Source organism: Takifugu rubripes, chromosome 9, assembly GCF_901000725.2.
Source record: "Takifugu rubripes chromosome 9, fTakRub1.2, whole genome shotgun sequence".
In the NCBI taxonomy this organism is placed as follows: domain Eukaryota; kingdom Metazoa; phylum Chordata; class Actinopteri; order Tetraodontiformes; family Tetraodontidae; genus Takifugu; species Takifugu rubripes.
Window position 1 is genome coordinate 9074572 of NC_042293.1, and position 138811 is coordinate 9213382.

The 138811-nt window shown below is 44.2% G+C and overlaps 10 protein-coding genes and 1 long non-coding RNA gene across 18 annotated transcripts; 8 read left to right on the plus strand and 3 right to left on the minus strand.

Moving 5' to 3' along the window:
• Positions 1-13405: 13405 nt before the first annotated feature.
• LOC101077034 (carbohydrate sulfotransferase 1) lies at positions 13406-18432 on the minus strand. The gene is given in 4 exon segments (XM_003967422.2): positions 13406-14375; positions 14377-14735; positions 15211-15382; positions 18287-18432. Coding segments are annotated over 4 exon segments (1290 nt in total). The 5' UTR covers positions 18290-18432; the 3' UTR covers positions 13406-13619.
• Positions 18433-26176: 7744 nt separating this feature from the next.
• Positions 26177-28354, plus strand: mterf2 (mitochondrial transcription termination factor 2). Its single transcript, XM_003967423.3, has 2 exons — positions 26177-26241; positions 27060-28354. Exons 1-2 carry the CDS (start codon positions 26187-26189, stop codon positions 28211-28213), a joined length of 1209 nt encoding a protein of 402 aa, XP_003967472.2. The 5' UTR covers positions 26177-26186; the 3' UTR covers positions 28214-28354.
• Positions 28355-30648: 2294 nt separating this feature from the next.
• LOC101062022 (dihydrofolate reductase) lies at positions 30649-32885 on the minus strand. Its single transcript, XM_003967530.3, has 7 exons — positions 32647-32885; positions 32210-32259; positions 32006-32111; positions 31770-31896; positions 31572-31687; positions 31030-31109; positions 30649-30796 (listed from the first exon to the last, which is right to left on the minus strand). Exons 1-7 carry the CDS (start codon positions 32745-32747, stop codon positions 30756-30758), a joined length of 621 nt encoding a protein of 206 aa, XP_003967579.2. The 5' UTR covers positions 32748-32885; the 3' UTR covers positions 30649-30755.
• A 4499-nt stretch (positions 32886-37384) lies between these two features.
• On the plus strand, positions 37385-83445 carry btbd11b (BTB (POZ) domain containing 11b). Of its 2 annotated transcripts, XM_003967424.3 has the most exons (17): positions 37596-38448; positions 65849-66001; positions 70882-71086; positions 73401-73553; positions 73877-74042; positions 74661-74750; positions 75851-75952; positions 76889-76982; positions 77102-77237; positions 77546-77766; positions 77860-78038; positions 79665-79770; positions 80029-80131; positions 80581-80662; positions 80748-80816; positions 80927-81040; positions 81209-83445. In XM_003967424.3, the coding sequence occupies exons 1-17, from the start codon at positions 37596-37598 to the stop codon at positions 81416-81418; spliced, it is 3036 nt and encodes a 1011-aa protein (XP_003967473.1). In that variant the 3' UTR covers positions 81419-83445. The 2 variants fall into 2 exon arrangements, with proteins under 2 accessions (XP_011605635.1, XP_003967473.1); XM_011607333.2 differs by lacking the exon at positions 75851-75952 and having other exon boundaries at positions 37385-38448; positions 81209-81418.
• LOC115251093 (uncharacterized) lies at positions 41580-43636 on the minus strand. Of its 2 annotated transcripts, XR_003889647.1 has the most exons (4): positions 43329-43636; positions 43224-43249; positions 42357-42512; positions 41580-41830 (listed from the first exon to the last, which is right to left on the minus strand). It is a non-coding gene; the product is annotated as an uncharacterized lncRNA (long non-coding RNA). The 2 variants fall into 2 exon arrangements; XR_003889646.1 differs by lacking the exon at positions 43224-43249.
• Positions 83446-83985: 540 nt separating the features above from the next.
• mlc1 (modulator of VRAC current 1) lies at positions 83986-88124 on the plus strand. Of its 2 annotated transcripts, XM_003967531.2 has the most exons (12): positions 83988-84277; positions 84801-85058; positions 85130-85219; positions 85308-85361; positions 85435-85536; positions 85639-85740; positions 85840-85911; positions 85980-86096; positions 86187-86243; positions 86582-86704; positions 86822-86983; positions 87080-88124. In XM_003967531.2, exons 2-12 carry the CDS (start codon positions 84831-84833, stop codon positions 87155-87157), a joined length of 1185 nt encoding a protein of 394 aa, XP_003967580.2. In that variant the 5' UTR covers positions 83988-84277; positions 84801-84830; the 3' UTR covers positions 87158-88124. The 2 variants fall into 2 exon arrangements, with proteins under 2 accessions (XP_029698228.1, XP_003967580.2); XM_029842368.1 differs by lacking the exon at positions 86187-86243 and having other exon boundaries at positions 83986-84277.
• Positions 88125-89498: 1374 nt separating this feature from the next.
• panx2 (pannexin 2) lies at positions 89499-95871 on the plus strand. Its single transcript, XM_003967425.2, has 6 exons — positions 89499-89628; positions 90791-91469; positions 92173-93278; positions 93436-93571; positions 93670-93855; positions 94327-95871. The coding sequence occupies exons 2-6, from the start codon at positions 91241-91243 to the stop codon at positions 94638-94640; spliced, it is 1971 nt and encodes a 656-aa protein (XP_003967474.1). The 5' UTR covers positions 89499-89628; positions 90791-91240; the 3' UTR covers positions 94641-95871.
• Positions 95872-96367: 496 nt separating this feature from the next.
• trabd (TraB domain containing) lies at positions 96368-102305 on the plus strand. Its single transcript, XM_003967532.3, has 10 exons — positions 96368-96455; positions 96936-96969; positions 97230-97284; positions 97627-97793; positions 98269-98409; positions 98659-98769; positions 99071-99210; positions 99404-99576; positions 100034-100130; positions 100245-102305. Exons 2-10 carry the CDS (start codon positions 96946-96948, stop codon positions 100414-100416), a joined length of 1080 nt encoding a protein of 359 aa, XP_003967581.2. The 5' UTR covers positions 96368-96455; positions 96936-96945; the 3' UTR covers positions 100417-102305.
• Positions 102306-102383: 78 nt separating this feature from the next.
• On the plus strand, positions 102384-107026 carry selenoo1 (selenoprotein O1). The gene is made up of 9 exons (XM_003967426.3): positions 102384-103085; positions 103346-103549; positions 103618-103795; positions 103988-104118; positions 104566-104843; positions 104924-105092; positions 105528-105713; positions 105923-106079; positions 106195-107026. The coding sequence occupies exons 1-9, from the start codon at positions 102532-102534 to the stop codon at positions 106411-106413; spliced, it is 2076 nt and encodes a 691-aa protein (XP_003967475.2). The 5' UTR covers positions 102384-102531; the 3' UTR covers positions 106414-107026.
• Positions 107027-107469: 443 nt separating this feature from the next.
• Positions 107470-111228, plus strand: mapk12a (mitogen-activated protein kinase 12a). Of its 2 annotated transcripts, none has more exons than XM_003967533.3 (12): positions 107470-107781; positions 108538-108667; positions 108779-108837; positions 108942-109053; positions 109129-109158; positions 109513-109560; positions 109646-109760; positions 109839-109910; positions 109999-110078; positions 110156-110234; positions 110316-110489; positions 110584-111228. In XM_003967533.3, exons 1-12 carry the CDS (start codon positions 107663-107665, stop codon positions 110649-110651), a joined length of 1086 nt encoding a protein of 361 aa, XP_003967582.1. In that variant the 5' UTR covers positions 107470-107662; the 3' UTR covers positions 110652-111228. The 2 variants fall into 2 exon arrangements, with proteins under 2 accessions (XP_003967582.1, XP_011605637.1); XM_011607335.2 differs by lacking the exon at positions 107470-107781 and adding an exon at positions 108043-108248.
• A 6144-nt stretch (positions 111229-117372) lies between these two features.
• mtss1la (MTSS I-BAR domain containing 2a) lies at positions 117373-137366 on the plus strand. 4 transcript variants are annotated; one of them, XM_029841588.1, is made up of 16 exons: positions 117373-117938; positions 120410-120471; positions 120558-120631; positions 129949-130033; positions 130149-130240; positions 130341-130415; positions 130833-130841; positions 131492-131649; positions 131744-131851; positions 132008-132105; positions 133754-133886; positions 134409-134483; positions 134649-134807; positions 135155-135319; positions 135409-135574; positions 135930-137366. In XM_029841588.1, the coding sequence occupies exons 1-16, from the start codon at positions 117870-117872 to the stop codon at positions 136733-136735; spliced, it is 2334 nt and encodes a 777-aa protein (XP_029697448.1). In that variant the 5' UTR covers positions 117373-117869; the 3' UTR covers positions 136736-137366. The 4 variants fall into 4 exon arrangements, with proteins under 4 accessions (XP_029697448.1, XP_011605639.1, XP_029697449.1 ...); XM_011607337.2 differs by lacking the exon at positions 130833-130841 and having other exon boundaries at positions 117376-117938; XM_029841589.1 differs by lacking the exon at positions 134649-134807 and having other exon boundaries at positions 117381-117938.
• Positions 137367-138811: the final 1445 nt, after the last annotated feature.

Sequence of the window (138811 nt, forward strand, 5' to 3'; positions counted from 1 at the left end):
GCCGACTCTGCCAACAGTGCTGGAAGTGGCAGATTTATTTTCTCTGTTGGCTTTGGCCCCCATAGTTACTCTATCAGTGAATTGTCAATTTTGTTCAATATTTATGCATTTTCAGTGACAAAGCTCAAATTTAATCAAGCAACAACATGTTGCTGAGACCCAGGACGTCTCCAAGGGTTTGGTGTGAGTCAGGCAGAAATTGGTTGAGCACAAAACAGAGAGAAACCCAGCCACTGAGAGGAGTCAGAGGGGGAAAAAGGGTTCCAAGTTAACATAAGACAAGAAAAAAGCACAGTTTAGCAAAACAACTATGAACACTGAAACAGAAAACCCACATCTACCCCAATTTGTTGCCACAGGAGGCTGAGCTCTCGCTGCTCCTCTGACAGTTTTGTGCGATGTCACCACCAAACAGAGCAAAATAGTCCATCCCCCCTGGTAGGATGTGTTTCAAAGGCTGTGATGCTGGAGGAGGTAGCAGCCCCCCCCCCCCCCCCCCAGTGGATGCCACTTACAGGAACAGAGGGAGGTTTGGAAGAGAGCCCACGCAGGCAGCACAGTCGTCTCAGCAGGCTCCCGGTGTCGGTCGCTTTGAATCACCAGCAGACGGCCATGTTTGCCATCCTTGGAGGGCGCTCAGAGGGCGGGTCGCTGCTTGGTGCTGCTTAATCTGAAAGGGTTGTGCTGAGAAAAAATAGACGTGCACAGCAGGGGGGCAATTCCAGGTGGTTTAAGGATAAAGCAGAACTGTCAGCGCAGGAGCTTGAAGAGGAAACCGAAGCGCTGCTGTTTGAATTAGAAAGTATATCTCGAAATCTAAAAACTGCAAAGGATTTAAAAGATGTCCTAATTTAATCCAAACAACTGTTCATTCTTTATTTTCAAGAATAGGAGCTGTTTGTTTATAAGAATATGTGCGTTTAAACAAGATTGGCTTTGACAGGGATGCGGCTTGGCCCATTATTGGCCCTCAAGATGACCCCCACAGATCCATCTATTAAACTTACTGGTAAAACAAAACAGGTTTCTTCAAAATCTTTCATTTGGACATCTTGACAGATAGTGGTCTATTGGTAACTTAAGCAAAGAAGGGCAAACCCTTCACACACACTCTTCTTCAATTGCTTATTCCAATGTTCCCATTTCACATTTCCTTCTATTCTTTCGCATTAGTTCTTCTTCAGTCGGTAGCTGGAAATGGGGAGGAGGTCTCAACTATCTGGCACATTTTATCCCCATGACCAGCAGTCAACCCCCACTTCTACCCATACACACAACTGCATTGTGTCTAACTTTAACTCCCAAAGCTTAACAGTTTTCTATCCGTTAAAATAAGTTCTAATTCACTGCATTAAATGGTTCCAAAAAAATATGCTAAAAAAAAAACCAACTACATTGACTAATATGATTACACAATGCAACTCTATTAATCAGTGATTACAATAAACATGAAATAGCCGTTATGACCTCTCATATTAAAACTGCACATCTGTAGAGCAGCCACCTAATACAGATGCGTATTGCATTCACTTGGGATCAAAAACAAACTCTATCTTAAGATTTCGCATTGTACCTATCAGTGGCCCCCAAAGATTATGTCACAAGAAACAACAGCTATTTCACTTATATGCAACATTTTAAAACATCTATAATGGATTAGACAGCCGCAGATAAAACCAGCGTGATTTGAATTCCCATTAAAAAAAGACAGCAGCTTGCAGCATTGGCGCCCCCAGGTGGCCGAGATACTCAATGCACATCTGCCCCACAGCCCTGCAGGTGCTGCTTTAATGATATGCTTCTTACCCTAATGGGGCAGATGTATGATGCTGCCAAAGGTCCTAAATCCCGCGATGAATCAGTTGAGCAGATTGTAAAGTTATGCAGCTAAGGAGGATGTGACACCGTGGGAAAGTTTTAATGAAGGAAAGACAGACAGGAGCCTTTAAACCCTTTAAATCCCGAATTCAAGCACACCTTTTGCAACCAGCATTTACAACCACAGTCACTTGACATGAAATATAGCATATATACGCTTCAGTTCCGCTGCACTATTTTTGAAGTGATATTTTACATATATTGGACAACAGCGGTAATGTACTGTAATGTCTATATTTCTAAACGCTGGGTTCATCTCATCTTGCTATATTACAGAAATGGTACTTTTAAGATGCTAACTGTATTCCAGAAATTTAAAAGAGAGCTATTTGCTCCTGCTGCTGCACTCTAGTTGTCCTACAGAAAGAATTCTATACTTGTAACCTACATACATAAATAAATCTCTATGCATGAGAAATTTGCACTTTCACCCTCGGTTCTGTTGCTTTTTAAATACAGTCACGTTCTCAGACAAATCACGCATTCTCACGTGTATTGTACCTGAAAGCAAACACAACATTTAAATAAATACAAGTAGATATTTTCCAAGGTCAGGTTGTTGTTTTTTGAAAAGGAAGAAGGCGAATTACTGTTGGACTGTGCGAGAATATGAAACAAATCTGCAGATTCTGTTCTTTGCAGGCTGGAACCACTCACCCAGCCATAACATGTTCTCCAGGATCCAAGTGCTACTTAACACCACGGCAAGGATGACTCGGTGAAATAAAATAAAATCTTCAGGGGTGTGTGTGCCCATAAGAATTGAGGATCAACACAGCGATAACAACAGACCTCAGCTTATGCAAAGAGGACCTCAGAGTGTCAAATAAAGACATAAACACGTCTTCTTGTTGGGATAAGAGTTACAAAAACGCCGATAATATCAGCTCCTCTGCAGCAGTTGTAAACAACATCAACAACTGAAACTGTTGATGTATAAAAATCTACAGCGCGTGCAATAGTTTGCTTTCATGAGAGGAAACAGTGTCACATAGAAGGACAAGAAAATGATGCTAAATTTGGCTCTTTGAGATCATAATGAATGTGTTCAGGCTTCCTTGGGGATTCTGGAGGTTGGATGGTTGTAGATCGCTCAAATAAATGCTGAGATGTCATTAGCATGTCACGTGCGTCATCGCCTAATCTCATTTTCCTGCACATGATGTCACACTAATGCTGTTTCACCGCCGACTCTGTCGCTGATGTCTGCAGCCATCAACAGTAATTCTGAGTGTCTGCGTAAAAGTGCTCGCATATAAATGTGCTTTTAAGGCTTGTTTGGCCAGTTTAATCCATCCATCCATCCATCCATCCATCCATCCATCCATCCATCCATCCATCCATCCATCCATCCATCCATCCATCCATCCATCCATCCATCCATCCATCCATCCATCCATCCATCCATCTCTCTAATCTCCAGCATCTATGTAAACAACATATGGCCCCTGCTCTTTCCTGCTTATAATAAAACAACAATTATCTGCAGCATCAAACTCTGCAGTTCCAGGAAGTTACTCCTGGTGGAACTCCTGAAGCAAACAGTTTCAGCTGTAAAGTTTCTCCCTAAAGCAGCAGGTGGTCACACGGACTATACGGTTCTAATTGGGGGGGAACAGCAGGGTTCCCCCCCAGTCCCAACCTCTCCTCTCCTCTCCTCTCCTCTCCTCTCCTCTCCTCTCCTCTCCCTCCCTCTCCTCTCCTCTCCTCTCCCTCTCCCCTCTCCTCTCCTCTCCTCTCCTCTCCTCTCCTCTCCTCTCCTCTCCTCTCCTCTCCTCCTCTCCTCCTTTCTCCTCTCTCCTCTCCTCTCCTCTCCTCTCCTCTCCTCTCCTCTCCTCTCCTCTCCTCTCCCCTCCCCTCCCCTCCCCCCTCCTCTCCTCTCCTCTCCTCTCCTCTCCTCTCCCCTCCCCTCCCCTCCCCTCTCCTCTCCTCTCCTCTCCTCTCCTCTCCTCTCCTCTCCTCTCCTCTCCTCTCCTCTCCTCAAGCACACAGAGACCATTTTGATTTTAACAGATGCTACATAAATAAACTTGAATTGAAATGGAGGCAGTGAGTTTAAATAAATGAATAAATGTAAGCCTAAAATGCTTTACTGATTTATGCAGTACTTTTATGGACTTAAGGAGAATGTATTTATATCTACATAATGGAAAGGCTTTCTCATATACTGAGTGGCTGAGACTTGCTATTCATCTTTCAGGCTGGATGAACAAGAAAATTGTTCTTTCTATCATCCACATCTTTTTTAAAATGGGCTTTTATGAATTATGAAAAAAGAACTGCTCAGAGGCAGCCAGTGTCCAGGGGTCTGTTATGTGGGAATTGATCATTTTTCTGTTGATTAAAGCAGAAAATAGACCTCATACTGAACAGAAAAAAGGAGATAAATACACCACATGCTCTTTCAGATTCAGATTCAGATTCAGATTCAGATTCAGATTCAGATTCAGATTCAGATTCAGGTTTACAGTGCAACAACAGCAAGAGCATGCAGAGAAAAATAAGATAAAATCGAATAGAATAGGATTTGGAATATACAAAGAGGATGTATATTTACAATAATCCAGGTAAATGGATACTCGACCCCTGTATACCTGTACATAGTACAGAGGGTGAATACAATATACATATCAGAATATATAATATTCAGATTGTGCTAGCGGTTGTTCTGTTTATTGTGCAGTCTGACAGCAGCCGGCAGGAAAGATCTGCGATACCTCTCCTTCACACAGCGAGGGTGGAGCAGCCGCTCACTGAAGGAGCTGCCCAGTGCTGTCAGGGTGTCCTGTAGGGGGTGGGATGTGTTGTTCAACATGGATGACAGCTTAGCCATCATCCTCCCGTTTCCCACCACCTCCACCGAGTCCAGGGGACATCCCAGGACAGCGCTGGCCCTCCTTACCAGTCTGTCCATCCTCTTCCTGTCCCTGTCCGTGATGCTACTGGACCAGCAGACAATCCCATAGAAGTGTTTGAGTTCTTATTCTTTTTCTTTACTTTTTTGAATCACTTGTCAAGCTCCTGATAAATGCTACATTGATGGAAAACTGGAGGAACAGAGAATATTTAATTTGCACAATTTAAAATATGCATATAAGCAAAGGTCACTTATTGATGGTTAAAAAAAAGACATCAAATGAGCGAAAACACTAAATGCTGCTGAGCGCTGAACCAACTCTTCCATCACAGCTATGAATAACTAAAAAACAAATCTCATCCTCCAGTTGTCTTTTTTGTTGCCCAGCAGGAGAAACAATCAAAGTCAACTTTGTACCAAAATACTGGCAGGGTTTTTGTTTTACCTTCAGCCCAAGATGACATCTTTGAGGAGGTGGAATCCAGGCTCAGGTGAGCAGCAAACAACACATTAATCCAGTACAGTGAACGCAACATGAAGGCCTGCGAATCCCAACAAGACACGAGGTCCGCAGGTTCTATCAGACCTAAACTGTCTGCTGGGATGCAGACAACGAGATGCTCTCACATTAATTAAGGCGGCCATATGCCGGCTCTTTCCTCGCCAGGCGGAATCCCACGGCACAGCAGGTGCAACAAACTATCAATTGTTCTGGAAACGAAATCTATCAGGGGTTGAATATAAGAGTGGTTTTGTCTGTCCTGATTCAGAATCTCAGAGTTTGGCAGGAGTCAGACTCGTTGCTCTGGGTGCCAAAGACAAACAGCTGTCCTGTTATTTTTAAAAGAATATTTCAGATGGAAACGTTGCCACCTGATTAAAATCCAGCTATTGCAAGTGAAGGAACCAGGAAGGTTCCTCCACTTGGAACCAGTGGTGCAATTACACTGAAAACACACCGAGGAGGTTTATGGTGAACCACGACACTGCAAATATATCAGGTAAAGTTCTCTGGAAGTCCAAGTCTCCAAGTTTTAACAGAACCACGTCAGACAATATAGAAACCCAAAACACAGTGTCTGACGGACAAGCTCTCACTAAGCTTCCCCGCAATTTATTCTGAATGCTCGCTGATGGAGGCAGTGGAAGAAATCAATCAGGAGTCCACCAACAGTACTTGACTGCTGCCGTCCTGAACAGGCTTGTTTTTCAGTTTAGAAACTTCATTTCCGTTAACACAGGACTCAGCCTGCAGGACGCTGCTTCTCTGCTCGAACAATGAAATACGGTAGTAAACAATCGCAGAAAGCAGCTGTTAAAGAGCGGGAGCGAGAGGTCCCGGCACAGCTGCATGTCCAAATGTTAAAAAAAACCAAAGAAAACTGCATAGAGAAGAGGAGGATGGGATTTAAACACCGCACCAGGGACACAGCTGCAGATCTAGATGCATCTCAGTAGTGAAGCACCATTTGAGAGTTAGTCCAAGAAACGAATCATAACAAGTTTTAATTTAGTTTATTTTGACCTATTTTTCCTGGCTGTGCCATCTGCTCGGATAGATCGTCTCTGTCAAAAACATTCCCAGGTTTTAGGTCTTCACTGACACGCTCAAGCTTATTGTCACGATCTATAATGGATGTTGTTTCTTTAAAAAAAAAAATCAAGTTGGAGTTTGCAGCTTGATCAGAGGGTCAATCCTCGCATCATTGGCTTTTGGATCAATGGTTCCTCAAAGTGCTTCAACGAGGATTAAGCATCCTTCTGAGGGAGCTTCAGGGGTCAAAGCTCAGCTCATTTAACAGCTAATTAGAGGCTCTCCGGTTCTCCAGAATCCTCTGTTTCAGCAGAACAAGCAGCATTGTGCTGAATTTGCATGAGCCTGTCAGTGGGAAATCTGTGGTCTTGCTTTAATAATTGGCTCTAAAGGAGTTCTAAAGCCTCCAGCTGTCCTCAGGTGCTTCGGACTTTTTCCTGTTTTGTTTTCCATTTTGAACAGCAGTGGCCGGTTGCGTGCCAAATTAACTCTTTGGGTTTTTAAACACTAAACCAGAGCAAATAATCATGCGGTGGACCGTCAGACGTTCCTCCATTAGCAACGCCATAAGGAACCTCCTCTTCCCAGTTGATGAGGAGGGTAGGAGCACAGCAGGCGAACTGTTCAATACATCTAACATCTATCTGCATTTGGTGGCAACAGTGTTTGCCCTCAGCCTGCTGACGGAAATAATACACAGGCCATTCTGGGTCCTTCATAACAGACCCCCTTTGATTGCATTTGTGAAATTCAATTTGGACGACACAGACAGATGGACTCTTTGACAGCGGGGCCTCTCCTCATTTGTTAGCATCAGCAGGCATCTCAGCCTGGAGGGACTGATGGGACTGAGACAACAGGGGTGGGGGGTGGGGGTTGGTTAGGAAACTGATGAGGAGGGGACATGTGACCAGGAAGAAGAAATGGTAAAAACTACCTGTGGTGAATTGTGACGAAAATAGCTTTGTGGTTTATGTATTTTAATTCTTCCTGAATGTAGATAGATAGATAGATAGATAGATAGATAGATAGATAGATAGATAGATAGATAGATAGATAGATAGATAGATAGATAGATAGATAGATAGATAGATAGATAGATAGATAGATAGATAGATAGATAGATTCTATATAATTAATTGCAAACCCCCTCCTCCTCAGAACAAGGCTAATTAGAGCAAAAATGACAAATTACAGCTTTCGAATAATTTTCCTGGACAGGAAACCCCAACAAGAATTCCTAATAACCGGGAAGCCATAATAATATATATAATAACTCATAATTACACTGGCTCACTCATGTGTGAAGGACAAAAACAACATTATTTAATTAAGGGGAAACTGGGAGTGCTGCTGCGTGGACTGTACACCAGTTTGAACAGATGCTGGAGACAAGTGTCCTATACTGTAAATGTACAAAGATCATCCGGCTGATATCACAAATTAAAATGTTAACATGAAGTTGATATCAATAGTTTAACACTGTAACGTTTATTTTCTCGACCGTACATTATTTCCACTTCACATTGTATAAAGCTGTCTTGAATAATGACAAATTAAATGACTTAGAAGGATTAAAATCTATTTCAATCATAGTTTAGCAAGTATTGTTATAGTAGAGGAAGAAGAATATTTGTATATAATATCTGATGATGTCAGAGAAATCACACTTGTTTTAAAAGATATAACAGCCCATCAGTTTATTGAAATATCCATGTGCAAACTATTACATTTATCAGAAAATAAACCAGTGAGGGAAACTTCATCTGATCCATGTTGATGCTTTTAAACACTGCGGAATTTCAGTGGATTAAAATCTGTCCGGATTTAAGGGGAACGAAAAGCTTGAGAATGTGGCCCTTTAATGTGGCTCTGTTTGATGCCGTGTGTTGGTGAATTATGGATGAGCCTGAAAATTAAAGCTGGGGAACTCACCGAGGAGCCGCTGACACTGCGCCTCTACCTTCATCTTAACCCTGAAAGCTGAAAGTTAAGGTGAGCAGAGATGCAACGATGTCAGATATGAAACCTCTGAGAGTCTGAAACTGCTTGTTTGCAGTTTCGAACTTTGCCTGAAACCCCCGAGATGCCGCAGGCGACCATGAGATGGCTGCTATGACTAAAAACTGAATTCGGCTCACGGATGGAATCTGCCAAGTGTGAAGTGCGATCGGATACGATGGTGGTCGCACATTCCTCCCACTGGCTCCCTAAGAGCCCAACCCCCGCCTCATACTGTGCTTTAGTCTGCTTGGTGCTAAAACCAGGTGCCAGAAGCAGGAGGTAGGAATCAAAATCGACCAGTTTCTGGCTGCTCAGCACAGGAGAGGAGGTGGAGGAGAGGAGGGGGTGCAGAAGACAAACACCCACATGCAAAACCTGTGAAGAGGAAGAAGAGAGAGAGAACAGAGACTCTATTCTTGGTAAAAGTGTTTAGTGCAGCCACATGCCTGGTCAGAGGCATCAGCGAAGATCGTTTTATTATTTTCTACCTAAAGCTGGAGAAAGACTTTGATTTGATTTGGCCTTTTCTTCCTCTTATGAAAAACAACTGTCCCAACACAGCGAGAAACTCTAGCCTGATGGACACTACTTTAACTTAAAATCACATTTTATGGTCTTACTTTGTGAAGAAAAAATCAATTATTCATCAAACATCCATTTACAGTTATTTATGTATATTTAATTTTCCAATTATAGCAGGCCAAGAATGAATTAGTCACGTGATTCAGCGTGCAGAAGTGAAATCAGATGGATGGCGAGAGGGACAAAACACCCATTCAGTCTAGAATACAGCCAATAAAATGTCTATTTGGTACTGTGCACAAGCCAGTTTGACCTTCCGTCTGGAAGATCTATATAATTACCGCTCTTCTCTGTAGATAAAAACTCTGATTAGAGTTTATTGATGAGGGTTTCTGGCTCTGGTAGGCGAGGATGGGGAGACGAAGACCGCAAAGACGAAGATCCACCCAACCAAATATTGTTGAAACATTACCCGGGTTATCACTTCACCTCACACATGCATTTGAACATTACATTACACACCTTTAAGCAGTTCAGGGATTCCAAGTGTTCACGTCTCAAATGAGGTGAGTAATACTGAACGCAGTGATCAACCTCTTTCAGCACTGCATTATTTTATATATGGCCCAGTCTAAGAACAAATGTACCAGTTGAGATTCACTGGTTTTCTTTTTGCATTCATATAAAGGTGCCCAACCCAGTTTTTGGCTCTTCCATCTGGCCTAAAAGAGAAAAAAAAACTTTATTATGTACAGTAGAAACAGAATAAATACCTCACACTCCAGATAAATGCCTGTCATAAAAAAAATTTATCGTTGATATCACTGGCGAGGTGCACGTGGAGGGCGCGTGTGGGATTGTGAGCGTCGCGCCTGAGCGTGTGGAGGAAATAACAACATTTGAATGATGGCTGTGACAGAGGCTGATGTCTGCTGTGGGCTGGTGTGGCTCCAGTAATAAAGAAACTGTGACTCCAAGTGGTTCATTCCATCTTAAATGCTCCTTAATCTCCTCATAAAGGCCATCTTTGGATCTTATTGAGGAGAATGACAAACGCTTCCATGTGGCAGAAGGAGTTCCTGTGCTCAATGGGATGGGTGGATGCTTTAATCTCATCCCCGCAAAAGCAAGGGAGATGCCAAACCTTCAGATACACGCCGCCGCGCTTCACCTGCGGGATCCAGAGCCTTGAGTTGCTGTCAGCACTAGAAATTATAAATGTTGTATCTTTGCTGCCAGTCAGACTCCAAATAGGGATATCTGATTTATTCAGTTGATATTTTCTTAATCATCAACAGAACTTTCAAGTTGATTTTAATGGCATTTTGGATATGTGTGTGCTCTTCTCTCAGCAGCCTCTGACCTTTTATCAAATCAATGGCTCTCTTTGGGGGGGGGGGGTTTGCTCGGGCCTGCTGCTGGATGTCACCTTGTCCGTGGCCATAATTGTACATTATGCAGCCGGAACATGCAGGTGCCTGAGTGTTTGTGTGTGCTTCCAGGAGATGGGAGGACAGGTTTTGATCCAAACGTGCGCTTAGGTGTGACAGCTCATAATTTGCACACTTTCTGGCCGCTGGCCCAGACGAGGACCATAAAGAATCAATCTGGGCGCGATGGACCTGGATGACACACCTGCAGATGGAGGAGAAACTCCAAGGGCGTCTCACAACCCTCCACTGCTCGAACATCTCATTACGGTCGTCAAATGGTTTAGGCTGGTGATTACCGATGGGGTGAAAGAGGTGTGTGTGTGTGTGTGTGTGTGTGTGTGTGGGGGGGGGGGGGTTGCTGGAGGGAGTCATTTACAGCATATTTTGTAACACAACAGTGATGCTGTAAGGTCAAGAATGTGCTTATCACATACGGTATTATTGAGAGCCAGTTCAGGCGGTCCTTGATGCCTTTGAGCTTTAGTTTTAATGGAAGGAGATTTATGGCCGACGCCTTTCCTGAATCTAATAGTGTTTCCCGCTGTGCGTCAGGATGGGGGTTGGGGGGGTAGGGAGGAAGAGGGTGAAAAAAAAAACAGGCATCAAAACACAGCCCACAGTTTTCGTTGTGGATTATTAAGGCCTTTAACTCATGCAAGCGCTTGGTGACCTGCATGGATTAGCTCTGTCAAAATAACCAATACACCTGATTCAAATGTCCATTTTCATGATCAACAGCACATTTTCCAAGGTTGTAAAAGTGATTCTCCGACAGCCACATGGCTGTGAGGGTGGGGCTAAATTAGCTTCTCAACCGTGGTGTAGCTATAATAAACCAGACGGCAACTTGGTTTAGGATAGTCTGAAACTGACAAGATGTTAAAAAAGGCATCTGAGATTAGATTTGGTTTACTCATTTGTTTGATTGCCATTATCTCACCGGGTCCCTGATAATAAGGGAACAACTGTCATAAAAAGAAACTCTATTCACTTTTTTTAACCTATAAAATTTCAACTATTTTAGGGTTTGTGGAAAAATATTGAAGTTCAACAATAACACTTTCTATCACTCCACATAATGAGCGGGGGAAAAACATTTCAATCCAATAAGCATGATATTAGTTGCTACTGTATTAATGCGACTCTTTATTGATCCCCGCAGCAAAAGCTGTTAGTGCTGCGATCACACAGCAGATAGGAGCCCTGCAGAGGCAAGATTTTTCATACTGCAGCTTTGAATCCTCTTTGCCAGCGGTAATGTTTTTTTTCCTACTCCTACAGCAATCCTCCCTTTGAAACCGAAATTTTGTTTATTATGCATTATGTCAGAAATATGTGAAGGTTTCAAAGTCAAATCTCGCTTCTGTTTGTGTATGCGGAGCAGAAAATGAAGCATTCAATACTGGGGGGGGGGGGGGGGATAAGTTAGTTAATGTAAGTTAAAGTGTTGTTCTGGTTCTTGAGACCTCGGACATGTTTTATGTACCACGCATTTGACCCCCAGAACAGGTGGTGGCTAACAGGTGGATGTATGACTGGCGGGCGTGCTAAATGCTGTACTATCAAATGGAAACATAAAATACCAGCAGCTGAATGATGCCAGCGGCATCTTCTCCATTTGGAATCTGCTGTTCTCATCCGTTGAGCCTGCGTGATGGCGTCGCCGGCAGGTTACGCCGCGGATGTATTAAACCCCTCTGACTGCATCGCAGCGGGACTTGGACATTACTTGGGAGGCGATAAATTCTGCAGCTCTGACGAGCCGCTCGCTGCTTTGCATTTCCCATCATCAGCGCGAATGTGGTTTTTTGTAACTGGTATTGATAAGAGCTTAATTTGTCAGCGCAGCCGAGGAGACAAACAGGTTGCTGCCATCGAGTGGCGGAGAAAAGGGGTAATTAACTGAAGGCTGACTTGAGCCGCTTGCAGCTTTGTGCGTCGGGGTGTGGATGGAAAAACCAAAGAAGGGCGTCTCGTCGGTTGTCACAAAGCTTTTCCGTGCGTCCAGTTTGTGGAGCCGTGCAGATTAAGTTCAAAAGAAAGACTGATGGCGTCGGCTGCATGAATCCTAAATCCCGTTTCTACTTAGCTGGATGTGTAGATCAATTCTTCCGGCTGTGCTGAGATCAGCCTGGTGTCAGGAGATATAGGGAGGCCACAATAAACTGTGGAGAACTTGGCATTTAGAAATACATTATTACAATTGAACCCCAGCTTCAAGCGGCGTGACCGTTCCAGTAATCCCGCGCACTCCCCTTCACTTTGAAGTGACTTGTTTTCATGGCTCATATCTCAGACGAGCCTTCAATGCAGCCGAGCGCTCACATTTGATAAGCCTGAAAAGCGCAATCAATCAGCGGACTGACTCTGTACTTTTCCTCTCCTTAAGAAAAAAAGGGACTGTTATTTATCTAAAGTGAGCAACACAACATGGAAATAAGTTGGCAAGCCAGGTGGAGTTGACACATTCCTGTTATCTGTTCCTACACGCAGACACATTACAAAAGTCGGAGCTGGAGAACCTGCGACCGTGTAATCTGTGACTGGATTCCACCGCAGACAGCTGGTTCCTCTGAACGCTCCTCATCATTTCCTCCTCAGGTACAGAAGCGATTCAGATGTCAGCACATCTGCTACTGCCAACAAACTCACCAAAATCCACATTTAAAGACAGCAAACGGGCATCATTTTCCATTTCTTCCAGCTATTTGTTGATTGAAAGCACACACAAACGCATCAGAGATGCTTTTTATCACCGTGGTTACTGACACATGCCTGATTTAGTTCAAAAATTGTAAAAAATAGAAACAGTATCACACTGACAAAAATTGCCAAACACATCCAGCACAAAACAGTGGTGAGAAGTAATTAATGTTTTCACATATTTCTACATATTTATAATAAACAAGTGGAATAGAAAAGACGTTGTGCGCTGCAGAAACCAGTGGAAACACTCTGCTGGTGGGCAGTAGTAAATAAGACCCCACGCCTTCCAGATATGTGTTTCCTAGATGATTTTTCTGTTGTAAGTTGTCAGATTTGGTTTTAAGTCATTGTTTGAAGCCATATAAAAGTTACAGCATGATTGGCAGCCCTGTTGGAGATTGGTGGTCAAATCTAAAGATTTAGTAATGTGGTTCCACTTCTTGGTCTCTATAAACATGACTTGATCAGCACAGGATGGCTGTCTCCATATTCTGGAAACCATCCGTATTTCTTTCCATGGTGATACAATGAATTGTGTTTTTTTTTAGTAAAAGGGTTCAAGTGTGCCTATGCCAGTGATGTGCACAAAATTTGGTCCCATTAGTAAAATTAAAGCACTTATCCTCAGTTTTTACTTAAAAAGAATAAATAACATCTGATGCACCTGTAATATGTTTGATCCTGTCTAAAAAGTCCTGATTTCCACTAAACTGTGCGACAAGTTCCTAAGCTCGGCTGCTGAATGGACCTTCTTGTATCCCAGCAGCGACAGAGCATCTGTGCACAGCTCCTGCACCGTCTTCACAATGTCAAAAGTGAGCCGAAGCCTCCAGCTCTCTGCTGTGGCTCTGGAGTCCCTGTTGGTGGAGTACCTGTAGTTCCACTCTGACTGGGAGGACCCATTGCTCCTGGTGTTCTTCGTTATCCATGCCTGCACCCTGCTCTCCATTTCCAGCCCCACAAATCTGTAGATCTCCCCAGCCTTGTCTTTTGGGTTGAACGCCAGGTCCTCATAACGAACCAGCAGGTAGCGTCCCCGCAACCACGCCAGTCGTTGCAGTCCTGTCTCTGCAGAGGCGGTCATATCTTTGCACGTGCTGGTGATCTGCGACAAGTCCACGTATCGTGGCTGCCGTCCTGTGGAGTTCCATATCTTCCAAGGCCGGAACTGCTCTGAAAATGCCATGATGCGCGAGGCGAGGATGGCTCTAGGATCTCTCACCAGGTGGATGATCTTAAGGTCCAGACGTGGATCTTCCGTCAGGGTGCGTAGGTCTCCCACCTCGGGGACCCTCACAGTTTTTATAGCTATATGTTCTTTTGACAGACACGACAGGGAGGCCAGGGTGAGGTTGAGGGCCCCGCACTTCTTAGGGCACCAAGCTTCATCAGGTGAGTCAGGTGATGCTGCGTTTACCCCGTCCATGCACACAGGGAGGAGAACAGAGAGCATGGCTGGAGCTCCGTCGGAAGAAGGAACTGGTGACGTGTTCTTGCGGCTCAGGGCGGATGTAATTCTCTATAAAGTGGAGGTCGCACGTGTACAGATTGAGGAGGAGGTCCCTGTAAGCTCCCAAAAGTGCCCTGCGGTCGAGGTTGCGGCGTAGTCTGCTGCTGGAGTTAGTGAAGGCTTGCTGGACATGGTAGAGGGGCTCAAACACGTAGAAGACCTCTGGGTGCTGGTTGAGAAGCTGTCCGGTGAAGGAGGAGCCGCTACGGGTGGTCGCAAAGAGCAGGATGTGTTTCCGAGGCGACTCGTTGGGCATCAGGCCGTCATCGCACAGGGCCCTCCACCTGATGTCTTAAAGAGAGGAACGACAGAGCCTTACACATTTATCTGAAACCTCAATTATAGCAGCTTTGGATACGTGATTACAAATCACGCCAGTTCCGTTCTCCATTTTCAAGACATTGACTCATAAGAGGGAATTTTAAACCAGGAAGAAGTTGTGGAATCAAGGCAGTAATTCTTAAATAATTAAAAAGGTAAACATGCATGAGTGAGTAGTTTGTCTGCTGGTGGTTTCTGAGGGGGAAGGGTTCATGAAATGACAGATGTCTAAATATAGCGCAAACAAGCTAACGTGCAATTATTGCTGACGAGGTGTTGATTGCAGGACGGATGTCACAGTTGCAGAAAGAAACTGCAGCTGGGCTGCAAAAGGGGATCAGGTCAATTAGAGGAAATCACACACTTCCCAGTCCTTAGGATATCCCTCATTTTTAGGATTTGCTGTTCATTTTGCTTTACTCGTAGAAGATTTTCTTTGCTGTACCTCTGTGGTGCCTGGACTGGCAGTGGTAGGCTCCCTGACAGGGTCCCGGCACCGAGTCCCTCAGGGTGCGGATAGCTGTGTACTGGACCCCCAGAGATGCGCATACCAGCAACAGCACTGTCTTCCAGGAGCACTCCATCTTGCCCCCGCCCGTGGCCCTACATTCTTCACGCTGATGTATCCAGGGGAGCCACAGAGACACGCACAGTGGGAATTCATTTTTAATACATTTTTCAGCTTCAAGCATTCACGGCTCTCCCAGCTGATGAGCAAATCACAGTTAAAATGTATAATGAAAGGACAGAGAGTAGAGTAACTCACCCATTTGTAGACAGAGCTTATTTAAATTCTCCTTGTGGTTGTTTTAAATAATTTGAGTTAATGCAGATTAAAAAAAAGTGGGCAAAACAGTGTTGTAACATAGTTTCCAACTTTAATGACTTAAAAAACTATAAAGAAAATAGTAACAACTACCCCTTCTATAATACTTGAATCCTTTAAAACTAAGTTTAAATTATTTAAAACGTAATAATGAGCCAGTTTGGATAATTGTGTGATGCCAACAAAACCACACAAGCTGCTTCACACCTTTCCCATTTGTTTCCATTCTCAGTTAAATGCTTGTAGGATGTTGGGTGGATGCCATATCAGCTACAAAATGAAAACAGCTAGCTTTTCCTTTCCAAATGTTACTGTGACAAAATGCCTCTCCAACAGTGCGGAGAGTAACTTTTACTATTTAATCGTAAAAGGCTTACAAAGAACTACTTAGCGGTGGGAGACGGGCCTCGTATTTTATTTCCATAGAGAAATAATCAAAGATTAGTGTGTCTCAGAAACGCAGTGATGTGGCGATCCACTGTACAATTGCGCTGCTATCCAGGACAGTGTTGCATAATTACATTTCACTTCATTTTGCTTTTCCTCTCTTATGCGTAATTAAGCCTGTAAGCCCATTAGAGGGCTACATGCTTGGATAAATATAGCTAGCTGTCTTGACATAACCAACTGAAGAAGTTTCTTTTATGCGATTGCTAGTTGTTTGCCACTGAGCATGACCGAGCATGGGAAGACACAATTTTCACAAATGGATTTTAGAAAAAAAGGAGAGATGTTGCCATCCATTTGTTGCTTTACATCAGAATGATGGTGGGTAATCACTCAAAGTGGGCACACGGAGGCAAACATCATCAAACCACAGGTAAATATCACATTACCGGCAAAAATAAATCATGCCTTCCTGTTTACTCCCTCGTCCTCTTCGGGTGACTCGCTCATTAATAACGTTTGTGTGTCCCTGGCAGACTCCTGTCCCCAGGACACATCACACTGAGCCGAGATCGGCTTTTGATATTCCATTAATCACAAGTGGCGGGAAAGCAAAGACATTCACTCTGTGGGTGGGTGGGGTGGGGGGCAAGCGAGCTAGCATCCTGCAAAAACAGCATCTGCAGGATGGACTTGTCGTAAGTAAGAAGCTGCCTCGACCACAAATGACTGAGGTGTGGATCAGGAGAAACTTTTGACCATCCTGACATCCTCAGCCACAGGATCTGTTCCCTTTTCAGTCGTGATCGGAGATGCACACCCCCTCTGGAAGACAGACGCTTCAGTGAATGAAAGCAATTTGATTTAGAAGCCCTCCGTTCTCCATGGCTTACAGCTCCTCCTGTGCTCACCGCGGGTATAATAGGCACTCTGTCAACAGTTGGAAAGTGACTGGGAGCTTCAGCTGGCCTCACATTTTGTAACCCTCACACAATAACAGTGCTTACAGGGGATAGAGTGTGTGTGACACGGGGAGGGGGCTGGATCAGGCAAAGATTACACATTGCGCTGCCGGCTTCTCTGGCAGGTCTGTGTTGTAAATTCAGAGAACACAGGCATTGACTTATGCTCCCAGCTAAAGTACTGAAGATAATGACATATGCGCCTGCTGAAGAGGCAATTGCCTGGGTGGAGAATAAAGGCAACAAATGAGGTTAGTAGTCAGTGATGAGGTTGGGACTGAGGGATTTGAGATGCCAGTGACGAAGAGATGCAATAGTGCCAAAGATTTTCTATTAACTGTGGACAGATCCTCTGAGTGAGTGTGGTTATTGGCTGGACTGTGGCCACCGGTACTGGAAAACAAAGAGGACAGTTTGGCAACGCCAGGAGGAGCGTCGTCTCTCTGTCTTCCATATCAAACCAACACTTGCACGCACACACGGTGCCAGAAGCGGAGTGGAGCAGCTGCAGATGACCCTGGGCTACACGGGCTCATTCCTCTGTTACGAGAGGAGATGAATCTCGTCCTACGTGATTCTTCCCACACACGCATGAACAACAAAGGTTATCTCTGTGTATGTTTTGTCCACGATGCTAAAAAAAAAAGAACTCTGGCTGTGCAGGTGATATTTTGGAGATGTGACTAATGATAAAATTAGCATTTTTGGATACAACGGAGCCAGAAAAAAAAAAAAATTCGACAAAGACAAAAATATGGTAATACGATCCATTTAGTTTGAAGTTTGAAATAATAAAGAAGCAAAATGGTCATATATTCTCTCATGATTATAGTCTGAGCAAAGCTGAAGGTCATTTCCAAAAACAAGAAGCAGAAAAAAATTTGCAAATCCTTAAAAGACAATGTCGGGTCGCTCTGTGATCAAAGCCAAGAGGCTCTGGTGAATCATTAAAGGTCAAAGTCCCTCCTTAACTTGGAACATCACCAAAAATTAACGAGCTCTTCCTTGGCCCATTATCGTCACTTACTGACATTTATATTAAAATCCGTACCCAACTTTTTGAGTTATTTTGCTAAAAGACAAACAAGTGCAGGTTCTCACATAACCTGGTTGAGGTAATAAATAAGGTATAACCGCCTGCATGGCATCACAAGTTAAGGTCCATAAACTGAGTACTGCAACTCATTTAAACTCGGATGTGAGTGACTATGGGGACGTAATTGGCAGGTTACCTGATGATACACAACTCTCCTGTCAGATTAGAGCATTAGCAAAACAGCTGGATGTGTGTAAAAACGCGCCATAGATTATTCTGGGATGGGAATAAAAGAAAGCTCTTATCTCACCATCAACGCGCTGGGTCTGATGGATCTTCCTCAATCCTCAGCCTACCCGGTCATCTGCTGTGCATTAGTGAAAGTGTGTGGAGACAGAGCTGCGCCCGCCGCTGCCTCCGTATTCAGAACCGCAGATGCGCCGCGGACGCAAAGCAGCGCGGAGCGGAGTGAGGAGGAGGAGGAGGAGGAGGAGGAGGAGGAGGAGGAGGCATCTTCAGTCCTCCGGAGACCACGCTGACTGACGGGGCTCTGGGCTCTTGATTGGATGCAGTATTGCCCGGACGCGCGTCACGCTTCGTTGCCGCGGGCACGTTTCACGTCTCGTCAGGAAATGTCGAACCTGCACGTACGCGCACAGCTTAGATTGGATCTTGCTGGCTTTGCCCCGCACACATCAATTGTCTGTGCAACCCCCCCCCAATTTTCGTACATGTGAGGTCTTATTCGCTCAGTATCAACAACTGAAAGTGCTTTTGTCACTCTCACGCCCCCAAACCCACGCGCACGAACGCACAGACACGCTGGTGAGATGACAGTGGCCCAATGACCTCTATCTTTCCTCATTCCAGTGAGAACGAGAGCTGTTATCAGATGTGCCTATCATCTCACCACCTCTCTCACACCCGCTGCTTGGGTCTGAGGGGATATGTGCCATCGCTGCCCCCACCGGGGGGTGGGGGTTACCGGGAGGTCAGATTCAGCCAGTGACAGCTCTATTACTTCTGGGATTGCGGGAATGTTCTGTTTGCAGTCTTTCAGACCCCCCCCCCCCCCCCCCCCCCACTGTGACAGACTCATGCTTGCAATGACTGAAGTCACATTAATAACATCTGGGGGTGCATCACGTTCTCCTGCTGTTAGAGGAGTCAAGAAAAGAAATGAGTGAAACCTCCAACAGCGGTGGTTTATGTGCACGCTTCCCCCCTGACCGTGGTTCAGTGTTTGCAGAAGTGAACACACTGTTGCAGTTTAGCTCAAAAATGGCGGAGCCCGGATGTGTACAGACAAGGGATACACGTTGTTATTGCTTTGCTTTGCACATTATGAGCACGCAAGCTGCCCCGAACACCTGTGAGGGATCCAAGATTGTCTTGTGCTCCGCGGATCCCTTCACTCAAGCCGCTCACACACAGTCAGTTCTGCAGCTGAGAACACACACTCCCATCCTTCTGGATAAGGGTTAAAGCTTGCAGGTGATAAGACAGAGTCAGACTTCTTCCACTTTATTTCCAAATGCGAAGAGAATTAACTGAAATGTGCTTTACAGAAATGGGGCTTTCATTTTCATTTTCCACTTCTAGGAAAGGCTGACGCATCCACAAGCCTTCCACGACACATTCATGATCTCATATCTCATCTTGAACACGACAGTTGTACTTCATCTTAAGGGGAGTGAACTGATCTCAACTCTTGACAACCTTCCTGCTACACATGGGTTGTTTTTTCTTTTTCAATTCAGACCCTGCACATTTTAGAACGCATCCATTGGTACGTTACAGCTGGTTTGTCACGCGTGAAAGCAGTTCTACAGATAGAAACTGAGGAGGAAGGCTTGTGGCTGCAGTCTGACTCTGATAAGGAGGGAGGGAAATAAATCTCCCCTCTTTATTCAGCTCTCTCTTGCAATACTGTAAGTGCAATAAAAAAGAAATCTGATTTCAGTTGACGCAGTTCAGTGACAAATAGCAGGTTTCTCTGCTCATCCCTGCAGCATCGGCAGACTTACCAAGTTTAAGAACTTTTATATATTGACTGGGACAATCTGTCATTTTGAGGGGTTTTACTCATGAGACAATCAGTCAGTTGTGTGTACCGGTATTCATAGAAAATTTCCAACTGTGGTGAGCAAAGCACCCTTACATAACAGAAATAAAGATACATATAAGGACAAATGAAAACATCAGACCCTGAGATTCCAATTTCAAAAGGTTATGAAATAGAGTTTAAGTAAAGTTTGAGTCAAGATTTGAAAAGGGACCAGTCATGTACTGCCTGCATGTTCCAGAGTGTGGAAGCTGCAGCAACACTGAGCAGTCCACTGTCACACTGACAAAAGTTTAAAGACATACATTAAATCTTAAATATGTTCTAAATCTATGCTGGGAGATCAAACAGAATGACTATTTGTTTTTGCCTGTGCCTGTGGCAGCATTTTGCGCCAACTGGAGGTCACAAAAGAAGACAATATACAAACATTGAAATACAACTTTAAGTCCATATACACACATTCCTCGTATTCCAGTGTTTTTTGATTCTCACTGATACTTTTTCATTGATCAGATACCATTCCTTTCATCAGCAGTGCTGATGTGGTACTTGTGTGATAACATGACAATATTGCCAGGTTGATAAAATCAAAAGTCTGGGTGTAAAACTGCACCTCGCAGTGAGCGAAAACCAAAAGAAACCAAAATACAAACCAGAATAAGAGAATGAAAGTGAGTCAGTGATTATGCCAACGTGCCCATCCTGACAAGCATCTTCAAGGTTGCTGCTCATGATTTACACCACGTATTTAAATTAAATGTCCACTGATATCCCGTTAGCCCGGAGCTGCTTTTGTGTTTGTGCAAATCTGGGAGAAACCACAGGAACTGGACATAATTCTCTCTCTCTCTCTCTCTCTCTCTCTCTCTCTCTCTCTCTCTCTCTCTCTCTCTCTCTCTCTGTCTTTTAGCCTTCTTTAAGGGGCAACAGGATTATTTTAAAGGAAATTTCTTGTCTTCTCCATCACTGTATCGAATTTATTAGGATCGGAGCTTTCCACTAACATGTACCCATCCCCGCTGTTCCTGTCAAGCTATCCAATTTTGCAGAAGCTCTGTTTTATTAAATTTCGGTTGTGCAAGCTGAGGTGCTTCGCTGCTGGCAGAGAGAAACCCATTGAGTGACACACAAGATGATGACAGGAAGGGAAAATATGGGGCACGAGAGATGGGAGACCCAGACAATAAGAGAGAAAGAGAGAGAATGAGATTACATTAGCGATGAAGGACAGGAAAACAGGAGGAAGCTTGGGAAAGTTTACACACACCATCTGTGCATGAGGATGGGCTGTGCAGCAGGGCTCTCGAATATAGATAGTCTCATTTTCCTGGCCTGGCCTACAGAGATTACCTGCATTTTAATTTCATCCGCACATCAGCCAACATCGTGCGTGCAGATGAGATGGAATGTTTCACACACACACACACAACAGGATTTTTTGCCAGAATCTGTCCTCTGAATATGTTGCTCCAACATAGCTAAATGGCTGTTTATGCCCCCTCCAAAAAAATGGAGCCTTCCATGTTGCTCCTGCATGAAGGAATAAACGCACCTTCTCCCAAAATATCCCCCGATGCCTCTAACCTGCGCAACACAAGGTAGATTAATTGCTTCTATGCTTGAAAAACATCAGGCAGTAAATTTGATCACAGCGCAGTATTAAACGACCAATGATTGGCTGTGATGCAACGTCTCTCCGCCAGCCGCGTCACACAGGGGAGTTGTACACACACCATCACCACCCCCAGCCTGACGCCCACTTGTCTCTATGTTATAGACTTCAATCAAAGCTAGTGTAGGCCTCTCGAGGAAGGTTTTCTTTTTTTTTTTTTGTTGCCCGGGGCATTTGATTGGTTCTGGTCTCTCTTGGATTGCCCCTCTGAAAATAACACGCATAATTGCTGCGGGAATGTGAAACAAACAGACACTTCTACACGTCTGGCTTGTAAACTGTTAGGAAAGTAAGATCCCAGATGCATCATCTCCTCTCGTGTGCAAATTGTTTTCTGTTTTGCATGCAGCTGCCTCCCTTCACAACGCTCATTTTATCTCTGCATTCTCATTGTGAATCTTGCGTGTTGGGCTAGTTCTCTGATGACACGCCAGTTCTCTGGCGTGTAATCTGTGTTGTTCATGGGAGGTGTACCCCATGTTCTCTGTGGCTCCTCTGCAGCAGTAGCGGCACACACGTTCTCGCCAGTTCACGTCTTTTCATCTCACCAACTGTTTTGCACTCAAATCACTGGCATCCATCATGTTTGTGGGAGTAATGGGCCTGAGAACTCACAGGAGATGGGACCACAGTGGGCTCAGCGACCAGGGAGCGGTGATATGCTGATTCTACAGAATATGGTCTCCTGATGGCACAAGTAGGGGGAGAGAGGGGTGTCTGAGAAGTGATCGAGTTACCAGCCATCAGCTGGGACTTTCCTGCAGAGGTGAGGGAGTCCGTGTGGGAGAGGCAGAAAGCAGATAATCTTCAAGCTGGGAGTCGAGTCACATATTGCAATCTGTTCTGCAGAATATGACCAACAGAGGAAAGATGCACGGAGCAGAGCAAGATTTGGGAATTAGATGACGATCTGGAATTTACAGTCTGATACACCACCGTACGCCACCATTTTCCACTTCTCAGTATCATGAATTTAAGGTTTACTGTGTTTCTGAGTGTTGTCCCTCAAGACAACATTAATGCTGATTTATTGCCCAGGAATAGTACATAAAGAAATATGAAATATGCAGACATTAAGCAGCATCTCAAGGAAACATTCTTGTGGGTCTTGATCTTGACCTTAAGAGTGAAAAATCTGCTTCATTTCAGCAAAGCATTTGAGCACAGCAGGTAGACAGAAGCAGAAGAGTGATATGTAAACAGCAATGAAACAACAAGATTTAACATTGAACAAATGTATGTATTTCAACCCCACCCAGCTCAAACTTGCCCTCCCACATTTGCAGATGTTCAGTGGGATGCCTACATAGTTAACTGGTCTATTTGAAGACTCTCTCAAAGCTGAACGAAGCGTGCCGGGTCTGGTTCTCCTCTGAGGCGTGCTGATTCCTCTGCGCTCGGCCTCCTGGGGCCTTTCTGTGTGACTGAGCCTGTTCCTAATTACACCTGAGTGGAGGGAGCAGCTGCTCCTCTTGCACATCTGCATCTCCATCAGTCGAACCTGTGAAGTGACCTACGTGGAGCGAACCAGCCCACACGGCCCCGTCCCCCCCGCCAGCTCACCTGACTGCTCTGCGCTGCTCATCTGGACTCAGCTGTCTGACTGTCTCTGAGTATATTTGGCTGCTTTAATTTTAGATTAAATCTGATTGTTTTTCTCTTCTTTTCCCCTTGATCAGTGATCTTGTTTGATGTTATTTTTAATACAAAGCATGGCAGTAGGCAGAGTTCATTAGCCCAAAATAAAGAACTTAGTTTACATTTATTGCACAAATATATAACATAATTTGTTTCATTTATCATATATGGGCTCACAAAATAAGGCCTGCAAGTGTAGCACATTTCTTTTTTTTTTGGTTACTGCTGCAGGATATAAATACTCTACAGGGCTGCCAAAGGTTAAACGTGTGGGTGTAGTAGAATCTGGCAGCCGAAGCTCAAGATTTCAATATTATTCTTGTAAAAATGAAAAAGGAAAACACAAACTGAGGCAAAAAAACAATAACCTTCTTTTATTATTGCGGCTTATTTTCCTTTGCCTTTGATGCAGTCCTGTAACATTGTTTCAGAGCTAATTAACATGCTCATTTGCAATCTTTGGTTGAACTTTTTGACTGAGAGATAACAGTGTGTAAAGGTGAATTAAGAAGAACTGCCTTTCTCCAAAACAAGTATAATCAACTGGTTCTTACGATGTCTCCTTAATTACAAACAATACATTTCTATATGTTTTATGAATATGTTCTGCAGGACTTTACAGATCTTCATATGATGCAAATGCTCATTGCCAAAACAACAGTGTCCAAGTCTTTAAAATCCCTGTTTTCTGTGCACTTCACACTCACGCCCATCGTCAAATATGACTAAAATATCAACGTCATCTCCTACATATCTATAATTAGTACACGCAGGGATACAGTGAGCATCACAAACAAAAATCCCACAAAGTTAAATGTCACGCAGAGCTGGGCCTCTCTGCCCCTGACAGCATTCCTTTGTGCTGGTGGGACAGATCAGATAATTAGCGCACGGCTATTATCAGCTGCAGACCTGCACGACTGAGTGTGCTTCTTTCATGTCTTACATGATCAGTTGATGCTCTGCACTATCCACGCACACGCTCGCACACACACACACACGCGCGTGCACGTGCACACACACACACACACACACACACACACACACACACACACACACACACACACACACGCACGCACACACACGTGCACATATTGAAAGCTCTTAGGGAATTTATACATACTCCCATATGTGTTTTATGCACATATGCCTCAGAGTATACAGATCTAATCTCTGTCAGATTACGGTAGTGATAATTTTTAGTTAGGGTTGAAATAAGTTCCTTTATGGAAGACTATCTGTGTAAACAGCAGCAAAAGCAGCACTTTACAAAAGAATATCACTTTACCAGCACAGACTTTGCTTTATGTCATTTTTCACTTTCCCCTGACCTAAAAAGAAAACAACTTTTGTCCATTCTGAGGACTGTGCAGCTCAAACCTCTTTTCCTTTCAGGCATGTCATCTGTTTACTAGTACATAAAATATAATGAACCCGGCTGTGGACTCAGAAGCTTCCTATCTGCAGAGGGAACAGCTTGCCGAGTTGGTGATCAAGCATCATGATTAAGCACCAACTGTGAGAAAACGGTGTGTTTGTTTCAGTTAAGCCTTGCACTGATTACGCTCATCAGAGTCCCATATGCTGCAGGGTTTGGAGGCTCACCAACTGATGCTTAAGATGCAGATTTTTGCCAAAATCTTTTAATTACTGGACATATGGGCTGATAAAAGGACACTGAAAGGCTATTAGAAGTGACTCTCTGCATGTGAAGGTTGTTGTTCTTGATAGTCCAACATGTGTAAATATTAAACCTGTTTTGAGAATATATTTTGATCTGATGCTTACTGTGCCTCAACAAAAATGTTTTTTTCCCATCCAAAATAAACTTATTTACTGGGCAGGATAAAATGTTTTTTAGTGTTTTAATGTTTTGCTGTTAGTGAGCTGGATATGCCAAACAACAGAAGCTTCATCAAAATGCATTGCAACGACTGAGTATAAGCAAAATTATTGCTTTCTTGGTGAGGACAATGTTTTCCTTTGCAGCTGTTTCAGTTTAAAAGGTAGCAATCACAGTGCATCACTGTGTACAGTTGCTTCAAACCACATTTTTCAGCAGGTCAATTTCAGTCTGCAGAGTTGGTGCGCTCATCCAGGGAAAATGCTCTTTGACACTCTTGAAAGGTCCTCCACATTACTCACATCTACTGTACCACTGTGAGCTGTAAAGCAGTACTTGCCTGCTAGCATTGAAGCTGTTAAGGCACTATTTAACATTCTTATCCCACTTCTTCAGAAATGGCATTGATGGTGAAGAGGTTGAAAGTGGATATGGGTACGTCATATGTTACAACTGAAGATCTCTAGTCTTCTGCAAAGCTGGTTGGTATCAGTGTTGCACTGGCCCTGTAAATAGAAGTAAAATCTGGCATTATTGTGTTGGAAAAAAACATCTTCAGATTTATCCTGACAGCCAAATTCAGTGGCAGATGTTCTATGGTAGGACTCTTTCTTTAGGTATACTCAGAGAGAGGCTTTTTTTTAAATGTATCTTGGACCTTACAGGAAACTTATTTAGCGATTTTTTAAATAAATTTAAATGTCTCCATGCCCCGATTTTGAGAATATTGCTATTGTAAATATCTGTGGTTTGTCATAGTGGTGCAGAAAGAGTGAAGGTTGGAATTATGATTTCACACTAGGATCTCTGTCATATTCACAAAGTAGAAGTGTATTGATTATTATAGCCTATAAAACTCCCAATTGGTCAAAAAGTTATGTATGCATACAATTTTGGAAGACTACGTTCTATACAATAGAAAAAAAGTGCTGCTTCAAATTAACTTGCCACAGATCGGATTCGAACCAAGGTTCCGTCTTTCGGTTCACATGACAAGAGAAGAAGAAACGTCCGTGACGTCACATCCGCTGTCCGTCGGTAAAGGTAGTTATGTTTCTATTAAAAATATTCACCATTTAGAGATTCTAAAGCTCTCCAAATATCAATAGATGCTGGGTGTCTCAACCCAATGATCATGTTAAATCGCTTTTGATCAAATGATACATGGTGACAATTTCGCTGTGTTTTTCCTCTCCTCTGTCTGGATTATATGGCTATACGGCTTGAAACCCAAAGACTAATCAGTTTTCTTTCTAGAAAGGAATATTTCATCATTTCAAAACGTTGTGATGCCAACTCAGCCACCAAGTCTGCACTGGATGCAGCTGTTATTAGCTGTGAAATACGATGTCCTTGACCGGCTGGTTTTATAACCGCTTGCTTGTTTCCTTCGGAAAGGAGTGTTGTCTAATACTGTAGTCATATTTCTGAGCCGTTCTGTGACAGAGATTAATTAAGCCATCTCCCCCCCCTAAATATTTCTTTTGAAATTTATGGGAGCTATGAAATTATGGGCGATGCGGATAGTCCCGAATCGCTATTTTTTCTAATAATGGTTTTCAAAATGTAATTTGTTTTACTGTGCATTTCCCTAATAGAGCTGTCGTTGTTTGACATTGTTTGCTTCATTAAAAGCCAAGTTTATATCTACTAAGTTCCCCCTCAAAAGAAGCCAACTGAAGTGACTTGTAGTGGTGGTTTGCTCCCGATTACCTTTTCCACATATTTTCCCCCCAAGTTAACAGTCTGCTTAACTGATATTTGGCTTCAGGTTATTATTTAATGAAGGGAAGTGTAGATATGTTATAACATTTATTTAATATCAGTGTCATCATCTACTGCAATTTCTTCTTTCACTTTAGGCAACCGGCCTCAGGACTTTGCCTTAATGTTGCGCTTGGTTGCAGCATCCCTGTGCCTCCGGTGCCAGTGTGTTACACCTTTACACTTTAACCTAAGGACATGTGCAACCCAGAGCTCGGCAGAAAATCAGCAGATAGTGGAGGATCTCTATCACCTCTCTGTGGACATCCAAAAGGTCCGAAAACTCAAGGGCTGGGTTCTTTGTCAGAGCCCAGCCTATCCGAAAGAGATCGCTTGTCTGCTAAAAGACATTGGGGCCTCAGAACTCAGCATTGCTCGGATCTTTACAAGTCACCCTGAGGCAGTTCTCTGTCATCCGAAGCACATTCAAGCTCAGAGGGAGCTGTGGATGTCTGTGTGCTCCAGTCAGAAAGACTTGGTTGGTATTATAGAGAAATTCCCAGCCTCTTTCTTCACTTCCTCCAGCCACCATAACAACCAGCAGGACAACATCACTTACTTCCAGAGTCTGAACCTCAACAAGAGAATCATCACTAAGCTCATGGCCACTGCTCCCCAGAGCTTCAGCCGTCCAGTCACGCAGAACAAGACGATGGTGCACACTCTTCAGCAGACGTACCAGGAGCTCGGGGGAGACGAGCTCAACATGAAGATCTGGCTCCAGAAGCTGCTGAGCCAGAATCCGTTTGTGCTCCTGAAGCCTCCAGAGGTGCTAAAGCAGAATCTGCTGTTTTTACGAGACCGAGGCTTCAGCAGCGCAGAGCTTCTCCACCTGCTCTCCAAACTCAGGGGCTTTGTCACTGAGCTGAGCCCAGATGGCATGTATCGCACCCTGGCGTACTCTCAGGACACATTAGGCTGTTCTGGGGCCGAGCTGCGAAACATCGTTCTAAAATGCCCGGCATTGCTTTACTACCCTGAAGCTGCGCTTTCTGAGCGCATAGACGGCCTTCTCCATGCCGGCATCAGCGTGTCCCAACTCAAGGAGACTCCTACTGTTTTAGAACTGACCTCACAGATAGTTAAATATCGCATCCAGCAGCTGAAATCACTCCGTTATGATGTTAGAACTGGTAGTCTGGAGGTCCTGAATGGCACAAAGAAGGACTTTGAGATGAACTGTGGGAAGCTACAGCTGCGTAGAGAGAGACCTATTTTTAACCCCGTTGCTCCCCTAAAAGGAGATGATTGACATTTTTACTTGCATTAAAATTGTCTGACTATGTTCCTGTTCCGACTGTCAGTTTTTAATCTCAGTGGTGCGCTCATTTGACACCCCTCAGAAGAGATAAAGCTATTGATGTTGCCAATTAAATGCTTTATTTTCATACTAAGGCAAAGAAAACAATACTTTGTTCCTACTCTCTGCCAAAATCTCCAATACAGGGAGATAAAAAGCATATTAACTAACTGCACTTATTAAACAGCAGGACTCTTGAGACAGAATGCATAAATTTACCAAATGGAATGATTTAACATTCGGGTTTTAAAGATAAACAGCAGTAGGAGTGGAAAAATCCATCAAGGTGTATTTGCAAATTAAGTTACACAATTACATAAGCCACAGTGGTTAGATGACAGATGCACTGACTCATCTAACATTCCCCAGTGGGACAGAGGACACTTCAAACCTGTGCGGTGTCTTGTTATTATAACTCGTCCTTGGCTCCGCAACTCTTTGGGGAAAAGCATGACAGGATCTCTGATTTTAATTGTTATCGACCATCTCAAAGCTTTTATTATGGTCCTTTTCATATAACTGATTAATGAACTAGTTAAGTCAGTTTCCTGGTAATGACACCAGTAGTTCTAAAAAACCAGGAGAAACTGTTAGATCTTAAGTGTTTTTAGGTGACTTTGGTCACAATCGAAAGAAGCCGGGACTGTTTATCCAGATATAGCAGGGAATACACCTTTACCTCCCACTTCCTATATCTGCATCGCTGCACATGGCCCCAGGGCTTTAGAAATAGCCTCTGTGCTGCGGATGGAGGCTTGAGCGCATCAGGTAATCAGTGTGACCTCAGCGGATGGATGCCTAAACTCTCTACTTTCCCAACGTCAACCAAAGCGCAGGATGCCCCCCTACTGACCCCATCTTGATTTTCTGATTAATAAATCAAGAAGAGGCACACGAGACAACAAGGCCCCGGGAGGTAATATGTCGCTATTGCTTTGCTCATCCTCGTTCTCGGTCTGATGAACTGCACATACAAGCGAGAGAGGTTAATAAGAGGAAGAATAAATCATCCATTTTTATTTCAAACACGACAGAGGTTGATGTTCGCCATACTAAAGGGGGGCAGTTACCGGAACGGATGACACATGCAATTAAAAGCCATGATTTCCAGATGAAGCAGATGATGAGCCGATGACCGCTGGGGCACGTTGGTATAGTTAGTCCATTCAGGGGCAGCTGTGTTCTGAGGTGTGAAATAGAATCAGAAAGTGGAGGCTCTGCTCAGATGGTGCATGTTACAGACTGCCAGACAGCTGGACTGGTCTCATTTTGCACCTATGGATTGATTAAAATGACTTTGGGAAGCAAACTCCACAGGAGCGTGATGTAGTGGCGTTTGATTAGATCCTGGCAGACGTGGACAAATAAAAGCTGTTTAATGTTCCTCTGATGAGCCATTATGTCACTCTCATGCAACCTGTCAGTGTTGTCTATTTCAGAGCACCAGAAGACCACCAGCAGCTTCACATTTAGATGCCGTTTTAGTGAGTGAATTTGCTGGCTTATTATTTATTTATTTTTTTCTGCTAATTGATTGTGCACCCTGTGGAGAGCTTCCCCTCACTGACTAATGGTCTTATTGCCCTTCGCAAGTGGTATTAAAACATGTTCAGAGAAGATAAATGGGCTTCTGCTGTTGCTCTGGTGTTCTCCCATGGCAAAAAATGAAGTTTTAAAACTTATTTAAAACCTAAAAGAGGAAGTCTAAATAGAGTTTAGATAAATGTAAATTATGTTCCCATATATCATTAATCCATTACTACTTTCAGCTCAAGTTCAGCACATGTATAATCTTAATAGAATTAGCACTCACATAAAACTGCAATAGCGATAACTGTGGATGTGCTCATCCACACATTCATGCTAATAAAACACAGAACAGACAGAATATTTCTGAATATGTATGCTATGTATTCAAAATATACTTTGTTGTTGAGGATGGCCTGTTTTTCCCTCACAAGCCTCGGGACATTCCTGTTTAATTTCAGCAGTCTGTGTGTGTGAGAGTTTATATGTGATTAAAATAATTTAAAATATAAATCTCCTAGTGTAATGTATATGCTACTTTACTCTGACTTGGAAGCAATTGTTATCAGGGTATTTTGTGACCTTGTGTACTAGAACAGCTGTTACGAAACGGGGGTTGAACAGGACCCGAACGCAGGCCAGGATACAGTGGTAGAATGGTCAACATGCTTATATATTCATGCATGTGATCAATATCCCCATAGATGTCATATTTGTTAAAATAAACCTTAGTTTAGTTGACAAGTGATTTATATAATAGCTGTCATATTTCAGCAAAAAAATATATTTTTCTCTTAATTCACTATAGAGTAGTTTTAAGTATTTTTCTTTGTTGTGAAACATGCATGCGAAACACTGCATAGACAGAGATCTTTTAATTTAAAAAACAACACTGTTTTAATGTTCGATGTCAATACTAAATGGTGACATAATCTTATTTTATAACCGCAGTATGTGCCCGATAAAGTTAAAGGATGCTGTGCGTTTCTTCCTCTGGTTTGGCTCCATCTAGTGGCAGAAGAATCAGATTAAACCCGACAAGGATGACGTTATAATTAAAAGAACAAAAACAAATAATAATCAAACAAACAAAAAACACAAAATGATAATGACTTAATCATTAAAACTGTACCAATGGAACAAGTTACTTCAAACAGTTAATAGCTTTAAAATAAACTAGTGGCACAGCTCTAGTCATGTCGTCTTAAACAGCTCTGCTGATGATCACTGCTGGTCTTTACCTGCAGTCTTTCTCTTGTACACTTGACATTTGTACTTGATTCCGTTATCCTCTTGGATCCCGTTGGGGACGTCTGGAAAACTAGATTGCGAGCACAAGAAAAGAGATCTGGTGGATTTGAGGGAAGTTGAGTAGCGTTCAAGAAAGCCGATGCCATTGAGACCTGATGATACGCAATCGTCTTCATATCTGTCATGTTGGGATAAAAACCTGCAGTTTCAGAGTGTCCTTCAAAGCTAAACATATATTAGTGAAATTAATGGAATGTCTGCAGGTTGTTTTTGTCTCCATAGCAATCTCAGATGTAAAAACATAACTGTCTGAGATCAAAGAAGATGATCAGCTGAGACCGGTGATTTGACACATTTTTTCCGCTAGTTCCCTTCCTGCTTTCGCTGACACGGCTAGAGATTCACAGTTGTAGAATTCCTCTGTCGTCAGAAGACGAGAGCAGAGGCTCGCGTTCTCATCTGATTTATGTTCCTCTTCTGATGAGGAGCAAGTTAACATCTGAAGGTGTCTGTTAAGGAGCTTTGAACGTACCTGTCTTGGACTTCAAACAGCTTTTTGTCGAACTCGGGGAAGAAGACGTCGCATTCAAACTCTGCCATGATGTCAGTCAGGTAGATTAAGTCGCACCGCGGGTGCTCCATCGCTTCCTAATAACAAGCACACGTGACACAATTAAGCAGAAGAACTTTAACAGCAAAGAAACGCAGTACTTAACAACCCGTCCTTTACCTTGTAAACCTGCACTCCTCCAACAATCCAGATGATCTCAATCAGGTCTGCGAGCGGGGGCTCTGAGGCCAAGCGGACGGCAGCATCCAAGCTTTCACACAAAAAGTGGGCATGATCTGGGACAGTGCTGTGGAAGGACAAACAGCCAATAGGGCTGAATTGAGCTGGTCCATATCCAGAGAAACACTGGACAATGGACAATAAAAACCAGATAAAAATGTGTTGCGTTCACTCACAACAGCGTCTTGCTGAGCACTGCATGCAGAATATTGGGCAACGGGAAGGTGGAGTCAGGATGGGAGACCCAACACTGTTTCCCCCAGACCATCATGTTCATGTTTCCTAAAGGAGACAGAAAAAAATGGAACAAAAGTGATGCAAGTGAGAAAGCATTGATAGCATGAAGTGGAAGCAACCTCTGACACATGATGCAGTATCACCTGGTCTCGACACCCTCGTCACAGTGTTCAGGAAATACTGGAACTCAGCCCTGAAAGAGACACTTTAATCAAAGGATGCAGAAACCCTTTGACTGTTAAAATATGTGCCCGTATTACTTTAAAGGTCTGGGCTGCAATCATCATTAACTCTTCTTGGGTCTGCAACGGATGCGTTGGCTCAATAATTTTCTAGAACAAGAAGTTCCTGACACTTTAAGAGATAGATAATATAAACGACAGCAGCCTTGCAGTTGTGCTCTATCCTTGGAGGCTACAATACGAAAGCCTGCGCACCACTTGCTCAGCAGTAATCAATAAATTGGGTCATTGACGAGAAATAAACCAAACCCGTCCCTTGCAGCTTTGTTTGTTTAACTTTCATCTCTAAGAGCCCTGAACTCTTACCCAGTCCAAAGTTCTCAGTGACGCGCACTTACGGTATACTCCAGGGCATTTGGTTGTCTTTCCCAATGCCCCTGTTGTTACAAACTGCCGCGATGACACGCACGGGTTTCTTGTTCCCTTTGGCCGCTTCCATTTCCAGCAGACAGCGAGTCAACGGGACCGGATCAGGGCTGGCGACGCGCACCGACCGAGCGTGTGTGAAGGGGGAGATTTAAGGAAGTGTGAGCGGAGCTGTCGCCGCCCACAGGACCAGGACTTCGTTAGGACACGTTGATCTTTAGTCACCCTGGAGCCACACGGCCGGATTCCCTCTTGCTGCACATTCATTTGCAGAGAGTCATTAAACGCAGCACAAGTCTTCTTCGACAACTTTGATACATCCCTAAATATATCACATATTTGTGAAAAAAGAAAGAAAGAAAAACAAGTCAAAGACAAAGAAGGGGGAAAACAATGTTTGCAGAACAAGCCGCATTAATTAAGAAAGACTGGATCTCCATGGTAACAGCGGGATGAGCTGTGGTCCAGGCTGTCTCCAATGTTGACATCCTAGGAAGAGGGGAGATATCGAGTCAGTAAATAAATAAATAATAAGACATTTCGGTGGATTACGAGATTTGTCAGACATCTTGAACGCTTCAGCAGCCTATGTGACCCCGGCGGGTCACATGAAGGCAGCAGCGTGGAGCAACGATTTGCTTTTTGCTGTCACATCTTGGCTTGTGAGACCCTAATGAATCACATGGTGGATTTTCAGTTGATGGTCGTCATGCCTCTTAAGTGAGTGTGGGGGGTCGGCTGGGGTCTTTGAGGCCAAAATCTCAGAAACACACTGTAATATTCCGAGTATTGAAGCATTCAGGGATGATGATAGAGATTTTGAGAGATTTCAGGCAGACAGGAGTGAAGAAACGAGTATGCATGTAAGTATAAACAAGTAAGAATGTAATTACAGATTAAAACAGTTTTCTGGAAGATTTTAGTTCCAGCAATCCTATTTAGTAACAGATTATAGCAGAAACATTCACATTTACATATTTTTCTCGTGGAGCCAGATCAGTATGAATAAGTTTATTCTGAATGAAAGCAGATTAGTTTGGGATGCACTGATTACTGATGAATAAAAAGCATTGTCCTGTCTGAATAACAAATGGGAAAATTAAATTTATCACATTTTAAACCTTTTGACAATCTAAACTGATTATAATCCATCACCTGCTCAAAGAACAAACTACAAAGTTAAAGGAAACCTTCTTTAAAAAACCAAAAGCCTGATACCTGATGGATAGTCAGTATGTTTCTAATGTATAACGTATATAATGGATAATGTATATATTTATAAAGAATAAAATATAGATGCCTCCAGTTCTTTTTCCATGCTTCTACACTGACACAAAGGTTCTGTTGAGGCACCAATGTATAAATTCTATAATACCACAGCAAAGGTTATGAAAATAAAGATAAATGGTTCTTCTCTCACATTATTAATTTCCTTCCAGGACTCGGAGCTGTAATCAACTGATGACGCCGGTGTTCAACACACATGAAGGAATATAAATCAAGCGAGTCACATTTTCTATGAAATTTCCCTTTTTTTTCTTTCCATCAGATAAACCCAGGGACCTAAGGCAGCACAACCATGTCCATGACGTGATGCAGGGTTTAAAAACAGGCATTTAATTGCCTTTTCATATTTTTATTCATCTTTTTTTAAAAATAGAATGACACTAATCCACTGGCAGGGCTCAGATCTGGCTCACATTGAACTTTGAGACACATTTAATCGTATCTAAGATCTCAGAAATGACAGTAGTATTAGAGGCAGTCGCATGAATCAAGCAAGGATCCCACATTATTGATCATATTGTACCATTTATAAGGAAAATATGAAAGCATTAAACTTTAAATAAACGCGGTTTCCATCCTATAATGTCCTGTTGCATGTCAGGAGAAATAAACTGTGCAAAACGGACAAAAGTTGAGCTCAGTTTTTGAAGCCTTGGGTCAATATTAATTGGCAGTGATTCACTCCAATCAGTTCGTTCCTCAATCCACGTGGAACTAAAGCTATTAAATGTGACGGAAATCACGGAATCATCTGACACTCCTCAAAGTTGTTCCAGAACATGAAACGCTGAGCCTCGGAGGGCCACGGTGTCCGGGCACACATGCGTCACCCTGTCAGTGGAGCACTGACGCACAAAGGTTCGACGCAGCTGCAGAGTAACGCGCGCTGGAGAGGAGATGAGGGAGCACAACGAACCCAACAAAACGGATTAAAGAGCGACTCACGCACGCCTGATCTTTGAGCACATCGCTAGATCCGAGTGTGAAATCCAGTTTTACCTTCCAGTTTCTAAAATCCGTGGAGATTAGCAGCTCAATCTGGCCAAACGCCTCATGTATTTCTGCAGAAATGAACACATATTTTTATGTTCAGTAATCAAAGAGGCTCGGATTTATTCCGAGGACTCATAAGTATTCAGCAACTCTTTATTGCTGATGATAAGACCGGAACATCAGACCGAAACACCTCGCAGCCACGTGTTTTACAGAATTAACTGGTTGATTCTGATCTCCTCAGTATGAAAACACTGTAATTGGTGTCACGAAGTGTAAACAGTGACTGTTCAGCTATCCAGTTTAGGTGTATTACCATTTGATAATAAACATAGCTGTGGTGATCTGGATCAGCACTTGATTATAATGGTGCGTTTGGATTTAGGGAGAGTTATAAATGAAACGTTGATGTCCTCACCTGAAATTTGCTGCTTAGGTTTGGTTCATCTGCTTCTTCCTGATAATACTCAACTCAAGAGACAAGAGGGTTTTTTGTTGTATTTTTTAAACTGAACGACTTTGTTGGTTCACATCAAAATTGTGTGCTTTAATGTTAAACATATTTCTTTTAAATAATCTAGACTTTCCTGTATTTACATTGTAGTTGTAGTTGTTACACAGACCTGCGGTGGCAGTAAAAGACGTTTGTCTTTTATTGGTCCAGTGCAGTCCAAATATTTCTGTCCAGACAAAACATCATCAGAAAACTTCTAGCTAATTTCAATGTACTAACCTTCGAGGCACCAATGGGCCCCCTCTGGTTTAAGTGCCACAAAAATATCCTCATATGAACATTATATTTGACTTGAACTGCATCATCGCTTTTCAGTAACTTTAGGGCTAAGCATGGATATAAGAGTTATGTTTTTATGCCCTTTTTGAACACCCCATTTTTCCATAGTAAACCCCCCCCCCAAGATTGCAATATTTTCCACACACGAGTTGTAAAGTGGAATGTTGGGGTTGAGGTTAAAACAGCCTTGACAAGTTTGATAATTGATCGTAACATGGTGTGATGCATTATTATTTTTGGAGCACTTTTTATTCAGGAAAAAACTTGGTTGCTCTGATAAAAAATACCAATTAAATGTCATATATAAACCTATATATATTTTTAACGTTCACTCATCAATTCAATTTTAGAACAAATAATAGATGTCATTAATTGCTAAACTGGTTGCAGGCAGTGGTTTACCCCATGTGACATCCATGAAAGACAGGCATTGGCTTCAACTCTTCTCCAACTGGCCAACCATGATGCAGGAGACAATTTTTGAAGCCTCTTTCTCGGAACTCTGGGTGGGAAGTGGTTTATTTTGCCTTTGTGCTGCACATTTTAAAATCACACCGTGTAACCCTAAATAAGTATAGATTGGAGCCACATGTGCTGTTGAACGGGTGCTGTAATACCAATCTACCGCTAGATGGCGCCATTGAAGAAGAAGATAATGTCTTCATCTTAAAGTTGCGTTTCCAGGGAGGTTCACGGTTCGGTAAGTAAGATGTTTCTCTGTATTTTGATGGTCAAACGTTTGAAAGGTATAGACAAAACATAATCTTTTTTGTCTCGTTTTTTTAAAAATTTGCATCGCGTATCATGGGGGATATTTAGGGGTTAGGGTTGTGTTGCTGTGTTGCTTAGATGTTTAACTAGAGAGGGTGAGAGATATGTCTTACTAAGAAATTCACCAACAGGCTGCTCAATGAAATGGAGCGTTTAAAGTCCATTTAACTTTGCCCGACAGTAGTGCGACTGTGCAACAGCAGGGTTCACTGGTGCTTCAGGTGTTAAATACAGAAGCTGCAGTGTGTCGACCTGCCGTGTGTGATTGAGACGCAGATCTCAGCTGAAACGTGGCTATGAAACAGACAGGTTAAGGACCTAGCATCCATCTGGGTTTTCATTAAAAGGTTGATTGCGGGGGAGCAATCATTAAAAAAAAAAACAGCCACGTTAGACTTTGTCTTATGACCTTGAAACTAATGCCGATCATTTCTAGAGTTCTCCTTCAGAGGACAGAGCTATATTATGCATGCAATCTATTATTAATGGTCTTGAGTCATGTTACGATCAGACATAGGCTCGGAGAAAATATCTGAGAAGCCCGACTCTCTGGAGGATCCGTCCGTTAACGGGCTTATATAAAAGCAGATACTCCTATATTGTGATATATTATTTACATTTTCTGACTGATAGCTTTGCCTTTAGTGCTGCATTCAAACATTCTAAGATCAAATGTATACATATTACCACTCAAACAAGCAGTGGTTACGACGCATTTTTTATTAATAAGTAATATTGTGAGGCACTTCGCTGACTTATTGTCCCTCAATATCAATCGACCAATCCAAACGCTTCGCTTCCTCATGCTGTCATTTTATTGGTGGACAGCTGTTCGGTTCCCCGTCGCCCCACCTCTATCTGTCAGCCACTGCGCTGCTGGAGCACCGATCACTGTTGATACCCTGTAGTGAACCACAACTCGTTTACTTCATGCTGCAGCGTTTCTGGGACTTTTCCTTTTTAAATGATATTTAACCGTCGGGAAAACTCGCCAAACTTCTCATCGTCTCTGTTCCCCTCCCCCCACTTTTTTTTGACTGTAAGCTCTCAAGCGCTTTTACAGCATGAAGTGTAGTTATGGCAAGGAGTAGCAAGACAGCAGCAAGGACCCTGGAGGATTTGACGCTAGATTCAGGTTATGGTGGAGCCGCTGACTCCTTCAGATCTTCCAGCGCGTCGCTGTGCTGCTCAGAGGCACATGGGGCCAATCACTGGCATCTAACCGACTCGATGCACAGTCGACACAACAGCCTGGACACTGTTAACACGGTGCTGGTCGAAGACGCCGAGATCCTGGAGAGCACCGGGCGCTTGGCTAAATTACCCGAGCTTGAGGATGTACCGTGGAGCCTGGGAGAAGTGGCGTGCGCGCTGAGCAGGGATGAGGAGGTGAGGCTGCCGACCCTTCCGCAGGACGTCCTGCTGAGGCTCTCGGTGATGGTGAGCCGGGCTCTGGTGAGGGTCGCCAGGGAGGCGCAGCGCCTCAGCCTGCGCTACGCCAAATGCACCAAATATGAGATTCAAAGTGCCATAAGGATTGTCCTGTCATGGACCGTCTCCATAAACTGCATCAGCGCGGCCCTCAGTGCCTTGTCCATGTACAACATGAGCACAGAAGAGGAGAAGTTCAGCCGCGGCAAATCGGTGCGCTGCGGACTCATCTTCAACGTGGGGAAGTTTTTCAGGTGGATGGTCGACAGCCGCGTGGCTGTCAGGATCCACGAACACGCCGCGATCTACCTTGCTGCGTGCATGGAGAGCCTCTTCCGCGAGGTGTACGCGCGGGTGCTGCGCAGTGCGCCGCTGGAGCGCGATAACGGGATCCCCAAGTTCACGGTGGAGACCCTGGAGCAGGCCGTCAGTAGTGATGCCGAGGTATGGGGTTCTCTGCTCCCCTGGCAACACCTAATCTGTGGCAAGAACGCAAACGGTGAGTTCTGAAAAGAAGCCTTCCTTGAATTAAAACCCTTGAAATGATGTTCTTCTTCCCTGTATTCACGAACTTAAGAACCTCTGAAATCATGCCTCATATCAGGCGGGTTAAGGCTATTCATCATTTTACTGCATGTATTTATAGTATTGAATGTGCAATACTATGAGGCCAGCTCAGTAAGTGATGGCTTGAGATTTCTTTTGTGTAAATGGTTCTCTCTGATGAAATCTACCTCTCACCCAGAGGGGAGAGTATTCTCCTGTGTGAGATCCACCTGTAAGTGTTTAGAAAATCCCATTTGAGCTTTGAAACATGTGCAGTCGTATTCAGACGGCGCCGCTCCACCTGTGATGCATCACGGGCCACATGCCTTGCCCCTTGCTGTGATTGATGCTACGAGAGTGCTGTGGTGGCCCACTTGCAACAGGTTTATGTAATGAAAGGCCTTGGGGGGTGAGGGGCATGTGGTACCATGCATTATTCAGAGCCAATGTGAATGAAAAGGGATTTATGCAGCGTGGATGAGAAAAGGGAAACTTACTTTGTGAATGAATCACCAAATTCTGGCTCTCAAATTCATCTCCTTTGCATCTGTTGTGCCTAACAGGTAGAATAAGCATCATCCTTCTGCATGTTTATGTTTAAAGCCACCCCTCTCAGGTAAATATACCAGGCTTGCCAGAAAAAAAAACCCAGCAAAACGATGTGAATCTGGTTTTATGGCTTCAGTCTGGGCCCGTTTCTGATTACCACACGTGTCCATAATCAGTGGATGGTGCTGTTTTACTGGAGCTCACATTTGGCTTTTGACAGATGTGGCTAACCTGCTCCACAGGTATGGAATAAAATGGCCACATGTCTCCTGCTGTCTGTATCAGGTGAGTCTGATTTCAGAAGTCACAAACCAAAAAGGTGATTATATTCCATCATGGCCAGTCAGGACATGCAGAAATTCCAACATGTTGGACAAAGAAATTCTGTAAACAGAATATAGAGTCAATTACAGAGCCTGTGTGTTGAAAACAGGCCTCTAGAGGTCGCTACAAGTTCCAAAAGTTTGTCTCAAAAAGGGCATTATTGCTACATTTCTCCTGTGCTATTTCAGCATAAGTTGTTACTTGTGTAGTTTTTTTAGTGTAAAGAAACCAAAACATTCGTTAAGTCTGTAGATGATCTCATAGTCAAACCCACGTACAGGCATAAATGCCTTTCAAATCACCCCTCCTTATTGCTCCATTCATCCGCTCTCTGCCAGTCCGAGGTGATTTTTACACCGCAGGTAGTCTGGCCTTGTCAGGCAGCCTTTATGGATGTGTTTATTACACCACGCCCCAGGTTAATTTCTTTTTAGCCATCTTTTTACTCCCCTTTTGCACCGTCATACCTTTAATAAAGCAGTGCCTTTGTGAATGTATTGCCTTTTGAACTGTAGATGTAATCTAGACATTATTAATGAGCTAAATAATTTTGGAGAACCCCCCCCCCCCCCAGAGAAGATTAAACCAAGAGTTTGACATTTTAGGGGCAGATTTCCTGAAGCTTGCACTGAAAAGCTGAGCTCGGTGTGAGATCAAAGTCAATATCCTGAATTATTTAAATACCTAATCAATACTTTGATGCAGGATCCATATTATATAATGTCTGCCGTCACCTGCTGCTTCTCACGGTTCTGCACCAACATAAGGTCCTCCCACATCCTTCTGCACGTATGCGCTTCCAGCAGGTGTTGGCGGCGTCTCTCGCCGTCACTTCCTTCCACGTGTTGGACTTCCTTTTTCCGAAATGTCTCTGCTTCCAGGACACAACGACAACGAGTCTTTGATCGTGTCAATAATGAGTGTCTCTGATATCATAATATCCAGTGCTCTGGGTCCCGTACCACCCAGGGAGGCTGTTTGTAATCATACTTTAGGTGTGAGATGAATTTAAATCCCAGGAAGAGCTGTTTGACTGAATGGAGAGAGAAAGTAGACCCTTGTGAGTTGGTCACGTCACAGTTCCAGGTCCATTTGGTTTTATGGCTCTGGCCAAACGTGCAAGACTTTAGAGTAAAACGGTCAGTGGCCTTTTTGAAATAAAACTATAAGCAAATATGACAGGGTTACGATTTAAAAAAAAACCTGTGCTGCCTTTTTTTGTGCGCAGGGCCTCCTTGCTGGGTAACAAATATAAAGAGCTTTATTGTTCCCTCTGTGAACACATTTTTATTAGGGAATTTTCCAACAGGCATTTGCAGGAGATTCCACTTCCTGCACTAGTGAACAGAAGGATAGTTAATCTGAAAGAAACTGTGCCGAGAACTGCTTAAAATAAGCAGGCTATCATTCCATCAACTTTCCCGAGACTTTATAAGAAAAATGGTGCCAGTTGTGCAGAGGGGAACAGCCTGTGCAACTGTGCTTCAGGAGAACTTCAATGTCAGTCGGTGGTTCTTTTATGTTTAATCTGAAACATAATCTCCTCAGGAGCAGATTTGAAGGAAAAGGGTTACTCTACGTGCAATTTAAAAAAGACAAAAGCCCAAACACGATCCTAATCTCGGAGCCAGGTTTGTCCCTGGACAAGTATGATGTTCTCTGTTTGAAAACTCTTTTTATGTCTTATAGCTAATTAACTTTGAACAGACGATTCTCTCAGATCTGAGTGATTTGGATTTCTGGCCTCTGTGACCTATTACTTGTGCGGAGGTTTGCTGCATGGAAACCCTGCAGTCCAAATGGATGTTGTTGCACTGTGACGCTCAGGTAGCTGGCCTAATAAGCAACTGCCGCATGCTTTTCCATAAACATACTTCAAATTCAACACTTCTATCATCCCACAATCATCATCATCAATTGGTTTGGGTTTTTTTGCAAATATAATTTGCATCAGTGTGCTTATTTTGAGTAGCCGCGTTAGTGGTAGGGAGTTGGTACGTAGCCAGAGGCACTTCAGCAGTGTATATCTGTGAAACTCTTGCTAAAAGTGCGCTTGTGTTTAAAACGACCCTCTGTGCTCTCTCGCATGGTGTGTGACTCAAGTGTGGTCTTCTCTCTCGCTTTAATGGCAGAATACGACCTGGTTGACCCCCCCCCCCCCCCCCCCCCACACACACACACACACAAACTCACTTTTACATTTGTGAGACCAAATCCAGTCAGCTTATGGATGGCTGTTTGTAGTGGCGTTCGATCCTTGTCTTCCAAACGCTTTTCTGCTGATTTCACCGACATTGATTAATTCCAGATCCAAATCCATTTACAAGCCTTTTGTCTCCCATCCAACAGTCAGCACTGCAGTGTGAGGCCGGTGCCTGGTGCACACATGCTGTGGGGAAGGCAGTCGGACAGAAATGGCTGTGGTCTGCAGTGGTACCACTCAGTTCCAGACCCCATTATGTCTGCAAAGGAGATATAACATATCTGTACTAGGGAACCCCTGACACAGCAGCATACCTTTGAGAATATGGACCCAGAGGAGGACTGAGGACTTCTGCTATCACACAATCTAATGCTCCTGCCAAGGGTACTTTACTTAATGGAGGAGAAAGAGGTCTTTGAATATAGTTAGTTCTGCACTCTGCTGGCAACATTTGGAACATTTTCCCCCGTCATACACCTTACAGCAGACACCAGATAAAATGTTTAGACAGTGTTCAAAAAGTGCACTTTAGACTCAGGTCTACAAACCTGTGTATAAAATGCAAATCTGCAGTACTTTTGTCACCATATATCCAATATAAAAATACATTTATAGGACATAATTTTTGCCATTAACAAATAGGCTTAGATTTTATCGGTATGAGAAACGAAATTATTAATAAAGTAATATTCAAGATCCTATCAAGGGACTTTATACAATCAGAGATTTACACAGGCTGGTATGAAATTCTGCACAATAAATATTTAAGAATAAATGTAATATACCTTTAAACGAATGTGATGAATATCTGATTGGTGTAGGTCTGATGTGCAAACATCCTCTGGAAGCTCTTGTGGTGCAGCAGCAGTTCTGTTTGAGCCTCACCAGTGTTGGTGCTGCACCTCTTGCGTGGCTCAGCAACCACACCATAAACCTCTACCCTTAGAGATGGAAAAGATGGAAATCTCACAAGGCACCACATGGCACACAAATCATATCTGACTGATCAAAGTTTTCTTGCTTGATTTACAATACAGCAAAACAGATTTAACGCTGGCTGTTCCAACCCACTTAAAGTTCATACAAACCCACGTAGCCATGTGCAGTCTTCTATTTGAGGTAAATGTTTTAGTCTATAAGGGACACTTTCCTTCATTTTTTAAAATTTAAATGGCAACAATAAGAATTCTCAGATCTGAACACACTATAAACTGAACACTAAGGAGATGGTGGTGATGAAAAGGGGGAGTCTCAATCAGAAAACTCTGAATAACGGCTGATTATTTCTGTTTTCTACATCAAGGTAAATATAACTCTTATCGTTCTGTTTTTTTTTGTGCTGGCTCTCCAACAGTGAGAATAAACCATAATGGCAGCAACCCTCCAAAAAAAATAAAATCTAGTGCACAATGGACAAAAATCCACCAAAGACATGGTTAGGAAGGAATTCATGATGTTGCCTTTGGAGCCAAGGCAGAGGGAGAGAAACGTGCACAGATGGCAAGTATCGAAACGACAAAATCCATAAAGGAAGCTGTGGGTGACAGATGAGACCCAGACAAGTAATTTCTATTTCTTATTATAGCAGAAAGCAGAGTCTGGGTAAACAAGTGCCAGCAAGTGGATCAGGCCGGCCCAGTATTAGTTTCTACCTCATTGTTTTCACAGCTTTGGATTCCTGTTGTATGAAAAGGAAGAGATACAGTTTAAATAACATTCATTCTGGTCAAGGATACTGGTAAACAAGAGCTCTTCACCTTTGAGCCGAGAAAGTGTCAGAAAAGTGTCGTCTCTGACAGAACAAGCTGCTTGTTAGAACACGTCAGGGTTCCCAGTCGATAGGTCTGTCCGTTGTGAGCAAAGCAGGTTTTCAGCAACAACAACAGTACCATCAAGTTGTCAGCAGCGCCATGCAAATCCGGTTAGACGGGCGTCTCACCTGTTTGGTCTTAGTAACGCACAGATGAGTTGCCGGCAGCAGCGGCGCTGATGAGTTCATTACTTGTGAGAAAACAATCTGAGGTGACATTCAGCCCCCTCTGGCTGTGCGTGGTAATCATCAGAAGAAAATACTGTCGCATCAGAATATCGTTTAACGACTCAGCCAGGGGTCGGGAAACTCGCATCACCCACTCCGTCATTTGAGAAATTAAGTCCCGAATATTACAACCACAAACGATCACGCTGCCAGGAACAAAAAATAACTTACTGTAGAAGGTAACGGTGCTAAATGTAAAAGCTAGCCTGAACCTGTCATTCTTAGTGATCACTACAGCAGGCAAATGCCACTTTCTTTAGAATTCATGGTGTCGTTGCCATAGTTGGACATCAGTCAACCTGGTGGACATTTTTTGTATTATGACTAAAAACACGAAAGAAAAGAGAAAATCTCAAATTCAAGATGGCCACTAGAGCATCTGGCAAACGTAAAAGCTAAATATAAAGCATAAAGTAAAAACTGAGGAGAAATGTAAAAATTAGAATGACTTATTTGACAGACAGAGATGTTGTGGGATAATCTGTCATGTCTGAGAGGGTTGGAGTTGCGTAATCTACCAAGATGCAGCCTCTGCAGCGTGTTGTTGTGCTATCGGTACAAAAGCGTGGCAATTTGTGGTTTGACGTGCATGTTGTGTGTGTTTTTCTCTTGGTTGGAGAAGACAGCAAACTTTTTTGGCTTGAATGCTGCTGCTTGCGTATTGTTCTACCACTATATCTACAACCTCCGGCCGCCTCATGGTGAGACTCCTCTGCATTCGTTTGAAGGTACAGTAAGTTTGCTTTGTCCGTTTTGCTTCTTCAGTTTTGTTATGAGAACGCTACATGCTCTGCCCACTTTAGGCTGGCGGTTCTGGGAATTTGTAGCCTTAAGTGTGGGTGAAATCTTCATGGCTGCCAGCAGCAGCAGCCTCTGACATCGCACATGACCAGAAATGATTGGTAGTGATGGATGGATAGATGAATTGACCACATTACATGAGAGCATGAAAGAACAGATGGTAATTTCTGTCCCCTTATTTTTGGACAGAAGATTAGCTGGCTGAGAAATGTGCTCCTCTGAGCGGCTTTCAGGCTCTCCTGCAGGTTTCAGTAATCCGTAGCTACGGTAATATGCCGGGGCAAGAACATATCCAAGGTTTCTGAGGTGATTGTGGGGAGATGAACTTCTCTTGTTTCATCTTATGCTTGTTTTCTTACCACAGGAAGACTACCGAGCCATTAACTCTATAAACACTGAGCAAATACAGTATAGTTCATGTAACAGAAATAAACACACACTGCTCCCAACATGGAAGTGTCCACTTGGAATAAACGGAGACGCTGACGGGAGGACATGCTGTAATTATCCTTGTATATTGTATACTCTGGATGTATACACTGGTTTGGCCCCATCACTGTTGTTTTCCAGTATCCCTTTCAAACTTCTCATGGTTTGAAATATGGTTTAGATTAAAACACACATGACAACATAACTTGCAACTTCATATCAGTTTCCAGTGTCCATAAAACAACAATTTTATGTTCTGTCTAAGGTAAAAGGACCAAAGTAGAGGGTTAGCAGGGCAGGGGAAGGGATGTGTCTCCAAACACATTGTCCATGTTCCCAGTCGGGCTGCCCTCTAAACAGAGATGGGACAGTTAGAGGAGCCTTAGAGTTCTGCTGCTCAAATTGGGTTGAAAACAAAGGCATGGGTCTCGGTGGTCCAATTCTTGATTGCCGAGCCTTGGATTTGTAGAGAAATTCAATGTGTAAAAGTCACGCATATGGATGCCCCTGAATCAGCCGATGCAGTGCTAATTCTTTTCCACCGGAGTGATATCCCATTACCTTCCATGAGTGCTCAGAGCGCTGGCCTTTGAGCTGTTGGTGAGTCACTGCAGAGCAAAACTTTATCCACCAATTGTCCGCTTTCCATTGTGCAACTGCCTCAATCAAAACCACTGACCTGAAAACATGCTCAGATGGTCTCAATAAGAGTAATCAAGATCTGAATGAATCCTTTTGTCTTCCTGGATTTCTTCTGTTCCTCCCTTGTTTTTCGTATCCTAAATATTCTCTCTCCTGACTTTTTCAGCCTGTCTTTTCTATTTGCTGTGTTTGATTTAATGAGTCCACATTCTGTCAGTCTTGATGGAGAGTAAGTGCAAGGATGAGACAACCTTGTCCCGTCCTACATGTCTGGCAGGCTCCCTAATAGTTCTGTCAATCCAGGTACGGAAGACCTGGCTGAGGGGGTGGGTTGGCTCAGCTGTAGACCGGTACACATGTGTCTGAAGCACAGCAATAAGATCCCTCACGAAGACTACGTTAATGCACGCGGTGTTAAGTCATGTGATGTCAAGCAGACAGCTTTGTGGAGCAATAGATCATCATTTGTGATAAAATTGCGATAAAGTCCACATTTAATGACAGTCCTCAAAGCTTGATGTCACTTCGTTTGATTCCCCAACCAACTGGACACATACTGTAACCTTCACATGCATTTTGATCTTCACCTTCATAGTTAGGATCTGACTTCTATATTAAATTGCACATTCTCAGAGATGTCTAAAGCAGAGACAAATTCCTAAAGATGGGAAGTTCCAATTCCACTCATCTTTAAGGCCATTAATCCTCATATATCCTGACATAATCAGGATCATCAGGAGAATTGGGTCCTATACTAATAATACCTCCCCTTCCCTGACTTTTTCACCTCTGAGTTTGAGTCAGCCACTGCCGGATTACGGAAACAAGGCAGGAGGGATGTGCATGCGACATTTAAAATGGTGTACAGGGCATATAAAACCTAGCACGGAAGCCTTCAATGCAGAAATGTGCGAAGTATTGAGCTGTGTTGTGTGTTGTGACCAGTGTGTATCGGATCTAACTCCAGAACCTTTACATTAAACCACGGTTGATCTCACACTGTGTTTGAGCATTAAAAATCATGTCTACTTCCCTGATGCTCAGCCCACAGCTGAACTCGCAGCATATGGTACGGATTACCCCAGGAGAAGGTACTAGTATACAGTTTTGTTCCTGACATGTTTTATTACTAACATATGCTCATTCCTGCTTCACTTTCCTTTTATTTTTCATCAACCTGGGCAGGAAAAAACAGCCCAAATGTGAAGGGAGACAGACACAAGGCACATTGAGAGAGGCGTACTCACATCCCCGACGGAAGAAATTTAAGCAGAAGTTAGGATTTATGATTGTTTATCTTTGATAAGTGAAGCTAATTTCCAACTCCCACGCCACTGTCATAGAACAATGCTGATTAAAGGCCTCCATAAATGAGTCAGCCCTGTCGTTATCCGCCGACTGGCATTTTTGTTAAGCCGCTGCGATAGATGGAAGTTCGGCGCTCACTCTGACTCACAGCTTGGAGGTGTGAGAGAATGTGTCTGTCACTTTTATACCTGTCTGGATGTTTACATCATGCTTCTGATGCATATAGTCTGACTCACAGCTGGAGGTCTGTTCAAGTAATGACTGAAACAGGATCTACCTGCTATCAGATGATACAGGAGACAGCAAAATCTTTTGTATTTTAGGCATAAAATGTTTGTTTTTTTCTCAAGCAGATGAAATGAATGCCCCCACCAACCCTCCAAATTAAACAACATGCTTTTCATGACAAGTCAGGTGAAGTTTGTTGGAAGATCGCCGGTTTAAACCCGTTTAACTTGTTTTAATCAACCTGTTTTTTTAAAATCAATCTCGTGCTTCACAGTATGGAAAAGAAACTCGATTTTCTGTCCTCATGAACACGATCAAACCTTTATTACACCTGATGAAATGAAGAGCTTGTGTCCAGGCTCATTGCTCGCGCGAGATTGAAACGACTCCGTCTTGGTGATGATCTCTGATTGCAAAAGTAATTTCTGTCATTGTAACCTTTTGCACACCTGCAACTTACCGCTGAAATGAAATTAAAATTCAAGCTCGGCTCCGCTTGTGCGGCATGTTTTAGGTGCTGTGTGTAATCAGATGGAGACAGGAGGAGAGCAGAGAAGAGGATAAAATGCAGCATATGAAAATAAGGTGAAAACAGCAGAGCTTGGGAAAGGCGGTGCTCTCTGTACATGCAAGTGTGGCAGAAGAGAACAGGCAGACCCTGGATCTGAAGTCAATGAGATCAGGGATCCGTCGGCGAGGGAGGCTGCATGCATCAAATTTGGTCTGTTTGCTCCCCTGTCAGTGGTTTGATCCGAGGAGTCTGAGAGCTCTGCTGTCACAGTAATGCTTCAGTCCAGAACTCAGAAAGATGGATGGCAGTGGCTTCGGCGCAGGAGGGGGGTGGATTTTAGCAGCATACTGAACCACTGATGGGTGAGGCGTGGAGGTGAATACTGCAGCTCCAAATCAAACCACTGATTTACTTAGGCCCCAGTAAAAGTCTTCGTATAGTAAGACTTTATATAACTACCCTGTTTGGGTAGTTACTCTATAGCTTCAGAGTGTGGAAATCACACACTCTGAACATTGATCATAATCACAAAGGTACTGTAGGAAGATCAAATAGCAATAATAAAAGATCATCCATCCTCATAGGATTTGCATAGATGAAGTCAGCCAACTCTAACACAGTGGCTAGTGCTGGAACTCCAGCATGCCAGTAACCTAGGTGTAATTCTAATGTATTTTCTATAAAGAAGGGTATAAAAAAGGATCAGGGCCACATATAGAAATCGAAAACCTTATTTCCTCAGTAATGGGAGGAGGGCTCGCTATTGGAAGTGGGCTTGTCTGATCTGCCAATCCACCCTTGTTACTCCGCAGAAGGTAAATGGTGAGCTGCACTCTCGGGCTGTTCATAAAAGCTACGACGCCGCTTTCCCTCCAAAAATCAACCTAAGAAAGGCTTTGTAGTACAGGTACATCATTTTGCTTTGGTAATTTAAAAGCTGAAAACGTGGGCAGCGCTGCCCCGATCCATTTCAAATACAAGAGGCCACAGCCACAGTCTGACAGCTGCAATCATTCAGGCATTTATTTCATCTGCTGTAGACGGAACATTACAGTTCCCCATTCCTGCCTGGCTGATCTAGCCAGAATCTCGGACTGTACCAAATGCACTTCACTCTGCAGGATACAATGCATTTCCTCACATTTGGATGTCTTGATCAAAGGGTTACTCTTTCAAAAGACTGTCTCTAAACCTCTCCAAACTTTTCCTACCAGGATGTTTCCTGATTGTTCCAGTTCTTCATTCTAACTTATGATTCCTACTGACTGCAACGGTTTTCTGGGGGCCGTTTCAGGGCAAATCCCCCCACCACCCTTTTTTTTTTCTTTTAAGGAAAAATGATAACCCTTTACTTCTGTCGCTGCCAACACGCCGGGCTTTCAGCTAAATTTGAGTGAGTGAGCGTCGCTTGGAGCAAACAAATGATGTTGACCCCAGTGTTACCTTGCTGAAGGGGCCAGAAGATTATCACAAAGACATCACACTGTCCACCCGGCTGATGCAGCTGAGGGCATCTCGGTGCAGCTTGGGGTGAGGTGTGTGTGTGTGAGTGGGGGGGTGTTGTTGAATAACAGGATGAGCGAAAGGGAAATGACTAAAACATTTCAACCATAATCTTACTCGCTTCTCTTTCTTTTTCTCCTTTTCTCCCAGTTATTGAACGTTAAAGCTACTAGTTTTTACTGATTACATCATTAATCACGCATCTCTTCAGCACAACAGAGCAAGAAGGAGACACGCTGCATATTTTCCTACATACAATAGAATAAATGCACGCCGTCATACATGTTGGTGGGGAGGAACTCTCTTCCTGACTGCCTGCCCCATGAGGCTGCTTAATCCCTGCCTCAGTGTGACTGACGTGGGTGAAAGCGCAGCACATTTCCACTGCTGCTCTTTTTGATATAATATCCTACTACAATGAGAGGTCAGGTGCCTGAAAATGCAGTCAGCTTGGTTTTTCTGCACGTGCTTGACATCACGAGTCAGAACTGGACTATATTACATGTGTTTAAATGTTGCATCTGAATCAGGTTTAGTTTCTGATCTGAGGGATGGAACACTCATCCTTAAGGCACCGTCAAGGTTATGTGTGGAGGCTGGTGCCTGATGGCTTAATTGAAGTTGGGGAACCATGAGCCGCTGCAATGCCAAAGCAACTGAATGAGGCATGCCAGCAAGACGCCCGCCCCGCTGCCATCAAGGCTAGCAGACAAATGAGATGGAGCAAGAACGATTTTGATTAGCTCAGGTCCGGAAAATCATTCTGTTATCTGAAGGTGACACTCGGATGTTTTAATTGTTTATCTGATTTTTTTTTGTTTGTTGGACCTGAGATGTCAGCTGCTGACATGTGATGCATTTAGCTTTGTGATAAATCCTCACAGAGAGTCGCCACTGAAAAGGTCCAGAGAAAAATTTAAACATGGGCAGCGGGAACTTTGTCTCAGGCGATGTGAATAATTACAGACACTGGCAAAGTGTTTATGACAGTGCGCTCCTGCTTGCTGCAGACTAATCTGTCACTGTTGCTGTTCTCATTTTCTCAGAGGCTGGATTATGTTTGTGGTATTGGTGCAGTTCATCTTTCAGATTGTATGAAGAAAAGTACTGAAACCACAGGTCTGGCAAACTGAAGCTTGTAAATTGGCACGTTAGATTGAAATTGTTCTCATTATCACCCTAATGCACCGATAATGCTGGTACAATGAATATTGACTTTTATGGGATCTTACCTTTACCCTCGCCAGCCACAGCAGTTGCAGTTAGGGTACGTTTGGGCATGGCAATGATTTCATTCCGGTTTCCGCAGTCACGTTTTTCCCCTGGTCAGCACTGGATCTCTGCTCCCACTGGGTTCATAGGATAGGTTTGTTTTTATTGGCTTGAAAATCATTAAAATATCCATAAAAGTCCATGTGAAGCATATTGTTAATAAAGAGTCACACTTTTTGTCCCCAGTTCAATGTGTCAAATATGGTGCTAAAATTGATTTTAATGCCAATAATGTTGGATTTAATTTCCCCCATGGCAGCAACACATGTGTTGCTGTGTTCTTTGTGCAAATCGTGCCTTTCTGGTCCTTTTTAACCACTCAGAATATGCTTGCAGGGCGCCACCTGCTCATCAGGGGTTATAGCCAGCCACAAAGTAGCTTAGGGAGCAGTTTGGGGTTCATTGGGTGAGGGTGATTCGGAATTGGTGACAAGTGTTCTGGGGTGCAGGTTTAATTTAAGAAGTGGTGCAAACATATTATAAATTTCATCGCATCCTCCATCCAGTACAACCACAGACATTGGAACCAGGATGGCGGTTGGTTCCAAACCAGAGGAACATTTCCTGTATTAGTGCCTCTACTATTATTGGTGTTAGATGTTATTGTAGGTGCAGATGTGTGTTATTGCAGTAGGAATTCCATTGGCTGCTAGTTTTACATGCAGATACACCCCAGGCTATTATGAGCCGCTGGCTGTTGTGACGCTCATGTGTTGACAGATCAGTTGCTTGGAATATTGGTCTCTAGTCTAAAATTGTACCGTTTTAATTATATTCCTCGTGATTATTGAAAACAACCAAATAGCATATTGTTACAAAAAGTATTTGACAGTCTAATCACTTTATATGACAGCTGGCGTTTGTTTGCTTGTTTTTCTTTCGGCAAAATAACTCAAATGGATTTTAATCAATGGATTTGAAAGAAATTTTCAGAAAATGTTGACACAAAATGTGGGGAAAGGACATAGTTAGAAGAGTTCTACACTCTCTGAGTGTCATTTTTTGTTGTTTGAGTTTAAAAAAAAAAGTTGACTAGCAGCAGTTTGGAGCTATTTCTGTTTCCAGTTTTGGTATCACCCAAACTGGCACCATAAGACGGTTTTGGCGACAGCTGGCTGGAACCCAGTTGAAGTGGCAGTGAAAAACATCCGTCGGTTGTTTTGCAAAAATGAAACTTCAGCAGAAAAAGAGGCCACACATAAGCTTGTCTGTGCCTGCAGTCTTTCCCCTGTTATTGCAATATTGTCTGCACGTCGCTATATGCTGCGCGAACTGACCGAATGTGCTTTTGATTTGGTATTGGACGGCCCTGCAGGCTGTAATGATGTGTTTTTAAGAGCGCAGAACAGCTCATCTCTGGGGGCCCAAACCGCTGCTGTGATATCATTGTGGAAGCAGATCAAGAGGAGAGCAGCTTTGAAGTACCCTTATAGTATGTCACATCACATTATCTGATTAGTGATTATGAAATCAGATGATTTATTTATCCCTTTCTGTCCTTGGAAATAGAAGCATTGTCGACTCTGAGAGGCTCCTTCGCGGCAGCAATGTTTGCTGCAGGGGACAGTGTTCATTTACAGTTTCAGTGTTCGCTCTGGTAATGAAAATTACTCCATGACTTCACGCTCCGCATTGCCTCATCGGACCTATTTGGATGAGACGGCATGTTGCACAGAGGAGATCCACCAGTTTGGGCTGTGGTTACATTGGTTTTGGGGTTTTCAGGCTTGCAGGGTAATGAAGGAAAGATGGCCAAGAGCCACATAAAGAACGGTCTAATATGAGAACAACATTGCCTGATCCACATGCAAGAAACTGCCGAACATGCATTAGGATCACATTAAGGATCACTGAAGGAAGAGGAAGAATGTTTCTGAAAAGGACTGATTAGCATCAACATACTGGAATCTTTTAATCCTTTGAATAGCTGCCATCACGGTCCTCTCATGAGCTGCAGGATCGCCGAAAAACTGGAAACCATCTTTACCTTGGAAACCTTTTTCTGTTTTTGTTGAGCTGATACTGGGAACGAGAGAACCAGTACAATGGGAGTAAAAGACAACACAAAACAGCCATCTTCGATTGGTACTGTCAAGCATTCCGCTCCTGAAGTGGCTACACAACCATCGGGATGCGTTAGGTCGATGAAAGCCTGTCCTTGCAGTGTTTCTGCACAATGAAAGAGCCGTGTTCCGCTTCTGCTGACTCCACACTACCCGACACAATACAGCAATCCAGTACGACAGCTAAACGGAGTCGTCCCCCACGTGAGAGCGTCAATTCATCAAAAATCATCTCTTGCAAGATTTTTCCCACTCTGCATTTATTACGTTTTTATTGAGTCTGAGTTTTCTTTACCTTTTGGGTTGACTGCAGAGGCGACACCATGGACGGATAATAAACAGACAATCACATCGTCTGTGTCCGTTCAGAATATGTGTTGTTTCTGGGCAGATAAAATGTTACTTTGATCAGTGTTTCGTTGAGGGTCGACTGAATTCGCCAGCGTTAATGTTCCAATAATCTCCCTGCACTACAGCAAATGAAGCTGCGGATGTTGTTCACAAAACAAAAATCCATTAATAAAGAACTTTACTCAGGATAATCAACCATTTTGTGATGGCAACTGACTTCAGATTGAACAGAACCACCAGCTCAAATGCGCAGTATCTATGGTTGTCATAGTAACACAACACGGTCACCTGTTTTAACTCTGCTTGCAACATTGTGCTGCCGTACTTTTCCGTTTAATGTCTGATTCACAGTTATGGCTGCATGTTTACAGCTTTGAACACCTGCAGGATTAAAAGCACACACACCTATTAAATAGAGTTGGTACTAAAACACCCAAACTTGCGCCGCCCTTTGGGTCTGGCTGCATTCCTTCTGCTCTGACAACATTATTGCTTTCAGATGTTGCAGGTGTGATGGGATCAGATAACGTGCTCCCTGCTGGGCTGTTCAATCAAAGCAATTAGATAATTTCCCAAGTGAGAGGTGAATGGCCAGACAAAGGTCATCTCCAGCCATTAGTCTCCGGAGCAGCTACTACTGTGTGTTCAGATCGCTCACTTTGATGTCATTAATGGTGCCTCTGGAAATGCGACATCAGTAACAAACCAGAGCAAATACACTTTTTAATGGGAGGGTTTTGGGAAAAGATATGGTGGCAGCATCTTATTATCGCGTTTGAATAAATCTATTCATTGTGAAGTCTGGTTGTTTGAATGCACCTATGAAGCTTAAATATGTTCTAGTCATTATGAGCCTGGAGTGCATATGTGCCCATATGTAGGCCAGTGGTGTAAAATTTGAAAGAAAAAAGGTAAGAAAATGCACTTGAATCATCAGTTAGTGAACCAATTCTTCGTGCGTACTTCTACATGGGGACATCGGTTAGTTTAGGTGGAAATTGTAGCTATACGTATCTGTTATTAGGGATCTGGTGAGTCAACTTTGAACACCTAATCTATGTTTCGAAATACACACATGATTGCTGTGATTGCAGAGTTCTGTGTATTTCTTCCATCTCCCTCCTGTTGAAACTGACTTCCACTCCCTTTTCCCTTTTCCCTTTTCCGTGGCAACAGACCCCGACTGCTGTGAGAAATCAGAGGTGTTTGACTGGGGAGGCAGCAAATGGCAACTGAGGACTATTAAATTTCTCTTCAAATCAGTCAAGCACTCTAACATTCACATAACTAATGAATCCTCCAAGAATCTCCCCTCCCCATCAATGAAAAGCCAACCCATGATGCTTATAATCCAAGGCAGTGTGACCTTAATTGCTTCCTTTATGGTTATGGTATGTTCCTGGGTCTATTTTTGTACCACTCTAGAACTGATGGAGAACGATTGTGTTTCACGTGCTGCTGCAGTCCAGGAGCAGATGCACTATCATGTTTTCCACCCGTGGGCCTCAGCTGCTGCGCTCCACCTTCAGACTGCATTTTCAGTGCAACTGCATCATCGTTTGTGTGTCAAAAGGTCAGACGAGGAAGCAGCAAAAGTTGTCCTGTTCTGAGTAATCTACTTCTCCTGTCAGCTGTCTAGGTTGTTTCCTTACTTGTATCATTAATGCCCAGCTTTTTTTTTTTTTTAAATGTATACATTCAGTCTTTTTTTCATTTTAATCTTCAAGTTTTTTTAAATATCAAGGTAATTAGTCTCAATGAATTTGAAGTCAAAAGAATACCATTCTCTTCTCTGGTCACTTGAGTAAATCAACATCACAGGAAACTGATTGTCATCATCAAATCATTCAAATTATCCCGAAAACAAAACAAGAGGACAAACACTGGAGCCAGAATTTTGAATAATGACACATTAGGATGTATAAGCTTAAACTGATACATTAGCTCAGTAGCTCATAAAGTCTTGTGACTCTACATTCCCTCCTCTTATCTCCCCTTTAGCAAACTTTATTATAATCCTTTTAATTTGAAGTGCAGATACAACAAACCCAGGTTTATGGCAAAACGGGTAGATTTAAATGAAATATGACAAAAGAAGTGAGTATTTTTTTCACATGTTTATTGGCTGGGGGCTGTTATGGATTGTGGCTGCTGCTGTCTGGTGCAGAGTCAGATTACCTGCTGTTGAAGAGGCCCCCATGTTGGATGAGACCTGCTTCACTGTCTTATAGTGTCGTCTCCTCATGGCCTCAAGGTGTCAACTTGCATGTGACAGATAAACCCCCTGAACCCCCCCCCCCCCCCCCCCCCCCAACAGTCACTCTGTTGGGCATTTTCCTCAGTCTGACCTGGTACATAAATAGATCTCCAACACCCAACCCCCCTTCTGGAGCTGTATGTGATTGCCTTCCAGTCATTCTTTGGCAAATTCCAAACTTGCTGTGGCGGCACCGGTGCGCCACAAGCTGCTGTTTTCATCCAGAAGCTGACATCAGCTCACGCTGCCTTCATTGACTGGAACCAGCCTCATTTATTCTAATTAACAATCCTTGCAGTGTTGTTCTCTAATGCATCAGTAGTGTAGTTTAGTTTGATCAATTAAATTTATTGATCATCGGAGGTGGGCAGAACATGTTAACGTTCATGCCAGTCGCACAGCTTGATGATTAACTGTGTAATTAAAAGCCAATTTTTGTTTTTTAGAAACTTCAGCGTTTTTTAAAAATAGACGCAAAAGCAAGATTTGTCATTATTCCACATTCTGTTCATGGATCTCTTGTTTATCTCTTTACGGGAAGTCGGAAGGTGAGATCGTGGCTTCTTCAGGGGAAATGCTCATATTTTAATCTTTGAATTCAAAATGAAAAAAAAGTGGAATTATTCCTTTCTTTCTGACTAAGATGTTGGAAGTAGCTTTACTGAAAAGTGTCTGTGCATGTTGCACATGTGAAAAAAGCCTCCAGTTTTTGTCCAGTCGGTCTTAATCTCTCTAGCAGATTTCCTCATGTAAAGTCAATAGCGTTCATTACTTTCTTTTAAAATGCTGCCATTCTGTTTGTCACTTCTCTATGGCAGTATAATCAGTTCTGCTTAGTGGACAGAAGGAGGGACGGCGCCAGAGGGGGAAGATTGATGAACGATTCCCTCAAACAATAGATCTTCATCTCTAAACGCATCTCTCCTCCTTTTGAATTTGCTGAGGTATTTATCACCTCAGGAGGAAAAAAGTTCAGGAGGCGCCGTGACGTCTGCCGACACGGAGTTAAAAAAGGAAATCTTTAACTCGCGACACGAATCGGCAGCAATGAGCTCTTCACTGACAATCATGACTTCCATTGAGGGGAAACGGTGTATAACTCAGTGACTTCTGCTTTCAAAAGTGCATTTGCACCAATCTGCTGCATTCGCTGCGTTCACAGTATCGGCCTGAAGGTGACTCACTGCTTTCATATACGGGCCCAGATAAGACGTACCATATATACGATGCACGGCTTGTTATTCAAACACTCAGATGTCTCTCAAACTTCCAAGGCCTCCTGCCTTACTCTCTCCTGCATGCTTAACCAGGATACTCAGGCATTCTTTTTCAGTCCACATGATGTCAGTCAGAGAAGGCAAGAAGTCTCCCAATTCTCTGACCAGCTATAATTCTCAGCCTTCTTTATCTTCTCCACTTCTTATCTCTTGTCTTCAGCATGTGTGCGTCTGATTTGAAGACACGTATCGTCATGTTTACTCTAGACCTCGTAGAAATTCAAGTAAATTCAGCTCCCTTTTTATTCAAGGACTCTTTCCAGCTGACTGGCAGGAGTGTGTGAGCTGTCTCCTTGTTTTCTGTCTTCACATTATTTATTCCAGCTCCGGAGAGTTGCACGCCCGTTCACATTTGATAAACGAGCAGGCAAATATCGCACAGGCTATTCTTATATATAACTGCCGTTGGCGTGGTTTGCATTTTTGCGTGCCTGCTCATAAGCGTGTTTGTGCTCTGAACAGGATATGCAAATAAAGATGGCGACCACACAACACCTCCCATGTTGCGTTTAAACCCTGAAACTGTTTTTAATTTGAAAGCCAATATATCAACCTGACACGTTTTAATATTTGTTTTAAAGGGCAGGTCCGTCGCCGGGTTTAGACACGCTCGCATGTCTCCTCTGACTTGTTTCCACATTATTTATTATCGTCTGGCTAAAAAGCGTTTCAAGATGGACCTCAGAGCAGAAACTTTTCTCGAACATCAAAAGTTGTAGCTTAAAAAAAAGGAATTTCAATTGATTTTACATTCTTTCACTGCCATAAGATTAGCAGAAAAATCTTTGCTATTGATCCTGGTCCCCCTCCATTTACACAGTAGAGTAAAATGCATAGAATTCCCAGTTCATGTAAATAAAGGAATGTTTGAAAACACATTTTTGCACTGCGGCTCTCCCTCCTCCACCTGTCTCCATCTCTGGCTCTCCTCCTCCTCCCTTCCCTTCTCCACCTTCCTCAAACATCCGTGCCAGTGATGTTATCTGACCTTCACTCTGCAAATGGAGGAAAATTACAGCCACAGCTATCTGGGAATCATGCAAAGCAGTTGCTGACACTACCAACTAATTTACCTCCCAAACCGAACGTGTTTGGAAGAACAACATGAAGCTGAAGGTTAAAAGCAGTTTAGTTGACTTATTTCTTCAACTCAGCTTCTGTCTACAATTCTGTTCAACATGTAACGATTGCTGTTCATCATCATTGAAGGTTCGTCTGATCTGATGCATCCTGTCTATCCCCTGGAATCATCTGCTTGATGGCCCCTGACATATCTGAAGGATGTGCTGCTGTCATTTATCCTTCATTTTGACATTGCTGGAGGAATTAGAGACCGCACGCCTCTGCCTGCGTATCTCATAAAGGTAGTTAATGTGACATGGCGTGATGCAATTCAAGAGTTAAAGGACAATTGCCGACCTTGTGCGTGCGCGCCTGGGCTCTCGTGAGGGCGAAAAAAATCCCACATCCGCACTCACGGAAGCAGCTCACAGGGCGATAACTGACACAGCGTGCACCACTGTCATTGTGTGTAAACACGGGCTAATGACAAACACACACACGTGGGTCACCCAGGGGTGCAGCAAGAGAGGGGACGTCGTTGGAGGAAATTAAAAGAAAATAGCGCCGACTTCAACGGCCCCGGTCAGCTTTTGATGCTGATCTCCGCAGGCAGCCAAATGTTTTGGAAAACTCTGGAAGGCAGATTTTAGTTTTGAGGCATATGCCCCCTGTTCATACTCAGGCCCACCATCAAGACCTTGGCTGTAAAACCGGCAGCTCTGGCAGCCGAGTCAATGTTATATAAGGTCTGTGGGAGCCTTTTGTGCCAAGAGAAGAGAGTGCAATTAATGGCCCCGGGTCATAAAGTGACACAAACAGAGAAAATCAATTACAGAAGTTGGTGCTTGCAACTAAAAAAGGAACCACACGTGAAGGATGGCGATGAGCTAAAAACAGGGACACCCCTGTTAGCTCCACATTGTTATTGTTAGCTCCACATTGTTGACAGTGTGATATTAAACCACGACAGACTTCTGGTTGTTGCTGTGCTCCTCTGACACAGGCCTCATATCTGGGACCAAGCGTATAAGTCAACAGATTCTTCGCTGTAATTAATAATTACAGCGTAAAACAGCTTTTGTGCAACACCAGTCAGCCTATCATGCGTCCAGTAATGCCCCGACATCGGCACTGCTGTGCTAATCTGTTCTGAAACACTGTGTGAACGCCTCACTGACTTCAGGGTCTATAGATGTTGGCCTCCAGTGGAACGAGCAATCAGGGCATTTGGAAATCCAGTTAAGATTCGGGTTGAAGTATTTCAAATGTAGTAATCATAGTGAACAGCATTTACAGTAATGCTATGCGTGGATTTAACAGAATCGGATGAACAGTCCTGATTTTGAAGCAGAAACTTCTCAAATGTTTCATCTCAATGTCAGACGGAGCACCGTCGTCCTGAATGGAGGAAGGCAGACAGTTTTGCCTCACTTGAAAACATCTTTGTTTTATTAATCTAAAGCTTTCTGCGACTGGCCTAATTCCAGTCCTGGCCAACCAAGCAGAAAAAAACAACTTGTCTCCTTCCACTGGGTGGAGGATAGGGTGGATTTGGCCACCATAACGCCTGGAGCCTCCTGGGATCTGGCCACCATTAATTACCACTAATGAGCTGAGCATGAGTGACCTGATGATGATGATGGACTGTAAAGAACCAGGGAGGTTCTAGAGCTCTTGTATTGTGATGGAGAAAGTTTGGAAATCGAATAGAAGAGGAGAAATGGAAAAAAAAGATGGATAGCTGAAGGAAAAAGTGTGTGAAAATTTCCAGTGTTGGAGCATCGGAGGCATTTTTCATGGGATTCCTTTTTTAAATCTGACCTTTGAACTTGAGGTCGGAAATCTATGACGGACACAGCTTGAGTAGTGACTTTTTTAGGTTATTAAAAGAGCCCAGTGTCCTTGGTTGTGATGATTTAAACTGTGAAGTGAACTCAAAGTCAGGAAGTGAGCAATAAGTTGAACACTGAGCTTGGCCGTTTGAACAAAGGGGCTCTATTTGAATATATACTTCTGGCACACAGACTGTATGAAGCAGGAACAGATGAAAAAGGATACTGTGTGTGTGTGTGTGTGTGTGTGTGTGTGTGTGTGTGTGTGTGTGTGTGTGTGTGTGAGAGAGAGAGAGAGAGAGACGTCCTTGCCTGTGTATTTGGATTTGAATTGGCGGCTCCCTGCCAGTCGCCTCCTCCACCCTCCGAGCTCCTCACAGCACTGCCAGTGTACCTCTGCGAAAGGCTGGGAAAACATGCGGAGGACGGCCCAGAGGAGCAGAGGGAGACCGGGCCTACCTGCTGCCCACACCAGTCTGACGGGGGAGGGCAGACACCCAAAATACCATTGCTCAATGCATGTTTTGTCAAAAGATGCACTATGATGTCTTCAAGTGGCTCCAACTCCAATCTTTTTGTGGAGAACATTTTGTCTTCCCCCAACTCTCAATTTATTTCCCATATTTTAATGTTGACGGCGTTTTAGAAATTGCACTGACATCCTGCCAGTACAACTGTAACTACAGGCTGCCACGGTTCATTCGAGAGGCGTCTAAAGTGGATGTTTTGTTGCAGTAAGTTTAACTGTTACATTTAGCAGAACATCCCCAGCTGTCAGAGAGGCAATGTTCAGCATTCTAACTGAAAGTGACGGGGAAATGGGAGGGTCATCCACCTAAAGATGAGCTGCAGGGGTGGTGGTGGGGGGCAGCATACGCTACTAGTGGTCATCCGTCTCTGCCAAGCAAGGCCCGCTTCCAGACGGAGCGCGTGCTGCACAGAGGCGCTTTGCACAGGCAGTCATGATGGATTACTCCAGGTGAGTTGAACAATTATGCCAAAATTCGGAGCTCTGGGTCTCATAAGTTTCTGCTCTCACATCTGGGATGAATAATGGACCAACATGCAGAAAAGAAAAGTAATTAAAGCACTTAAGCTATTCTTTGAGGTAAGAATAACAGAGCGGTGATGTGTTTGCTTTATCTACTGTTAGCATACAGGATGTACTGAAGGCTTTAAAAACTCCTGAGTTCCGAAGTCATGGAAAATACAAAGAAAATCCACATTTGACATTTACTTTTGTACTTGAGAGCACTTGTTCCATGCGGGTGAACAACCCACAAAATACCATAATAAACCAGTATCCCGATCCATTTCCGGCTCTTAGCACAGCCCTATTCCAACAAAGCAATAAATGTGGAGGAACCTCTTCAACAAATGCTATCCACTGTAAGTTCTTGCTCTTAAGCAGGAACTATTAATAGATGCTTGTTTTGGGGATGAATTCAGATGCACCAACATGTGTGTTTGGCGAGAGGATGGTGGGTTCGGGGAATTATAGAGCCACGCTGTCGTGATATTTCCACACTTCAGACGCTTTTACAGTACTGCCATCCAAAAAGACTTTTTCCTTATGGAAATATCACATGGCGGTTGGTTTTAACCTTATCAATACAGAAATGTGCTGCTCTCTTCATACAGCAGCTCCAAGCTCGTCAGTGCACACACACATACACACACGTTAGCGTTCTAGCATTCTTCATATACTTCATATTTACGAGGTGGTGAGTTTATTGTCTAAAAATGTCCTAAAAACTCTGAGAGCTTACTGTAAACGCAGCTTGGAATGATGTCACCCATTTCAAATGAAGTGGAGGAAAATATCCCCTTGCAGCAAATGTCATTTTATGACATTAGTCATATCCGTTAATTACTACGCTGCCCTCAGAGCTAAATGAGCAATTACTTAGGAAGCTGCCTTTGGCCCAACTGTTGTCGAAAGTGCAAATGATATTTTTTTCATATTTTACTGCAGCGATAATGAGATACATGCAAATGTTGTTCAGGGGATACTGTGTTAGGGTGTGTGGAGTCACTGCAAGATTGAAAAGGATGTAAGGAACTCAAAGCCAAAGATCCCGGCAGACAGATTAGAGATTATACCTGAGTGGCTCCAGATTTGACCTTGTTGCATTCTGCATGAAGTGTTCGATTCCTGTGATTTAGACCCCGAGACTTACACCCTTGAAGGAAGAAATGGGATAAAATGACAGGAAGAATAGTGAAAAAGCTGCAACCTTGTGGAATATAACAGACCTACTTTTATCTAAACTGAAAATGTTGTTATCATTATTGTGCATCTATCTTTAGTCAAAAACATTTTTCTTTTAAATCTGTAATATGAACATGCAGGAGTGTTTGTGTACTGACATGTAAAATAAAAATCTGCAGCTTTCTTTGACAAAAGTTCCCATTAATGGGGGGGGGGGGCACAAACAATAAAGCTAATTATTGTAGAATCCACTGCGGCTTAAGGTTGAATGAAAAGGTGGAGAATTGCAGCAGGGAACAAAAAGCTTTCATTGATTTCAAATTACTTTGCAACACGTTGGACAAACACAGATTTAATCTTTAACTCAAACACCAAACAAGATAGATTTCAGCAGCTGTTGCCTAATGTTGACTAAATACAAAGCATCATTAGCATCATTTTAGAGCGACATTCTTGGCTGTGTGAGTATATTCTTTTTTTCCTCACAATCTCGTCAATGACAGGTGGACATGCTGTGAGGCTGCTGTAAAAGCTCTTCTGTATTAATGTGTGGATATAATGGCTTCATACATGGAGCCCTGTGCATGTAGGATATGCTAAAATGAGCATTCCTTGCTATTGCTGCAGTGTAAGAGAGGAAATTTCATTCTAGAAATATGCTGCCATATGGTAGTTTCTGTAATGTATTGATTGAGGGGAGGGTCTTACAAATACGTATTTACATTTTTATTTAATTAATTCTGTCTTGGGTCCAGGTTCATTCTATAAATTGCAGGAAAGCTAAATGGAAATGCTAATGAGCAAATGGTTAGCAAACCAGCCGGTCGATCACACCGCTGTCTGAGCCAACGCAAAAGTGAGAAAATTATGCACAAGTTAAAACTCCATGAAAAGGCAGATGGCGCAGATGATTTGTGTTAAAATGCCTTTTGTATTCTCTACAAAAAATGATTGATTGATGCCGTAAACAGAAGCCCTCAACAAATCAAGGCTAATGCTCTGTCGACCGAGACTGGCTGAATCGGTCCCTGATCATAGTCTGATCGCTCCTCTTTCAGATATGCCCCGGTGTCAATGATGAGGCGTTACTTTAATCAAGAAATTTAATCCAGCAGTCGGTCGCAAGCACCATTCGCATTACAGAAGTGAAGCACTGATCAGGACGCACTGCGATCAGCTGTCCTGGAGGAAGACAATTGTGCCGGATGTGCTCCGACGATCCTCTCATCCTCGGGTGTGGGTTGTTATTATTGAGGATGAGCTGTGTACAGCGGGCACAAAAACACTACCAATTTCCTGTGGTAGATTTGCTTGAACGCATCAGAAGGCTTGTGCTCTTCTATATTTCTCATACATCTTTTTCTCTGCTCTGGTGTCGAGATGATCAACTAAGGATCCAAACAGAGTCCCAAGCATAATTATCTGTGTACAACATGGTGGATTTTTAATATATAGCATGACTTTTAATGCATTTATCTCTATGTCAAACAGTGGGTCCATAAACATAGATATTGTTTCACTGTTTTAGCTGGGCATGAGCATTTTCTCCCAGGATTCCTTGTTGCAGAGCCCTTTCTGCCAGGCGAAATCATTAAAGGCTTGTGGTGACCTTAGAATATGGTGTGGTCACCTGAGAGCCCAGGCCAAGACCATAGGCTACCTCCAGAGGCTAACCAGCCAGACCAGCACTTGGAAATAACAGCAGTTTTCACACACGTGTCTATATTTATGCATAGGATGGAGGAATATTCAGAGAGAAGCAGGCTTATTTACACATATCTCGCACTCGCGTCAGTGCTCTGTTTCCCACTCACCATCGGGCCGTGTGTGCCTCTCTGATGTACAGTACATATGGTAGCCATCTGGCCTGGCAGAGCAGAGCAGGAGCCAGGAGTGGAGCTACATACAGCCCGTGTACATTAAAGACACAGTTAACCCTTCAGAGTCACAATGGTTCTGCTGCTGGTGAAACCCAACCTCTTAAATGCATTTTTTTTTAATTAAATAAGCCATAGAACAAAATGCAATATGTCCAAAGGAGGTGTAGATCAAACAGCAAATTCACAAAACAAATCAAAGGTTAAATACGCTGTCCAGATTAAAAGGGGGTCCTGAGGGCTTTGTTATTTCAGAAGTCCTCCCAAGGAGGATATTATTTAGATGGTGAGAAGATGTGATGAAAACCTCACTCAGGTATTGATTGAGTATTTAAATGTGTCCTTCTGAATGGTCAGCAGTTGTCCTCTCTTCTCTGATTGTGAATTTATTCCACTCCTGCAGTGATTTTATTTGTTTGTACCACACTTCAATCATTTCCAAAGTTGCGCCCTCACTATTGAAAGCAGCTCTCCTGCGGAGCTGCAGTGCATTTGGCAAAGCGCGCGGCTCAGTCCGCCTCACTAAAATAGATTTAAGTGCAGGGTAGGAGCCACATCGAGGTCAACATTCCTGTCCCAGTGCTCCAGTCAACCCCAAGACGGGTGAGCGTGCATCTTAATTGCAGGAGTTCATCTGCTGACGCACATAACCTGAGAAACAAGCGTCTGAAATAAGAAAACTTACCCAAGAGCCATTGCAAACACAGAGCTCAGTATAGCTCAGTGGCCCCTCCCCCAACATTATTCTATGAAGGGCTAAAGCCAAAGGGATGTTTTGAAAGAAAACTATGAACAAATAAGTACTCCTGAACAACACAAGCTTAAAGCTCCTTCATGCCTGAAGTATTTCTTATCCACTAACTAAATGTTTCTGAATAGTTTACGTATTTCTGAAGCGTGAGGAGGAATTTGCACGGGCTGCAGCGGTTTCGTCTAGACTTTTTATAACATGTGGAACGTGTGTTCAGTTGCGAGCTGGGAGGTTTTTCTGCTGAGTCTGAGGGAGGTGCTTTGAGTGGCATCTTAATGGGACCTCATATTCTCATTACTTCTCCTTCAGTGGCGGTGTCATGCCCCGAGCGTCATCCAGTCCCCTCTCTCCTCTTCTCTTCAGTGACACTGAATAGCCAGGATGCCATATGGCAAACGGGCCTCACGCCCAGCCAGGTGCTCAATAATCTCTCTTTCTTATGTGTCCCGGAACAATTCCGAGCTGCTCCAGCGGGAAAAGCTTTGAAACGTACAAGCAGCTTCATAGTAGCGGACCTGCGAATGCACAATTCCAGGGAGCGCCGCGGTGCTGCCCGGGTGATAGTGACAAGAGTTGTCATCGTGCAAGCGCAGCGAGCGTCAGCCACAGTCGGTGGCGTGTAAGAGCTCCATCAGCTCCTCCCTGAGGGTGGAATGTGCCGTGTGCTTGGACACAGCGAGCCAGTGAGTCACCTTGCCTGCATCCATCCTGAGAGCATCCAGCCCTTCACTGTCAGCTGGTCCTGGTGGTTCCCTGAACCAAGGTTAAGGAGATAAGTGGGTAAAGCTTAAGAGTCAAAGGTGTTTTTTATTCACATTTTTCAGATGGGTTAAAAAGACAGGTGGGGAATTTGCCTCTAACACCCCCTGAGGGGTTTTTAGCCGGTGCATATTAAAGCAAGGTGGGTCACGGCAGCCCTGGCCATGTCCTGAGGGTCTGAATTACACTGGTACATAATTGTGGCAGCAGGAAAAAGGTGGGTGTGAGAAAGGGGACAGGGTAACATTCCTGGTTTAAATGGTCTTAGATGTAATGATCGCAAAATGACGCACTAAATGGGGACCTTTGGGAGCGGCGCTATAGGTGTTTTCCTGCAGAAATGTAAAGGTCCCTCATTACCGATCTGCTCGTGATGTCAGCTTTGGCTGAAAGCAGCAGCTCTGGACACCACACGCCACTGCAGATGGGAGATGTTTGGAGCTTTTTGTTCCAGCGTCTCGCTGCTGGCTCTCAGTAGTTCACCGATGCGGCTACGATCAAGGTGGTGCCACAGCTGCTGATCTATGAGCACGATCTGTTGGACTTGTTTACCGCGCTGCAGCTTTATAAATATCTTTTCCCCCACTCAGTTTAATGAAAGTTGCACCACTTTCATTTGATGAATAATTAATATGAAAAAGCAATTGGAAAGTGTGATATGAACTAAAGGGAAGAGTTCTAACTCCAGACCCAAAGTCATTATCAGACTCCACATTGGGGGGGCTTGATTTTTCACAGCAGCAAACAAGAGGCATTCTCCCTGTTGTATAAGGCCATTGTTCCAAAACTCCATCGATTATAATCCATCTTTTCCCGACATCCTCAAAATCTCTTTTTAAATCTTTCACCAGCTCCTGGTAAAGAGCTGCGTGATGTTTGTAAATTTGCTGAAGTGGAGCCACTTGGGTCCGAAGGACATCAGTTTAACACATAATAGCGAAATCACAAAGCTGATAATGGGAAGGCAATGAATCTCTAATTTCTCTGATGAAGTGAAACTGTAGCCTGACGACGGCGGGGGTTAATCAGCTACTGCTGAGGTAGGAAGAATTGTGCTTGACGTGCTTCTGTGGCCATGCTGAATCCTCTTTCCTTGTCTCCCAGGTGTGCTCAGCCTGCCCGAGGGTCTGGTCCTCCAGCAGCAGCAGCAGCAGCGAGCAGGGAAGAGCAGCGAGGGGAACGCCTACAGTCAGTCGGACCTGCGCTCCGTGGAGCAGTGTTTACTGGCCACAACAGTGGGCAGCATCTCAGAACTCAGTGAGTCTTGGGGGTCAAAATTTGGGGGAGGATTTGACCGTGAGCTAACTTTTGGTGACCATCAGAACACATTGAAAGCGTCTTTGTTGAGGTTCCAATCAGGAATGCAGGTACATGTTGCTCGAGTAAACAGTAGCTCGACACCTGTTATTTTTGGCTGCAGTACACTGCTTTAATTTAAACTCCTTTCATGCCAAAAAGACACCCTCTGTTCTGTACTTGGTGTATCCTGCAGATTCTTTTACTTGGATTAAAAATCCTTCGGCAATTAAACCTTCAGAGAGAAGATTTAAGCCGAAGTGAATATTAGCATTTTAGCAGCGTCACTGCACATTTAATGATGACGGTGTCAGAATAGCGATGCCAGTTTAAGGCACACAAGACAGAAAACCTCCTCTCCAGTGATCACTGAGGATGTTTTTTGGGTTTATTTCTTCCATGATACATTTTGAGTTTTTAAAGGCTGTTTTGAAATATGCTAACGGATCATTTGACCCTGTGTGCACCACTCATCTGAGTTCCCATCCCAACAAATTAATTGCAAAAAGAAATGTCTAAATCCTCAACGTTTTCATTTTTATGGTTCTTTCTTCTGGGAAAAAGGTGCTCCTGTCATTGCAACACAGAATTACTGGAACTCAGGGCTGCCATTGTGTTCACATGGCTGTGTGTGCGCTTGTGTGTGTGTTTGTGTTTGTGAGAGCGAGAGAGACAGAGACAGAGAGAAAGCTAGAACTCAACAAGCTTATCAGACAAATCCTGATCTTATCAAGTGTTTGTAATAATCTGAATATTGACACAGATACGCCCCCTGGATTTACTTACGCTTGCACAGTTGCTTTCTGTTTACGGTGTAATATAAGTAATTAAACCTCATTTAAACACAAACCAGTCTTGTATAATATGAAGTCAGTGGCAGTAATGTGGCAGAGCAACAGTATGAAGAATGAACAAGCTTTTTCTTTTTTACATACTCCATGAGCTGCACAATAAGGAGATTCTGAGGGGGTTTAAACAGCAGTTTCACTCATTTTTGTTGCCTTGTCATTGCTGCAGTAATGTGTTGTTTGATAAGGTACACACACACTCACACCCTGCGATCCGTAAAACGCTGCGTCATAATCCTGCTGTTATTTGTCCATTTAAACGGATGTAAATCCTGCGAACTGCGCTGTCAGAGAGTGTGGCTCTCATTAACTACAGTCATCCATGTAAAATCGTTTTACACAGCAGATCGACAGGCCCCTAAATGCTAATTACACTCTCCACTCACGCTGCACTGTTTTTGAAAACCATTTTTTGCATCAGACTGCTTTATTTATTAATGATAGAGCAGATCCCCTGCAGATAATCATAATAGTTTATCTGCATCATTTAAGAGATTACATGGGGATTGTTCTGATTCTTTTTTTCGTCTTCTCTGGGGGAAATAAAGGTCCTCACACACGTTGCACTAAGCTCTTTTTCTGCTTTTTCTGGCACGCTGAGCTACAAACCTCTTTATGTTTCCCATTAATGCAGCCTCATATCATCACAGCATCTTGACGTCTGTCGTTGCCGATCTTTGCTTTCTTTTTACAAACACTGATACTGATTTCAGGTTGAAGATGCTGCGAGTCGCTGTGATGGAAGAATAGCACATTTTAGTCACGTGTGCGAAGATTATTTCCTTTTAAAAGGGTGTGTAGAACTGAAGCTGTGCTGGGGTCTGGTTCGGTTGTCGTAGCATCGTTGTGTCAAGACAAGGGTGGAAATGAATTTATATCCTGTGCAAACATTTATCATGAGAGCAAACAGTGATTCCCACCACTGTGTGTTTTCCTGCAGTCAAAGCAGGAGAAGTGGGATCTCCTCTGCCTGTGATGTATTGATGAGGTGGGGCAAGGACTCATTCAGATGTGTTGGCTTCGTAAACACACTGCGAGACCCCACGCCCTAAACAATAGCAGAGCTTAATGCTGTGGTAATGTTATGGGCTCAGCAGAGGAGCTCTGTAAATAACTGAACATCTGCAAACAGACACACAGCTCAAACTAGGAAGAAAGCAATAATACCTGAACAGAGGAAGTGTCCGTGATTGCCCTTTCAAGATGACACAGTGAAACAGAGCATGATTGGAAAAGGCAGAGGAGGGAAAGATGGGAAGGTCAAAGGAAAAAAGGGGGCTTAATGGAATGAAATAGTGTCAGAGTGGCACAGTCGGCCTCTTATGTAGGTGTTTTTCACGCTGACTTTTACAATCAGGTTTAAAGCATCGCCGCTCATTTACCTCTGTGCATTTCCTTGCTGATTCTTCCACCAAAATGCCAAATTACCATACTTGAAATGACAGTCCCACAGCTATTGTAATTATTGATGCGTCTTCATTGCTCAGTCACGGTTTGACAACATTCCCAGATATGTTTAACCCTATGCAGCTGGAAGGTAACACAACCACAAGGTCACATGGCAGCAACCTTTGCAGCCTCTACATCATGCAAAAACCCTCCCAGCTAATTTATAAACAAGATAGTGGAAAACTAAATGGATTTGAATTACAAAGTGAATGTTATCCAATTCACCATTACATTATGTTGATTAAAACAGATTCATTCCTTGACCTTAAAACCATTTTACCACAGTAAAAAGGCTCCAAGAAATGTCTGAGACCTTTCTAATATTCCTTTTTGTGTGTTTTCTTCTGTTCTTTGATCCAGAGTACATCCACAGGACTATAAATCCTCTCTAAGTAGTTCAGCCAGGAATTAACCAAAAGCCACATTAATAGCTCAATAATAAGAACATTTTCTGTTGCAGCAGCAACAAAAATTGCTGTTTTTCCGATACATCTCCTCTTTATATGAGATGAATTCATTCTGAAACTGGCAGCTGCTGATGGGGATTGATATCTTCAACATGAGGAAGGTGGAACTGAAACCTAAAACCTGAACAAATGAAGCTTGTCTTCACTCAGAGAGGGCGGCAGGAGGTGGGTGATTATGAGAAAACAGTCTGGGATCCAGAGACGGAACAATATTTACAGGGACATTTTTACTGAGAGATCTTATATTCCTTAATTTGTCAAGCTGAAAATGCTCCTACAAACCATAAACCAACATCTACGTCATCCACATGAATAAGCTGCTGTCAGGGAAAAAAAGATGTCATTAAAATCTCTGCACTGTTGTGTCAGGATGGCCTCGGGCCGCCATTTAATGTAATCACGGCCCTGTAGCAACGGTTCAGTGCGATGGCAGCAGCTGCAGCTGCATCAGGACCAACCAGAGTTTATTTACCTGCCTTTATATATCTTCCAGTAGATAATTTATGCAGCTGGAAAAAGAAATCCCCGATGGACAAATTGACGTGCTTTAAGACATCCAGGGGTGTTTTGCAGTGCAGCACTGCAGGAAAGTAATCATCGCCAGCAGGACCTGCTCAGTGCATCCTGCTGTTGGCTTAAATTAGTCACCAAGATGAGGTATTGATTGATAGTGTGAGTCCTGTAATGAAAGTTGTTAATGTCATGCTTAATAAACCATCCCTGGTTGTTTGAAAAAGAAAAGGGGTGGGGTGGGGGGGTGCTAACCTGTTATTTCCTGATGAAGTGACGGTAATCTCACCGTATTAAGCTGCTGTTGTGCTCTGTCATGGTTCACAAGGATCGCCCTTTTCGGCTCAGCCAGCCCGACAAAATATCACAGGCGGCATTAATAAGGCATGAGAGCTGGCTGTGGCCGTCGACCACCTCGGCTCGCCTTACCCTGCTTAACCAGGCACGATCACAAGCTTCGGTATATTCCCACTACTACGCCTGTATAATGAAGACAAAGATGGGATGGGACTGACATGGGACTGAGTCCAGAAAAACGGAATGCTTTTTTTGCAGGTAAATGTATTTAGCTCGCCAGCGGTTCTCAAAGGACGGCCAAATAATGTAATTGTAATTGTGATGCTGCTGAACAATCCTCTTTGTTTCTCTCCGTATCTGTTTTCTTCCCTCTCGGTATAAACAGGCAGGTCTGGCAGACCTGGACACCAGATGTCCTCGTGTTCATGTGTGTTTGGCTTGACCAGGGCAACAGGATTCAGCGTGTGTGTGTGTGTGTGTGTGTGTGTGTGTGTGTGTGTGTGTGTGTGTGTGTGTGTGTGTGTGTGTGTGTGTGTGTGTGTGTGTGTGTGTGTGTGTGTGTGTGTGTGTGTGTGTGTGTGTGTGTGTGTGGACCCTGCTCCTGATTTTCATTACATTGCCTCGCAGTGCGCTCGGTTTAGACAGGAAGATGAAGCAACAGGAACCTGACAGCATTCAGCAAAATGTGATGTTAGTCCAGGCTGTAATAATGCAGGGCCATTTCTCAAACAAACTCCTCAGCTGCTGAATAACAAAGGCGCCAAAGTCACAATCTGGTCCGGCTGTGATCGCTGCTCTTGACCAGCAGCCTGGCTGTAAAAAAAAATCTTTCTGTATTGATTTTTGATGAGCAGAATATGTGGATTTAAAAGGAATTCTGTGCGTTGTTTCTAGTGACACTGAGATTAATTTCAAGATAGATTTTGTTTACTCTCTGCCCAAGCACGCTCAGCGAATGCTTAATATTTTATTTGCGAGGACCTCTCAGGCTTTGATTTTTCCAACTGGATGACCTTAAAGTGCTGACAAATTATGCAGTGGAAGTAGCTGGGAGAAGCTAATTCTGATTCATAAATATTCATTGTTTTCACAGCCCCTCCAGTTTTCTGCCCGTGTCAACTGAATTTTACCTGAAAAGTCAGTCTGACGGGAGTTGGAGGAAATGAGGACAATTCCTAAAAGTCATTTTAAAAAGCTGGGGGCTCATAATTGGGCCTTCGATCCTCCTGTCCATTGTTTTCTCACTGTTCCTCTGCCTTGTGTGTGTCAGGTGACCTGGTGTCCCGGGCTATGCACTACCTACAGCCTCTGCACACGAAGAACCACAACAACGGTACACCCATGCACCAGAAGAGCACCGTAATTCACTGGCAGCCGGAAGCCATCTACACGTTGTGTTACTTCATGCACTGCCCTCAGATGGAATGGGAGAACCCCAACGTTGAGCCCTCCAAAGTTACCTTACAAAACGAGAGGTGAGAATCTCGACGTGTGAAGGTTACGTGTTCGGGCAAAAAATATTAGCCACATCGCCAAAATTTCTGCAGAAGGAACCTTCTTTTGCCTTCAGCTTTGAAATCTTTAAGGCGCTAACAAGGAAAATTCCTATTTTACACATGTTGCACTGGGACTCGGTGAGATTACGCTCATAACTACACACAATTCAGTGGTAATTTTCCTTAAGAGGCCTGCAGAGATCCCACTTGTGTAACTGTAGACCTGAACAGGCTTTTTAGTGTGTTTCTGGCTCACTCTGCTCCCCAGATGTTTTCCTCTAGAAGAGATGTGTGGGTTTATGTAAGTGAATTGTCAGCTTACTGGATGCCTGTCTGAGGTCTTCGGGTGACCCTAGAGGCAGCAGGAGGTGGGTGAACGCGCACACACGCACGCGTCTCGTGTCAGTATTTATAAATGCCGCCCTGAACAGAGAGAGACAGTATCAGCAGGCAGCTGTGGCGGTGTCTGTGAAATGTGAAGAACATAAGAAATAGACAATGTTTCCATGGATTTATTTCCTTCAAAATGACTCACATGAATTTTTAGGGACATTTTTTATTTATTTCGCCACAGAAGTATCCAAAGCAAAGAATGTTTCTGTAACGTTCTTGCCTCTTCTGAGCTATTATTAATTTACATGCTGCATATTGTCTGACATCAGCCTGTTTATTATTTTCGAAAAGTCCTGTCAGCTTCCTACAGAGGCAGAAAACGATATTGACATCCGAGCCTGAGCGATCAGCCTCTAAGCCTCCACTCTCTCTTGCCGGATGTGGAAAAAGCATGCGCTTCCCAGACCACCTCATGCCTGCTCAAGCTATGATCACCATTTACACTGAAATCACACCCGTGTATTCTAGCTGTAAACATATTTAATGAGACTGCTGAAGGTCAAGGTGCTGCAATGTTGAAAGACTTTTACATGGAAACGTGACCTTCAACCTTCAACCAATGAACTCCTACCTCCACTGAGCTTTTTGAGGCCATGCATCACCGTTACAGGCTGCGCGCCTCCTGATGAAGTGTTGCATGCTGCTTAAATGAAGTCTGCAGAAGCACTAACATCCTAAGGCTGAAGGTCAGGCTCCTTTGAAGCCAGTATCGGGACTAAGGGTTTACAGGTCTCAGAAGATCACACGACTAAAAAATCCTCCCATTATTCGAGTGTAGCACTGATGTGCTTAATTAAAGGTGAGTGATGGATGCAGGCTGAGCTTGAAAGAAACCCTTTGTCAATGCAGGTATCGAATAGTAAATCCCGGTGGAGTAAACCGAGTTTCACTGGCAAAACACGCCTCACCGCTGTGTGACAGTGCATATAAAACACGCAGCCGCACCTTTCCCCCTGCATCGTCACTGATAGATATTGATATGATGTAGCACGTGTGCCTTTATTTATCGCATCATGATACCTACAGGACTCTGATGCTGTGTGGCGTGGAGAGTGCGTTTGTGGAGAGTGTGTTTTGGAGCATTCATATTGCAGATGTGTCTTCATGCGCATGGTTTCTGTGCTGCAGTCAACATTGACACACAATGAGGGGGAAAAGAGCGCTAGACCAGAAGATGAGGAGATGCTGTCAGCTATTTTATTTGCATTTCGGAGAGCCGTGCCTGTCACTCCTGCGAAGCAGCATTTTGCAATCGTGGTGCTTTTGTTCCCTCTCAACATAACCATCAACCTTTAATTTACTTTAAAGAGGCTGTTGTTAAAAGCATGCTGGTGCACAATAATGGCGCTTTTTATTCATAAAGGAGAGGGCCCGATGCTCTCATGACCTCTAACGTTATGCTAAATTGTAATCGGAAATGCAATGTTTTCCCCATGGAGAGTTATAGCAAGCATGCTAATGCACATAATGATGTAAGAAGCTCAACAACATTAGGTGTAATGGTGCAACATCTTATGTGGTTTCATGGGATATTAAATGCACAGACTTCATCAGTGTAACCAGCTGGGGCATTAAATCAACCCATCAGCACTGTGCTGCTGAACATTACCTTTCTATTTTTGCAAAAGAGGAACAGTCCAAGACATTTTAAAACTGAAGTAGTCTAGGCTCTGCAGTCTGTGTTATATTTCAGTTTCTCAAAAGGAGATGTCTATATTCTTGATATGTGCCTCTAAGATTCATGCTCTTCAGTAACAACCAAGAATCTCCAAAATGAAATGCGCAAAGTCTGATGGATTTCAGTATTTGATGGATTTTCCGAGCACCAGGCTGGGAACACAGAGTACAGAGCCTGGACTTCAGTGCCAGCGTGAACATATGCATCTATCTCCCTCCACAGGCCGTTCATGGTCCTGCCGCCTCTGATGGAGTGGGTGCGTGTGGCCGTTGTTCACACAGAGCACAGACGCAGCTTCACAGTGGACAGCGATGATGTCCGGCAGGCTGCCAGGCTGCTGCTGCCAGGCGTGGACTGTGAGCCCCGCCAGCTTCGGTATGGCTGTAAGCTTTGTGTCTGCCTTTATGCTGTGTGTGTGTTGTGTGTCTGTGTGTGTCTGTGTGTGTGTGTGTGTGTGCGTGTGTGCGTGTGTGAACCTCTCCTTCATTTACACATGAAAACACCAGCAGACACCTCCATGGACCCGCTACGCAAATGCAGAATATGAGCAAAAGAAATGAGATTTTTCATATTTCCCATGCATGTTTCCTCCCTTTGGAGTTGCTGTTGGACGTCAAAAAAGTGAAGGCTTCCCAGGTGTTCAGGTAAAAGTACAGTGATATTTGCTTGTGCAGTAAATCCCGTGCTTCACCCTTCAGAACGGATGACTGTGTCTGTGCCTCGAGGAGACTGGATGCCGCCTCTACTGAAGCGAAATTCCTGCAGGACCTTGGCTTCCGTATGCTCAGCTGTGGCCGCACTGACCTGGTGAAGCAGGCTGTCAACCTGCTGGGGCCTGATGGCATCAACAGCATGAGCGAGCAGGTTAGATACACCATAAGCACGAGCTCTCCGAGGCAGCCCGTGAAACAGAAAATCCTCTCTGTATGCTCATCTCCCCCCTTTCACCGTCAAATACAGTGCAGTCCTGTAACCAAAGAGGCAATCACGAACACTAAAGCTGAGCCCGACAGCTATTATCCCCCCAGCTTTGCTGCTAAGGTGCTCTGTGGGGTATCACAACTACCTACAGTTTGGTGAACCTCCAGGGAAACTCTGCAGGTGTAGCACGCTTTTTTCCAAAGCAGAAATCACATATTGATTTTGAGTCTGGACAGACATGGTGCACTACTGTCAGATGTGGGATTGTGAAGCTCCCAAGAGAGTAAGTCGCTTCACAAGGTATTCAGTTTGATTAGAGCTCATAGCAGTTGTTTTGTTAACTCGAGTTAAAGGTCAAATTTCTCCACCCTCCATCCGATACCGAGAGATCTTGCACATTGGGTTTTTAATGATCTCTGCACTCACCTGTCAGTGAGGAATACATGCATTTATAAGCATAAATGTGGAAAAAGAAAGGGGAAGAAATCAGCATTTGCATTTCATTAAACTTATGACCCGACACTGATGCTGCTACGGTGACGTGCTCGGTGTCTCGTGCAGGGAATGACCCCCCTTATGTACGCCTGTGTCCGCGGTGACGAGGCCATGGTGCAGATGCTCCTGGATGCGGGAGCTGACATCAACAGTGAGGTTGGTGAAGCTTTTACTGCTCTTCCTTTCACAAAGATCTGAACTTTTTACTTATGTGTTATCGAAAGTATTGCATGTGATAGAAACTGCATGGTATCGCCCCCACATCTCCCCCACTTTGTTCCCTCCCATTTGCCTAAATGTGCAGCTGCAGATCATGAGGCACTGACAGTTTTTATGGATGCTGATAAGTGGTCTGATAAGCAGACCAAGATCATGCGATTTCCAGAAAGCGTCCCCAGGGAACTGAGGCATCGTCCTCGGAGAGACTCTTTCAGTCGAGGCCTCATGATCTCATGATCCCCTCAGCCTTCATTAGTCACCTCATCTGCATGTCCCATTGTGTCAGGCTTGATTTGTGCTCTCATGACCCACGGCCTGCACACAAAGAATAGTCGACCGGAATATTGAAGGCGCGCTGCTTTTGTACCTGATTGTTCACACGTGGTGCATGCAGATGATTCCTTTAGTGACTGTGCAGCCTCAGGCCGCAACGAGATACTTCAGTCAGTATTGATCAATGTTGACCAAAACAAGGACCATTTTAGAGAAACAATTATTTGTGCATACTACTTTATCACGAAGGCTAAAGAACACTGAAGTCTTGGAGCAAGTAGTTAAGTTATTTGAGAGATAAAGTTCTGTATTTACAGTATATAACTATAATTCCAGTGAAGGTACAGGTGCGAGTGCAACTTAAATGCATCACACTTTAAGTCATCACTCACTATAAGCGCCCCTCGGTCCTGAAGCATTGAGGAAGATGAGTGTCTGTGGGCTGCACCCTTTGGCCAGCCTGTAGCGACATAAGTGGTAGGGAGGTCAGCTCAGAGTGAGGCCACAGTGGAACCATTAACCAGACGGAGCAATCCATGCTGTTCGTTAGAAGGTGAACAGTGTGAGAGAGCACTCTGCAGACCCTGAAGGTCCTGGTTAATTACTCTGCTTTCTCCTGTAAAGACCCTTGTCCTCCCTCTTCTCCCCTGCAGCTGCCTCTCTTGTAGGTCCTTAGGCCATGTAGTTATTTTAATGGCTTCCTATCTCTCTCCCTGCCTTCTCTCCCTCCCTCATGTCCAACCTTACCTGTGTCCCTTCCCCAGGTGCCAAACTCAGTGCACAAGCACCCCTCAGTCTTTCCCGAAACGAGGCAGGCGACGCCCCTCACTTTCGCCGTGTTACACGGACATGTGCCTGTGGTGCAGGTAGTGATCCTTCCTCACCTGTGACTTTCTCATCATGACCTCTCGTTGTGCTTCAGCTCATGGTTGGTCATTGTTGTCCTTTTGTTGTTGTTGTTGTTGTCAATTTGGACTCAGAATGATGGTGCTTCTCCTCTCTTACAAAATAGATGTGTCATTGTTATGTCCTGATTTCATTTAGAGGGTTTTGGGTTGGGTTTTTTTTGTTTTTTTAAGGTCTGAATAGCAATTTGCACTTTAGCGCAAATGAATCGACCCGTTTTAGCCAGTGGAAAGTCGAAAAACAGTCGTTCAGTTCAGTTCAATCGCAGTAATCGTGATTGAACTCATTTAACTAATCCTATTTGACCTCCAAAAGCTCTGTCCATTGGTTTTTTAATCATTAACTTCTAATGGAAAATGTTTAGGCCAGGTGACATCACAGTCTGCAGTCAGCTGCCATGCATCTGGTTAAACTCTGCAGCATTTCACATCCAATTTTTCAAGCTATACATTTTAAGTGCGAGTCATTTTTCATTTTATCAAGTGACAAAACCTTATGAGATTCAGGAGCCTCCGAAGATTATTCGCTCATGATTTTGCACCCCAGAAAACCCCTGAATCATCTATCACTGCTAGCTGCTATATCAGCTGTGCCAACAGTGAAATAATTGTTTTTAATTATTTCAATAGTAATTCTATTTTTAAACTTGGAAACAAAGTCGTGTAGATATTTGCTAGTCAAATGAATCTGTAAAATTAGTTTTAGCAGAGTTTTGGCTGTATTTGCATTAAAAACCAAATAGCACAAATGCGTGCAACATTAGTCCAGTCAGGTTTATTCCAGCAGCACATTTATGGAATCTATTGTTGGAATCCACTGGCCAGGATCTTGTTCAAGACAATTTGATTTATTCAAAGATTCTCCACATTCTTCCTCTCCCCCCATCACAACTGCAGTTGCTGCTGGATGCCAAAGCCAACGTGGAGGGGTCTCTCCAGGACGGGATGGAGAACTACACGGAGACGCCGCTGCAGCTGGCTGCTGCCGCAGGTACAGAGACACAGTCTGAGAACACAACAGCCACAGGTTGCAGCACCCGACTGTCAGCTGCAGACGATTGCACAGAAAAATCCACCTTTTCTTTTCTACAAACTCTTTTTAACGATCAGGTAACTTTGAACTGGTGAGCTTGCTGCTGGAGCGGGGAGCAGACCCCATGGTGGGAACCATGTACCGTAATGGCATCTCGACGGCACCGCAGGGAGACATGAACTCCTACAGCCTGGCAGCAGCTCACGGACACAGGTGGGTAGCACACGTGCAACAGCACATGGATTGATAATGATAACAGTAGCACAGGCTTTTGTTTTAAAGTGGCGGTGGTGATAAGTAAAGCATGCCCTAAAAGATGTGGTCCTTGATATGCACTCTGTATTGTTTCCTACATTAAATAATTGCACATTTGTGAATCGTGACAATAGTTGTAAAATTACTCAAACACGTGTGCAGGTATTAATTTCCTGCACCTGATGACACTGGACAACAGAATGAAGCCTCATTAAAATCCATCAAACAGTCAAACCGCCTCTTTATTTGTGCTTTTATTCCTCCAGGAATGTGTTCCGTAAGCTGCTGTCTCATACAGAGAAAGGGAAAGGCGATGTCTTATCCCTGGAAGAGATTCTCGCTGAGGGTTCGGAGCTGGAGGGGAGAAGTCCGTCTCAGATCGACCTGATCCGAACCGGGAAGGCCAAACTGAAAGCCCTGAAAGAAGCCATGTACCACAGTTCAGAACACGGACATGTGGACATTACCATAGACATACGGAGCCTCGGTCGGTTTAAATACGAATATCCATTCCCTTCCAGTTGTCATTTCCAGCTTCAACCATATCTATATTTACATTTATGTGTTCCTCACTTCCCAGGGGTCCCCTGGACTTTGCACACTTGGCTGGAGTCTCTGCGAACGTGCTTCTGTCAGCACCGACGACCTCTGATCCAGGGTCTCTTGAAAGAGTTCAGCTGCATCGAGGAAGAGGAGTACACCGAGGAGCTGGTCACGCACGGCCTTCCCCTCATGTTTCAGATCCTCAGGGCCAGCAAGGTACGAGACTCCCACCATCACCTGGACAAATTCAATATTTAGAGACTCAAAAAATCGTCACTATTTTGTTATCAGCCGTTTAAAAACAGCCAAGGTCAAACACTTGAGGAGTTTGTAACACCACCGTAGCTGTCGGTGTGGAGTCACAGGGGAGAATAAAAAGAGAGAAATTTCCTCAACAATGTTCCTCAGAAATGGAAACTTCGACAGGAACTTGTTGAGGGTCACTGATGTCGAGGGAAGACAGGATAACAGAGTCATCTCGGGCCTGCGTTTGTGCATAAAACATTTAACAGGGGACGACGGAGCCGTGTGCGATGTGCTGAAAGATAAAAGAACATCAGATAAAAGTCTGGCAACAAAAGCCAATTAAAATGTTCATAAGTCTGCAAATGACAGCAGGATCGATACCCCCCTCTCTGCTAGGAAGGTCCTTTAGCTGTTTTTGTTCCAGTCTGTCCATATTAGGCCACCGTGTGTGGTGTAGCAACTTTCTTAAGTCTGTGGAGTGGATGTAAACTGCACAATGAAAATACTTCTATGCTCCTGATTGTGCTTGCTTTCATCAGAGCTCATTATTGTGCGTTGTGCGTCCCTCTCAGCTTCACGGAGACAGTCACCTCCTCAATGTCATGATTCATGACGAGCAACCTTCCCCTCTGGTTCTGCTCATCAGATCAGTGATGATTTCTTAAGCCCCAGCTTCTCTGTCATTGCTGTTGTGAAAAAAACAGAAGAAAACAGTGTTGATGATGTCCCCACAAGGACACCTTGGCCCTCAAAGAGTTACTGCATTGTCAGTCATTGTGTCCTTGTGTTTGGCTTTAAGGTGCCACTGGATCTGCTCACTCCACCGTCAGGACCAGAGACATCAGTTTTCTCTGAGGCCACTGTGACACCCCCCAAAACCTACACACACCCAACAGAAATATTCAATTAAAAGCCAGGTTTTCTCCAAGATGCCCACCGCAGCTCAGTTTATTACAGGTTTTTGTTTTTGTCCCAGGCATATAGTCCAGGGGGATTCTTAATTAGTCACCTAACCTTGAGAGGGAAACTGGGGCATTAAAGCACAACGGAGCTACGCGCACCTGCAGTAAACAGAGCACGCACTTCTCGCTGCAGGGATTAGCACTCAGAAGAATAGCATGACAGGTGTTTGTGTCTTGGTGGATACACACCGGATCTGCTGCAGGTGGTGAGGTTACAGAAGCGAACTGCTCATTTGCTCTGGGTGGATTTGGGGGTGTTTAATGGCTCTTTGTTAGCTTCGTGCTTTTGTAAGAGATGACAGCCTGACTGCACACAAGGGAACGCTACATGGTCTCACCTCGCTGCCACAGATAAATGACTGCAGTTAGGAGTTACCTGGTTTGATAATCTCTAAAGAAAAAAGGTTGAAAAAGCTCTATGAGGAGTGCCTGTTTTGTTGGAACATCGTGAGCCAAAAGCCTGCCGAAGCCAGCCAACTCTGTGTGGGTAATTATGTTTTGGATGGTTGTGTAGGAGAGGATTGTTGTAGTAAGTGCCAGTGTTCTTGTCAAATGTTGAACTTTGGCTATTGACTGAGTGCTGTCTGCCTAAACAGTTTTTCCTCACATGTTTTGTTGGTTTGTATTTTGACAGAACGAGGTGATCAGCCAGCAGCTAGCAGCCATTTTCACCCAGTGCTACGGTCCTTATCCTATCCCCAAACTGGCAGAGATCAAGAGGAAGCAGACATCTCGCCTGGGTATGGACCTCTGTTGGTGTTTTATTTACTTTAGAGATAAAAAAAAAAAACTATTAAAGCAGCTGCAACAGAGACACCACTTTTTTTTTAATGCAACTTTATTTACTTGGACTTAAATAAACTCTTTAGGTGTGGCTGATTATACCGCCATCTGGTGTTCATAAAGGGGAAAATAATTATAAAAGCTGCGGAATTATACACTCATTAACCCATTAACCTTTTAATTTGATGTTACATTATTATTGTACTGTCTTTCAGATCCCCACTTCCTGAACAACAAAGAAATGTCAGATGTCACATTTCTGGTGGAGGGGAAGCCTTTCTATGCCCACAAAGTCCTTCTCTTTACTGCATCCAATAGGTCCATTTTTTTCAAATGCGCACACACACACGCACACACACATACGCATGCACATTAAATGAAGCTGGTGGATTTCTATTGATTGGTGAGAGCTTATAAATCTAATGGAAAAGTGCGGCTGAATCAGGTTAGAAAAATTGCCCAGAAGTTCTTTTCTGATTGTGAGATATAATGCACGAGCTGGGACTTTAAGTACATTATTAAAGAAGATGGAAAATCAATTCTGCTCCAGCATAGACAGTCATTTAATTTAAAAAATGGTGAAGATGTCAATTTCACTCCAGCATCATCTGTCAGTGTTCAACGAGGAGGGACATATTATTCAATATGTGGCACTTAAACTGTTCTCAGAGGAAGATGCTCTTTAAAATGTGTTTTAAAGTGAATCATGTTTCTCAACACTAAAAAAACAACCCAATTTTTTTTTGTGTGTCTTCCTGACTCTAAAGGTTCAAAACTCTGCTGGCAAACAGACCTTGTGGGGAAAACACGTGCATTGAAATCAGCAATGTTAAATATCACATTTTTCAGGTGAGAAATAGCTCAATGGCTTTTAAACTACACAGTCTCACACCCTCCTCTGTATATTCATCCTGTGTTGATCCGTGGATTGCAGCTTGTGATGCAGTATCTTTATTATGGAGGGACTGAGACTCTGCACATCAGGAACACTGACATTATGGAGGTCAGGTTATGTATATTTAGACAGTTCAGAATCTCAGTGTCACCTAGAGCAGTTATCAGAAAGAGTCCTTTTCAAACCTTTGCATTCTAAATTTAAATGCGTCTTTCCAGCTTCTGTCTGCAGCTAAGTTCTTCCAACTGGAGGCCCTGCAGAGACACTGTGAGATTGTCTGCTCCAAGAACATCAACACAGAGACCTGTGTGGAGATCTACAACCACACCAGGGTGCAAAATACCTCCAACTAAATATAGATATTGATAATATAAGCTAAATGCACCAACATATGTATAAGATACACATGCATCAACCAAGTAAAATCTCTTTGTATGTTAGTTAAGAAAGAATGCACCAAATCCATCTGATGGATATTCTTGATTATATTTCCTTCTCAGTTTTTGGAAGCTCCTGACCTTGCTTCCTATATCGAGGGCTACTTCCTGAAGAACATGGTGATCCTGATTGAGCTGGAGCCATTTAAGCAGCTGTTGTACGACGCGCCCCCTGACAGCCCTGGCAGCGACATCCTCCAGGAGCTGGAGAAAACTCTGGCCCTTCGCATCCAATCCATCCACCTTTCCTCCTCCAAAGGTTCCGTCGTCTGACCTCCCGACTTCTTTCATCGCCACGGCGGCGAGTTTCTATTCAGAGCCACATGCATCTGACAGTCAAAGGGAAAAAGCAAAACTTGTGAACAGTTTCTGTCTCTGCCTCATCAGTCGCTTGTTTGCTTACCAGTCTGCCTTGGTATGAGTTACAGTGATGTACAACCGTTCATACGATGAATGCATTCTGCCACACTGCAAAAAGCAAAACAACTCAATGCAAGAGGTTCCTAATGTTCTCAGCAGGACGTTCCTGTGTGTTACATGTTGAATGAGGCGGAGCTAAAGGGGGAATAAAAGCATAGTTCAATGTTCATCAGTAACAGCAATATAAGCCATCCGTGTTCTGTCTCCTGGTTCTCAGGAAGAACACCCGACTCGTGCTTTCACTGTTTGCTTTAATGTTTGCTTTAATGTGTACAGAATGACAGAGTTTTTATATTTTGAAGCTCATTCTGCATTTTCTGCGCTGAATCCTTGCAAAGCCAAACCAGAGACGACATCGAGCAGCTGGGCAAAGGTTTTTCCTCTATCCACTACTGTGTAAATTTTGTTCATAAAAGACAGAAGCTATTGATAATGTAAGTTAATGTATATATCCACATGTGTTTCAATGCTATGTAGCGCTGTAAATCTTTAGAACATCTGTGTTTAAATGTTGCATGTCGGCGGAGCGGCTTTTACATGTAGACACACAAAACTCGAGGCAAAAGTATTTTCTCATCAGCATGGGTCAGTAAATGTGTCAAATGATGTTGTCACATTGTGTGTGTGTGTGTGTGTGTGTGTGTGTGTGTGTGTGTGTGTGTGTGTGTGTGTGTGTGTGTGTGTGTGTGTGTGTGTGTGTGTGTGTGTGTGTGTGTGTGTGTGTGTGTGTGTGTGTGTGGTTTGGAGCCCATTTGGGGTCTACGTCCCCTCAGTGCACATAAAGTATGTGTGGTTTGGTCCATCTTTCCCCTATAAAGATTAAAATGATGAATCAGCCCAGGCTGGTTTAAAAACAGCCAAAATTCTGGGTCTGCGTCTTGCTTGATGTTGACTTCTGAACCTGCGGTTCTGTTCTCGACCTCCTGATGGTTGGATCTCAGTTGGGCTGTGATTGGCGACCGTGAAACCGTGAAATCAGAGGAGGAAAAAGAAGGAAGGAAAGAAAAGGAAGGAAAGTGCAGATAAGATTAATCTATGTACATCCTCAGATTCTAACAGCACAGTAGATCATAAAACATAAAACATAAAAAATCAGGTTTATGATGCATGTCTATGTTATATGTGTTAATTTCCAGTGTAAAAAATGTAACTTAAAATCCTATTTATATGCAAGATTCCTGCAGACACATATTTATTACAGGACTAGTAAATGTCTGCTTGGCCAAGTTAGAACTATCCAGGTGTCAAACCGTGTTTCCTGCAAGTCGATCTAGATATTCCTGAGAAGTCATCAAATGTAAGCCTAATTTCTTATACGAATGGAAAAGAGGCAAATGAAAATTAAATTAGAAGGAAAAGGAAAAACTTAAATAGGCTGGAAGAAAATGTGTGTTTTTTTGTGTGTGTGCATGTGTAAACTAAATATAAATATATTTATATAGATATATTTAGTTAAGTCTAAACAATGCTCACTTGGTTTATGAGTTTAAATGAGGCCTGTAATGTACAGGATTTTGTTAAATAAGTGGTTAAACTGAAGCCGTAAAACTTGTTCTGTATTTATTTGACCCCATCGTTTGTTCTTTTTTGTGTTGCATTCTGATTTGGGTCATATCATTTTCTCTTCAGTGCACTTTAATCTATCCTGAGGTCTGTCCTAAAATACTTCTTATATCATATTTGGATTGCTGTGTTTATGTGTGTGTGTGTGTGTGTGCGTCTGTGTGTGTGTGTGTGTCTGTGTGTGTTTGTGTGCGTGTCTTTGTGTGTGACATTCGAATGGTGAGGAACATGGTGACAGGGATTGTTAGGTAGTCACCATGGTTACCACTGGCCTGAAGCAATGTTACGCTCAGTCTGCTGCACTGTGTTAATAAAGACTGAATGAAAACTTGAGTTGCACCTACACGTCATCTGCATGCCTACACACAAACACACACACACACACACACACACACACACAGCATTGAAAAACAAGATGTTTCACGCCACAATGGGAGTGATGAGAAATGTGATTTAAAGAAGAAACGGGGCATAATCGGCTTTAGCTGATTCAGGCCAGCATCTCATTTTTAAAGCACTGCTGGGCATCTAAATTTACTGGGCTGTGAACAGCAGCCAGAGGGACGTCATGAGTGGAGCCCCACAGGGGGACACACTCAATTATTCAGGCCAAAAACAATGGTTTGACAGCGTACAAGTGTGGTTTAAATGGCTTTCTCGCTTCCTTTTCATAGATTGGACTTTGTCATATACTAGGAAATCATGTCTGAGTGTCTTCTGCTCTACTTTTTGTGCGTGCATGTCCATGAGCTAACGAGAGGGCAAAAAGGATGTTTGCCTGACTAAGTCTGCCCCCTGCTCGAGCCCCTCCGTCCTCCCCTTGTTGTCATGCACAGACACTCTCCCTTTGGCACAAAGTAGGCTGGCAGCACAACAGCCGTGTGTTTTAGCTCCACGCTTTGAAGGACTCCAAAAAAAAAAAAAGAAAAGAAGAAAAAAACTTTTCAGAGTTGTTTCTGAGGAACATCATGTAAAGGGAGAGAGAGAGAGATAGGAGGGGGAGGAGAGGGCAGCAGAATGAGGGTTATGGGAAGAGGAAAGAGTTGCAGACAAAAACAGGCTGTCCTCCATGTGCTGCTTTGATTTCATCGATTAGAGGAGACTTCTATTGGAAAATACCTGGTGGAGGCTTCAGAAGACCAACAAAAGGTGGGTGAGAGCAGAGAAATATCAGGAGAAAAAAGATTAAAGTGACCATTAAACAAGGAGGCTTGATTGGGACAAACTGTGAAATTATGTTACACAAATATCTGAGCAAAATTGTTGCAGTCTCTGATATCCAGTTTTTCTAAATAAGATATTATCAGCAGCCCAAGTGGAACAATTTGTACAGAAAATTGGTTTTAGTAGTCTCCAAATTCTCTATTCTGAAATCATGCATGAAATTTCTTACTTTTGGAGTATTAAAGGTTATGCAGATTCGCAGTACAAACCTACACATTTGACGTCAAGTGGAGAAAAAAGAAAGAAATAAGAAATTCTGCACACTCCTCTTGTTGTTTAGTCAGCTTTTCTTTAAAAACATATATTCATATTAACTCAACATATATTTATTCCATGCTTCTAACCAATGTTGGGTTGAGCTACAGTCTTTTGTGTGAACTCAGAACAGCAAACCTATGACAGCTGAATACTCATAATGTTTAAATTCGATTTTCTCCTCCTTCCCCAGCTGTATACACACCCACCAGCCTTCACGCTGATGGACTGCAGCGAGATGTCAGCCAGGGAGGAGTTCACCTATAGTCACATGCCCATGCTGGAGAGGAACGGAGGGACACTGGGCCGGCGGGGAGAGAGAGTATACAGGCCTGAGAGGGACAGCTACACGGTGGATGTGAGGGCCAGTGATCTGCAGCTGGACCATCCGGAGCCTCTGAAACACCCCTGCTTCAGCTGCAGGGCCTGGCTCTACAGCGTCCTCATTGGGGTGAGTCAACGCACAACACTGGTGGGATTAACTTGCTCTGCTTGTTTGTCACTATCTACATGTGTCCACAGGGCAGCCTGCTCATTACTTCTGGTTTCTCTCTGTATCTGGGAAATGTTTTTCCTGTTGCTATGGACTACCTACGCTGTGCAGCAGGTGCGGTAAGTGACCATCGTGACTGGTGTTGAAATGATTTGACTGTTACGTCAAAGGCAGCATTTGGGGCTGATTTGGTGTTCTTCTGCTCAGGGCTTCCCAGCAGCCATAGCCAGTTTTGCCATTGCAAAGAACAGGAACGTCGCAGTGAGTAGACGCTTTGTTGGATCGGGAGCTAATGAATAGACACGTGGAATAACTACTATTGCTTCTTTCCAAGGTGTCGGACTTCCAGGTGGTCTACGTGTCCACGTTTGCCGTGACGACCACCTGCCTGGTTTGGTTTGGATGTAAACTGATCCTGAACCCTTCTGCCGTCAATGTAACCCCCCCCCCCCCCCCCCTTCCCATTTTTTCCCTAGTTTCGTGACTTTTTTTTCACACTTGTCCATGAGCAGCTGAGCCTCTGTCTCCTTGTGTTCAGATCAATTTTAACCTCATCCTAATGATCCTGCTGGAGGTTTTGATGGCCAGCACTGTCATCTTGTCTGCCCGATCTGCAGAAGACTGCTGCTGCCACAGGAAGGTCTGTGTGTGATATAGAAGGAGAGTGAGAGATCTTAATACCCCCACCATCATCTCATTCTTTCGTTTTATTCCTTTTCTGATTCTGTCCATCCATTAGCCAGTCAGATATGACAGACCTATGGTCGTAACTCCTGCTGTCTTCCCCACGCGAGTGCTTAAAGCGTATTCTGTGAGTACCATGATGCTAAATCTGTCAGGTTCCTTCGTTCCTCCGTTCAAGAAACTTTTCTTTCTTAGGTGATCGAGGTCATAGTTGGAATTTCATCTGTATTTGGAGGAATTATTGCACTGAATATGGACGCTTTGCTACCTGGCCCGTACTTGTCTGTCACATTTTTCTGGATTCTTGTGGCTGTAAGTTTATTTTTATGCTAGTCATTTTACAATAACGACTTATTTAAGATCGGATCCGTAACAAAGATACTCCCATTTAACCCTTCCTAGTGTTTCCCAAGTGCTATTGCAAGTCACGTTGTATCAGAATACCCCAACAAATGTCTGGTGAGTAGAAGCCAAAGTTTGATATTATAGTTGTGCTCTGGTTTGTAGAAAATGTCGATGGCCGTTACTGTATTCAAAAATGGGTATAAATATATGAAACTAAATGAAAGAGAAGCTTCTGCTTCGACCTTGTGTCTAGAGTAATGAAGAGTCGGTGCTGTCTTTTTTATATTCATTGTTCTTTAAAACTTAAAACTCTTACGACCTGTTGTCTATTTGAGTATCTAAAGGCTAAATTTATGCCAGCCGCCTATAATCCTGGATCTCTGAGCCGAAATAACTTCCATTCGTCACATGTTGTCACGACGTTCTCCACTTGTCTTCCCGGCCCGCGTCAGGTGGAGGTTTTGATCGCCATCAGCAGTGTGACGTCCCCGCTGCTCTTCTCGGCCTCCGGCTTCCTCTCTTCAAGCGTGATCAGCTTCATTGAGATATTCCTCCACAATGTGCCCACGTCCAAGGTCAGTCCAGTCAATGGAGGCATCTAGCAGACCTGGAGCACCTTTTAAACTGTAATCTGTGCACGTGTGTGTGTGTGTGTGTGTGTGTGTGTGTGTGTGTGTGTGTGTGTGACCCAGCAATCTTACGACATCCTGCTGCTGATCCTGATGGTGCTACTGCTGGTCCAGGCGGTCCTGACCTCAGCCACGGTGGTGCACTGTGCCTCCTACAAGAGTCAGCTCCGGATGGGTTCTGTCGACAGCGACGACAGGGCGCACACGACCAAACATTACTGCGAGGTACGCCAGGACACGAATAAACGAGTTACAAAATGATGTAACAGCGACCAACTTGTCATATATGCCATAAACTGATGTGTTTCCCTCCTTCAACAGCAAATATCCAACGGTACGCTGCAAGACTTTGACAAAGATAGAAACTGGAAGGCAGTCATGGTTCAAATGGCCCAATGAGCCCCTGCACAGAGGATGATGACGACGAAGATCATAGTGAAACTGAAGAAAGTAGGATAAACACGGGCAATGGTATATGAATTGGATACAAAAATGGTGGGATGAACAGAGAGTTACATTAGATGGAAAAAAATATCAATATTTGCACATATAATCGGAGAATTTGTGTTTGACCTTTTATTTCTGTGGTTTTTGTACTATAAATTTGACATGGGCGACGAATCAAGTCCGTTATACACCGAAGAGCATCGTCAAAAATAAGAAATATTTTTTATGTGTTAGTAAATTTGTTCCATGGAGTAGAGTTTAAATAGCCCCATTCACTGTCTATATTTCCTGAAGATTTTTTCTATGATCTACATACTGATCTACAAAAAGATTTGGGCAGGTTGCTTTGTCTCTTTCTAGGATTTTCTGCACAGATACAGCAGTTCATTATAGTTAAAATGATTAACTGTGTTCTAACAAATTTGATGCTTAATTCCTGTAAAATGACTGACATTTTGTCATATATATGTCATATATGGTCTTTATATATATAATAATAAAATAGTCCTTATTTTGAAAATCAGTTTTTTGTTGCCATCTGCTTTAAAATGTTCCAAGCAGGCTAAAATAATGAAGATATGCTACAGGACCTCATCTGATTTGACATTTTTCCACTTTCAGTGGGCCTGAAGGAAAAACTTCCAGTCGTGACTTTTCTTTTTTATTCTGGCTTGCACACTGATAGGGTCAGACATGTGTACAAAGATGATCAAGTTCATGATGTTTTATTTTTGTTTCATTTCTTTGTTCCTTTGTATCTTATGACTCACTATTACCTCCCAGGCTGCCTGTCATATTACTATTGAAATAATAAGAATAAACCTTTAGGCATCCTTATTCAAGTAAAAGTGCATAGATGATGTTGAATTATTAATGCAAAAATGGCAGTAAATTAAAATATTAGTACTTTGCTATCAAGCTTTCTTGTGTGAAACTGTGAAGTCTGTTGTCAATATAAATATTAGATAGTGAAATTTTTATGAAGTTATATTAAATATCCCCTTTTATTAAAAATTCGACTTTCTCCATTTGAGACATTAAATAGTGTGATGGATATATTTTGTAGTCAGTATTGATACAAAAACCTCAAAAAGACATTCATTCAGTCTTCTCTAACTGGGGTTTAATCATAGTAGAATTAGATTACAGTTTAACATCAGTTTGATACAGATGGCACTTTATTGCAGAGCATTATGTTTTAGCATTTTGTGCTAAAATAAAAGCTCATACAAGTATAAAACTGAATAAACGAGAATAATAAATCACAAGGTGTTTATGCAAGAGGGGACTACATCACGTCTCTGCAACCGTGAAGAGCAAAGGGAGAGAGGGAGGGAGGGAGAGAGAGAAGGAGGGAGAGAGAAAAGGAGAGAGAGGGGGAGGAAAGAGGGAAAAAGATAGAGAGACACAGAGAGAGGCAGCTTCCTTACTTCCTTAACCGGTAGAAACCGGCTTGTGAAACACTAGACTGCTGCAAGCAGCACATACTGCATATGCATCACCACCAGTTTTTTTTTTTACTGCCTCTAAAGCAGTAATATGTAGCAGTGTATATGTCACAAATACAGTGATTTCATCAAAATTGTATGGAAAACCATTTATATATTTACGTGTTTGTATCATTATTATTGTAATTATTAGTGTTATGCCCTATATACAGTTTGCATGTATTGACGTACTTAGATCATAAGGTATAGAGTGATGGTTAAACTGTATATATTTTGCACATACTCAGTAAATAGGCATGTAAAAAAAAAGGAAGCAAAATATAAGTTGTTGCAGCTTTTCGGTGTTTTCTATGATTCTGCTGCGAGTTTGCTACTCTTTGTTATTTTAGGAGACTTAATATTATATTTTTGGATTTCCATAAGGGGTGTTCGCCACACCCTGGCTTTGTGAATGGCAGAGATAACGTCCATTCGCCGATTGCACGTGATTCTGCTGGGTTGGAACCAGAATGATAGACGGGCTGCTGTAACCTATCCAGCCTGCCAGTGTTTCACAGTTAGGTTGTAGACTGGTGAATCAAACGGTGTGTGTGCTGTTTGCCGGTCCACTCTCCCATCTAAACCAAATCGGAGTCCCCAAACACTTTAATCTGCGTCTGTGACGCTTTCAATGCAAAACCCGAGATTTTTCGCAATAAGCCGTCATTTTTCAGCTTCATCGTCTGCTCTCCCTGAAATAAACGTGCGCCATTGCGACCAGGATGATGGCGCGGTGATGTGATGAACCTGAAATTTTAATGGGTTATCTCACCATCCCTTGTTTCAGAGGCAGGGAGGGGAGAGGGGAGGAGAGGGGTGCTGGGGGCTGAGGAGGGTGCGAAGGCGGACCAAACCGGTGTGCGCGGATACATGCCGGAGCTGCTGGCCCGCACTGCAGATTAACTGTTAACTTGCCGGAAGATGCTTCGAGACATGGTGAGTGGGATTATTTCATAACATTTTAATCCATAAACTGCGTGCGCGGGGGTGCTGAGGTGAGGCTTTTGGGATGTCAGTCTTTGCTTTTCTCAGCAGTCAGGTAGACGGCTGATGCGGGTGCGGAGCATCTTGGAGGCTGTCTGCCACACACACACACACACACACACACACACACACACACACACACACACACACACACACACACACTACGGTCAGTGCAGTTTGACGCGTCTGGTTTTTCGGTGCGCTCCTCCGGCGCTGAGAGGACTCAACTCCGTCTGGTCCCGCAGAACAGAGGCGAGATCCTCAACGTGAGCTAACTGGAACAAAATGATCTCTTCACTTCCATGAAATGTACTCAGTGACTTACTGATGAGTCAGAAGTGACAAAACAGTGAATACACTTGAGTGTTTTCTCTGTCGCTGGAGTCACAGTCAACTTCAGCCGCCATCTAATTTATAATTAACGCAGATTATCTCCTGAACTCAGACCTGCCTTTTCACTGTTAAGTTAGATGCTGTTTGCGCAACACAGAGGGTTTCACCTTTCCAGACAGTGATGTGTATTATCTGTTGAACTAAATGAGTTGCCACAGACAACACTGCCTTCCCTGACTGTAGCAAAAGTCATGTAAGCCCTAAAATTGCAATCATGGGAAGTTTGCTTCTACTTTAGCAATTGATCCTCGACAAGACACTGGACTTGGCTTCTCTAAGATTTCAGCTTGGTAATAAGGGGATAGCGTGAAGGTTGCAGTGACTGTAGATTGGAAATGGTGATGCATTCACTCTCCACTTGAAGGGCATTCACATAACCTTGGGATAAATGCAAAGATTTTAACCTGTTTTGAACAGTGCCTCTATGTGCAAAGGCAAATATGTTTACGCCATAAACTACACTCACACACTGCAAAGGCACATTCTGAAACACCCTGCTGCTCAGTTTGGAATACCTGAAAAGATTTTTTTTTTCTTTAATTTCAATGTACTATCGAGAGAATGTACTTTCACTCAATCAAAGGTTAGCTCCCCTCTCAGGGTTATCAGTGGTCACAGAGAAAATTATGTTCACTCCTCTGTGAAGACATTACATCTCATATGTGTGTTATTTTTAGAATGTAAATGTTTTATTTGTCCTAAGTGTTCATTTGTATTTCAGGAAGAAATTGGTCTGAACTTCTCTTGGCCCAAGCTCGTGTAACAACCCTTCAGCCAGCCGCCTCCATTCATTTATCAATCTGCACCTATGACTTTGTGAACTGATTCCAGGAGCTGTAGACATGAGACACAACACTGTGATGTCTGCAAGAGAACCCAGTACACTGGTGTTCTCCTGAATATTGGATTTGTTCCTCTTGGTGACACATCTGAAAGGGTCATGGCCTGGCTTTTTGCCATATTTGGTGACAGGGGCTGAATTTGTTCAGGTGTCCATCTATGTTCTCATTTGACCAGGTCATATAATCCATTAAGCTCTATCAGGTGGACCAGAAAAACAAACTGGAAGAAGGTTCTCCTCTAATCTGAGGAGCTTCTTCAGGAGCATTTAACTACAGCCAGACGTGTCTGCAGAGGGAGGTCGTAGTGTGCGTGCACACTTGTGCTCTGGATGCAGCACATTCTTGATCAAAACCTAGACATGGCCACAGCTCTACTCGCTGGAGAGAAGCTGAAGGAGCTGATCCTGCCCGGCTCCTCTCAGGATGAGAAGAGTGGGGCGCTGGCCAGCCTCATGGTGCAGCTCAAATTGGAGCTCCCCTTTGATCGGGTTGTTACCATAGGGACTGTCATCATCCCCATCCTGCTGGTCACTCTTGTCTTCACGAGGAACTTTGCAGGTGAGCTGTCAAACCACAAGGTTCCTAAGACAAGGCAATTAAAAAGTTCCACAGTTTCTTTGAAAAAATAAAAAAAGAGGACAAAGGCTAAACTGGGATCCTGCAGACAACAGTAGAGAGGGAACAGGAAGAAGAGAAAGACATAAATTGGAGAGATGTAAGTTCAGTGCTGCGGCAGACTGCAGCTCCAACCATCTGGGACTGAGCAGTAAGACAAGATAATGTTAAAACATGGTTTTCAGTATAGACTCACTGGGCTGTTTCCAGTAATATTCTGGGTTTTGCTGAATATTTAAGTGATTCAGCACATGGACAGCACCTTCAACACATAACATATCCACACATATAACACATAACATAATAGCACAATGCACAGCAGCTTTATAACGGTATAACAAAGACATGTGAGGTGGATTTTATTTGCTTTTATTTTTGCTAAGACAGAAAACTGTCAGGCACAGTTTGGAGCTGTTCAACTGAGACAGACGACTATATTTATTTTTTTCCCCTTCAAAGAACATGGTTAGTTTTTGCCACAGATGATTGATACTAAAAAGGCCTCCAGCAGCTATGTGCGAATCAATAAAAGGTTTATATTGGTTTAATTGGGTCTTTAGCGGAGCAAGCAACTCGGGGTTGTTCTCTGTTCTGTTACAGCAGAATGGATGATTATTTGGCTGACTGTATCTTTTATGTTCCTCAGAGGAATCCATATACTGTTACACACCACACAACTTCACCAGAGACCAAGCACTGTATGCCAGAGGCTACTGTTGGACTGATCTGCGGGATGCTTTGCCTGGTGTGGAGTCTCACCACTGGCCTTCGCTGTTCGAACACAAATTCCTGCCTTATGCCCTGCTGGCGTTTGCCGGAATTATGTACATCCCTGCTTTAGGGTGGGAGTTCTTGGCATCCACGCGGCTCACATCAGAGCTGAATTTCCTTCTTCAAGAGATTGATAATTGCTACCATCGTGCAGCAGAGGGTCGAGCACCAAAGATCGAGAAACAGATCCAGTCTAAAGGACCTGGGATAACTGAGCGAGAAAGGAGGGAGATCATAGAGAATGCAGAGAAGGAGAAAAGTCCAGAGCAGAACTTGTTCGAGAAATACTTGGAGCGACGAGGCCAAAGTAACTTTCTGGCTAAACTGTACCTGGCACGTCACTTGGCTATTATCTGCCTCAGTTCCATCCCCATATCCTACCTGAGCGCCTACTATGCCCGCCAAAGGCAGGATGAGTTCACCTGTGCCCTTGGCGAGCCCCCAGATGTGAGCAGCTACGCTGAACTGAAGCTCAGGGTGAACTGTAAACTGCCGGCTGTGCAGCTACAGCGAATCATGGCCACTGTGGATATCGCTCTGCTCTGCACCATGAATCTCATCATCCTCCTTAATTTGCTGCACTTGTTTGTCGTGCGTAAGTCCAACTTTGTATTTGACAAGCTGCACAAGGTTGGAATCAAAACAAGGCGCCGCTGGCAGAAGTCTCAGTTCTGTGACATCAACATCTTGGCCATGTTCTGCAACGAGAATAGAGACCACATAAAGTCACTCAACCGACTGGATTTTATCACCAATGAGAGCGACCTCATGTACGACAACGTGGTCAGGCAGCTGTTGGCTGCACTTGCACAGTCCACCCATGACTCTACCCCCACCGTGAGGGACTCTGGAATACAAACCATCGATCCCAACATGGAACTTGGCGTGGGAGAGATGGGTGGGGAGCCACTGGTCATCAAACGACCTAGGAAAAAGATTAAATGGATGCCAAGTACAAATCCTCTTCCACAACCTTTCAAGGTAAGGCCTGGCATCCAATCATATCAACCTTTAATCAGCAATGAGAATAACGTGCAGAACTGGAAGTGAGCATTATTAGAAATATCACAAATATAAATCTTCTCTTAACTCAAGTTTAAGTAATAAAGTATTCTAATGTTTTATTTCCATTACAAAGGAACCTCTAACTATGACACGCCTGGAAAATAACACCAAGCCAGAGAAACCCAAACAGCTCAGGCGAAAGACAGTGGCGGACAGTTTCATCGCACCACTTCTGGACAGCAAAAATGCGCAACATCCTGCAAACAAAGGTATGAAACATTGCGACTTTCATTTTTTACGCACATATTTTTGTAAAAACGCAAAGGCCACGGCTGAATGTTCTGTAACCTTTCATGTCCAACTGCAGATCTAAGCGGAATGGAGAAAAAACACGCTCGTAACCTCTCTCTGGATGTCCACCCGTACATGCTGACCATCAGTAAGCCCAAAGTCGAGGCCACGAGCACAGAACCGCTCCCGTCAGAACACAACATGGCCACTGTTTATCTTCCAGACACCCACACTATTGTTCATGTGTCTGGTGCAATTACAGGTGAGTTCAACATCGTATTTGGTTGAAATGTTGAAAAAATTTGAATTAACATAGCAGCATTTTCAGGGGTGAAGACTGGTGTAAAAGAAAAAGAAGTCAAACTTTTTACAACTATTGTACTAATAATGTGTAAAAAATATAGATCAGTGATTGGATCTGTAATAAAGTATACTGTGTGCCCTGTCCTTTCACTATGGTCATGTCTCCGCCTCGGAGATTTCCTTTCACAAATTTAAAGCCGCCAAGCAGTAATTGTATTATAATCATGCTGATAACATGATATTATAGGAAACAAAATAAAGCTATGTGGAAAAACATGGTTTAGGTCTTGTAGTCTGATTTAAATGTTACTTTACCAGAAAGCTACAAGCCATGGTTCTTCAGCTAAAACATCATGCACCAAAGGATTTTACATGTCAAAAAAACAGCAGTTTGATCACAATTTGTGCATGTTTGTGTCTCCCTCTGTAGAAACGAAGGTGTGCTCTCCGACCAACACTGCCTTTTCGACGATGACCCTGCCTACCACAACTTATATTAATGGTGTAAGCCCAAACCCTCCCTCCAGCGAGGACGCCCTGAGTCCCAAGTCCTCGACCCCACCAAGAGATCTCCTTGCCCAAGCACAAAACCCTGAGTGCCAGCCACCACCACTGACTATAGCCCCGACACACCAGCTGCTGAGCATACATCATACACTGTTTGAGGAGGAAGAGGATGAGGAAAACCGCAGCAACAGTCTGGCCGAGAGGCCTGGGGAGCTCATTGCTGCTGGGGAATGCTGAAGAAGGAAAAGAGATGTCCACCAAGATTCTTATATCTAGAGACACAACCTCCTGTGCACGACCGCCACGTCAATCACCTCTTATCAACAGCCACCTCTACTCTTACACTGTCGGATGAGGAAAAGGCAGAGGACAGAACAAAGACTGTTAGATGCAATCAGATGATTGTACTTATTGATAGAATATGACTGACAGAAAGAAGTGTTTCAAAGATGATCAGATGGAAGTTTGTACCTTTGATCACGTAGATCAAACTCCTACTGTAGGAAGTGATGTCACTTTCATGTCTCAGGATGATTGTGTACAGCTAAACACCCTCCAATGAAACCAGCAATCTTATTCAACAGGGTGCTAGAATGCAGGATCTAACAGCTGAATTTTAAGGGGTCTATCCAAACATTGGCTTGTGATGAAAGTGAGTGAGGTGAGCTTCAAAAAAAGAAAACACAAAATGAATAAGCAAGATCATACACTATAAAGCTCTTTTGTAATGAGGACCTAAATACAGCTTTGAAGAAAATGCATTTTTCCATGTATATATGGCAGCACTTAGTACCTTTATTCAATAGCCCAGTAGAGAGGTAGCTTGTGCAATACAGTTGTTGAGATCTGCACAGTTAATATGCAATCAATCACTATATTTGTGGCAATAATGTATGTGCACACAGCATCCTGTCTGATAGAAGAGTATACATATTGTGAACACATATAAATCAGTGTTTGTGGGGTGTTCAATATTGATTAGGGATTATGTAGCTCGGACAGAGCTTGTCTTCGCTGTATTCACAGGTGATTAGAGAGAAAAATTCTTATATATAAGAAGAGAATGTACAATACAGACTTGGTGCCGAGAAGGTGGTATTGTGAGGTTTCTTTAGCAGGTACTATATCTGCGTCATTAGAAGGTATTGATGGGGGCATTTTCTCCTTGAACACTATGATAACTTCTCCAAGGTGAAGAAAATAATTGCCAAAGTGTGTGGGGTTTTTGCCCTACTTAATTTTGTCTCATCAATGCAGTGACAAGACCAAGTTGTTCAATGGAAAATTTAGGTGCGGGTAGGATTTGGCTTGGTTTGCATCAGTTATTTCACTTCTGCCTTGTTTCACATATCTTTAAAGAATAAAATGAAGATTTGTAATGTCAGTTATAAATGTATGCCTGTACAATAGCACAGAAAAAAAATACAGGGTGCCTAATTAAATAAGCATACTAAACATACAGAATTCCTCCAGAATTTATGCATGACAATGGTCCCTTCATATTAATTTGACAATTACTGTAGAAGGTATGACAGCTGATTTTAGAGGAAATACCTCTGCATAATGTACAGGTAGGCTCTTTCTTCGGAGACATACTGTAACTGCACACTTCTCGACTTGTGATGGAACACAGCTTCCTGATGTCTGTTGACAAGGAATTTAATCATCATGACACATGATGATTAAAATGAATTATGGTCAAATGCCAAACGGAAGCACAACACATAAGCACTTTAAGGTTTTTCGGACACTAGTGTGTGTTCTAGGCTGATGAAGGTTTGTTTTTTGTTTTGTTTTTTTAAACCTGATTTTCACAGAGATAGAGAATGTTACCGTATTTATGGTAGTGAAATGTAAAGAAAATAGGACTTTGATTGTACTGTGTGAAATGTTACACTGACAAGAGAATTAAAAACATTTTCATTACGTAAACGCCAGGCCAGGCTCGATTACTACGTGTCCCACAATGCACCGCAGCTGTCAGTTTCTTCCAAATAGCACTGTGTTGCTGTTCTAACGAAGAGCAGGCTGACATACGGACTGGTTCCCCCGGTAAGTTTTAATTTACACCTAGTGCACCCATCACTGAATATGTCAAACCTGGCAATGGTAACACCGACTATGAAATGACTTCTTATAATGTGTACGTAATAGTTGTGAAAAAGTTATCAGTGCTTGCTAACCAGTTTTAGCTTGAGTTAGCTGCTATCGTCCAGTAGCTAGCAAATCGAAACGCCAGTAAAGGCTGGTGGTTGACAGTTGGTCCCATTGCTGGAAGTAACGCAATAATCTGAAAACCTGTTCAGAATATGTTCATTTTCTTTCGAGCATGTCGCTGAAATTGCTGCGTTTGTCACTCGTTATTTGCGTGATTATGTTGGGGGTTCATTCCTGCCATGAAGTCTTTCGCCACTTGCCCCGTGTAGTCAATAACCTGGGGCGCATTTAAAGCTACGTCAGCGTTTGTCCCTGTGAATGAAACTTTGTACAGTACTAATTAATATCTTCAATCTGCATTTTGTGCTTTTACAGTGCTTCAAACATGGATCAAGCCAACACGTCAGAGGTTTGTTGATTAGGGACGTGATGTTTTTATTTTGCCAGATGTTTTGCTCTGGTTCACGGGGTAATGGATGGATAATTAGTTAAAAAGAACAAAATCCAACAGATGTTGTTCTGATACAGAGAGGTTTCTTTCCTAATTGTGTGCAATCGCTTTGCTAGATGTGGACTCTGGTAATCTCTTAATCTTGTTGCGACAGAAACATGCCTTTAGTTTAGATATATTTGGTCTTGGTATGTACGTCACCATTTGCTGTCTTACAGGATGAATCAACAAAAGACCACCCTGAAGAACATCCCGCCATACCTCCAGGACTCTGTAAACTGTTTTTGAACAGCTTTCAAAAATATTATTTATATTCTGTTCAGTCAGGAAAAAGCAAGAGCACACCCTTTGTATTTTACAGTTTGCTTTTTTTGTTTTTAGGGAGGATGTTTTTGTTGTCTTTTAATTTAAGATTTCAAATCGTAGTTCTGTTTGAGAAAGCAGTTTTTTTACACACAGCAAACAAGCACCATAAGTAATTGCAGATTTTTATTTGAGCAGATCAAACTTGCTGCAAATGCACTAACTGTGTTTTTTACAGTCTTCAAGTACACAGACATTTTACTTTAATTAGCATTATTCTGAATCATAACCGTGTCTCTTCTTCCTTTTTAGCGGATGGTGAAACGATAGAGCTGCTTTGGCAGTTGCGAGCTCAGCGGCGCCAGGCATCCCCTAAGCTCCCAGAGACAGTGACCTGTCTTGCTGCACCTGATGGAAGCCTCCTCTACCTGGTGGGCACTGCCCACTTCAGTGACAGCAGCAAAAACGACGTAGCCACAGTGAGTCAATGGCATTAAAATCAAATTCTTGGGAATAAATAACAATTATAGATTTCTCCAACACACAAGTTTACATCTGGTTTCACAATCTCAATGAACGACCTTTATGGGGCGATGCACTAGTTTACTAACCGCCTACTAACTAATCTATTTTACTGGTTGATCCTTGTGCCTTTTTCTAGTTTTTACCACCACCTGGATCAGAAAGCAGGGGATGGTTATACATTTGAAACCACATCGTAGACCATTCTTTGGTCCTGCTGCGCCCATGAATGCCTTCTTAATTGACTTTTATTTCATAGACTGCCCTCATAGTGTCTGTTCTGATTGCAAACTTTTTTTTAGATGTAAGAGGGTTTGTCAGGCTTTTCTTTTCTTACTAGTCATTTTGCCTTATGTCTGTCTTAGTCTCTGATATGCAGGCATGCTGCCTTTTATTGCCCAACCTCTGCCCTCATGCTATCTGTCCAATCAGACAATCCGCGCCGTACAGCCAGATGTGGTGGTAGTGGAGTTGTGCCAGTACAGGGTGTCTATGTTGAAGATGGATGAAAATACTCTGCTGAAGGAAGCCAAAGACATTAACCTGGAGAAAGTTCAGCAGGCCATCAAACAGGTTTGGCTGGTTTTATGAATTAAATACAAGTGGGGTAATGGATTTGGTGTTTTGAAAATCACATCAAGCCTCCTGTGTTCTCTACAGGGGTAGAAAAAAGATTAAGAAGTGATAAGTAGCATAATCTGTTATAGAGAAAGGATTATTTCTGCCACATGATCTATGAATGCCATTGACCTACATAATGACCTTTTAGAAAGATGTTACAGTCATAATTACTAAAGAACATATCTCTGAATCCTCTGTCAGAATGGGGTGATGTCTGGCCTGATGCAGATCCTCCTGCTCAAAGTTTCGGCTCATATCACAGAGCAGCTGGGTATGGCCCCTGGAGGAGAGTTCAGAGAGGCCTTCAAGGAGGTAACTTGTCAGTGGTTGTACTGTAAAACTTCAAATACAGACCGACTCCCAAAGAGATGTGGGTTTCCTTCATTGGAAATCAAAGCAGGTTTTTTGTACACAAACAGAATTAGAAGCTTTATGGAAGGTGTGAAGGCCTTCACGTAAAACTTCTCAGCTCAAGACTGTTTTTGTGTTGTAGAATAGTTTGATAGAATTGGTGATTTTTAGCTGTGCTGTTATCTGCTGAAATGAACAGTCACATGTCAAAACAAAGTGAATTGTGATTACTTGTTTGTTCTTTTTTATTTTTTTTTTGTAGGCTGGGCATGTGCCATTTTGTAAGTTTCACCTCGGTGACAGGCCTATTCCTGTGACATTTAAAAGGGCCATTGCTGCCCTTAGTCTGTGGCAGAAGGCCCGCCTGGCATGGGGCCTTTGCTTCCTGTCAGACCCAATCAGGTACATTTTCATTTTAGTCACTTTTGTGTAACAAGACACCCCTTTTACATTTGTATCATTACACCTTTGCTGTTTGAGAACAGAGCTGTGCTTCATGCCATTCTGAAATTTACCATTCCTGCCTTGAGAGCGATGCATTTTCTATATTTCTGACCCACCATCCACTGCTGTGCTGGACTGTGTGATCTTTTAGTAAAGAGGACGTAGAGAAGTGTAAACAGAAGGACCTGCTGGAACAGACCATGTCAGAGATGATCGGCGAGTTTCCTGCTCTTCACCAGACCATCGTGGCAGAAAGAGACATCTACCTTACTCACACGCTTCGCCAGGCTACACGTTGTGTGGAGGCTCCTCATAATTCCCAGAGTAACTATAGCAGTTATTTGTCATTTCATCCGTTAAGATGGAGGTTCTAGCTTTGCTGACATTTGTTTGTCTGTGTTTTTTTTCCATCTGTATGCGGGGTTTCACAAAATTACCAGATGGATAAGCTAGAAAGGTTTTGGAACCAGCAGAGAAATTACTTTTTAAAATCAATATAGAACCAGATCTGAACACAGAAATCTTTAGGCATTTGATATCGATCTGCAATGTCACTTTAGAGACAACAGGGGTGCTAGTTCAGCTTTTTCCTCTCTAAGTTATTCCACTCTAGTTTCTTCTTTGAGTGTTTTCTTTAGATAAATATTGAGGGGTAAATGTATACCTTTACAGTCTTAGATCTAAAATGTTTCTGGTTTTCTTTTCTATTTTTTACCAATTGCAATTTCAAATTAGAATATTGAAGATAAACACAGATCCCCAAAAATATTTTGCTCTTTAGAAGTGCCTGCGGTGGTGGTTGGAGTTGTTGGAATTGGCCACGTCCCCGGAATTGAAAAAAACTGGGAGAAGCATCTCGACATTAATGAAATTATGAGGTAGTGTGACACCACACTAGACACTGGTTATTTGCATGGCCTGAAACTGAGAGAACAGTTTTGTACTAAATGAAATACACAGATGCTAACTGTATCTGTCTGCTTCTTCCTCAGCGTTGCACCCCCCTCGCGGCTGAGCTGGGTGTTGGGCACTGTCATTAAGGGCGTCATGGTTGGAATACTGGGATACACCTGCTACCGTGCTGGGAGGAGTATAGGCAGAGTGGTGCTGTCTATGCCTACAGTCCAGTCTTTCCTGGCAACTCTGAAGCCACCCCCTGCTTGACCCCCACCGATTTTGTCCAAGCCATTAAACAAAGCAACAGTTCTCAATGATGCACCGAACACCAATGGCCTTAAAAAGAGGAGCCCATCTTAGGCTGGATAAAAGGCTTGACCAGCCCACTCAGGACCTCAGGAGGGATTTAGTGCCTCCCATGTTGCATTGATGTCCCTGTAGACATAGCAGGGCCAAGCTGCCAAAGAAGCCATGACAGTACTTTAATATTTTGTGCAGGCTCTGCATTTCATGTTTACAAATTCCAGCCACACTTGAATACCTACATATACCCCCTTACCATTCCTTTAAGTGACTTGTGGCGTTTTTATTGATAAGCATTATCTTCCATCAGCTGCACTAGCAATGATTGGGTTATTTGTGGGAGACATTTTCTGACGCTCTAAGTGTTCTGCTTCTGTGCCAACTGCGGGTTTTTAGAAATGGCAAATTTCAGGTCTTGGCACTTGAGGCTCTTGCACTGTACATGCAGCCTGGGAGAAGGTGGGCAGTCAGTCGTAACTATTATAAACCCCTTTTTAATAGCTGGTAGTCCTGTTTTTTTTGTTTTTAAAAACATACAAGAGGTATTAGACCAGTGCACACCAATAGACAAGTGCCTCATTTTGCATCAGTAAGGGCTAATGGTCAACTGGGTTGAATGGGACAATTACTTTGTGTTACATTTATCTTGCACATCTTAATGCCAAAAGAGAAATATAGGTTTCTGAAAAAAAATCCTTAATATATATATACATATAATTAAAATGTTTCCCTCAATATTGACCACTAAGCTTGTGTCACAGGTTCAGTTTGAAAGATTAGATGTCTCCTTCATTGTATTTTGTGGTCTGATACGGATCACAGCAGGTTTATGTGTCTCAGGGGAAGCATTCCTTTTTTTAAATTTAGCATTTTGGATTGTACCTCCTTGAGGCCCTCTCACCTATTGGCTTAAACTGGTTCCACCTCTAACCCTTTAAACAGAAATATGCACCAGGCTAAAAACGCTGTAAACATTGTAAACCTGTCAATCGTTGCACCAGCTGTTTATACTTGTATAATGTATAATATATATATATATATATATATAATATGTATATATATTGATAAATCACTGACCCCTTAAATTTCCTTTAGGAGAAATTTGTAATATATAGTATTTAAGGTGTTTTGTTCCCCCTCAAATTATTTGGCAAACTTGGCTGTAATGATCTCAAAGAAAAAAACAGTTTAGGATTGTTTTCACAACCATAAAGGTGGCTGACCTTATATTGGTCAGAGTTGGGAGGTAAAGCCTTACACTACCATCACTGCTGCCTTCGATGATTAACTAATTTCTGTCTTGAGTTCTTCATTATGAACTTATTGCATCTACAGCAACTAGCTCTATGACATGTTTGAAATGTTCTTCTTTAATAAATCCTGTATACTGTTGCTATTTACCGGTTTTCCCTTTACAAGGCTACAATCCCACAGCCTCTTCCACGTGTTTTTTATTTTATTTTATTCTATTTTTAAATAGAATAAAATATCTAAGGTACTAAATTTGTTTAAAAGATTTTATTGGTGACTGAAGACATTTGCCTTCTAAGTCCAATAGATTACCGGTACTTAAGGCACACGAGTAAATCAATTGTGCCATTTCAATGCTATTGTGAATCTGGTACTCTCGCCACACCTCTCTTTCCCTCACTAATAAGTTCCCACTCAGTCTTAATTTCTAATGGTTTATTTACATACAATTACGTTTAAAGATAACTGTCAAGATAACTGTAAACATCTAAACATGTATTTTTGTTGTAAAACATTTTCCCCACAGCATTGTGAGCCTGTGTCGTTGGAACCAGTTAAATTGTTTCTTCTGTAATTTACATTAAAGGCGGAATTATATTTTCCTCAATTGTAAGTTTTTTCTTTCTTTCTTTCTTTCTTTTTTGCTAAATTGAATTTCACAACCTTGCATGACTGGGCTTTTTCTTGCGGCGTTTCCGCTTTCGGTTTCTGGTCGGACCCATAACAATGTAACACCGCCTATCTGGGCATGTCCGTGGATTATGAGAGCATGATAAAAAAAATAAAAACTACGCCAGAGGGTGCAAACGCACGGATGGATTTTGTTGGATGGCTTATTTAGGACACCGGCTGGGGGCGTCACGCAGTTTTCTCCCCGGTGTTTCCACGGTCAGACTCTTAAGTACCTTCGGGATGGACGACATGGGTATATCGGTGAGTCGTTCCTCTCTGGAGCGACTGAACTTCGACAATGTTGCGCTCAAAAAACTTCCCTTGGACCCCTCCGAAGACCCCGGTGTCCGTCAGGTAAAGGGAGCGTGTTTTTCCCGAGTGAAGCCGCAGCCTTTGACCAAACCACGCTTCGTAGCCGTTTCGTATAAAGCTCTGGAGTTGTTGGGACTCGTCGGAGACGAGGTCATAAACGACCCGCTCGGGCCAGAGTATCTCAGTGGCTCTAAAATTATGCCCGGATCCGAGCCAGCTGCCCATTGCTACTGCGGACACCAGTTCGGCCAGTTCGCCGGGCAGCTAGGCGATGGAGCGGCCTGCTACCTGGGAGAGGTAAAGGTTCCCCCTGACCAAGATCCTGAATTGTTGCGGGAGAACCCGAGCAGCCGCTGGGAGATACAGGTGAAAGGAGCTGGATTAACTCCTTATTCCAGGTACAGCTCAAATCTGTACTTTGTTCAGTTTTAAACCTATATAATACAATTCAATAATATTATTCTACACCGAACAGTATCGATATTTACATTTACACAGGTTTCGGTTTTTTTCATTGAATCACAGTCGTGTTAATACAATTTTTTGCATCCATAAATTCTTAGACGTTTGTAGACTTCACCGCACATGATTATAAAAGCATAGCATTGTCCCTGCATATAGAATCCATAATCTTTTAAATCTCTTCTGTCCTTCATAGACAAGCAGATGGCAGAAAAGTCCTGCGATCCAGCATCAGAGAGTTCCTCTGCAGTGAAGCCATGTTCTTTCTGGGCATTCCCACGACCAGGGCAGGGTCAGTTGTGACCTCTGATAGCAGTGTAGTACGAGACGTGTACTACAGCGGTCACCCTCGCCATGAGAAATGCTCAGTGGTGCTCCGCATTGCTCCCACCTTCCTGAGGTAAGGAATACTGCTTCTTCCCTTCCTAAATTAGGGTTGTTTGTATTTAATTCTCTCTCTCTGAGCAGGTTTGGATCCTTTGAGATCTTCAAATCGCCTGATGAATACACGGGCCGCCGCGGTCCCAGCTGTGGGCTCGATGAGATCCGTGGTCAAATGATAGATTACGTCATAGAGATGTTTTACCCGGAAATCCAGCAGAATTTCCCAGACAGGATGGAGAGGAATGTGGCTTTCTTCAGAGAGGTCAGAACTCAAGTGACACTCATGGACATGGGCTTGTTCGAGTGCCAAGAACAGCGGGATCCTCTTATAACTTATTAGGCTGCTGTTTGGTCTCTGGACTCATCTGTTATTAACAGCAAGAATAAACTAAGATATTTTCTACCTGTACTTAACGTAACTGTCATCTAATTCCAACCTTCTTCCTCTCTGCAGGTGATGGTCCGCACAGCCCGACTGGTGGCTCAGTGGCAGTGTGTTGGCTTCTGTCATGGAGTCTTGAACACAGACAACATGAGCATTCTGGGACTTACTCTGGACTATGGTCCGTATGGATTCATGGACAGGTCAGGGACCCCTTATAGAAGTGATCCTGTTGCTCCTGCACATGCACAAATCTGAGCTCTCGTGATGTTGCAAACTGAGTCAATCGCTGTAGACCTTGCATGACCTCGCAATTTTATAGAATCCACTTTTCTACAGTTGGTCATTGTTTTCTGTGAGTCCCACCAGTCACGGGTGCTTAGCCTGCTAAAAAGTGAGGGCACTTGTCACAGACATCACATGCTTGTTTTTGTGAAGATGCAAATGGGAAACAACAAAAATCAGTGAACGTGAAAGAATTTTACTGATGCTCTGCATGAAAAGATGGTACAATGTAGTAAACATGATATAAATATCAACCACTCCCAACCTGTTAAGACTAGCTTCTGAAATGTCATAAATCTAAACAGCCATTTTTTATTTGTCTCTGTCACTCATCAGACTTTATAAAACCACTCATTGTCTCTCAGATTCGATCCCGACTTCATTTGCAGTGCCTCTGACAACTCTGGCCGGTACTCCTACCAGGCTCAGCCAGATATCTGCAGGTGGAACCTGGTGAAACTCGCTGAGGCTCTGGCACCAGAGCTTCCTCCAGACCGAGCCGAGGCTGTCCTGGACGAGTATCTGGCTCTGTATAATGGGTTCTACCTCCAAAACATGAGGAACAAGCTGGGCTTGCTGAAGAAGGAAGAGCCAGAGGATGAAATCCTGATGAGTGACCTGCTGCAGACCATGCACAGCACAGGTGGGATTAGAGTCAGCGCATCATATATCACATTGACATTCACAACCTCTGAGTTCAGACCCTTTCTGTTCTGCTGGCAGGAGCTGACTTCACCAACACCTTCCGCTGCCTGAGTCAGATCACCTGCCCCATTGAGGGAGAAGGTGAGGAAGAAGAGGAACATGTCAAGAAGGCCACAGCGCTCCTGCTGAAGCAGTGTGCCACTCTGGAGGAGCTCAAGGCTGCCAACAAACCCACCATGGATCCCCGGTGAGCCACACACCGTTGGACCAGTGTGATTGCACCGGAACACTGCGATGAGTTTGAATTTTTTTAAATCTTGGATAATGCGATTTAAAAAAAAAAAAACCCCAAAAAACTCCTGCTCTGCCCTTGAGTCACACATACTGGATTTAATGGCCGTTTGTTCCATGGTTTTATAATGCTGCTAATTGCGTTAGCCACTTAGCAGCAGAGGGGAACATGCTGACTAAACCACAGTATTTTGTTTGCACGCTGAAACAAGCTGCTGTGATTTCCTGCCACGGCGCATATTTAATGTGTGCTTGTACACAACATTATCACCCATAAAGTAGCCAGCAACAGTTACAATCTGGCTCCTCTGCCTTTGAAGCACTGGAATCCTGCACTCTCTGATCTGCTGGTGAAGATTATGACTGTTACTATCTTGTGTGCCGTTGACAGGGAGCTGGCAATGCTGCTGTCTATGGCTCAGAGCAACCCAGCACTGTTCCAGATGATCTCAGACAGAGTGACGCTCGCCAGGCAGTTAGACAAACTCCGCAAACTGAAGGAACTGATGGAAATCAGCCAGGAGGCGCTAAAGAGCAAACAGGCTGAGGACTGGAGGGGCTGGATCGTACGCTACCGGTGAGATTTGGGTGGATTCGAGGACAGAATCTTGAATTATGTCAGGAAGGTGATGACAAAAAACTGTTGTGTAGAGCAAAAGTAGTGGGTGGAGCACCTGCACGGAGCGGATTTGGGAGGGTGCTGAGTGGAAGTGCGAATGATAGAGTGTGGGGGATGGAGAGAAAAAGAGGAAACAGGTTTGAGTTTCTGTGTTATCGCGGCTGCAGGAAGCGTCTGGCTCTGGAGATGGAAGGGCAAAGTGACGCACAGGCCGTGCAGGAGGAGAGGCTGAGGGTGATGGAAGGCACCAACCCTCGTGTCATTCTCAGGAACTACATTGCCCAGAATGCAATAGAGGCCGCTGAGAATGGAGACTTCTCTGAGGTCAGTGTTGGCTTTGTTGGTTTCTTTCTGGATTTCTTTCCTTCTTTCTTTCATGTTCCACTCTCTACACTGCCAGTTTCACTTTGGTTATATTCGCTTCCACTCGGCACTGCAGGTCCAGCGGGTCCTCAAAGTTCTGGAGAAGCCGTACTGTTCGCAGCCGGGCCTGGAGTTTCCTGCATGGGTGGGCGGCAGCGGCGAGGCTGCAAATCAGGGAGAGAGAGATGAAGGCGAAGAGCAACAGCAAGCGATGGCATCTTCGTCTACACCCAGAAATCCGGTTTCTTACGACAGCAAGCCCCCGGCCTGGGCCGGTGAGATATGTGTCACATGATCTTCGTAATTACTTCCCTGATGATGACGCAGGACCTTCAGTCTCTGGGAGGCAGCGTCAGGGAAGTGGCCTGAGTGTGCACATCACATGTTGAAGGTGAGCTGCAGCAGGCAGGGAGCCAGCGGAGGACAGGAAACTAGAGACCCCCGGCTTTTTTCCTGCTTGCCCCGAGTTCTACCTGCGAATAATGACGACTCAGACAACAAGTCTGCCAGTGACCTGTCTGACTCTGAACTGTGTGGTGTCGCCTCAGCGTCCAAACCGACTGTGAGCAAGAGAGAAATATTCCATCGTTCTGTGTCTCTGAGTAAAGGTGAAGCCGCAGTTAGAAAACACGCACAATATTTTACTCCAGTCTACAATAGAAATAGAAATGTTTACTTCACCGCTTCATGTAGAGCTGACAAATATAATCTACCTTTTTTTATTTCCAGTGTTTGTAATCAAGAGGAAAATGAGATTTGCATAATAACAATCTTTCTATAAATAGAATTAATGAATACCAGTTACTTTGAGGTTAATCCAGTAAAAACAGTCTCTAAAAATGACAATGAAAGCTTTGTGACTTCACTTGCTGTAATCATCATAATAATAAACACTCTGCAGTGTTATTTTGATGGTGCCAGACGTGTCCTCGCCATGGTTCTGCGGCCCGGCTCCACCTACATTCTTCTATCTGTCTTCTGCTCAATCATGTAGATTGTCCTGTCAGCTTATTTTCTTTCAAGTTATATAATTTTACAACCATTCCATAACCCTAATCCAAGGCAGGCTGCGTCACTCTATATCTCGCTGGTGTCTTTTGTTTCTTGGTTGTGTTAGTGTGAAGAGTGTCTTTAAGGCTTGTGCATACCTCAGCCTGAACGATCCAGTCATGTCCCAGCAAGTCTGGAATTGTGTTTACTTCAGTCCTGCACAAAGAACAGTGAGGAACATTTAATCTTCAAAGGTTCTCTTTTAATCAGCCGAGGAGATTTTGGGCCGTTGTTCAACCAGCATATAAATACGTGTCCTCAACCTGTCCAGTCTCGTATTTGTACAGCTGCTCACCTTTAATTGTGGTCTTGTGTAGTTCCTGGGTGGCTCTCGGTGACCTGAGGGTGCGCCCTGAGCGGCTGACACGCAGCCGAACTGCGCAGCCACCGAGCGTACGCGCATAGGTGGGATCTGGGACAATGGGTGTGTAGCGACGGGAGCCACGAAACAAATCAAACCATCGGCTCTCCGGGACGATTTGTGAACTTCCACCATGTCAAAGCGCGTCAGACCCGGTTACTACCGTCAGGATATCAACAAAACCAAATGGGAAGTGCCGGAGCGGTACCGAGACCTTCGGCAGGTGGGGACCGGCGCGTACGGGACGGTCTGGTAAGTGACAAGAGCGTGGATGGATGTGGATCGCTGGTCTGTGTGGGGTAGAACAAAGAGCTCGACCGGACAGATGGTGCCACACACGCAGCCGAACAAAAGAGAAGTGGGCGCACTGCTCCGAACACACGCTGCTTTTACTTCCTTATATGATGGAGACAGCCGCGCCGACACCTTGGCTGCAACATTCCTGTCGCTTTCTGCATTTTCTTTAGAAGGACAAGGTTGGGGTGGGTGATCCTGGGGGAATGTGTGCGCGCACCTGCAAGTTTATGGAGAAAAATAAGCAGTTTTCCACGCAGACTCTAGTCCCTGTGGTCAATGATTAATAGTGTGAGAAGACGCTTCACTTCAGTACAACTGGAGGTGGACTACAACCGGATCCGTGCGTGCGTGCGTGCGTGTCGTGTATTAATTCACACAGACGTGTTGTATATTGGAAGGACGTCACTCAAGCTCAATTACGAGTGTGTTTGCTTCTTTCAACGCAAATGACTTGAGTATTTCTGCTTTCATTAAAGTTTAAAAGGTCATTTTCAGTCATTATAACATAAATTTAGAAATTCGTGTCGGAGTGAAATATGGCCAAACTAAGTTGGATGATGTTGGTGTTTGGGGCGAGGTATTGATAAGGTAAAGCTCTGATCTGAGGATAAGCGCTCTGTTCTAACCCTCGGTGTTGAGAAGGTGAAGGCGTTGATCTCATTAGCCCGGGTTTCGTGGACGGAGGTTCATGTCGTTTGTTCTTGCCTTCAGCTCAGCAGTGGACAACCGAACCGGATCCAAAGTGGCCATTAAGAAACTCTACAGACCGTTCCAGTCGGAGCTCTTTGCCAAGCGGGCCTACAGAGAGCTGAGGCTCCTCAAGCACATGAAGCATGAAAACGTGAGCTGGAGATATCAGATTCAAATACCAGCCTAAAGGCATATTTAACGTGCGGAATCTTTATGGTAAGAGGTAAATACAGGATGTGTGCTGCCTTCTTCCTGTCTCCAGGTGATTGGCCTGTTGGATGTCTTCACCGCTGACCTCTCCCTGGACGCGTTCAATGACTTGTAAGTGCAATGCATGTATTTGCCACTGGGGGGCAGTATTAGCCCACAGTCTTAAATGAAAACGAATGTTTCTTAATGAACGTTTTATTTTGTTTTTCCTGAAGTTATCTAGTGATGCCGTTCATGGGCACAGACCTGGGGAAGTTGATGAAGATACAGAGGCTGTCAGAAGAAAAGATTCAGTATTTAGTTTATCAAATGCTTAAAGGCCTTAAGGTATTTAGCGTTATATACCATTTAATTGCCACATGGTTCTGTTGTTTAAAAAGCTTTTTGGTTTTTTTTATACAGTATATTCATTCTGCTGGTATAATTCACAGGGTGAGTTGATTTTTATGTTTACTTGTGCAGTGCACAAAGCACATTTGACTATATTTCTGTAGCCTGTTAACTGATTTCGAACAGTAGCTTTGGGGCAACTGACAAGTAAAAATCAAATGTTTAAGGAATCATTACAAATAATACCTGTTGTAATTGTATAAAGAAACATCGAAAGTCTATTACTGACTATGTAAAAAGGAAAATACCTAAATAACAGAATACAGTTTGTGCAATTGTAGGCAGGAAGATCATTTTTGCAGATTTAGGTGTATGATAAATTTATTATTCTTCGTGTTTCACTACGTCCCCTTTTGCTTCATAGATTTCCTCTTTTTTTCATATCAATTTTTGCAGGACCTTAAACCAGGAAATTTAGCCATCAACCAAGACTGTGAGCTAAAGGTAACCAAGAAAACCTGCATCCACATTTTGTTCAAAAATCTGTAAACCCATCCGTGCATACGTAACCCACAGTGCTTCCCTTTAGATCTTGGACTTTGGTTTGGCACGGCAGGCAGACAGCGAGATGACCGGTTACGTGGTCACACGTTGGTACAGAGCCCCCGAGGTCATCCTGAGCTGGATGCATTACACACAGACGGGTAAGGAGCAGCTCACTTAGCAGCCTCCACTGTCTTCTTCATCTCTGTCAAGACAAATACACCTTTTTCTTTTTTAAGTGGATATTTGGTCTGTGGGCTGCATCATGGCAGAGATGCTGCAGGGAAAACCTGTTTTCAAAGGCAGCGATCGTATCCTTTACCCTCAGCAGAAATAGTTGAAGCTTTTATGCTCTGCAAAGGTCTAATCACATGTGACCCTTGACCCCCGGGCATTAAGACTTGGATCAATTAAATGAGATCATGAAGATTACAGGAACACCCACTCAAGAATTTGTTACCAAACTGGATTCTGAGGATGTGAGTTGTTGGGAAAATAAACACCATAAGGGAACTGGAAGAAATTCCTGTTTGATTTGTTCTAAATTAATCTGTAGGCGAGACGCTACATCAAAGGTCTTCCAAAAATTGAGAAGAAAGACCTCCAGAAAGTGTTTTCCACTACAAACCCCCAAGGTCAGAAGCTCATCAGAACATCATTTAAGATGTATTTTAGGTCCGTCAGCAGCCTTTGACTCGCTTGTCTTGGTTCCGCAGCTGTGTCCGTGCTGGACCGCATGTTGCTGCTGGACCCGGAGAGCAGGGCCACAGCTGCAGAGGCCCTCGCTCTGCCTTACTTCACCGAGTTTAGAGAACCAGAGGAAGAGACGGAAGCACAGCTGTACGACCACTCGCTAGACAACGCTGACCTGCCTCTGAGCCAGTGGAAACGTAAGGACGGCGCGCGAGGGTGTAGAAAAGGTCACAAGCAGCAGCAAAACACTCAAGATGAGACTTAATGATTGTTGTTCTCTTTGTTGTTCAGGTCACACATTCACAGAGATCTTAACCTTCAAGCCTGTTGTGTCCGAATCCAAAGAAACGCCGCTCTAAAGCAGCCGTCCGCGGGCAGCAAGATGCAGTTTTATAAAGTGGACTGGGGGGAAAAAACCGCTCAGATCGAGAAGCTAAACTCTTCGATTGTGGATTTAATCCCTCCCTTCGTTGGCATTGCGATGCTGGCACAGGTATGATCTTTGGGGAGAAACAAAATTTTATGAATAAGTTCATTCAACAGAATCAAGAAATGATTTCAGCGGAATCATAAACATTTCCATCTGAGCTCCTAATCCCGTAAATGTTGGAAAAGCACATTTTCATGGCCGATTCAGCACTAAACAACATTTTAGGGATGACTGTAAATCAAATTGTTCCAACATGTTCTTTCCCCACGCTGATTGTAGAGTGTGTGTGTGTGTGTGTGTGCACGTGCACGTGCACGTGTTGAAGGGGGTGTTCACATGTCTGGTCTGCTCTTATGATTCCTCCCAGTGGCCTTAAGTTAATGTCAAAGCAAAATTATTGCTGAACATAAAAATCATATCTTAGGAGGATGACCGCACACCTTCCTGTACTCATTTACAACAAAACATGACATTTTAAACATTAAATGTTTTTTTTCCCTAAAAAATCCTGTTGCTGCTTTTTCCCCCCCACTCATGTTAAGCTTTTCCCTCATGATAGATAATGCATGAAATACAGGCTGTGCTAGAGAATATTTGAATTTCAACAAGTGTATTACACGGATTTGTTCGACAGCTTTTAAGACAATACAAAAAAGTTGCTGAGCTCAGCAATAAACAAAGAGAATGAGCAAAGTAAGCCACGTTATCTTCAGTTTCGTGTCGGCTGTGAAACCAGAACATCTTCATTCAACATCTGTCTTTGCGTTTGTTCAAGCAAACACAGACCCTGGAGATTACAATTCCCAGAATGCAGCACTTACCGAGCGCCGTTAAAGTAATTTTACAGGCCAAATTGTAATACATAGAACGTACGCATAGAAAATGCGTTTTTTGTTACGTTATTACGATTGTTTTAATATTTTTATTTGTGATATTCACGCATACTAACACTAGGTGGCAGCACCTAAACGCCAGAGGATTATTATTATTATTATTATTATTATTATTATTTATTTATTTTTTTTAAAACACATTCGGAGAAATTTTAACCTTCAGACGTGTCCGAGTCCAGTGACACAGCGAAACGCCATTATGTAATAATGATTTTTTAATGAGATGCCAGCAGCAGCTTCATTCTTCTGCAGTGATTTATTGCACAATTAAGAGCGATAAACACTTTCTTTTTTCCAGTCGTACCGCTGACTTCGAGTTGAGCTAACAAGTGTTTACACATTCCTGAAAAATGGCTGTTTGCCTTCAGATTCTGCTCATTCCTCCACATGTATTCCCCATTAGCCAGTGTTGAATTTAACAGACTCGTCTCAAGTGACCTGCAGATCCTTGACTCTCGGGGGGTGACTGTTCCCTCCTGAGGAAGAGCTTCCTTCCTGGGTTTCTCAAACCCAACTTTGCGTGCCTGTCTTGTCCTCGGTGTGTCCTCCAGTGTCAGCCAGTTCTGCTCCCACTGCAGACAGGAAAGCCGAAGGGAACTTTTTTTTCGTAACCTTGCAACTTCAGTGTGCCGCAGTTATGAAAGACTCCTCTTATTGGCTTGTTTTCTGACCCTGTGGTTTATTTTCAGAGTGTGTTGGATTCAAGCAGCATATTTTCTGACACACACACTCACACACACAGACGTCGGAGTCCATGTGTATAGACCACACAGATACGGCTGGCATACACACACACACACACACACACTTACACATGCAGAATGATGGGCTCCAGAGGGAGGACACTGGTCTGACCCAGGTCATTCTTCTGTCTTAAAGTAGAATATCAGCAATAACTGATAGGAAGAGTTGATGCTGTCATACTCAAAGTTACATTTTGGCTCTCTGGGCAAAAGATGGATCTTTTGTACAGCAATGAGCCCGACGCCATTTAATGTTTGCCTCAATTGTCAATTTCAGTGAGCGTCCAAGTTCAAAATCAGCTGCTTGAGATCAAATAAACAATGCTGAAGGCTCTTAGCACCTGTAAAGTGACTGGAGTCTGACTTGCAGGCGCAATGGTCAGTGGTATTGATAAATCACTCGGACTTTGTTCACTTAAAATGAAGAGAATTAAATCTGTCGGGATGAGAGCAGAAATGGGGAATGTCTTAAATTTCAACAGGAAACGTTGCTTAATCTTTTCCCAAGCTTCCTGTTTGTTTGCTTTATTGAAAGAATGCCTGTGTTTAACGAAGGAGCCTCTTTTTATTTGTGCATATGTGGCTGGAGGGGGGGCAGAGTTCATTTGGCTGTGGAGGTCAAGCTGTCCCAGTGAAGAGAGTCACGTTGCCCCTGTACGCTGAAGCTGCTCGGCCTTCGTTTCCATCATTTTCTCTTTGCGCACGTGTCTGAGTTGCGATCTATGGCTGGATCTTAGTCACATGCACCGGACGGAAACACCGGGGGGGGTGCAGAAATTGGGTTTGTAACACCTAACATGTGTAAAGCAGGAGGTTAAGGATGTGATAATGAGAGGAATGAAGAGATCTGAGAGGATCTGGGTGGATGAAAGGAAAGGACTTGCAGATGAAGGGATAAATGTGGGGAAAGATGCAGAGGACCCCTGGGAGAAGCCCAATCTTAGACTGGGCAGTTGAGTTTATGTGACCTCATTCGTTAGCCACATAGCGCCATTTGAAGACCTACGTGGAGCTGCAGAGCAGACAGAGCCCGCCATTGGAGCTCCACTCCCCTTTCAGGATGACTCCCACGTCCATCTGCCACATGTTGAGGTACGAGGTCGCTCCATGTCGCGTTCAGACGGGCATCACAGCACCAAGGGGGCACTCGGACCACTCAGACGAGTGATGGCAGCCAGCAGCTGTCTGTTTCCAGGCTGAAGGATGCAGGACCCGCTCTGAGTCGCAGGGCCTCGTGTACCCAGGTGCTTCTCCGTTTTTGTTTCATATTTTTGTTCAGGCGGTGGTGCGGAGAGTCTTCACCTCCTGCTGTTTCATGTTCTGACATCCTTCAACATACGAGTGCCTGCGGAATTTTAACTACCGACACGGGGACATGCAGATGAAGAAATCAACGAATGCTAAATGATCTCACGTCAGCACTTTGGACACACCAGGGAGCTTTAAGTGCACTTACAAAAATAGAAAACGCTGTCATCTGCATACTGGTGTAGCTTTGAGGAAGACCGTAAAGGGAAGACCTTTTTAAAAACAAATAAATCACTCACAGTTTTAGTTTACTTCTACTCTGAATAGAAAGACCTCCCCTATTCTTCACTGCCACAGCAGTAAAGGTCAAAAGTGCGGCAAGGCAAAAAAAAAAAGCTTTAGACTCATTCACAGCAAATATTATGGAAGCCTGACATCAGTTGACCTTTCTTCTGTGAGACTCAGTGTTCAAACTGAAAACTGTGATGCTTTATTTGCAGGAAAGTGGGGACCATATGAAGCAGCGTAACCCTTCATGTTTGGTGGAGACCTTTGTGGGGTTACCTCCCTGCTTTGACTATAGAGAAGCCAAATATCCAAAAAATACCCCTTTTTCTATTGCAGTAACTTTGATTATTTACCCAGGATTCTGTAAAGAAAAACCTTGATGCATTTTGATTTAAATTTGATTTTAATGCATCAGATTTGAAGGAAGTTTCTGAACCTTTGAGGTGCTGTGGAAAAGCAAACCACAGATTACCAGGCTTTTTTTTTTCTAAGGTTAATTAATTCCTGGTTATTCAAGTTCCTGGAATGTTCCTGGAACTTTTAGAAAACCTTTCTGTTTCACTCTTTGAAATTCTTCTGGCAAAAATACCCCACCTGAATGCAATCAGCTTCTTTTACCTGGCCTGGAACCCAAAATAGTTTTAGATCGTAAAGAAAAACAGGAGCTGCGAGATGAGGGTGCCAGCTGAACCACGGGTAAGGCCTGACTCTGAGGTTAAAGGTCACAGTATATCACACAACCTGTTTTTCCTCTTCACATGCTGAGCTGCCGCTGGTTTCTGGTCAGGGTCGCCCAGAAATCCCAACAAAAGCTCACAATATCGGTTTAAAGATTAGACCGACTAAACACCATTAAAGCGTCCGGCTTGTGTGATGCTGACAGCACAATGTTATCCAGATTTCAATCACTTATCCAGCTGAGTGAACGTCAGATTTTCTTCTGTCGTGTTTCCTGCTGTTTGTAATAAATAATTTTCCTCTGACCGACGAATCAGGCCGAGCGCTCGCTCGAATCACACAATGAAGCCCTTAAAGTCGGTTACATAAGCCCTCAAACTCGTATGAGTCGCCTCAGCTTGAAGTCTTTAGGGACGACAGTTGCTGGTTGCACAGCCTTACTGGGTAAAAAGAAAGAGCATGTTTGATTTCCCCTCACTGCCAAATAAAGAATGAACTAAAGCTCCTGGAGACACACACGCGCACACGTGGGTCTGTGGTGTAACAGAGCAGAACACACACTTCTTTTCCACCAGGAGGAGGCTGATGGTGGCGTGGAATTCTAACATATGTGCTGGGTATATTTTTCAACTTTCCAGCTGATTTGTGAGAGATGCCAGGTTGTGTGCGGTGGTGAGAACACGGGGATCCCAGCCTCATGCCTGTCCACGTGGACGCTCGTAACTCCTAATCCAGGCACCGCAGCCTCATCAGAAACTCTGATTTTGTTATTCTCGGGTTTCTTTGTGTTCCCACACTCGCGCTCACGACCCTAAAGTCGTGGCAGAAGGCTGGAATCCGGCCTCTATAAATACCAGCAGTACAAGTCACGTTGAAATGGGAAAGATATCATTACACGGCACAACGCTGATCGTGTAATTGCTTTGTGAGGCTGCTCTGCTGAGTGAAAGCGGAGGAAATGATGTGGTACAAGAGGCACCACTGATAAAAATAATCTCTCCAGAGATGGTCCGTCTGCTCGCAAGGACCGCATTTTATGCAAAAAGCTGTGGCGTTGATGCTGTAATGTGGGATGAAAACAAGCACTCGCACCAGGCGGGATGCATGGAAGAACATTTCTGACATTTCTGCCAAGGCCGAGCATTGAGAAACCAGAATGTTGACATTTTAGGATTGTTATTAGACGAAGGTCTAAAAACGGTGAGAATCTTCACCAGAATGCCGCCTCGCAAGGCCACGTTGGTTCAGTTGAAACAGCCACAGCTCTTTTAGCATTACATTGCTAACAAAGAAGCTAATGACCAAGCTGGAAATCGGTGTTTCAAACATTTTAAATTAAAAAATCTCCAAAAATGGGCTTCTGCCGATGTGGGTCGGGCACATGTGTGGGGCTGCTGCCAGAATGTTTATCACAAAAGCCATGATGTGACCCCCATCCCCCCATAACAGACCGGGGCAAGGCGATTACTGTACATTACTCTCCAGTGACCTCTAATTCTCTTTGACAGCGTCAAGGACCACACAATGATCCGCCGGTCGCCGACATTGATTTAACTGTTCGTTTATTTTAACGTCGGAGTTTCCTTTTCATCCGAGCAGCAAAAGGCTTCTGTCTGCCCCAAATGAAAGAGCCCACTGTGCCGATTTGGCTGCTCGACTGCGGGCCTGCTATATTATTCTGGGGCAGCTAGAATGGCTTGATCATTTAAACATTTTTATTGGGAAATGTAGTATCCTTAGTGGTAGCATTTGCTGCGTTGTATCTTGTAGCGCGTCAAATGTGTGTTGAAATTGTGATTTAAAATCATTTAAACCCAATTAAAGCTGAAATATCAGCCGACACGTAATTGTTGGTAATAATGTGATCGTGGGGTTTAAACTTAGGCTCTAGGTTGTTTGAAAAAAATGCAGAACTGTTTCATGAAACTGCAACATTTAAAACAAAAATAATGCAAAAGGTTCTTCTGTGAAACACCGGCAACATATTAGTGTGAAAGAAACAAGGGTGTTTTCACCATCATTTCACTTTATTTTCTGCACAGTCCAGACATGATTCTTCAGCTATATTTCCAGTAAACTGCAAAATCCTTTGAAAAGATTTGCCACTTTATTTTGTATTTTATATTATAATTCAAAGGAAAGCTTAGAAATGCAGATACCATCGAGTGTTGACGGAATACATCATTTCCTGGGCTGTGCTGATGCCATATAGATTGATTTTGAGACTGAACATCAAGAATATTGCAAAGTTTTGTGCTAAGCTATGCTAAGATAAGCTAAGCTAACAAAGGCACCTTACAAGATGGAGCAGCTTTGTCCTCTGCTCCTGTGATCTATTAGATCTGTTACCGAGCTCATGGTATGTTTTGCCAAATTCAATTAATTATTTATGGAGAGCGTTGGGACACCGTTCGGAATTGGATTAGCGTCTCTTGTGCGCTCTGCTCCGGAGTTCAAGCCATAAAAACCTGTCGGGCTTAAAAACGCATCTGCTGCCCGAAAGCATGACCATCTATCACACGCGTGTCTCAATCCGCATTAAAAGAAGTCCTCCTTTCAAATCTCGCAGTGAATTGCTGGTGGGTATCGACAGTCTTCACTTTTGTTTGCATGGGGGGTGGAAGGAAGCGATGGAGGAGGAAGGGAGAGGGGGGGGCCCTCCTTAACCCCTCCTCCTGTCCCCGCTACATGTGAAGGGAAAAAGAAATCCGGCCGGCCTCCTTTCCATTCCCATGGATCATATTACTGAGACTCCAGCCCTGATACATCTGCTCTGCCAGTAATAACAGAGCGCGTCCCCGCGTCCCAGACCTGCGACCGTGGCGCCCCCTCCTCCTCCTCCTCCTCCTCCGCCTCCGCCTCCTCCTCCTGCTCCCGCTCCTGCTGTCCTCCACTCAACACATTGTATTCTCTCTGTTATTTCTATTAGCACCGCGATCACGACGGTCCGCGCCGCATGTGCCCTTCAAGCTCCCCGGCTGTAGCGCGTCCCTGCTCCATCCCTCCCGTGCGCCCCAGAGGCGAGTAGCGGCGGCGGAGCGAGGTGAGCGGCGGCTCCCGGTGCCATCGAAGATCGTTTCGGGGTTTTTTTTTTTGTCTGTGCGCTCCGTAGGCTGCTGAGTGTGGGCATCCTTTCTGCTGCTGTCGCTGCTGGCTCCGAACAGAGGACAAGAAAGGGCGGAGGAACCAAACTCAGATCTCCATATCTGATGCTTGAAGCCGTTTGAACCGACGGATATTTCGCCAGATTTTCCTCTTCCCGCGACGCTTTTTGCTGTTTTTTTTTTTTTTGCCACCATGGAGACGGTAGAGAAGGAGTGCGGAGCGCTAGGTGGATTATTCCAGGCCATCGTGAACGACATGAAGGTAACACGCATGTATATTCCCGCAGAATAATCTGGGGTCGAGGAGACGACTGTATATAAATATGAATGCATTTTTTAATAGCCTTTGTCTGTTTTCGCCGGGTCCCCCCCCCCCCACGCCCCCCCCCTGCAAACGCCGCAGCAGGTCAGACCGAGAGATGAAACATGTTTCCCTTTGTGTTATTTGCATAATGTGCAGCTTGTCTGTCAGGCTGACATCCAACGATGCTCCAAGCAGCGCTGCAGCCTCAGCGATGCACTGGAGCTGCATGGAAGCACCATCATAGGGCAAATTGGTAGATTCGGTTTAAGATCTGCGTGCGTGCCTGCGTGTGTGCTTCCATCATTTTGATTCAGGGTTCCTTATCACTGTTATGCAAGCTGGGAAAGGGCAGTGAGACACATTTTAATGTCACCGAGGACAAATGTAGGAGATCATTTGACCCCAAACCACCTTGTCCATCCCTGCATGGAGGCGTTCTGGTTGCAGCACCTCACCCCGACGGCAGATCCTGGGCCCGAATCTGGTCGTGCTCCGTGATGTTAGGCAGAAATGTCAGACGTAGTCGGAAACATGGACGAGCAACTCCCCCCCCCCCCCCCCACCGGTGTCGCATCTTTTTCACCGTAATAATGGTTCTTATTTATCTCTTCCACGCGTCCTGTGATGTATACGTGTGATGGGGGAGGGGGGCTGATGAAGGAAGTGGCACCGGGGTGGTCTGTTGTTGTTCACCACAACAGATGGAAAGTGTGAACATGTCCACCAGGCCCCCATGGCAGACTCTCATTGAGGGGGTCGTGGGTGCTACTGGGTGCTGATAATGAAGAACAAGTCAAGCATCAAGCGTCACTTTCCATCATCCCGATTTCCCTATTGATCCGGGGCCTTCTCTTGTCAGGCCCCAGTGAAACCAGCCCTCGGCTACGAGCAGCTCTGGTTTGACTTCATATATTTTCCTTTTGTATTGTGCCAGAGTGGGGGCTGGGGTGGGTGGGTGGTGGAGGGGGTCTTTTAGAAAGAGGCGGCCCGTGTATTGATAAGCAGCACACATGAATGAGAGCGAAGCCCTTAGTCAGCACAGTGTCCACGTCCGCTGTCTGAGATCTGACCTCATTTTGGCCGCTTGGCTGGGCCGTGCGAGCCTGTCAGACCGGCTTTACCCCCCCCCGGCAGTGGCGCACCAGTGCAGCTTCCCTCTGCTGATCTCACTGTTTGCAGCGTTCACCCGAATGACACCCACGCGGGGCTTTGGCCGAACCAAACACCCCCTCAAAAGGCTGCAGCGGCTTTACAGATACGCGAGCAGGCAGCCGTAAACCACCGAGCAAAGGAGGTGGTGGGAAGCGAAGTGGCTGAGCTGGAGTAGATCAGAGAAGAGGAATTAGGTCAGCGGCGGATGTCATTCAAAGCCCGCGTCTGTGGAACGGCAGCCACCATTTTCGACAACCCCCCCAACCCCCAAAAAATCCCTGCGCCGGATCTCTGAGGATGCTGGCTGCAGCCTCACCCTGGCGCGAGAGAGGAAGAGCCCCGCGGTTCTCTTCCTTTCCTGTGTTTGTCTCCTCCGTCGGCCTCCCGGGGAGCTGCTGGGTGTGGGTGAAGAGAGAATTATGTGTGTGTGTGTGTGTGTGTGTCCCCACCCTTGCCTCTCCGCATGGAGCCCTCTTTTACATGCATCTTCACCCTCCACCCTCAGCTGTCTTGGCAGAGCATCCCTCTGACTCCCCCCGGGAGTCACAGGCTGCACAAACTAATGAGACACCTGTCGGAGTCCGGCGCAGACGCGGCGGCCCGGAGACGTTCGTGGCGGCCGTGACGGCCGCTTTCCAGAAGCTTTCGAGAGAGAATTTTAACGGCCGTTGCTGCCTGGATGGAACAATAACTGGTGTAGAAGAAGAGAGGAAGGGGAGGTTACACCGGGGTTATTGGATTCAGGCTCCTACTTTAATGAGATCTAAGCCCTGAATGTGCTTTCTGTTTGTTTTCTGCTCTTATGCAGTAGCTCAAGGCGGCCTGTGATGATCCAGCCTTAAATCTCTTCCAGGTTTTTCAAAGGCAGGCTCTGCTACCTGCTCCGTGCACATAAACCCCCCTTGATGTACGAGCCTGCACACACAGAGGGCTCATGCCCACCACAGGCCGTTAGATCCCAAGATCTCTGAAGATAATATTATAAGTGCGCACATAATTGAGCCATGAGAAGCTGCAGTGACCTTTTTAAAGGCGAGTTGGAGCTCAGAGTTTAAACAGCAGCCAGTTTTTCAGCCTGAGGGAGGGAAAAGTTGAGCTTTGCTTCAGCTAATTGCATCAGAATTTCAGTGTCTTATCAGAGTTGTGTATGGAATTTTATTAAACTACCAGATTGTATCCTGTTGTGGAGAACATCATGTCTCTTTGTGTGTGTCTGTGACATCCAAATGTCCTTGCTGGAGAAGTTTATTTGTCTTCATTCTCTGTTCCCTCGACAGAGTTCTTACCCTGTGTGGGAAGATTTCTGTGCCAAGGCCACGAAACTGCACTCTCAACTCAGGTGAGGACAAATTCTCAGCTCACTGGAAAAAAAACAAGTTGTGTAACTGATACAGGCGCAGTGAATAAGTGCTGATGTGTTTCCAGGACCACAATTTTGGCAGCAGTGGCCTTTTTAGATGCCTTTCAGAAGGTGGCGGACATGGCTACAAACTCCAGAGGTAAGGCTTTTGTCTTTAAAATTCAGTCTTGCCTCCTAGAAATGAAGCCAAAAAAATAGTTTTAAAACTCTGCCTTTATCTTTCTAAACGATAATAGCTGATCCACTGAAGATTTCTGTCTCCGTTTAAAGTTTTTTCAAGTTTCAAAACCATATTTGCATCGTAGCATGAAAGATGCTAGGGCAGACGCTCTGCTACCTTGTGATATTTCGTGTTGACTTCTGAAGTTTCCTCAAGATCCTTGAAGCTGCGCAGACATTCACGGATCAAACTATCACGTGAAGTTGTCGGGATTTAGGAGATATCTGTTGATTTTGTCGCTGACACGCGACATAAGATTTAAGAAACAGCCGAATGCAGAAGTTAAGTGCAGTCTTTAGAGATGGTTTAAAGGGTGTTTCCCTCCCACGTGGGGACTAGTAGCTGTAGGGCTCTCAAACTATACCGTTTATTCTTTTGCTACGAACGCTTGAGTCTCATAGTGAAAGCGATTTATGCATAATCCGACCTCCGAACTCCACCTCTTTGAATGCCATGTCACACATTCCTTCATCAAAGATGGTCCTAGGGGGGATAGATCTGGGGTATGCAGGCGGGGGGGGGGCTCAAAGAAGTGAAAATCTGAGCTTATTGTTTCTTCAGTCTTAATGAGGTCTGCTGATCTGCTTAGTCACCCTGGTGGTGGCTGTAGACATGTCGGACAGAGAGGCGGCTGATTAACACAGATTTCTACGCAGCCGATCGTCGAGAGCAGTATGTAGGTCAAAACCACGCACGCCGCACCAAGGCTCCTGGCCTGCATGCGTGTGAACGTCCTACGAACAGAGCACGGTGAAATTGAAAGGGTGACAGCTGGTGGCCGGCCACCTGACCTGGGAGGTCACATGTCAACATGGTTTTGAACAGTTTGCACTGGTGGAACCCTCAGTGAGCACTCGCTGCTAAATATCCCAGGAGTCACGGGTTCCCTGCCGTACTTCCAAAGCCGGTCTGGTAACAGGGAGTTTTATTGATATGGGCACCATCGACTTAAGTCATTGACTGGCTGCTCCAGTAAATCAGGCAGGCAGGTTTTTAAAGAGAAGTGTTTATAGTAAATAAAGGGAAAAGAGCAGAATAATATTGTAGATGGAACAGAGAGGTGAGAGGAGGTTTGAGTTCTGTAGCTTTGGATGCCTCAAATCCCCTGAAATGTGTCACTGATACCTCCACCCACTCTGTTCTAGCAAGGACATGAACTTTAGGAAGAATTCTTCACCGACCCCATAATGCTGAGAACCATATGGGATGAAAAAACAAGGTTCAGATTAATGTCACTTATGGCTTAATTGTATCGTTTGCAGGACTATAAATTATATTTGATTGTCTGCACACTCTTTTGGTTTGGATTTGTGGTCAAATATTTCAACCTAAGCCATGGGATTTGGGTCAGATATCTCCGTCAGTCATAAAAATGTTATGGATCTACATACCTTTAATAGAACTTTAAATGTTTTAGTAATAAAACCTGTCCATCTGGCTTGTAAGCTAATGTCCTGCTAGCTCCAGAGCATTGTCAATATTTATTGGAGCTGGAACCGTGGACTGGGGCAACCTTTTAGTCCTGCACAAGGCAGAAGCTGCAGTACTGTCAGATGCATTTAACCTCCTTACAGCTGCAGCTAACATCCTAAATTCACTCTTGATTTTGCACTCAGCAGAAGGTCAGGGCTGCTCAGCAAATGGTGGCACGTACAATAAACAGAATTCAAGGATGACTAGCTAAGTCTCCATCCCCCTCCCCTCTGTTTCCCTTTTCTGTGCGAGCGTCTGGGTCGGCCTGCCTGCAGAGCCTCCCGCACTGCCATATAGGGCTGATTTCGGCACAGGAAAAGGCCGTATGATATGATCTGTTGTCCATCACTGCCCCTGGTCTCGTGTTAGGGGATGAACTGCAGCTGCTGGCACAGCTGGAGGTTTCATCACATTTGTGTTCTGCTTCCTTTAATCTACCTTTAATGCACTCACCCCTTGTTCGTTCTTTAAACCCTCTCAAACATGCACGCACTCCACAATCTGTGCGTGTGTATGTTTCCAGAGCTAAAAGTAGTTTAGAATTCTTTCCGGCGCTTCAACCTTAGCACTTTTTTTCCACGTCTCCTTGACGACGTGCATGCTCATGCCTTTTATGGATAATACCTTAAAATGAGTGGATGCGACGTCTGCCAGCTAATTGCAGCAGCCAGAATGGGAGAAATTCACCTTCACATCCACTGGGTGGTTTCTGCCGTGATCGGCTGTTCGTCGACGGGCTTCAGTGCTGGATCTCACACTCAGAACGCAGTTCAAGTGGAGACAAATTGTCGTGACCGTGTTTGCACATTGACAGCTGCGTTGCTTTGCCGCGAGAATTTAAATGGCGCAGACTGTACTGGTCTCCTGTCACCCAAGGAAGGTGACAGTTTGACCTTCAGTCAATGCTGCCCTGTGGAGACGGGCTGATAGACCAAATTGGATTTAATGACTTCCTGCTCTGTCCCGATTTTGTGTTCATTCATAACACAAACAGCTGTATTAAAGGTCTGTTTAACTTCCTCTTTGCACCTCCGTCTGCAAAGATATTTAATCTTCCCTTTGCCCATGTGTTCGTTTGCAGGGTTAACGGTCACAGCCCTGGCGTCGGCGTCTGTTTTTTTTATGGGGCAGCTGGAAGGGTCGGCTGCACGGCGTGCTGGCACCCTGCCTGACGGAGTTGTTACAGGCTGCGCCAGTGTCTAAAGACATGTCTGTCCCAGCGTAGTGGCAGCTCACATCTGGGTTCAATAGAGGTCCACCAACCACAAGTCAAGCCACAAGTCTCTACTGGATGAGTGTATGTGGAGGATTTCGTCCCTTTAAAGATAGCTGTTTCATGTCTCAACGCCCATCTTTCCTGGGGCATGTTTTCTTTTTATTTATAGCTTCCAGAACCCCCCAGGTTTTGTTGAGTTGACCGTTTTGCGAGGTGGATTTAACAAGAATATATTTATCTAGAGAATAGTAGGCTCTGTGTTTGGTGTGGATGGCGCATTGAGGTGGAAAGCTGACTGTATTTATTCCAGTTCAGGTGGGTGAAGATGAAAGTCAAAGGTCCCAGAGTGCAGGGGCAATGGGCCGTCAGGCTGCAGGCTCCCGACATAGTCAGCAATTGAGGAGAGTCCGGTGGAGGGTAGTTTAGGTGAGGTGGGGGTTGTGACTGCAGTGGGATTTCTACAGCTCTGGGTATCCAGGCTAGTAGAGGCGTTTGGATAATCCTCTTAGCCCCACTCTGTAACACACAGACACAGCCACCCTTCCCTTCTCTTCCTCACCATCCACCCCCAGTTTCACAATTCATAACAAACTGGGATCACTGGTCCTCTCTGTGATGCCCCCGCGAGTGCGCGTCAACAATGACGACAAAAAACCCTCTTCACATCTGGGTGCCAGAGCCTGTGGAGTGCAGACGCCATCACACCCACACACAGACATAATGTTCCTGCGGGTTCCTCTCTGTCTGGCTAGCTCTTACTCATGCCGTCCACGCTCGCTGGAGGAATGGACGCGCGTTAGTAGATCAGCGTTTGAGCGAGGTGGTAAGCTGCTTGGCTCTTGTGCTTCTCTGGGCTGGCAGATGGGACGGATATCCCTACCTACCATCTGGAGAGCCTGGCATGGGAGGGATGCGACTTCGGCCTAGTGCAGCGTGAGATCAGCGGATTAATGTCCCCCCGCGCTATCCCAGCATAGCTATTTTTACAGACATGTCAAATAATGAGTGTACCCGTGCGACCGGCACTGGCATCCATCAAGTATGACATTTCAAGCCAAAGTGTGATTCCCGTGTTGTCCAAGGACAAGGGTTAGGCCTGCATACACACGCCTGACTTAAACAAACAGGCTCGCAGATGTTACAGATAGATGCATAACGGTCTGCTGCATCATTCTGCTCATTGTCTGCTCAACGGGTTTTGGTATCCTTCTACCCATTAGCCAGGGGACCCTGACAAATGCTGACAAACTGCACTTATTCCTCTCTCTGCTGTCTGTCTCAATTTTGCAGCTATTAGGATGAACAGCAAAGAGAAAAAAAACCATGTCTGGAACAGTGATGTAAGGGCCTGGCGATAAAACAGGGAAAATAATGCAAAAGCAAACATCGGTCTGCATAACTTTTGTTCTGTGGCCCAATACCAAGCTGAGAAGGAAAAACACCAGCCTGGAGGAGAACATCGCGTTCGGCTACATCCTGAATGTGAACTCAGGAGACGGGAGGGAAAAGGCAGAGGAGAGTGCCAGAAGGAGGAATGTGAGGGAGGATGTAAAGGAGTGAATGAAAATGTTCTGAGCGACGCTGCTCTTCGATCAGCCGGTGAGGGAGTTAGTCGGTTCGTGCCCTTCAGAGGTGGAATGTCTCAAAAATATTCGGAGAGAAACAACTGCAGAACCTGGGACCTTCCCATCAGCCTCAGCTGGAGGGCTGATGAACATAATAATATCAGCAATCACGATGAGAATCACAAATATGAGCAGGATGAAACATTATTGTAGCGTATATTTGACTTGTGCTCTTGGTAAGATTACATTCTTCTAAAATATAGTTCATATCTGGCTTTTTTTTTTATTCTGGCAAGATTATTTGGGAGATTTATTTCATTCGTATTTCCCCTTGTTCACCAGTAGCGTGGATCTTTTTTGGCTCTCATCATATGCTTTAACGTGAATTCCACAAAGTTTTCGTTGGTCCCTCCCAGCAAGGTTTCACCTCGCTCGGCACCGAGGAGAAGGGGGAGTGACTCCAGGCTCCGTGGTTGCAGGTGGGACGTGGCGCTTTTGAAGCTGGGTTGGCATTGTTTGCATGATTGTTTGCAAATGAGCTGAGCCGCGGGAAGTCTTGGCAGAGCAAAGCAGTGGGCAGGACGCTGTCAGCTAAGATGAAGGGTGTAAAAATGGGACAGCCTGAGTCATCGGATTCAGCGAGCCCACAGCACTTGCAGCAGTAAACATTTAGAGGCAGCTTGCCTTTTACCCGGAATTTCTGTGTATTTCGGGATTGTCCAGAACCGAGTCGGACAGGGTTTCTGTCCCGTCTCTGTTTCCCATTCCTTCTGCACAAATAAAACACATCTGGGCCAGCGGTTAGTTTATTTTTAGCAGCATTTATGTTCCTGAACAGGAAGCCCCTCCAACAGAAAAATATTGCTTCCTCCTTGTTCTCTTCCTCCTCCTTCTCAATCTTAATGCACTCCAGAACATGTTTACACCATGACACACGGGTATGTCCCCGTCTGTGCCTGTTTCTGCTGTGGTTGCTGCAGACAACAATGGCTCGACTGTAGTTTTGAGAGGGTGCGACTAAAACAATTGATCTGGAGCCATTTTCCCCTTTTCATTAGCATTGTTGCTGCTGGAAACGACATCCCAGCAGCATGGAAGTGAGACCAAGGTGTTTAATGAGATTCAGGTTTTCGCCAGTGTAACTTTTTCAGCTTTTTTTGATTATTTCCAGCTTCTTAAATGTGACGTTTAGCTGCCCTTTTCTACTGCGCTGTAAATTTAACAGCTCCGGTTATGGACTCATGGAAGCTTTAAAGAGCTCAACATGGCCTCTGGCTGGAAATTGAGCTGGTAGTTTGATGTTTCATTGATGGATTGAGTGGCAGATACATTTTCCATACAGTTATTTAGTAGTTTCGTTATGAACCGCATTTCCATAACAGACAACTGCTTCTCACTTTCAAGTGTGGCAGGAACACAAACAGGGCTGGGAAGAAGCTTAAAATACTAAAGAACACAAACAACGTTGGCCTAGTTTCCCCCAACGCACAATAATTCCCTCAAACAGTCAGGCCACAGTAATAAAACATAATTTTCCTCTCACACACCTCATTTAAAATGAACAGTAGAAACCAAGTGATGAAGACTTTGGCTTTTTTGTCGCCATCTTAGAGTCCTGTGAAGTGAAGACTTCAGAGCACGAGGATACAGCGCACATTTTTGATCGCAGAGACTGCAGAGTTTCTTAAAACGCTATCTGTCATCCTCAATGAGCGTCTTCCTGCCGCTGCGCGCCACTTCTTCCACGATCGATATCTGCTCGTGGATGTTTTATCCACTCTTCTCTCCATCAAACGACATTATTCCCTAACAAGACATGCAAAGGACGCTGCCTTATTTTTAATAGCATCAACTCCCGCCGAGCTGCGCTCCATCTGCACTTTGAAGGGAGCGTTTGATGATGTTTTATACGTCGAGTCGTTTCCTCGACTGGTGTCTAAACAAGACCACCAAAGCTGGCGAGAATTCCTCCCCATTCATTCTCTTTTCTTTTAGTCATGGCTGCATGACGCGGGCGCCTGTTTGGAGAGCAATAAATGTAAAACTGCTGCTTGAGAGTTTTGCAGGAAGCCGCCCACGAGCCAATAAGATTTAATTTACATTTGTTTACACTGGACCTAAAAAGTATGCACGTATTTGTAAAGAGCCCTCTATTGCACCTGCAGCTGACACTTCCTCTAACCCCAGACGGGGCCACCTTTTGCAGTGTGTACCCTCTTTCATCGTCCCTTCTCATCTTGCAGCTTGTTTCAGCCGTCAGTGGCCTCCACTGTGTCCCTGCCAGTCCACATTCTGGAGCGCTTAAAAACAAGCAAAGTAGGCTAAACGCGCGAGGATGGGGCCATCTATACCAGCTCTGTAACCAAGGTGCCGGCCCCAGGAATAACTGTTTTGTCGTGCTTTGATGGAATTTCCTTGGCTAAGCAGCAGCTGGGCTGGAGCTTAACAGGAAAAAGAACAGGGACTTGGTTTTCCTGGACGTGAAATTGTGAGGATGTTCTGTACCTTTTTACCTCTGTGGCCCACATAAACATGCTTTTATTGACACAGGAAGCAGAGGGATAGAGAGTCGACTTCAAAGAACTGGACTCAGCTTGAAGGATAGCCGTTAACACACGGAACCAGCTACTGCAGGATCTCCAGGCCGGTAGTCTCGAGTGCAAAAGAAACCTGAGCCAAACAGCAGCATGAGATGCTAAAAAGGAGACATAGTTAAGCCGAGCCTCCATGTTGAAGACATTAAGGCAGGAGGCCTGCGGCAGTTTGGCTCCTGGCTCCCGGGCTCCTGGCAGGAGAGTCCGCTATAAAGCAGGCCTTTAAAAATGCTCCTCCTTCTTCATGGAATCAGCATTTTTAATAAGAACCAGAGATCTGGATGGGACCGCTCACTAAACGCTCAGACCACACTGTGTTGATTGGGCTACTTAAAGGTTCCCAGTAAAACCCAGTGGTTGGGGGTTTTGACATTCCCTGTATGTGTGTTCCACTAGTGGATCTTGTGGTGATTGATTTAATTCAATATGAAGGTATCGAACAGGACAGCGGCAGCCACTGGCAGTGCTGATACGCTCAAACACACGCGCTCTGTTCAGTTCAGGCGTCGTAAGATAAACGGCCGGCTTATGTAACACTTCTGCTCACTCCCGATCCCTGCTGTGGTTCATGCATTCCCATGAGAGTGTCCGATATGAGCTTGACACGGCTCCCCAGGGTCCAACCCACTCAAATAATCACTTGCCTGGCCCCTGAAAATTTTAAGCCAACTTTTTTTGGCTCCTGGATAAACGTGTGAATCCTCCCATCTTTTCACAAGCCTGTGTGTATTTAGGGGACATGGAAGTGAATCACACTGATTCTGTCCATCCGGCTGTGGCCAGACAGACTCCCGGCCATGAGCAGGAAAACCTTGGGACCTCTCCAGGATGTAGCTGTCAGCTGACCCCACCTCGAGTAGGGGAAGGGAGGGGAGAGGAAGAGAAACTGACAGGTGTCCCTGGGACAGCAGCAGTGGGACGGCCTGTCCTGGTGATTGAACGCTTCATATCACTCGCTGCCCCCGTGGTGCCCCGAGCATCCTGTGACAGTTGATTTACAGCTGTGCCTCTCATGTCATGTGTTGGAAGTAAAGGAAACATAGACTGTGCACGTGTGTTCGGGCCTTGTTTTCCTGTGCTTATGAACCCCTGTAGGCTGTTGCATTACAGGCATAACACCGGTCCATCTATGCCTGTTTACATGTAACTCACAGGTACAGCTTCCATATGGTAACAGCATTACATCCTAATACATTTTAACACCCGTATGCGCGACAGCTGGATGACCTCTGACCTCTAACCCTCCCCTTGGATCTGAAAAGCAAAACAGGCCCCGAATATCCCACCCATCCTGTCCCAAACAGGCTTAAGCTATCTAGCATCTGCATGACAAAAGCGTCCAAAATTGCTGAACTGGTGCAGCCGTTGCCGAGGCTGGCGCCAGAAATACTCTTTGAACTGGAGAGGACTGATGGAATGTAGCCTAGTTTCTTTTTGTGATAACTGGAAAATGGCACAGATCTCACCGGACGGCTACTCAGAGCATTCCACGCCCCGTCTCTTGTTTCAGGCTTGCTATATTTGTCTTCTTTCTCTTTCATTCCATGCCATCACTCCATCTTTCTGCCTCCAGTTTGTATGTTGCAGGTTAGGGCTGCTGTGGTCTTGCTGCCTTTCTGGCCTACATGAGTCGTGTTTAGGAAACAGACAGAACAGGAAAGGCAGAGCAGGCAGGGAAGAATAGAGGGATATCCCCTTACAGGGTTGACTCCTTTTCCCTCCAAGGTGTTGAGGGCTGTTATATCCCTAACACCAACACACACACGCACACACAAACATACATTCAATCCTTCTTAAGAATATGAACACGATATGAACACATTCAATCTCTGCAAAGCCTAAAACACGTCATGTCCCTTTTCATTCACTGTTATTGTGTATGTCTGTGTGTGGAGAGAGACCCCCAGATTAGCCCTATGTGGGCCAGATTACAACAGGGTCGCGGCTGTCACATATTACAACCAGCCTGTGAACTATTATTAAGTCAGTGATCCAGTCAGGGCTAAAGGGGCTAAAAACCCATTTAATTACACTTTAGCAGATGGATAAAATACGAAAAGCAAGCTGCACAAGCTGTTCTTGTCACTCTGGTGGCACTAGTGTGTATTTCCTCTCTTTATTTTTTTTCATTTTTTAAAAAATGTTCAACTTTTTGAGTTGTCTCTTTTCTCTGAGCCAGAATGACGTTTGAAGCCTCTGTACAGCCAGCACATTTACACCTAGTGGCCGTATCGGGTAATGCAGCGCCAGCAGGAACGGTGCACCTGACAGGAGAGACTTTTCAACATGCATTCTTTACAGCTCCTTGTGGGAAATCCAATTTTTAGGACAAGAGACATGTTTGATCTCAAGTGACAATCTCTAAGTAGACATTTCTTTTCTCTCAAGGAGCCACCAGAGATGTTGGCTCAGCTCTGACAAGGATGTGCATGCGACACCGAAGCATTGAAGCAAAATTGCGCCACTTCACCAAGCAAGTGTATTTTCTTGTACTTCCACTCCACCTTTGTTGAGATGCTTGAATTTGAAGGTATATCTTTTTATGTCATCCATTTAAATTTCTCTTGGCCCACGCTGTGCTGCCACAGTGCTCTCATGGAAGGCCTGGTCACACCTCTCCAGGACAGGATTGAGGAATGGAAGAAGACAGCCAATCAGCTGGACAAAGACCACGCCAAAGGTCAGCAAGGCGCGGTCTCTATCTATTAATGCATATTGTGAATGCTCAACCACTTAAGTCAATTCTTGCCTGCATCTTTTCTTTTTCTTTCTCTGAACAGAATACAAGCGCTCTCGCCAGGAAATCAAAAGGAAGTCACTGGACACCATGAAGCTCCAGAAAAAAGCAAGAAAGGGTGAGACGTTGACTCAGACACACAGCTTTGGTGAATTTGGTGATACTGGACTGACTGGATGATAGTTTCGATCAAACTGGCGCCATCTAGAGGATCGTTTCAGGAATCACAGCCCAGTCAAATCAAAATGGCTGGTGCAGTTGCAGAGGCTCCTTTCCAGCTTTGAATATTTGCCTGTCTTGCTCTTATAAATCAGAGATGCTGTTCTCATTCCTGGCTGTGCTTCCTTTGACCCCTACCGCTGCCTGTGTTTAACTTTCCGTTCTCATGCAGGATTTACTGCAACACCAGCGCTAAAGGCTAATCACATTTATGCAATGATCTGATACGGCTAACGGTGCCTGTTCTTGTGTCTCCTCTCCTTTCCCGTTCCTGCACCCTTCCCATCTTTCTTTCTGGCTATTTCCATGGCTGTAGAGCTTCTAGGTATGTTGTTTGTGTTTGATCTTTACATCTTCTTCATCCATCATAAGCATCCTCAGAATAAACTGCCAGTCAAAAAAAAACCTTTGCATTTTTTGAATATAAAAACTAGAAGTCACATTTTTTTCTTCTGAATTTGCACATTGTGTTGTACCACCTCTACTGACCTTGTTTTGCTTCAGCCGTGCTCGCTTTTGGTATAAAATGGTTGTTCCAATCAATTCTAATTACACAGTAATGTTTAATTACTGCAGTCTGTCTGTGCGAGGACCGTTTCCATCATCTATGCAGTCATCTTTCATTGTGCTATATGTGAATTCAGATTGTGCATCGTGCTGATTTATATCCATTTTCAGGACCTGCACTTTAGCACCAGCTGCCTTACTTCAGTTCCTAAATGATGACATGTGTTCTCTGTCCTCACATCACCAAATACACCCACCATTTGGGTTATGTGTTCATCAGTGCATTGACCTGCAGTACACACAGTTCTGTCATTATGTTCCAATCATCTCATTTTTTTACCCTCCTCCCTGCACCCCGTGAAACATTCTTTCACTAATTATAACGTGCCCCCTCGTCTCTCCTCATTCCTGTCCTGTATCTCTGCTCCCCTCCGCCCCGTCCTCCTCCGCCTCTCCCTGGTCACGCAGGCCGTGGGAACCTGCGCCCCCAGCTGGACAGCGCTATGCAGGATGTCAGTGACTTGTATCTACTGATGGAGGAGACGGAGAAGCAGGCTGTGCGGAGAGCCCTCCTGGAAGAAAGGGGGCGCTACTGTACATTTATTAACATGCTGCAGCCTGTGGTGGTGGGGAACATTAACTTTTAACAACAAAATATTCTGTTTTGTTGCAATTTAAGTGACCCCAGTTTAATTTAAGCTGCCCTGTTTGCCCCTCCAGAACATAGAAATTGCCATGCTGGGAGAGGTGACACACTTACAGGCTATTGTTGATGACCTCACTGTGCTGACCGAAGACCCGCACAAGCTGCCGCCAGCCAGTGAGCAGGTAACACATTTCAGGTTGATAATATTGCCAGTCACGATGCCTAAATATTACAAAAATATGTGGAGATGGATGGCCTTATTTAATTATTCATCCTGCTCAGTTTTCCCTGCTGCTTGCCCAAAGTTCTTCATCTGTAACTGTCACATGTCTCTGCAGGTGATCCGGGACCTGAAAGGCTCCGACTATAGCTGGTCCTACCAGACCCCTCCTTCCTCCCCCAGCAGCACTGGTTCCAGGAAGAGCAGCATGTGCAGGTACTCCCCAATCACACACACACACACGCACACTTATCAGGATTCATCGCATATGGTAGCAATATTTTGCTAACGGTGGTTATAATTCACGCTGTTTGTGTACAGAAATGCATGGTCCTAATTTCTACCCATGTATTTTCAGTGACATGATTAGCTACAATCATTTACACTGTCGGCACACATACAGGCACACACTCACACACGTGTATGTGGAGCCAGACTCTCGCCGACCGTCATCACGGAGTACACGGCTCTTAACATTTGCTCTTGGCAGATTTGCAGCCCTCAAGCTCCTTACAGCCAGATTAGGTCCTGAGCTGTGAAAATGACAGCAGGAACGTGTGTGAAAACTGATTCTAGAGACAAACGTCTGGCCCATATAATTCAATCAAAGCAGGCACACTGAGAGAGAGAAGGGGACATGAATAACTCATGGTTGATTGGCGTGTTTCTGTTGGCATTTTCCTTTAAACTTCGGTTGGGTGGTCGGGAGAGTTAGTGGCATGTTCACTCATATATATTCTAGAGAGGGAGCAGAATAACACATGCTCAAGGTGAGACCCATTTTACGCAGCAGTGTAGCTAATTAACGCTATAGAAGAGCAGAGAAATACAGTTAATTAGACTGACAGTGGCAGGAGACAGAGTGTGAGGACAGCTGTTAAGCTTTGAAGCAAAGAAGGAAAATTCAAAGAAAATATTTTTTAATGCCCTATGATGTATCAGAACCAAAGAATGGCACTACTTGAACACGCGAAGATGCTTTTGTGCTTTTTGTGATTAATATTTCATTTATATTCTCTGTGTTCACAGTGGCCCAGAAATACAATTACAACAATCCTAGAGGGCAATAATGAGATTTATTGAAAGCTTGTTTTTCACCCTGCTGTTGTTTTATTAGAAGATTCTCTTTGAAAGACATTTCAAAGGAAAATGAATCGTAATTTTTTATCGAAATTTCCTTTTTACGGATCGTTGGTAAATACTGATTAATAAATAATGTGGGCAAATGGAATGCCTGATGCCAAAACACTTTTGTCCAGCAGAGAGCAGCATCAACCTGCTAAAACACCCCCATGAAGCGTTGTTGGGCAGCTCCCCCCTCCCCAGCAACGCACCATTCCTGCTTTAATGTAATTCAGAAAACTGACCAATCGTAGCCTGCCACCACGACCTCGGGGAGGGCCTGTCCTTGCTGACGGGAACTGATGGCACTCTGACAAACATCCTTTCATCTGAGCCGTTTGCACACGCCAGCGGGGTGCAACAGTTAGCCTTATTTATGAGTGAGAACAGTCACTTCTCTCTGGCTGTTTTTTTCCCACAGGGAACCTTTTTAATTTGAAAAGTTGTTAACTGCCTGTCACAGCTGCTGCCAGCAGCAAAGACGGTCGCCACGGTGTTCTCTGCTGGACAAGATAAAGTACACCGGTCCTGCTCAACAGTTGCCATTATATGCCTTAAAATATGGGGAATTCTCAGTGCTCCCGTACAGGTCATAATCTGGTAATCTGATCTCACTTTACATCAGATGAAATCAGTCTTGCACCCAAGCGACTATTATGGCGTTTGACATGCTGTCTGAAATAATTTGTTGCTGAAAATACTTAGGTGTTGGATATATACTGACATGCCATCCTCCCGACAGTCTCCTCCAGATGCCCTCTGCCGGAGCCCATCGGCTCAGCAGCGTCTCTTCCCACGACTCTGGCTTTGTCTCCCAGGATGCCAACACACACTCCAAGCCACCGTCCCCCATGCCTTCTGACATCACCAGCCAGGTAAAAGTGTAAAAAGTTAATGTGATCGGGGTAAAATAAGGGATTAACTTAAGCTTCTTGGTCCAGGGGGGTTATCATGATTCTCTGTATTGATTCATTCATTGTACAGCTCTGTTAGCATGTTAGCCTTTTAACATTTCAGACCTATTTGTCTCAGTAAGACCCTGATAGCCCAAGCTCCACTTTTTTTGCTGCAATAGTGCTTTGCCAGTTGGCAATGCTGAATTTTGCCCCCCACTGGACCGGGCTCTCATGGCTCTCGCTGTCTGAACATATTCCGGTTTAGAGAACAGACTGGCTCAGGCCAGCTGATGCAACATTTCTGTCAGAATAAATGATCTTACAGGCAGCTTCTTTTTTTTTTTTTTTCTTTCAATCGAGGCTACATAGGTCCCCACAGAGATGAAAATACCTCCTGCCTGAAACTCATCAACACTTCTCCAACTCTTCTCACCCCCTTTCTCCGTGGCTCTTTGGTCTACTTCTCTCCATTTCCTCCTCTCCCATTTTTCCCTTCCCCAGAAATCAACCAGCTCGGCTTCCTCCGAGGCCTCAGAAACCTGCCAGTCCGTCAGCGAGTGCAGCTCTCCGACAGCGGTTAGTACAGGGTGTGCTGCACAAGCACACTCGCAGACATGCACGCATTGGTACTTACATTACTCATTGTTACCTGTGGTCTAAAGAGGCCTGTAGGTTCCACTTGGTGAGAACTCATCACGGATGTGGAGCACTCTGACTCAGACTTGTCTATCCATTCCGCAGTTTGGCTCATGCTCATCCTTTGGTACCTTTCGCCCTGCTTTCTCTCACACTGGCACCATCATCAGGCCTCTCTCTGTTATACTTCCTGCGTCCCCCACATTTAAACACTCCCCCGGATCCAACACCCCCTCACCCACATCAAAGGTTCCTAGCTGGAAGGTTTGTTTTCATTTGCAATTTTACTTTTGGCTTTGCTCTCGTTCAACTTGCTTGTTGCTTCTTCTTTTTTTTTTGGAGATGCCTTCATGCACATTGATGAGCGTGTCGATGCCACAGTCACCGCTTTGCTGCCGCTCATCAAGCTCAGTTTCCAGTCTTTTCTCAAAAAGATGTGCTAAACTGAGAGTAACCCTTTCATTTAACAGCGCTCGCGCAGTCAAAATGCAGTCTACATAAGCTCATGAGCCAAATTTGCAGCTTCTGTGTTTTATGTGCCGCGCGAATGTTGGCCAAGGAACACTAGCATTTCACAGTTGGGAGTTTTAGTTTTGCTTCTGCTGCTGCAGGACTGGGCCAAGTCAGGTTCCTGCGAGACATCTTTGGCCAGCACTCTGCAGCGTAGGAGGGAGTCTGTAGATAAGATGAAAGAACTGGAGGCTCCGCCCAGCCCGCAGGGGCAGCCCGATGATCCCCACCGAGCGAGAGTTGGCCTGGGGAGCATGGCAGCCAAGGTGAGAGTAACCATTGAATCGTTCCAAGACCTGTGGTGAATGGAATGTATAAATGCGCTCTTATTTTGTGTGTTTACTCTCTGTCTCAGCATGGTGAGCCGCTCTCCCCTGCAGCCAGTACCCTAGCTATGGTTCTGACCCGGGGTTTGAGTATGGAGCAGCAGAAGAGCAGCAGGGACTCGCTGCAGTACTCCAGCGGCTACAGCACCCAGACTAACACCCCCTCCTGCTCCGAAGACACCATCCCATCACAAGGTAGGGAGACTCCTGTGTTGTTGGAATACATTTATAGCATCTGGACACCTTGCGGCAATCCTCTGAGGACTCTTCCTACACAGAAGACAAGTGAGTTAGAATTACAGGGCAGGCTGCTAAGATCCAAGATCAAACTCTGTCCCAAAAAAGACTTTTATAGATCATCAAAAAAAGTTGAAATGCACCAAAATGGAATGCTTCCTCCTGTGCAACAGTGCAGCTGCTATTCCATGTTTTTGGCTGTCGACGGGAATACACAATGAGCTGCAAATGACTCCTGTACCACTTTTTTCCCCTGTATTTTTCATCATCTTTCCTCCAGAATAAACTCTTTACGACTTCCTGTCACTTCCAGGTTCTGATTATGAGTGCTACTCTCTCAACGGGGATGCTGACAATGATGGACAGGCAGACTTTGACAAGTCCTCCACCATCCCGCGACACAGCAATATAGCTCAGAGTTATCGGCGCATGATCCAAACTAAACGGCCTGCCAGCACGGCGGGCCTGCCGGCGGGCAAGACCCTGCAGGGGTCCTCCAACGGGGCAGGCGGAAGCAGCCCCGGAGCCATCTCGTCCGGAACGGCGACCATACGCCGAACACCATCCTCTAAGACGGGAGTGAGACGCACGCCGTCCACATCTGGCCCCATTCCAATCCGACCCCCCATTGTGCCAGTGAAGACCCCCACGGTGCCAGATTCTCCGGGATACGCCAGCCCGTCCCGCCACTGCGTGGGCAGTGAGGAGTTCCTGTACAGCGACGACGCAGCCGCTGGTGACTACGTCAGGGCGTCACCCAAACGGAGGAGCCTCCCGGAGACTTCTTGGGGCTTTGTAGGAGGAGGAATAGACAGGCTAGTAGACACCCACCAAGGCGCCGGCGCATCCGCCCGAAGCGCCGAGGAGGACCCTCTGCTTGCCGCCAACCGCCACAGCCTGGTGGAAAAGATCGGGGAACTGGCGGCCAATGCCCACGCCCTCGGTGAAGGTCAGTTCCCCGTTGGGGGTTCACAGTCGGGAGATGCGGCATCCCTGGACCCCCTGGAGTCATCAGCTGCGACTAAGGAGGGCAGGGATATGCTGGTGTTAATACGGCGTGGGGTGAGGCTGCGCAAGACGATGACTGACGACAGGTCGGCTCCCAGAATCCTGCGGTAGCTCAAGGACAATCGAGGCTGCGAGGAAGCAGCCGTGGTGCCCTTATGTAAAAACTGAAGCTTTGTAGTGAAATTCAACAGCACTCGTGATTCATAAAGACCAGGTACATGTAACAAAGAGGATGTAAAGTGTGGTGAGAGAAGGCCAGTTTAGATTAATGACCATCGACAACGTCAAGTCATTTCATGTCATGTATGTACTGCGTACGTATATAGTAATCCATATTTGTTTTGGTTTTAATTCTGTTTTTGTCTGTGGGCTTTGTGACTCTGCATCTCTGCTCCCAGTTCTTTCTGCCCAGTTAGTCCCTTTAGATCCAGTGACGGACAATTCACTGCCGTAGGGATTGAATGCTCTGTGTCTCTGTTCTTGTTCTTATAATTATTATAATATTGTGCATTTCTTAACTGCCGCAGCCACCTGTAAAGTGATTGGCAAAGTGCTCTGTGAGCCTGTGTGTATGTTGTGTTCCTCATCCCTACTGTACAAGTACCGTATTACTGTTTTGTTTCAGGAGCTGAACAGCAGCTGTGTAAGTCATGTAAAAAAAAAAAAAGAGCAATATGGCAGTGTTTTTATTGCTGTACTGTACTGTCAATATATTCTGCAATTAAACGGGCTTTTTACTGTCGATTGGCTTAAATCTCTCTGTCTGACAAAATCCTACATTTATAGAGTAAATTGTACTGTTGCCAACACGCAGGTTTATTGTCCTGGCTTTCGTACCCACTTCCCCCCCCCCCCCCGAAGATTTATTTGTTCATTACACTTTCCTTTATATAAAAAGATTATTTTATGACATTATAGATCTTCTTCGGGTGTTTTATATGTCTCTGTGCGCTGGTCTCACTTGAAACAATTTCAAACGCACTATAGATGAAACTGTCCTCGGCTTTAGGATCTGCTGCGCTGCTGTTCTCAGGGGCGCCGGAGGAGGGCGCCAGAGACTTTCCGCTGAAGCCTAACCGAAAACGTAGCGTCAGCGTGAGCAGTAATGGAAGACATCAATCGACATTACTGCCAGTGTTAAGGTATTTGACAGACCGGGATTTAAATTATATGAAGGATAAAGAGAAACAGACGGTAAAAACGCTCTGCAACATCACAGATGAGCGACACCAATGTCCAAGGCATGATGTACTCGTGAAATCATTACTATTCCATTATTATCACTATTACTAAAAGTCTTTCCGTCTGTTTGTTGGTCTGATTCTAGGGCGGCTGTAGAATGTCTCCCGGGAGCAGAAGAACTCCTCCTGATGTTGCCATCAATGACGGGCCCTGCTGGAAAACTGCTCACGTGCCTCCAAAGCATCTTCCATCACTGCCGACCGTGATTATTAGCTCGATAAGGAAGACACTGCAACAGTCGATTTGCAGCTGCTCCTTTTAAGAGGTCACTTAACTCTGGGAGAGAAAAAAAATAGGTGTTGTATATGTTGTTATGTTCCTCCTCTATATATGGTTATAGAGGAGGGGGAAAACAATGAGCCTAATCTATGAATCCAGCGATGTGCAAAGAAAATATGGCAGCATAATAAGATGTGGTCATGTAGATTAGATGGCTCCAAAGTCTAGACATGGATAATGGAGCCTTTTTGGCAGCAGGCATTTTGGCAGGAAATAAAAGAGTAAACACAGGTGCTCCCAGTGATAATAAGTTAGTCAGGTCAAATACAGTCATCCATGTTGGCTCAACTGGGGTAAAAAAAATGTCTCCCACACCTAAAAAAAACAAAGATTAAATTAATCCTACCTTTATTTACCTCAGGTTTCCTTCAAAAATGTGGAAAATGAAGTTAAATATGCCCTCTCTTGGTTATAATGTCTATTATTGTCTATTATTTTGTCTATATTCCCCATATGGGTCATTCTTAAATTCTCCAGCTTCATAAATAGCACATTATTAAATTTACAGCCTCGCTTCACAGCCCTGAACTGGTCGGGTAATGAAAACTCGCCTAATTGCCGGGCTTTGCCGTGATAATTAACTGAGAAAAGAACTGGGGAATTCAGCTCCCCACTCCGTAATGCAGAGAGAACAGCCTCGCTGCCAGAAAAGAACACAAAATCTCA

Excerpts from the sequence above, each read along its gene's own strand:
- mterf2 (XM_003967423.3), top strand. The coding sequence starts at position 26,187 with ATGACAAGAGAAGAAGAAACGTCCGTGACGTCACATCCGCTGTCCGTC. Across the intron at positions 26,242-27,059 it reads TCCGCTGTCCGTCGGTAAAG|GCAACCGGCCTCAGGACTTT; the intron begins GTAGTTATGTTT and ends CTTTCACTTTAG.
- selenoo1 (XM_003967426.3), top strand. The coding sequence starts at position 102,532 with ATGGCTTATTTAGGACACCGGCTGGGGGCGTCACGCAGTTTTCTCCCC. Across the intron at positions 103,796-103,987 it reads ATGTGGCTTTCTTCAGAGAG|GTGATGGTCCGCACAGCCCG; the intron begins GTCAGAACTCAA and ends TCCTCTCTGCAG. Across the intron at positions 104,119-104,565 it reads CCGTATGGATTCATGGACAG|ATTCGATCCCGACTTCATTT; the intron begins GTCAGGGACCCC and ends ATTGTCTCTCAG.
- panx2 (XM_003967425.2), top strand. The coding sequence starts at position 91,241 with ATGCAGCACATTCTTGATCAAAACCTAGACATGGCCACAGCTCTACTC. Across the intron at positions 91,470-92,172 it reads CTTCACGAGGAACTTTGCAG|AGGAATCCATATACTGTTAC; the intron begins GTGAGCTGTCAA and ends TATGTTCCTCAG. Across the intron at positions 93,279-93,435 it reads CTCTTCCACAACCTTTCAAG|GAACCTCTAACTATGACACG; the intron begins GTAAGGCCTGGC and ends TCCATTACAAAG.
- mtss1la (XM_029841588.1), top strand. The coding sequence starts at position 117,870 with ATGGAGACGGTAGAGAAGGAGTGCGGAGCGCTAGGTGGATTATTCCAG. Across the intron at positions 120,632-129,948 it reads CATGGCTACAAACTCCAGAG|GAGCCACCAGAGATGTTGGC; the intron begins GTAAGGCTTTTG and ends TTTTCTCTCAAG. Across the intron at positions 131,650-131,743 it reads ACATGCTGCAGCCTGTGGTG|AACATAGAAATTGCCATGCT; the intron begins GTGGGGAACATT and ends TTGCCCCTCCAG.
- btbd11b (XM_003967424.3), top strand. The coding sequence starts at position 37,596 with ATGGCAAGGAGTAGCAAGACAGCAGCAAGGACCCTGGAGGATTTGACG. Across the intron at positions 77,767-77,859 it reads CATAGACATACGGAGCCTCG|GGGTCCCCTGGACTTTGCAC; the intron begins GTCGGTTTAAAT and ends CTCACTTCCCAG. Across the intron at positions 81,041-81,208 it reads AGATCTACAACCACACCAGG|TTTTTGGAAGCTCCTGACCT; the intron begins GTGCAAAATACC and ends TTTCCTTCTCAG.
- mlc1 (XM_003967531.2), top strand. The coding sequence starts at position 84,831 with ATGGACTGCAGCGAGATGTCAGCCAGGGAGGAGTTCACCTATAGTCAC. Across the intron at positions 85,362-85,434 it reads CAAAGAACAGGAACGTCGCA|GTGTCGGACTTCCAGGTGGT; the intron begins GTGAGTAGACGC and ends CTTCTTTCCAAG. Across the intron at positions 86,705-86,821 it reads ACAATGTGCCCACGTCCAAG|CAATCTTACGACATCCTGCT; the intron begins GTCAGTCCAGTC and ends TGTGTGACCCAG.
- trabd (XM_003967532.3), top strand. The coding sequence starts at position 96,946 with ATGGATCAAGCCAACACGTCAGAG. Across the intron at positions 98,410-98,658 it reads TTCAGCAGGCCATCAAACAG|AATGGGGTGATGTCTGGCCT; the intron begins GTTTGGCTGGTT and ends ATCCTCTGTCAG. Across the intron at positions 98,770-99,070 it reads TCAGAGAGGCCTTCAAGGAG|GCTGGGCATGTGCCATTTTG; the intron begins GTAACTTGTCAG and ends TTTTTTTTGTAG.
- mapk12a (XM_011607335.2), top strand. The coding sequence starts at position 108,103 with ATGATTAATAGTGTGAGAAGACGCTTCACTTCAGTACAACTGGAGGTG. Across the intron at positions 109,761-109,838 it reads GATGCATTACACACAGACGG|TGGATATTTGGTCTGTGGGC; the intron begins GTAAGGAGCAGC and ends TTCTTTTTTAAG. Across the intron at positions 110,235-110,315 it reads TTCCACTACAAACCCCCAAG|CTGTGTCCGTGCTGGACCGC; the intron begins GTCAGAAGCTCA and ends TTGGTTCCGCAG.
- LOC101062022 (XM_003967530.3), bottom strand. The coding sequence starts at position 32,747 with ATGGAAGCGGCCAAAGGGAACAAGAAACCCGTGCGTGTCATCGCGGCA. Across the intron at positions 31,688-31,769 it reads GAGGAGTGCAGGTTTACAAG|GAAGCGATGGAGCACCCGCG; the intron begins GTAAAGGACGGG and ends GCTTGTTATTAG. Across the intron at positions 31,110-31,571 it reads CTGTTTGAAGTCCAAGACAG|TTTTCCAGACGTCCCCAACG; the intron begins GTACGTTCAAAG and ends CTCGCAATCTAG.